The sequence below is a fragment of the Taudactylus pleione genome, unplaced genomic scaffold (assembly GCF_031769625.1).
Source record: "Taudactylus pleione unplaced genomic scaffold, aTauple2 ptg000080l, whole genome shotgun sequence".
NCBI classification, from domain to species: domain Eukaryota; kingdom Metazoa; phylum Chordata; class Amphibia; order Anura; family Myobatrachidae; genus Taudactylus; species Taudactylus pleione.
The window spans coordinates 5,099,138-5,243,316 of NW_028284482.1; positions in this window are offsets into that span (position 1 = coordinate 5,099,138).

Genomic DNA, 144,179 nt, shown 5'->3' on the forward strand with positions numbered 1-144,179 from the left:
CATTTCGGCAGGGGAATCCGGGAGGGGGCTGGCAGGTCCGTCCAGCAGGGAGGATGGAGGCGGGTCAAATAGACGGAGCGGGGGCGTGCCGACGCGATCGCGTCATAGTGGCCCTGCCCCGCCTTATAATGCCAATATTACTGGCATTATAAGGCAGGGGGCGGGGCTACAATGACGCGATTCAGCGCGAATCGCGTCATCACACCCCCGCATCGCCCAATTTTGCAGCTGGCGCGGGGGTTAGCGGGGCTTTCCGGGGGACTTGCCTAGTCTTGTGGGGTGTCGGGAGCGGCACCAGATTTTCGGGAGGCTCCCGACAGTCCCGGGAGAGTAGGCAGGTATGATGTAGTGACAGAAGTCGGCTGTGCCAACCGCAGGCACGCCTTACATAATCCATCAGAGTTACCATCACTCTCTGCCAATGGTACCTTGCATACAGTACACTTAGGCGGAATGGGGAAATCGTGCTCACTGTCAGACATACTGAGTGTGTGACCCGGAGCTGTATGTGACCACCGAACTTCACAACAAGTTGTATAGTGAGGTATAAATCCCCCTTGTAACACCGCACTGCAAGGGCTTGAGCAGAGAAGAAGAAAGGGATAGGGAAAATAGCTGACAGTATGTGAAAGTGAAAGTAACAGACAGCAGCGCTAGCCCAAAGTCACATACAATGCAGAATATTGAAAACCCTGAGGTTTCTGCGCTTCATCAACTAACCAGACCTCAGCTTGGTAGGAAAGAGCACTGCATACACTGACCTTGCACCGGAGGAGAGGTATGCAGGGGGACCCAGACCACGATGCCCGCGTTAACAGCTTCCAGCAGCGTTTGCCACATGTATTAAATTGGCCACCGAGGAGCAGAGGGAGGGCTGGCCCGGGGGCGGAGCGCATGCAGATGCCTAACCACCTTGTGGAGAGGCCGTGTGCAGCGGGGGAGGTGCCGGCTGCTTAGCAGGGAAAGCGCACTCCCCTGGCATGCATTTAACCCCTGGGACGCTGGACATTTACTGTTTCTGTCCAGTCCTCAGTCCCAGGGGGTAGTGGGAAGCGCAGGGATCAGTAGCCTGGTTCCACACTGCAGCCAGTCCCCAGGGAGTCCCTGCCTGGGGGCTAAGGACTGTGCTATTCGGCTGGGACCCACCGCGGGACCTTGCTGCTTACCTGAACCCCCATAAATCCGGCCACAGTCCGGGCAACCGGGGCCACCGCTAGCTGTGACCCCAGTCACCCACCAGCATCCCCGGATCAGTACCGGCGTTCTGGTACCAGCGGGGTGAGGAGCGACGAGATGGACGTCAGTACAGACTGTCCATGTTGTCTGCTCGTTAGATGAACTTCAGGGGCCGTGCAGACCCCCACTCTGTACGGTGCATCCGATTTCGGCAAGGCACCAATGAAGACGGAGTGCCTGAGGCTCGGTGGCGGGGTATAGGAGAGGGACCCCAGTGCATCCTGGGAAGATGGAGAAGTTTTTAACTCTGTGGTGACTGGATGTCTGCCGCCATCACCTATACCCCAAGGTATCCTGTGGATACCCTATGGACCCTGAAGTAGAAAACAGTCTTTTCATTTGCCGTGTGTGTGCAGTGTGAAATCCCCCATTGGAATTATGTATTGATAGTAGAAAGAACCTTCCCATTAGACGAGCCATATCTTTCCTGATATATCTAAATCTGTGTTAGCTAGGCGTACTCATGCCTGTCATTGATGGTTAACACTGGTTTAGAAGGATTTTCTCCTACATTTTTTTTTGTTTTAAATCTATAAAGGAGGGATTTAATTTTAATACTGGAGTTGAATTGAGTGTACTTAGGCATGGTGTGTCTGATGCAAATCATCTGTAATACTGACCCATGATGACACTACTCAGTGCCCCATTCACAATCTGTTTTACTGGTAACCTCACATTCCCACTATATTAAGGTATGTACTCAGGATTGACAACAGGATGGCAAGGCACATATGATGGGGCCCCCACACATTGCTACATTACCAATGTAGGGGGCACTATGGCATAATTGAACTGGTGTTTCTGTGCGGCATGGAAGGATATGTATAAAGATAATTTTAAAAAAATGTGTTAAAAAGGAATTTTGTTAAATTTTCTCTATAAATAAGTATCGTCAGAATGTAAAATGTTTTCACTAATAAGTTGCTATCGGGTTTTTCCCCACAATATTTTAGTTTGTATTGGAAGAGATGTGAATCGTATGTATCATTCTCATATCATGAAATTGTCAAGAATTTTTCTTTTCTTTTATTAATGGCAAATTTGCAGGCATTAACGGTACTAGAGCATCTGAGATCTATTTACAGACTGATGGTAATGTTTTGTTTATTGGATAATAAAGTAATTATTCATAATTAAATGACCATTGGCTATTAATATTGGATAATAGAGTTCACAAATATGGTTCTTCTGCATGGATTGTGTATGGGATACCGGCAGTCGGGATGCCGGCTGTCAAAAGACCGACAGCGGCATCCCGATACACGTTATCCCGACAGGGCTTAGGTAAATATCCTAACCCTCTCCACTTAACCCTCTAACTCTAACCCTCCTTTTCTGCATTCTAACCCTCCCTACCCTGCTCCCTAACCCTCCCGGGTTAGTGCCTAAACCTAACCCCCCCCCCCTTAGAGCTTTACCCTAACCCTCCTCTGGTGGTGCCTAAACTTAACTCTCCCTGTCCACAGCCTAACCCTAACCTCCCCCCTCCCGCAGTCTAAACCCAATCCCCCCCTGGGGTGCCTAAACCTAAACCCCCACCCCCACCTCTATGGCTAACAGCTAATGACGCCTGCTATACTTATGACATACATGCCTATTCTCCCGGGAATCGCTGGAGACTCTCAATTTTTCGGGTAACCCCCCCGCGATCCCGGAAGAGTAGGCATATCTCCCGCATCGTGCCCACTTCCTATTGAGGTGGGCAGGATGCGGAGATTTTACCTGAAATTATCGGGTCCGTAGGGAAGGGGTGGGGCTAAATGGGGCAAATTGTGACATTTAGTCCTGCCCCCTCATGAACTCACGAATCGCGGGGTTTCTGTAAAAGGAGCGGGGCCTAATGTTGTCTATCATCTGGCCCCGCCCCTCGAAGAGGAGAGCAGCAGGTCCCCTCCTGTAGCTCCCGGAAAACTGCCCAGGAATGTAGGTAAGTATGACTTATGATCAGGATTCCAGTGTCGGCATCTCCACTGATGTCGGGATTCCGGCGTCGGTTTTCTGTCCATGGTTCGGGATTCCGTCGCCGGGATTTCGGCAGCCGGAATCCCGATAGTAGGTATAATAACTGCATCCCCTTCTGCACATACCTTGATTACCAGTAAGAAATGGGGTATTGCATTGAAAATCAGGATGAAGACACTGAAAGGGGAGGGAACCTATTCCCCATTTCTGGAATAGTCATGGGGTATCAGAGGGATGGCGCTACTCAGTGTAAACCAGACAGCACAAATGACATGTAAGAATACATATTTTTTAAAAACACAATATTCCAGATAGCATGTGCATGAAGGTATTGAACAGGCACCATTTCACATAGGAGAGTGTATGTAGATAGTATGGGCTAGAGTTGCTTCAAAAGATGCCATTAGATTAGAGAGAGTGGTAGTAGGTATATGGAGTAGGTATATGGAGTATGTGGGAAGGGTGACTGCAGGCATCTTTGTCACTGTTAGCCAGTTCACGGCTTGTTTCAGACATACATTAGTAGCATCTGCAATACAGTGATGCAAACAGGCTGTTGTATATGAGTGAAATGCACCCCAAAGAAGACCTCTTTTTGTGTTCTAAAAAAAATATTAGCAAAAATCGAGTTTGTGCCCCTATTAGCTGCCCCCAAAATAATTACATTTATATACTATTTCAAGTGTGTTTGTCTTGGAGAGGCAACATATATTACTGTACTTATTGGGTGTTGTCATGACCCCATTAGCTGCACCCCAATATAATTAAGTGGAAAAAATACTTTTTTCTGATTTAAAAAAATATCTGCAGTCTTTTATAATCCAATTTAACTAGCTTTTTGAAAGTGTATGTCCTCGAAAGGCAGCATATACTACTATACCTACTGGGTGTTGTTGTGCCCCTATTAGCTGCACCCTAAAATAATTAAAGTGGAATAAAGATTTTATTTTTCTGGTGGCAAATAAAAATCTCCAGTGTTTTAATAAAATTGCACGGTAAAGGTAACAATGCCTCATTTTCCTATCTCACTGAGAGTTCACTTGGTGTGGTGGCATTTAAGTCTACCTACAGTAGCTAGCTTTACTCCTGTCCTGGTAAAAAAATTAAATCAACCATGGATCATTTGACAGAAGTAGATCAACCCAGTACTAGTGCTGGCAGGTATAGTACTTCAAATCTACTTTTAAAACAGGTTAAGGGTAAAGAAGGTATAAGAAAGGGCATCTCAAATCTAAAAAGTATTTCCCAATTTTTTAGACAACATCACCTCTAACGATGAAAGGAAAAGTTACTGCAGAAAAACTTAAAATTGCCAACATGCCATTCACCACACGCAGTTGCAAGGAAAGGCTCAGCCTCAGACCATGGCCTTTCTTTGCGTATGGTGATCCTGCTACTACTGTTTCATACACTAGAATTAGAGATGTGCATGTGCGGATGCCTGGAATACGAAAACACCCGAACTTAGAGGTTACGAGTAGGGATGTGTGCCGACCCCCATGTTTTGGTTTTGGATCTGTATCTCTTTCAAGGTTTTGGATTTGGATTTGACAGCGGCACAAACACATGGCAGGTATTTCTGTTTACAAATGTTTTCCAAATTAGTAATGTATTAGCAATAACCAGGGCCGGCTCCAGGGCTAGTCGCGCCCTGTGCCGGCGGGTGTCCCGCGCTACCTATCAAAAAATGGGGCATGACCTAATTAACATAGGCCACGCCCCTCAAGTGACCTTATTTGGGGCGTGCGCGCATGGCATGCCTCCCGTGTAACGTCAGGCTGGGGGAAGCCCAACACTCATCACTAGCTGTGCTTCGCCAAGCCCTCTCCCAGCACTGAATGGATGCAATGCACAGGCGCGCAGCATCCATTCAGCCTCCAGGGTCTGGCTGTGGGGGTATGGCGGTGGAGGTACCCAACCTCCTGACCAGACCATCCACAGGCCACTTCGGCCCATGGGTGGAACAGCAGGACCGTGCTGAAATCGGGATGTTGGGGAGGGTTGCGCCCTCTATGGGGTGGCACCCCTGTTCAACTGCACTGGTCGAACACTCCAAGAGCCGGCCCTGGCAATAACCAATCAAACTAACTCACAAGTACGTTCAATAGAAAATAATACAACACAGAATTTACTAAAAATCATGCGTGGAATATCCTTGCTCAAAACAATTAGGGCTAAATTTACTAAGATTCGATTTGGTCCCAATTTTTCCCGTTTTTCAACTCGGATAGGATCGATCAAAAATGGCCGTTTTTTTCACTTAAATATCGTGAATTTACCAAGCTCCCGATTTGACAGGATCGTTTTGATTGATGGTGTATTTGGTCAATCCTGTCCGTTTTGAAGTCCCGATTTAAACGGCAAATTTGTCTCCCAAACAAGCAGGCTGCACATATCAGTGAAATATGTGCAGACTGTTTGTTGTCATTTTTTTATTTTTGGGTTAATTTTTTATTAAAAAATTGACATGAGGTCCCCCCCTCCCCAAAAGGCTAACCAGCCCCGGACTTGCCAGCCTGTCCTGATACCTAAAATTATGGGGAACAAAACGTGTAGGGTTCCACCGTAAATTAGGTACCAGCTATAATTAAAACCATCACCTGACCCTTTCTAGTGGGGGGCTGACCCCCAACAAATGGGTCCCCCTCTCCAGGGCACACCTGGCCTAAGCTGATAGTTCGGGGCTATCCCCGCCACCGTGTCATCTTCCCGGATCTCGTATGTTTTGGATTGCATCATCTTCCTGGTGTAGGATCTCGCGTTTTTTTGTTTGCGTATAAAAGACCCTCCCTTGTGAACGGGACTTTGTAAAATAGCTGCTCGAGGCAAAACCTCGAGATCTGACAGCAGTATCTCGAGGTTTTGCCTTGAATAGGGATCCGAGGCAGACAGGGTGATCCCCGAAATTTGGTTGGGCTCGGTTCTCTGAGAACCGGGCCCGCTCATCTCTAGTTACGAGTCAAACCTAGCCCTGACTCAGGTCTTCCAGCCACATTATGATCCCAAAATGAGGCAAAATGTAATCTTCCCAGAACTCATATGTTTTGAATTGCATCATCTTCCTGGTGTCGGATCTCGCTTTTTTTGTTTGCATATAAAAGTCCCTCCCTTGAGATCGGGTACTATTTCACACAGATTATAAGGGAGAGAGGGTGTGGACTGTGGGCTGCAGCACTGTGAGTCACTTTCAGGAAGTAAAAAATGCCATTAGGAGCACTGTGTTAAAGGGGCACTGTGTCATTAAAAAAAACACCATTAGGAGCACTGTATTAAAGGGACACTGTGTTATTAAAAAAAATACAAAGGAGCACTGAGAGGCACTGTGTTGTGTGTCTAAGGCTTCAGGTTGGTACTGTGTTAAAAAAAACAATAGGAGCACTGTGTTAAAGGGACACTGTGTTAATACAAAAAACTCCATTAGGGTGCCATTGCCATAGGATCATTGTGAGGCACTGTGTTAAAAAAAAGCCATCAGGACCACCGTGTTAAAGGGGGATGTAGTCAGCATTCCGACGGTCTGGATGCCGGTGCACAGAATCCCGACACCATAATCCTGACAGCAGATGGAATCCCGGCTCCAGAATTGTGACCGCCGGCATCCTGACAGTATTAGGGTTAGGTTTAGGGTTAGGCAGTAGGGGAGGTTTAGGGTTAGGCTGCGGGGAGAAGGGTTAGGCTGCAGAAGGGCAGGGTTAGGGTCACGAGGAGGGTTAGATTACTTATCGATATTCTGACTGTCGGGATGCCACTATCGGTATTCTGACCACCAGCAACATGACCGCCGGGATACCGTTCCCAACTCGTTAAAGGTTGTTATTAAAAGAAAACTCCATTAAGGTGCCACTGCCATAGGAGCACTGTGAGGCACTGTGGATAATTTTGTATTAAATAAAACACTGTTGTTTGCACTGAAAAAAAAAAAAGCCATTAGGGTGCCATTACTAGGAGCACTGGGTCTCCATCAGACCCGCTCGTGAGCGCTGTACGCTCGCAAGCGGGTCGATGTTACCAAAATGCGCATGCGCACGACGGAGGCTGCTCCATAGGGGTACCATGTGGGACCCCTATGTTGCTTGGCCTTATAATAGTCACATAGGGGAGGTATTCAATTAGGTGTGAGAATAGCGAAAATCCTGCACCTGTGGAGTTTTTCCTGCAGGTGCGGGATTTTTTGCTATGCCGGAGGTTTTTATTTTTTAGCACCTCCAGAGCACGACCGATTTTTCCTAAAAACAATATTTTTAGGAAAAATGGTCGGGAAATGCTCTGGGACCCCAGCGGCACACCTCCTAATGACAAATTAAGCAATTGGAATTTTGCAATTAACCTAATTAACTTAATTAGTCCTTTATGAAGCAGTGCGTTCTTCCTCCAGTGTCGGGAGCCAAGTCTTCTGGAGCAGGGAGTGAGTATGTGTGAGTGTTTGTAAGTGTGTAAGTGTTTGTAAGTGTGTATGAGTGAGTGTGTGCTACCGGTAGCTGTGGAGACCCCGGACAGGTGAGTATATATTTCTATTTAATTTTTTTACGTGCTCTGAAAACCTTGTTACCAATTTTTTTTTTTATTGGATACCGCAGGTATCAGGAGCGTGCATACCTGCAGTAACCCAAAATTGAGCGCGCGGGGCGCAAGGTTTTTTTTACCTCACTAGACCTTGCCGCCAATTGAATATGCCCCATAGACTACTGTGATTATAGGTTTTGCCCATGACTAAGGGCCTGATTCAGAGATGGATGTTATTTTGATGTTTTCACAAAAGGCCAATGTTTCTTTGTACTGCACATGCATCAGTCACACAGCACCTGCATCCCAATTGTCTTGTGACAAAGGACGCAGAGATAGCAAATAAACCTGGAGTCAAAACCAAAGTAGCAAAGCATCTCCCACAAAAAGCTCCATTCCACTGAGTAAAAGCCTTGGTGGGACCATTACAGATCTAATTAACTGAGCTAATCATAAATTATATTGGAGTCAGCTGCACCCACAAACTACAGGGGAATGTAAATAACATTTTATTATCACTATTTGTAATGCATTAAATAGGTTGATTCAACTTTCAGATACCACAGCACAATGATGTCACTCACCTTTGTGACACCCGGTGTGGAGTCCAGCTAATAGTGATAATAGTGCGCAGGGCGATGTCGTGTGCTGGCAAAAAAGGGGGCATGACCTCGCAGGTAAAGGCGTGACCTTGCGGTAGGGGCATGACCGCATGGGTAGGGAGCGTGGCCTCTGGAGGTCCAGGAGATGAGGACTACCCCCAGGGAGTACTCTATGTGCAGTCCTGGCTCCCTCACTGTTTCAGGAGCCGAATGCTGCATGTAACGCTACACTGCAGCACCTGGCTCCTGTCACTGAGGAGTCGGCACTTTGCTGTCACCACTTGGTGGATGACACCTGGGTGTGGCTCGCACCCCCCTTGTGACGCCACTGCCACAGCAACATTCTCCACATCTCTCCATGCAAATCTCTAATGTGTCTATCTATCTATCTATCTATCTATCTATCTATCTATCTATCTGTTCATCTATCTATCTGTTCATCTATCTACTGTATCAATCATTAGGACATATTTTGCTGTCCTTTTAGAAGTGCAGACAAACAGCAAATGTTTCCATGTGATTACAGTATTAAGGAGCCTGCAGCCTGCATCTATTATAAACAAGCTCTTTCAGGAATACACAGTTATGTTTTGCTTTTGTTCTTTACACAGAATACATGAAAGAAAATAAATAATGATCTGATCAACTGAGTCTCTAGCTAAACTGCACTTTACTGGCCTGACTACAGCTTGTTCCCTTAATGGGAGGACAAGCAACACACAATTATGTAATACAGCAGTAGGCTTTCAGAAATACATTGGATAGGTAAAATGATAGATCTAATTAAATGTTATTTTAAATTGTCTAAAAATGAGAAGATCAGTAGTCAATTTTTTATTTGACGAAGACATAAAATTATTGTAAGTTTGTTTCATTGGTTATAAATTGCTTTGATGACTTGAAAAACCAGCCTCCTAGGCAAGCACACATTTTACACCTTCACAATTATACCCCTTTTACACCAGAGCTAAAACCCGGGTTATTGCAGGGTTAACCCGGGCAGCTCCTTGGTGTAAAAGGGGTGAGGGTTGGATCGCCGGGTCGAGTGACCCGGTTATCCAACCTTGGTAAATAGCAGAGTTTAACACAGGCTTAGCCCGTGAAACCCTGCTGTGTGTACGGAGCACTCCGGGTCTTGATGACCTGCAGTGCGCCGCAAGCCGACCGATTGGTCCGGCTTCAGTGGCGCTTGGAGATGACGTCCACTTTCACGCCGGAAAAGCTGGATTTATGCAGACCCGACTGCGGTGTGAGCGGCGCCGGACAAATTCCGGCTCTGATCCGAATAGGAACCCTGTTCCAACTCAGGGTCAGGCCTGGAATTTTGGTGGAAAACGGGTATTAATGTTACTAAATATCTGAATTTAACTATAATTGTACTATAGTTTTTTGTTATATTTAGAAAGGTCTTGCCACATAAAACTGTGACCACAGCCTCTCAACATCAATGTTTATTGGCTCCATTCATAGATGTAAGACCCATCACAGTATGTCTGTTTTAAAGCGTTAATGCTGCTGTTACAGAGAGAGTCAAGTAGAAATCCCAGCTATGGCCCATATTCAATTTGAGGCGAAAAGTCCAGACTTTTCGCCTGCTGGACTTTTTGCCTCCTTCGCCTGTTTTCCAGGCAGAAAAGTATCGCGCGCGTGCCCGATTATCCCTGTATTCAATGCCTATGGACGCGAAAACGGGACCCGGCGAAACTTGAAGTGGCAAAAAAACCTGTAAATTTTCGGGAAATCATCCTTAGCACCCCCTAAAGATGTCCAGACATGAGGGATTACTATGGGTACCCCTGTTTTTACCTGCTGAAGGGAAATCGGGTTTTTAAATATGATTTCATTAATCACCACAACCCCTCAGCAAAATCACAGCAGTAGGGATGACAATTGACAGGTTAACTATTCATGGACAATGGTTTTTAACCATCAATTGCCCCCGATCATGCATCTGCTATTCAACATCAGCCAATGTTAACCATTGGTAGACATCCATCAATGTTAAAACTATTAACCATCAATATCAGACCATTAGTATTTGCTAACCATCAATCATTGATGGTCACCCCTACACTGCAGGCATATGTAACATGCCAAGGAATGGGGTGAGTGCACTAATAGCACTCTATCTACACAATCCTGGTACCTACAGACTCAACAGTATCTTTGTTTGAAAGAGGAGAGTGCCCTCTTTAAAATTATGTACTGTAGGTTCTGATAAGTTATTCTCATGTATGATCACCAAGAAAGAGTCCTACAGAAAATAAAAAAAATAAGAATCCAAGTTTTGGGGAAACAATCTCCCATAATGGTTAAGTGCTAAATTGGGGTCAGTCATGCCCTTTTTCGAAAATGTGTCATCACTTTATTAAAATGTTCATGCCCACACCTGTATGCAGTCGGGAAGCCGATGGACCTATTCCCGACCGCCGGCTTCCCGACTGTCTAATCACGGCACGGGTCTAAAGACAGGCGTTGAAATGCCGATGCCTGTCATTAGACCTACGCTGGGAGCCCGACCAGGCATCCCGATCGAAGGTACGCCGGGCGCAGATAGCCGTGCGGGGGGGGAGGGTTAGGTTTAGGGCTCCAGGGGGGACTTAGGGTTAGGCACCCCCCCGAGAGGTTAGGTGTAGGCTAGGGGAAGGTGGTGTTAGGGTTAGGCACCCCCAGGGGGAGGTTAGGGTTAGGCACTCCCTTGGGGGACTTAGGTTTAGGCAGCGGGGAAGGGAGGGTTAGGTTCAGGCACTTAGAGGGGGGATTAGGGTTAGGCACCCCTAAGGGAAGGTTAGGGGGGAATTAGGTTAGTGAATACTTACCTTAGACGATCGGGAGTTTCATTGCTGTCGGCCTCCCGCTGTGGGTGTTTGAACCGCCGGACTTGCGGCCGGTGGTAAATCATACCGATTCCCCCACACCACAGAGGTCCTATCTACCACCTAATACTTTCCCCCACAAACATCCTTAAGTTAAAGCATAGGCTCCTAACTCTGTTAAACATGGAACATATCTCACAACTTCCATCACTTCAGGTAAAATTGACCAACCACAGGACAGAAGGACTGTTCGATCCAATCCGGATGTCCTGACAAAATAGGGACAGTTAGGAGGTATGCAGTGCTACAACCATTTGTTCTGGCCTTGATGAAGGATTCCAGGCACCTGTAATTTTCTTCCTCTTGTCTTTGCTTCCTGTCAGCATAAGAGGTGTACACCTGGGATTGGATAATAATGGGGTTTCCTACCGGAACTGACATTGAAGAGGGGCATGGGGAGTGGTCTCTAAAGGACATGGGTTATCCCCAAGTGTGGAACCCATTTAATAACACAGTGCAAACCAGCTAACAAGCCCAGGTCAGAGTAGGCAAAGACATTCTTTTTTCGTCACACCTCTATGGGTGCAAGAAAATATTAGCGAACACACTGGTTGTGAATTGCTTCCACCCAATCATTCTGGAAGCACTTCACAGCCATCGCACTAAATTGAATTTCCTCAATTACACAAATCAGAATTTTTCAGAAAGCTGTAAAGCCATGTGAAGTTATAAAAGGCATTGTGCATGTGAGGAATACATGTTCTATTATATATTATATAGGGTATTTTATATATTATATAGGGTATAGACTATCCATGTTAGTAAAAGGAGATTTACTCATTAAAACATTAAGGCCCTGATTCAGACCCACTCGCGAGCGGCTGTCCGCTCGCAAGTGGGTCGATGTTCTGCACTGAGCAGGCGCACGACGGAGGGAGCTCCGTCGTGCGCATGCGCCAGACGCGACGAGCAAAGGAAAGTCCTTCGCTCGTTGTGTCTGATCAAAGGGGGCGTGCTGTCGATGTTGATTGACAGCACGCCCCCTTTGGTGGGCGTGCCGGGGGCGTGCCTCCCTGACGGGGGCGTTCCCACGGGAACGCCTCCCGTCAGAAGCCGGCCCACTGACATCACTAGTGATGTCAGTGGGAGTGATTTTGGCTCTGATAGAGCCAAAATCACTCCGGAGCTTGCGGTTGAAAACCTCAACCGCAGGCTCCGGCTCGCAGTTTCGATGGTCGCGATGGTCACGACCATCGCGGCCATCAAAATGCACGCTCGTATAGGCTGTAGGTGGTGACCCACAGCTATACGAGCGTCCAGGAGGACGCTCCATTTTTATGGAGGGCGGCCCTCATTCAGAGCGTGCGCTCTGCTCAGAGCGTACGGCTCTGAATGAGGGCCTAAATGTCTACAGTATTTTCTGTTTTACTTTGTGTTTTCAAAAATCTGCTTAATTCTTCTCCTCCTGCTTCTCAGACACACAAATTAGTTAAGTGAGTAGCAAAGATTGAAACTTAATTCTTTATTTTTAACTAGTTCTAGCAGAACAATGGAGATACGAGTGCTCCCTCCCATATTCTGCCCCCACAAGAACCTCACTCCCCATCCTTCCATTAGTCACCACACTACTGAATCATTCATTACATCTTATATATGGCTTGTTTTCCCGGTATGATCTTCTCCTATAACAGACTAGGGCTTGGTATCATCATCCTCTACACTTATTGTAAATTAAATATTGCCTTTTTACATACACTAAGTAATATGTGTATTAGAGCAGTTACTACTATAAAAGATAACTATTGTCATTATTATTTGATTTAGGCAGAAATAACTAATTTACAGTAGAACAGCAATTTAATTTCTTTTTTAAATGAAATGCCTACATTTTGCTGACTGAGCCAGCTGTGCACGTTGCTTAGTACAGGCACACCCGAGGTGTTTAAAATGCACTGTATTATCTGTATCCATGGTATCATTTTCATGAGATCATTGATATATAATTACATTTACATCATATCTGGTATAACTGAAGATTTACACCCAATTTACATTGTGAATCATGTAATGTATGGTTTAGGAATATGTTTAGTATTTAAAATATTTTTGTTTTCCTTCATCTAGTTCTAGAAAAAGACGTAGAGAAACCAGATGTTAAATTAACATTAACCAAAATCACTTTAAAAATGTTATTTTAAGAAATGTGTTTCTATGGCATGTCAATGTCAGTGATTGCAATTAAATGCAAATAGTAATGTGCGCAATAAATAATAATGAACATGTGAATCAAATTATGAGGATCCTGATGGACTTGACATTTTAAAAACAGAAATATTAATTTCTTGTATATATATATATATATATATATATACAGTATATACCACAGTGTTAACATTGTTGACATGTCGACATGGAGCATGTCTACATGTGTAGAATGTCAAAATATTCTGACGACATGAAATGTCAACATTCTGCAGAATGCCAACATTTGGCTTAGGCTGCAGGAGCATAGGGTTGGGCTGTGGGAGGAGAAAAATATACCTGCTATGGTGCATCAGACCAGAATAGCACCATTTAGATAATACTGCTGCTAGAACACAGTCCTTCTTATATGAACAGTGATGTCCAAAAGTCCTCTAGGACGTCATTAAGTATCAATATAAATGTCTATGAACACTGGTCAATTTTATATAATGATATTATTTCTAGGTAATGTTAAGAATAGGCTGTCAGCTCACCGCAAAAATGAATCTGCTTGTGTCCGGGGTACCACATTACCAAGATGTAACAAACTGGCAAGTTGGCTGCCACTCAGGGGCAGAGCTGGATTAAGGCTTTGGGGGGCCCGGGGCACTTAAGCCAGGGGGGCCCTAAAGTCTAAAATTAAATTCCTAAGGGATGGAAAATGGCACTCGGTGTTTATTTACAGAATTTGAAATATACAGCGAGCCGGGGTCGTATAGCAAGTTGTATATTTCAAATTCTGTAAATAAACACTTCGGAGTGCCATTTTCCATCACTTACGCTGCATCTACTGTACCTGGCACCCTTGACAAAACTTTGGACACTGAAGTGCCCATTACCTCTATACGTATGTATATATATATATATATATATATATATATATATATATATATACACTGTATATTGATTATATATATATATATATATATATATATATATTACATATATATATATAATACCCCAGGTTCCGTCCATAGTATTAAGCAATACACAGCAGGGAATGGTTGGTGGCACTTACAACATATTTAAAAATAAGGTCCAACCGACCTATATAGTTAAACATTTCAGTCTTTATAGACTTTTTTTCTGGAACTGAAATGTTAAACTAAATAGGTTGTTTTTTTTATATATGCCGTGAGTACCGCCAAACATTCCTTGCTGTGTGTGTGTGTATATATATATATATATATATATATATATATACACATATATATACACACACACACACAGTGTGTGTATGTATATATATATATATATATATATATATACATACATATATACATATACATACTATACATATGTGTATATACAGTATATATATATATATATATATATATATATGTATATATATATATATATATATATATATACACACACACAACCACACATTCAAAGTAATGCTACCTGGAGCCTTAATTTATTCAATTTTAATTGATAACTAAAAAAAGTCACTACTCTCTGTCTTACTGTATCTGCTCTCTTGAGATGATGATCCCTTTTGCTGGCAGAGAGTGACACAGAAGAACTGCACAGCGCGTTCTTCTTTCTCCTCCTCGGGTGATCCTCCATGTGCAGCTGTGCCCGTGATGCCCCCTCCTTCCCTGCAGCCTGCACGCCGGCCGGCCAGTCCCTGAAAGCCTGCTGCCTGCACAGCCCTTTTCATTGAACGCGGCTACCGGCATCCCAGCAGCAGTGCTCTGCGTCGCCGCGCCGTCTGTATGACGGCTATCAGTACAGCTGCCGCTACTGGTGTACACTCTGCTACAGGCAGCGCTTCAGATGGGATCGGTAAAAAAGATCCGATCTGTGGCAGGGGGCCCTCTCAGAGAGGGGGGCCCGGGGGTACTTGCCCCCAGAGCCCCCCCCTTAATCCGGCCCTGCTCAGGGGCAGAACTATGGGAGACAATGGAGGAGCCTGCCGCCGGGCGCCAGCACTGAAGGGGCACCTCCTTCATTGCTGACAATTTATTTACCCCACTTAGGGCTGTAAATATGCACCCGGAGTGTACCGTCATGAACGCCCGATAAATGGCACCTCTTCCCAGCACCTGAGAAGCTATCATAACCATATACTAGTGGAGGGCTCTGTGTCAGACCATCAGATGCTGCTTCCCTCTAGCTATAGCCTGTCCCCGCTCATTGATGTCGTGGCGTAGTACTATAAATCTCAGCAAGATAGCACCCCTCATTACAAGCAGTTAGGGTGTGCAGTCTAGAGCCACTTCCCTTGTAATATGACCATGTTGTAAAGACTCATTAAACCATCTGAGATAAATAATAATAGCACATTAAACTTTACCCACTTGCTGAATATAAAGAGAATTTGGCATAATGCTAATATCTTAGTACTCTGGTGGGGTTTTATCACTAGGGAAAACATAAAAGAGATTGCAGCTATATTGCATTGCTTTAATGAAGGCTCCTAAAACTATTCTAAAGAAGAGATGAGCGGGTTCGGATCTCTTACATCCGAACCCACCCGAATTTTGTAGATCCGAGTTTCCCGCCTGACTCGGATCTCTCAAATCGAGGCAAAACCATAGAGACAAAATCTTGCGACTCACAAGCTTTTGTCTCTATATATAAGGGACGTGGCGGGCGCCATTTCACTCCGGCTGTGGAGACTGAACAGGGAGGGTGGGTAGTGGAGGGCTGGGGAGAGGTGCTGTGTTGTCTGCTGTGTCCTGGGCTGTTGCTGATCCATCTGGGCTTGTGCTGTGCTGTCTGTTGCGTCCATCTGGGCTGGTGCTGATCCATCTGGGCTGGTGCTGTGCTGTCTGCTGTGTCCTGGGCTGGTGCTGTAATGTCTGCTGTGTCCATGTGGGCTGTTGCTGAGCTGTCTGCTGCGTCCATCTGGGCTGATGCTGTGCTGTCTGCTGTGTCCTGGGCTGGTGCTGTAATGTCTGCTGTGTCCATGTGGGCTGTTGCTGAGCTGTCTGCTGCATCCATCTGGGCTGGTGCTGTGCTGTCTGGTCCTGGGCTTTCTGCTGTGTCCTGGGCTGGTGCTGTAATGTCTGCTGTGTCCATCTGGGCTGTTGTTGGTCCATCTGGGCTGGTGCTGTGCTGTCTGCTGCATCCATCTGGGCTGGTGCTGATTCATCTGGGCTGGTGCTGTGCTGTCTGCTGCGTCCATGTGGACCCAAGTTATGGACCCCCCCCAAAAAAAATATATATTGTCAATTTATTTTCTGTGTGTGTGTGTGCGTGTTAGGCTTAGCCGCACAATATACAGTAAGTTGCAACCAAGTGCTGCCCGACTCCAGTAGTCATCAATCGGCGCTCCGGGCCCAAGTTCTGGCCCTCAAAGAAATAAATAAAAATAAAGTGTCTTTTTTTGTCTAATATATATTTGTCTGTGTGCGTGTGCGTGTTAGGCTTAACCGCACAAGATACAGCAAGTCAGCAACGCAACCTAGTGCTGCCTGACTAAAGTCGTCATCAATCTGTGCTCTGGGCCCAAGTTCTGTGGCTGAAAAAAAAAATTGTCTTTTTTTTGTCTAATAATTCTCTGTGAGTGTTATGCTTAGCCGCACAAGATCTAGCAAGTCTGCGATGCAACCTAGTGTTTGCCAACTCCAGTTGTCATCAATCTGTGCTCTGGGCCCAAGTCCTGTACCTCAAATTTTTTTTTTTTAAATTGTCTTTTTTTTGTCTAATTGTCTGTGCGTGTTAGGCTTAGCTGCACAAGATCTAGCAAGCTGGCAACGAAACCTAGTGCTGCCCAACTCCAGTCGTCATCAATCTGTGCTCTGGGCCCAAGTTCTGTGGCTGAAAAAAAAATTGTCTTTTTTTGTCTAATAATTGTCTGTGCGTGTTAGGCTTAGCTGCACAAGATCTAGCAAATCGGCAAAGCAACCTAGTGCTGCCCGACTCCAGTAATCATCAATCTGTGCTCTGGGCCCAAGTTCTGGAGCTAAAAAAAAAAAATTGTCTTTTTTTGTCTAATAATTGTCTGTGCGTGTTAGGCTTAGCTGCACAAGATATAGCAAGTTGGCAATGCAACCTAGTGCTAGCCCGACTCCAGTTGTCATCAATCTGTGCTCTGGGCCCAAGTTCTGGAGCTAAAAAAAAAAATTGTCTTTTTTTCTCTAATAATTGTCTGTGCTTGTTAGGCTTAGCTGCGCAAGATCTAGCAAGTTGGCAATGCAACCTAGTGCTAGCCCAACTCCAGTCGTCATCAATCTGTGCTCTGGGCCCAAGTTCTGGAGCTAAAAAAAAAATTTCTTTTTTTGTCTAATAATTGTCTGTGCGTGTTAGGCTTAGCTGCGCAAGATCTAGCAAGTTGGTAACGCAACCTAGTGCTAGCCCAACTAAAGTCGCCATCAATCTGTGCTCTGGGGCCCAAGTTCTGTGGCTGAAAAAAAAATTGTCTATTTTTGTCTAATAATTGTCTGTGCGTGTTAGGCTTAGCCGCACAAGATCTAGCAAATCGGAAAAGCAACCTAGTGCTGCCCGACTCCAGTCGTCATCAATCTGTGCTGGAGCTAAAAAAAAATTTTTTTCTGTTTTTGTCTAATAATTGTCTGTGCGTGTTAGGCTTAGCCGCACAAGATCTAGCAAGTCGGCAAAGCAACCTAGTGCTGCCCGACTCCAGTCGTCATCAATCTGTGCTCTGGGCCCAAGTTCTGGAGCTAAAAAAAAAAATGTATTTTTTTCTCTAATAATTGTCTGTGCGTGTTAGGCTTAGCTGCGCAAGATCTAGCAAGTTGGCAACGCAACTTAGTGCTAACCTGACTAAAGTCGCCATCAATCTGTGCTCTGGGGCCCAAGTTCTGTGGCTGAAAAAGAAATTGTCTTTTTTTCTCTAATAATTCTCTGTGCGTGTTAGGCTTAGCCGCACAAGATCTAGCAAATCGGCAACGCAGCCAATTGCTGCCCAACTAAAGTCGTCATCAATCTGTGCTCTGGGCCCAAGTTCTGTGGCTGAAAAAAAAATTGTCTTGTTTTGTCTAATAATTGTCTGTGCGTGTTAGGCTTAGCCGCACAAGATCTAGCAAATCGGCAAAGCAACCTAGTGCTGCCCGACTCCAGTCGTCATCAATCTGTGCTCTGGGCCCAAGTTCTGGAGCTAAAAAAAAAAATTGTCTTTTTTTGTCTAATAATTGTCTGTGCATGTTAGGCTTAGCTGCGCAAGATCTAGCAAGTTGGCAACGCAACTTAGTGCTAAGCCGACTAAAGTCGTCATCAATCTGTGCTCTGGGGCCCAAGTTCTGTGGCTGAAAAATAAATTGTCTTTTTTTGTCTAATAATTGTCTGTGCTTGTTAGGCTTAGCTGCACAAGATCTATCAAGTCGGGAATGCAACCTAGTGCTTGCTGACTCCAGTTGTCATCAATCTGTGCTCTGGGCCCAAGTCCTGGACCTCAAAAAAAAAATTGTCTCTTTTTGTCTAATTGTGTGTGCATGTTAGGCTTAGCTGCACAAGATCTAGCAAGTCGTCAATGCAACCTAGTGCTTGCCAACTCCAGTTGTCATCAATCTGTGCTCTGGGCCCAAGTCTTGGACCTCAAAAAAAATATTTAAAAAATTGTCTTTTTTTGTCTAATAATTGTCTGCGCGTGTTAGGCTTAGCTGCACAAGATCTAGCAAGTTGGCAACGCAACTTAGTGCTAAGCCGACTAAAGTCGTCATCAATCTGTGCTCTGGGGCCCAAGTTCTGTGGCTGAAAAATAAATTGTCTTTTTTTGTCTAATAATTGTCTGTGCTTGTTAGGCTTAGCTGCACAAGATCTATCAAGTCGGGAATGCAACCTAGTGCTTGCTGACTCCAGTTGTCATCAATCTGTGCTCTGGGCCCAAGTCCTGGACCTCAAAAAAAAAATTGTCTCTTTTTGTCTAATTGTGTGTGCATGTTAGGCTTAGCTGCACAAGATCTAGCAAGTCGTCAATGCAACCTAGTGCTTGCCAACTCCAGTTGTCATCAATCTGTGCTCTGGGCCCAAGTCTTGGACCTCAAAAAAAATATTTAAAAAATTGTCTTTTTTTGTCTAATAATTGTCTGCGCGTGTTAGGCTTAGCTGCACAAGATCTAGCAAGTTGGCAATGCAACCTAGTGCTAGCCCGACTAAAGTCGCCATCAATCTGTGCTCTGGGCCCAAGTTCTGTGGCTGAAAATTTTATTTATTTTTTTGTATAATAATTGTCTGTGCATGTTAGGCTTAGCTGCACAAGATCTAGCAAGTCGGCAATGCAACCTAGTGCTGCCAAACTCCAGTCATCATCAATCTGTGCTCTGGGCCCAAGTTCTGGACCTGAATTTTTTTATTTTTTTTAAATTGTCTTTTTGTCTAATAATTGTCTGTGCGTGTTAGGCTTACCCGCACAAGATCTAGCAAGTCATCAATGCCACCTAGTGCTTGCCAACTCCAGTTGTCATCTATCTGTGCTCTGGGCCCAAGTCCTGGACCTGAAATTTTTTTTTTTTAAAAATTCTTTTTCTGTCTAAATATCTGTGCATGTTAGGCTTAGCCGCACAAGATCTAGCAAGTCGGCAATGCAACCTAGTGCTGCACGACTCCAGTCGTCATCAATCTGTGCTCGGGGCCCAAGTTCTGGAGCTGAAGAAAAAATTTTCTTTTTTTGTCTAATAATTGTCTGTGTGTCTGTGCGTGTTAGCCTTAGCCACACAAGATCTAGCAAGTCAGCAATGCAACCTAGTGCTGCCCGACTCCAGTCGTCATCAATCTGTGCTCTGAGCCCAAGTTCTGGAGCTAAAAAAAATTGTCTTTTTTTGTCTAATAGTTGTCTGTGCGTGTTAGGCTTAGCTGCACAAGATCTAGCAAGTTGGCAACGCAACCTAGTGGTGCCCGACTCCAGTCGTCATCAATCTGTGCTCTGAGCCCAAGTTCTTTAGCTAAAAAAAAAAATTGTCTTTTTTTGTCTAATAATTGTCTGTGCATGTTAGGCTTAGCTGCGCAAGATCTAGCAAGTCGGGAATGTAACCTAGTGCTGCCAAACTCCAGTCATCATCAATCTGTGCTCTGGGCCCTAGCCCTGGAGCTGGAATTTTTTTTTTTAAATTGTCTTTTTGTCGTCTAATTGTCTATGTGTGTTAGGCTTAGCCGCACAAGATCTAGCAAGTTGGCAACGCAACCTAGTGCTGCCCGACTCCAGTCATCATCAATCTGTGCTCTAGGCCCAAGTCATGGACCTGAAAATTTTTTTTATTTTTTTTGTCTTGTCTGTGCGTGTTAGGCTTAGCCGCACAAGATCTAGCAAGTCGGCAACGCAACCTAGTGCTGCGCGACTAAAGCGTCATCAATCTGTGCTCTGGGCCCAAGTTCTGTGGCTGAAAAAAAAATTGTCTATTTTTGTGTAATAATTGTCTATGCGTGTTAGGCTTAGCCACACAAGATCTAGCAAGTCGGGAATGCAACCTATTGCTTGCCGACTCAAGTCGTCTTCAATCTGTGCTCTAGGCCCAAGTTCTGGAGCTGTAAAAAAATTAAAAAATTATTTTTTGTCTAATAATTGACTTTGTGTCTAGGTGTGTTAGGCTTAGCTGCACAATATCTAGCAAGTCACAATGCAACCTAGTGCTGCCCGACTCCAGTCATCATCAATCTGTGCTCTGGGCCCAAGTGCTAGATCTCAAATTTTTTTAAAAAAATTGTCTTTTTTTGTCTAATTGTCTATGCTTGTTAGGCTTAGCCGCACAAGATCTAGCAAGTTGGCAATGCAACCTAGTGCTGCCCGACTCCAGTTGTCATCAATCTTTGCTCTGGGCCCAAGTCCTGGACCTGAAAATTGTTTTAAAAAATGGTCTTTTTTGTCTAATAATTGTCTGTGCGTGTTAGGTTTAGCCGCACAAGATCTATCAAGTCGGCAATGTAACCTAGTGCTGCCCGACTAAAGTAGTCATCAATCTTTGCTCTGGGTCCAAGTCCTGGACCTGAAAAAATATTTTTAAAAAATAGTCTTTTTTTTGTCTAATAATTGTCTGTGTGCGCACGACTGCACGTGTGTGAATTTTGTAACCGCACCTTGGCTAATTGTCTGTGCGTGTTAGGCTTAGCCGCACAAGATCTAGCAAGTTGGCAATGCAACCTAGTGCTGCCCAACTCCAGTCATCGTTAAACTGTGCTCTGGATCCAAGTTCTGGAGCTGAAAAAATATTTTTTAAAAATTGTCTTTTTTGTCTAATAATTGTCTGTGTGCGCACGACTGCACGTGTGTGAATTTTGTAACCGCACCTTGGTGCTTGTGACACTGCTTTAAGACTGCAGAAATGTGGAAGGCTGTCACATGACAGGTTAGCAAGGCCATCAACTAACTTGTCCTCTATGAAGGCCCATGCCCCAGGGCTTAAGTCACACCATCGATACAGTAAAGCTACTTTTACTTAAGTTAAGAAAAAAAAATGTTAAGGAAATTTGCCTATATATAAACAAAAAATTGTTAATATGCCATTTACTACACAAAGTGGCAAGGAAAGGATAAGGCCTTGGCCTTTCTTTAGGAAGACTTCTGGTTCTGATTCTGATAGCCCTTTGGAAAAAACAACTATGTGCCCCGAGTAATCAAAATCACAAATCCCTGAGGAGAGTGCAAGTGTGTCTACGGTTGCCATGTGTGAGCCAGACCTAAATACTAGTGTACTGGAGGATCCTGAAAGTTCCAACATTTGTGTGCTCTCTGTAAATGTGGGGAAGAGCAGTCAACATCTTGCAGATGTAGTCATCGAGGATGCTTCTGTGGAATTGCAGATGGAGGAGGAGGATATATTGGTAGTTGAAGGTGCTAAGGATGATGAGGATGTTGATGATGAAGATGTTGGTGATGAGGATGTTGATGCCGAGGATGTCCTTTGTGTAAGTAAGGCAACAGCTGTTGCCCATGAATTGAAAAAGCCAAAGCCCATTGTTGTCATGCCGGGACAAAAGACAAAAAAATCGATTTCTCACGTGTGGAATTATTTCCACCCTGATCCGAACAACAGTTGTCAAGCCATATGTGACCATTGCCAAGCAAGAGTGAGTAGAGGCAGGGACCTAAACCACCTAGGAACCTTCTCCTTGTTATGTCACTTGGAGTGCATTCATCAAATATCAAAGTGCATGTTGCCAAGTTCCAAAACTCAAAATGTAACAAGTCCAGTGTCACCTACCTGCTCCCTCTCTGTGAGATCCAAGCGCCTTCGATCTCCAACACCTACACCTGCATCATCAACATCCTCATTCATCATCGGATGTAGTCCTGCTGCATCCAATGTTGGTATTCCAAGCATGATTGACTCCTCTCCTATCCGTGATTGCTCAGATGGATCCTTGATGACTATGCCTGTTGCTACTGCTGTTGCTGTGAGTGGTTCTTCATCCCAGAAGGGGACCAGGAGAAAGACTACTTGTAGCGTATCCTCATAAAAACAATTAACTGTTAAACAATCGTTTGTAGGGCAAATAAGTATGACAAAAATCACCCATTTGCACAGCAGATTACTGACGCCATAACAGCTATGCTGGTATTAGATGTGCGTCCAGTATCCGCCATTACTGCATTGGGTTTTCAACAGTTAATTAAGGTCCTGTGTCCTCGCTACCAGATCCCTTCTAGATTCCACTTAGCTAGAACAGCAATTCCAAGTCTGTTCTAATGTCCTCAGAAATGCCGTTGTACCCACTGTCCACTTGACCACTGATATGTGGACAAGTGGGACAGGGCAAACTAAAGATTACATGACTGTGACAGCCCACTGGGTAGGTGTATTGCCTACAACAGCAGCAGCAACATCTACCAAAAGACAGCTGATACAGAGGCAGGCTACTCTTTGTATAACTGGTTTCACTAAGAGGCATACCGCTGAGAACATCTTAGAAAAACTCAGGGAAATCATTACTAAATGGGTTACCCCACTTGGACTCTCCTGGGGATTTGTGATTGCGGACAATGCCACCAATATTGTGAGAGCATTACATGTGGGTGAATTCCAACATGTCCCATGTTTTGGTCACACAATTAATTTGGTGGTGCAACATTTTTTAAAAACTGACACGGTCGTGCAGGAGATGCTCTCGGTGGCCCACAAAATATCTGGACATTTTAGACATTGGGCGACCGCTTGTCGAAGATTGCATGACCAGCAGGTATTGTTAAATTTGCGCTGCCATCAGATGAAGCAAGAGGTATTAACTCGGTGGAATTCTACCCTCTATATGTTTCAGCAGATGGAGGAACAGCAAAAGGCCATCCAGGGCTATACAACAGCCTATGACATAGGCCATGGAGGGGGAATGCACCTTACTCAAGCGCATTGGAGAATAATTTCCGTGTTGTGCAAGGTTCTCAAATGCTTTGAACTTGCCACACGTGAAGTTAGTTCAGACACTGCCAGCTTAAGTCAGGTCATTCCCCTCATCAGACTTTTGCAAAAACAGCTGGAGAAACTGAAGGAGGAGGTGAAACTGAGCAATTGGGCAAAGTATGTCGGACTGGTGGATCAAGTCCTTGATTCACTTCACCAGGATCCAAGAGTCATCAATCTATTGAAATCTGAAAAATATATTTTGGCCACCATTCTGGATCCTAGGTTTAAGTCCTACCTTGTGAGTTTTTTCCAACAGACCGAAATCTAAAACTATGCAAAGAGCTGTTGGTATAAAAAATTGTGAGCTGCAGCTGCATGTGAAAAGCAATCATCTCCTCCTTCTGTGGCTGCCAGGAAGAAACTCAATTTTCCTTACAGAATGGTTAAAATATATATAACAAGCGCTAAATAAATAAAAGTAAGAGAAACAAATGCAAAAATAAAATAAAAATAAAATAATATTTACAGCCCCTTTGAGGTAGTGTGTTTGGAGCAGGTAGAAAGGAATGGGAACGCTATTTCCATGTCCACACAAAAAGTTCCAGATCTTGGCTTGGTGAGTAATGATCTAACGCTTTCCCTACCTCTAAGTCTGCTGTCCTCGCAGACCGGGGATCTCTGCCAGCCAGATAGTGTGTTGCCGTGGCGCCGCTTGATGACGTCAGATGCCCGGACCTCGTGCGGGAAACGGATGGTTCTCCCAGAAGACTTTCTTTTGCTTTGCTCCTCACTGTTTCAACGCGTTTCACGCCACTGTCAGCGCTTTGTCAAGGATGGTTGGGGCATTCCCCAGAGTGCTCCTTAAATAGGGTAACTTTATTAGTCAATTAAGGTAAAACCCGGATATTCAAAACCGGAAGTGCCGTCCAAAAGAGCGGCAACCACATGTTAGTGGGAATAATGCATTTTTTCTCTAACTATTGTCAAAAAATAATAATAATAAAGGAAGAAGGGAAACAAGTAAAAGTTATGTGCCTGGAGGGAAAATATTTATAGGAAAGCTTTCAGTTCTATATCAATATTAAGGCCATAAGGCTCCAAAGTTTCAAGATTATATATCCATTTTGTTTCGTTTTGTAGAAGTTTTTTCACAAGGTCTTCACCTCTCCAATGTGTAGTGATTTTTTGTATACCCATAAATTTTAAGCCTTGTGGGTTGCAATTATGGTAACTGAAATTATGGGAACTGAAAGCTTTCCTATAAATATTTTCCCTCCAGGCACATAACTTTTACTTGTTTCCCTTCTTCCTTTATTATTATTATTTTTTCACAATAGTAAGAGAAAAAATGCATTATTCCCACTAACATGTGGTTGCCGGTCTTTTGGATGGCACTTCCGGTTTTGAATATCTGGGTTTTACCTTAATTGACTAATAAAGTTACCCTATTTAAGGAGCACTCTGGGGAATGCCCCAACCATCCTTGACAAAGCGCTGACAGTGGCGTGAAACGCGTTGGAACAGTGAGGAGCAAAGCAAAAGAAAGTCTTCTGGGAGAACCATTCGTTTACCGCACGAGGTCCGGGCGTCTGACGTCATCAAGTGGCGCCACGGCAACACACTATCTGGCTGGCAGAGATCCCCGGTCTGCGAGGACAGCAGACTTAGAGGTAGGGAAAGCGTTAGATCATTACTCACCAAGCCAAGATTTGGAACTTTTTGTGTGGACATGGAAATAGCGTCCCCATTCCTTTCAACCTGCTCCAAACACACTACCCCAAAGGGGCTGTAAACATTATTTTATTTTTATTTTATTTTTGCATTTGTTTCTCTTACTTTTATTTATTTAGCACTTGTTATATATATTTTAACCATTTACCAATTTTTATCAAGCTGCTCACATTACCCCCCTTCCCCCCCCCCCTTTTCTTACATAGCGCAGATTATTGTTTTTTATCGTATTTCCTTACAGAATGCCTGCTGGTCATGCAGATTGTTCACCAAAAAATTATATCTGGTCAGGCCTAAGAGAACTGCCTACTAGTGACATGTCTTCTACCATGACTAAGTGTGATACGGTCTCCATTTACAGAATGGTGGAGGACTATTTCAGAGATAACATCCTAATAGGCATGTCAGACAGTCCCTTTCAGTACTGGCAGGAAAAAGAGGCAATTTGGAGTGCCATACACAAACTGGCTTTGCATTACTTAAGTTGCCCACCCTCCAGTGTGTACTCCGAAAGAGTTTTCAGTGCAGCTGGCAACCTTGTCAGTGATCAGCATAGGAGGTTACTTCCTCAAAATGTGGAAAAGATGATGGTTATTAAAATTAATTACAAATTCCACAATCAAGACCTCTACCAACAATTACATAAAAAAAATTACAGAGGCGCCTATGGTAGATTCCAGCGGAGATGAATTAATATTGTTTGAAGGAGAGGATGTACACACTGTTGGGGATGACGAGGACGACGACAACTTGTAATGTAAAGCCAGTTTGTGTATGGGATCATTTTCATTTCCATGTCCAATGCACATTGGCAGCTTGTTTTATGGGGGTCCAAACAAACCAATCATTTCGGCCACAATTGGCAGTCCTTGTCGCTAAAATGATTGGCTTGTTAAACGGTCCTGTTTTGTATACAACATAAGGGTGGGTGGGAGGGCCCAAGGACTATTCCATCTTGCACCTTATTCCTTTCCATTATGTGCTGGTTGGGGCATTGCTACCTGTCATTTGAAATTAATGTTATGGTTGGTTTAGGAACCAATGATTTATTTTTAAATTAATTTATCAATTTTACAGCCAGGGGCTGTACCAATGAATTTCTTTTTATTAATTATTCAGCCAGGGGCTGCACCCAATAAATTGTTTAATTAATTTATTATCAATTTTACAGCTAGAGGCTGCACCAATGAATTGTTTTTTAATTAATTTATTATCAATTTTACAGCCAGGGGCTGCACTAACTATCAACTATCAATTTTTCAATCCTCAAGGATTGCAACCATTATCTTTGCACAGTCCTCAACTCTAGTAATAATTCAACTCTACTCTAGTAATAATTATATCAATCAGTTTTGAGCCAGCAAGCTGGATGCAACCTTTTGACCCTATAACTAGATGAAAAAATTCAATATTGTGAGCTGTGAGGTGGTCAGAATTGACTGGAAACGAGTGGAAATAAATGTTATTGAGGTTATTAATACCGTAGGGACAAAAAAAGGCAAATTTTGTATTTTTTTGGTTTTCTTTTTTTTTTTTTAAGAAAAAATCCAGATCCAAAATCAAAACATGAAAACAAAACACGGAGGTGAGGTTTTGGCAAAACCAATCCAGATCCAAAACCAGGGGAGATCCAGATCCAAAACACGGGGGTCGGCGCACATCTCTATTCTAAAGAGGTATAGATATACTGTATGACTGCCTGGGGTGTATTAAGACAGGGTGGTCCGTATATCTAAAATTTCCATGTGCAACCTATTGTCTCAAAAATATGGCACTGACGTATGTACAATAACAAAGACTCTTACACTGCCAGGGTCTTCTTCCCATGCGTCATATTTCCTGCAATATTACTGGAATAGTGGTGCAGGTGACATCCGGGCAAGTACATTTCTGTGGTCTACATCCTTTAAAAGTGGAAACAATTTTATATTTGCTTCTCAACACTGTTTTCTACAAATACTAAAGAAATTAATGGCGCACAGCAGTTTAAAACAATGTATTGACTGCGTTTCCAATGAACTTGTAGATGTTAAATGAAGTGTTACTGTTACAGTGTGTATATTTAAATATCACCATAATGTAGAATATATTAAGAATCAATAATATATAAATGAAATGTAATCAGTCATCCCAGAGCCAAGAGAACTGGTTATACCAGGGCCCACATTAGCACATGAATAGACATAGCCAGCTCACACATAGTCTAAGGTTTGGGATGCCCTTGTATGGGCACGACACCTTGCAGGTGAGGGGGGGGGACAGACACTCTACAGAGACACAGGTGGGGACTCTACAGATTCACACTGAGGACAGAGGCAGAGAAAGACACTGCTGGCAGATACATTGAAGAGACCGGTCATACTCTCTCACAAGACAACCAAAATTGGCCTAATATTTATATTTGGCATTGTTTATCCTCTTTTCAGGAGTATTTAAAATATGTCAAATTACAAAAACAAGTCACTGTAACTTATTGCAATGATAGGCACAATATCGAACAAGTTTCATATTTGTTTACTTCTTGTAAAACAAGTGAAAAATTAGTGCATCATATACTCTTGTTTCTTCTACATCTCATATTATTTGATGTTACTATAGCACTAATTAGCTATGCCATCAAAAACTGAACATAGAGAAGCCATAAGGGTTATTTTTCCTGTCACATTGCTTCTAATGAAGCCAGAAAGATATTTTGGCATTGCTTCCTGATGCACATGCCCAACTCAATTTGTCAGCTGTAACTGATTACTTTCATTCAATTTACCACTGGAAGATTGGTGGGCCAAAACAGAAATAAGCTAGGAACGGATGAAATGCTCCAGATGATTTGTTATACTGCCACATGTATGCACTTCAATGCCTAGTGAAATAATTGATAAAGATATTGTTGTCATTTTGGAAAAAATGTGATAAAGATATGTAGGCTCCCAGTTATCTTCCCTCTTGCACCTTTACATTCTTGTGAAATCTATTCTAGTTTACTACAAATATTAAGTAAAAAAACTAATGTTCAGAGTATGATTATTATGGGACTAGGCATAACAATTGATCTCTTAGCAACACCATATGTACGCCATATTATTTCTCTTACTAAGGTCCTACTGAAATCATAGGCACTGATATCATTCAAACACATTCACTAAATCACATTACATATTTTCTAGAATTTTGATTTAAATCTGAATCTTGCTATTTCTTTTTGTTGAAAGACGAGTGCGCTACTGCGCAGACCCCAACTTCCTCTAGCTATAGGGAGGCTTCATGCTCCATACCAAGTAGACTACTACTAAGCATGTGCAGGGGCCATCTTGTCTATTACTGTGTAGAGTGACATGGTGGGAGACAGAAATCTCCTGCTTAGCTCTTATAGAGACCTAGTTAATACTTGCATTTCATGCCTTCACCGCTACTCACAAGCACCATACATTCGTCGACTGGAGAGCTGTATGGAACCCTGCTCTGCTCAAGCTACACTCCATCACCAGTGTGCATGTAACAGTGAGTACAGCTGTACCTGTTATCTATCAATACACCAACACCACTAGTTAAGTAACTGGGCTGTTCATAGTCATCCGCTATTGTGTGTCTATATATCTGCAATATCAAGCACTGTACACACATCTTTTCCAACAGGTTATGGCCTTATGCACACAGGTGTCAACTGCCCAGACACCCATATAAACAGACATACAAGCTATTATAGACACCCAGAGCAGCACAAATATACCATCTTAAACACATGTGTAGTGCATACTGCATAATAACACAGAGTGAAGACAGCTCATAGTGTTTCCAGTGCAGTATAGCAGCAGTCAAGCTGATTAGAGTACAGACACTGCACAATTATCTCTGTAAGAAGCATAAATACAGGCGCTACACTCATAAATGGGTTCATCAAGCTAAAAGGTGCAGAGAATTATACAACCTGGAAGTTTGCTATGGAAATTAAATTAAGGCATGAAATTTTGTAGAAGGTCACTGTTGAACCAGATGCACACTGATAATATAGAGAAAGCCATGGGAATCAAAAACTTAAATGTAGAGCAAAACAAGTACCCTATAGGGCATGAGACAGTCAGCAAAAGAAATTTGCACAGCACTGCAAGCAGCATATCAAGATGAAGGTCTCCTGAGGAAGATACATTTAAGCCATGTACTGTACAACACCAAGTTGAATGAATGCAACAGGATGAGTGATTACATAGACAAAATGATGTCTGTCTCTCAGCAACTAAACAGTGTTGTAGTACAAGTGGATGATGAAATGATTGTTACAGAAATGCTGTAGAACTTGACACCTGAGTTTGACTTCCTGGTTGTGACATTAGAGGCAAATAGAGTAAAGTTAACAACAGCCACATTCAGAGCAATGTTATTACAGTTTCAAGAATGTGTGCCCTGTGATTCAAGTGCTGAGACAACTGCATTACATACATAAAGTGAAAAATTCAGAAAATGTTATGGTAAGTGCTATAAATGTCACATGATAGATCACAAAGCAATTGAGGGCAGACAAAAGAATGTGAATCCTATGCAAAGCAATACATTCAATGGCAGAGATGAGTCAGCCCTGAGTGTTACAGATAGCTGCAGAAAAGATTGTTGGTACATTGATTCAGTTGGAACAAGGCATTTCAGCTGCAATGAGAATTGTTTCACCATTTCAGCTGCAATGAGAATTGTTTCACCAAGTTTACCAAATGAGACCCTACCACTATTAAAGAAAATTGAGATTAACTCCCTACATCTACTAAAGTTTGGTCTAAAATTGAAAGATGAACAAAAGTTACAGAGATTCAAGATGTGCTTTTTTGTACCAGAAATGGAAACAAATCTTATCACCATCAGTGTCCTAGATCAGAGAGCCCACAGAGTTCACTTCTCTAAAGGAAACTTCATTGTGAGATACAGAAGAGGGACCATCATAGCTACAGGCACAGTTGTATGTCCTTGATACACAGCACTGTTACGCAATGATGACAACACAGTCACTGGAACTTTGGCATAGAAGATTAGGTCACCTTGGATATGACAGTTTTGAGAAGCTACAGAATGGGATGGTCACAGGAATGTCGTGATTAAGAAACACATATGTGAGAGCTCTATTGTGGGGAAATAAAACCATCAACCAATTCCAAAATCAACAAACAAAGTTACAATACCACTTAAAATAGTACTCTTCAGATGTGTGGTCCAATGTAAGTAGTGGCTACAGTTATTTTGTGAAGTTTATAGAGGACTTCACACAGATGACACATTTGTACATCATCAGAGAAAAAACTGTAGTGAGAAAGATTGCATGCTACAGTTTTTAAAGTGATATTTTGTCCCATGAGGCAAAGGTAGAAGACTACAAAACTATGGAATTGATAGTGATCTTTTTCCCATGAGGCAAAGGTACAAGTAATACAGAAGACTACAAAACTATATATGACTTCCCAGGATAAGACTCTAATTTTGCCATGTGATCAGAATGGTATGGATATGACCAGGTCACACACTTTTGCAGTTGAAGCAAAAACTTGCAGGAGGTTATTATTAAGTGTGACGATTTGGGGAGAGTTGTGTGCCAGTACATGAAACAGTGACTTTATGCAACCAAGTCAAAACTTGAACTACAGCTAAATATGTTTGGGGAAAGTGGATTAAAGTGGGTCTCACACTATAATTAGTGAAAACTCCCAATCTAAAAAAGTGCTTTTTCCATTTAGGAATAAAGCCAGCAGTAATAAGACGGAAAGTGATAAATAAGTGTTTGTTATCCCATGAAAGGAAAAGTCATGGTATAGATACTTAGTATCGTGTAGGAACCCCTCTAACCACAAAGTGCAGCAACTCAACGTGACATTGATAGCACAAGTAAACGGAAGACCTCTGGAGAGATGTTGATCTATGCTATCTGGATAGCTTCCCACAGCTCCCTGATATTTGTAGGTGCAGGATCCTGGGTGCGAATAGATCTCTACACCACATCTCATAAATGCTCCATTAGGTTCATGTTGGGTGAACGTGGTGGCCACATAATTTTTTGGATCTCTCCAGAATGATCCTCCTGCCAATCCTGAGCAACTTGGGACCGATGACACGGTGCATTATCCTGCTGGAATATTCCATCATTGTGGGGTACATGAAGCCCATGAAGGGCTGCAAATGGTCATCAAGCAAAGCAACATAGTGGTTACTGGTCAATGATGTGTTCTGGCAGGCCAGCGTACCTAGCCCATGCCATGTGAACATACCCCACACCATTTTGGAATCACTACCAGCCTGCAAGGTGTCTTGTTGACAACTGGGATTTATGGCCGGCGTCTGGTACCTCCTGCATTGAATATGGATGTGATTTGAGACAGTGTCACTTGTCTGTTAACATGGACAATTTTGTTCAGATGCCGCTGGTCATGATCATTAAGCACCCATGGTCAGCCACTGCGCTGTCCACGGTGGGTGGTAATGCCCTCCATGAGCAGCCTGACCAGTGTTCAAACTGATGCATGAGATGTCAGATTAAAACTGATGGGCTTTTCCAAGATGTCACAGTACGGTGATGCCACCTACCATACCTTTACATACTGCTGTCCCAAGGTCAGGAAAAAAACACAGGCACTTGGAGGATAAGTCCACCAGATAACAGACTGGATGATGTTCTTGAATTTGGTGCTAGGCCCTGATGAAGAAAGTGAAAAGGATTTTGCCATGAAAATGCCTTGTCCAAAGTCTATCATCCCAGCAATTGTGAGCTGGGGGGGGGATATGTGGTAGAATGAAGCTAGGTGGTGGCAAGCCACTGAATCTGCCTGGGATATTGGAATCTGCCCAAAAAAGTTTAAAAAGGGGTGTGAGCACACCTATAAGCTGCCTTATAGCTGCCTTACAATACAGCATAAGTGTGGCTGTGGTGGCCAGGCCAGGAGACCAATGAGCCAGGAGTCTAGTGAACTGGGGGCCAGAAGGCCATGGGCCATGCCTGCAAGAAGCGCAAAGTTACAGCAATGTATAATACTGTATGTATCATAGCGGTGATAGTAGGGTATGTGTTCAGCATCCCGGCGGTCAGGATGCCGATGCTTACATTACCAGCTCCAGAATACCAGGTCAGAATCCTGGTGCCGGCATCCTGACCACCTGAATGCCGAAGGTACGTAACAGGGTTTGATGGGAGGGTTGGAGTTAGGTTTAGGGGTTAGGGTTATGCACTAGGGGGAGGGTTATGGTTAGGCATTAAGGGGGGAGAGTTAGGTTTAGGGTGCGGAGAGGGGGGATTAGGTTCAGGCACTAGGTGGGGAGGTTATGGATAGGCACCAAAGAGTGAGGGTTAGGGTAGGGAGAGGGGGAGGGTTGGCATGCGGACCAATAAGTGTTGGTATGTTAACCCTGTCAGAATCCTGGCTTCGGGATTCTGACTGCCAGGATCCTGTCTCTCGGTATTTCATACCAATTCCAATAGTAATATATATGTGCCAAAGACTGGATGAATAAAAAAATAAGTGTAATAAAAATCATCCGTAGGCCATAAACCCCAAATGCAGCAGTGAATACAGACTTTTTTTCATATTGTCACAAGATCAGGTTAAGGGGTATTGTCTCCTGGGGTAAATTTTGTGTGCAACAGCCAATTATTTGCACCCCAGTCTAAGGCTTGGTATTAGTATCCACAGCTAGTTTTACAGCTAGTTTTATTTGATAGCACAAAATATACACAAAATATAAACATAAATCCTAGCCTGCCGAGCTTTAACCAACAGTGTCCAACTCACAAAATGGCAAGTTAGCACAGCACTTACATCAAGCAGAAAGAGGATCTCTCTTCAGGCCTTCAGACAGCTTCCCCCAGGTAGTGAGAGACTGACCTGAGAAACTAACACACCTTTGATCAGCCTCTCACAGGTGGTTGGGCAATAAAGACTGCTCATTACCTGGATAATTACCTCCCAGAAGTTAAGAACACAGTATTGAAGCATTCATACTGTACTCTGGAAAGTCTCATATGATTTCCAACCACAACGCATGTTGAACAACAGAACCCTGTTGTTACCCCACGATCACTGTATAGGCTATACATATATGCATAAAGACTTATATAGACTGAATAGTCAAGGTGTTCTCAAATGGAGTCTTCAAGTACAACCAACAGGTAATGTTTTGTTGATTTATTTAATTTTGCTAGGTTAGTAATTATCCCACCTGTTTCCACAGACAGAAATCCTCAAAACATGACCTTTGGGAAAACTTGAGGGTTGAGGTTGAGAACCACTGGAATAGTCAATATATGAGGGTGGTTCAATAAAAAGGAAAATAGACCTCTCATTGCATAAATGTATTCAACTCGTACATATATTTATATGGTACAGATTGATACACATTATTTTTCCACATAGTCCCCATACTTGTTTAAGCATTTGTTCCAATCTTACACCAAGGCATCTATCCCGGCATAGAAGAAATCCGTGGCAAGCACCTGAAGCCAGGACATGACGGCTTACTGAACTTCACCATTTGTTGTGAAATGCCTTCCACCCAGGTGCTTCTTCAATAGTCTAAAGAGATGGAAATCACTCAGGGCCAGGTCAAGGCTGTAGGGAGGATTATCCACTACCTCCCAATGGTAGGACCATAACAACTCATGTGTGTGGTTGGCTGGGTGTGGCCTGAAGTTATCATGCAGCAATACAATGCCTGTTCACTGCAACCAAGGTTGTTTTTGACTAATTGCCCTCCGCAATTAGCTCAATGTGTCACAATAGCGGACAGCATTCACAGTATCTCACTTAGTAAGGAAACTAATAAGAAGCACACCCTTGTGGTCTCGAAACATGATCACCATGACATTCTTTGCTGTTGGAGTTGGTTGAATTTCTTTGAAGGTGGGGATGATGCGTGTTTCCATGATGCACCCAAGTTTCATTGCATGTAACATTACACTGCAGGAACTGCACTCCCTCTTCATGGTACCTCGTCAAGTGCACAAGAAACAATCCCATCCTATTGGTTTTGTGAAATTCTGTGAGTTGCTTCGGTACCCAGCATGAACACTTTTTCCTGTACTCCAGTTGTTCATGCCCGATGTTGTGCACAGTACCCAATGAGATGTTCATTTTGTCAGCAAAAATATTAACTCAAATGCATCTGTCCTCCTGAATCAGAATTTCAGCTGCTGATGTGCCCTTTAGATGCAGAAATCTGATCACACTACGTACCTCAATGTTTGACCATGCTTCTGCCAACCCTGCCATCTTGCAATTGATGTTGGGACAGTATGATTGATATGAGGTGCAGTCTAATAGCTGTAAGCTGAAGTAGAGGTCTACATGCTCTGGGCTGGCAGGGAATTAGAATGAATTAGAGAACATTACACATGTGAGAGGTCTTGTTAACTTACTTATTGAACCACCCTTGTATTATTGTAAACGTTACATAAATTATACTATACATTCAAATTATTTACATTTTATAATGGCTCTCAGGAATAATACAAAATTTACAAAAAATAAATAACTCATACAAAATAAAATTGAGACTTCATAAAGTCCCAAAAAAAGGAATAAAAAATGAAAATAAAATCTTAAATACCACTCATAGGAAACATTGGACGTTATTATCATTGCTGAGGCCATTAGACGCAGCAGGTTAAATGGAAATCCATCTAGATTTTCTTTGCAAGAGTAAACAAGCTTGATCAATACCAATCATCAGTAATGATGACAATTGGTGTACATAGTCCAGGAAATATTGGATAACAGGTTTGTCTGATCGTCCACTGCTGAGTGCCAACTGATTGGCTGTCCACACCCTGAAATCGCTTACAGACTTATCAATATATGAAACAACAAGGACAGGTCTAATAATATAACCCCTGAGGAAGGCCAGTGATTGGTATGTTTTGGAATTTAGCACACGTCAGTACATGCTTACTCCCCTTCATGAGCAGCTCATCTCCCGGACAATTGAACTTGCAGCTTACAGCTACACTGCATCGGCTAACCCACCTGTCACCACAGAAGAAGGACGGCAGAATCGCTAGAAAACATTATCTACACAACAGGCAGAGAGATTTCAAAGTGGTAGAACAAATGTACTGGGTCTCCCTTTTAATACCTGCAGACAATGGGCCTGATTCAGACCCGCTCGCAAGCGCTTGAGCGCTAGCAAGCGGGCCGATGGTGGGCTCTGCGCATGCGCAGTGGCCGCACTGTGCCTGCACAAGCCCCGGAGCGAGAGAGAAATTCTCTCGCTCCATGGCTCACTACAAAAGCGGCAGCTGTCAATGTTGCTTGACAGCTCGTCCGTTTTGTAGGCATGGCGGGGGGTGGTTTTACAAATGGAGGTGTTACCAAGCGAACGCCTATTAGAGCCGAAAGCTCTCTGGGGCTTGCGGCCACGAGACCCTACCACAAGGGTCTCGTCGCAAGCCCCAATGGTCGTGATGGTCTTGACCATCGCGACCATCATCCTGGCCGCTCGCAATAGCTGTGGGTTGTCACCCACAGCTAAGCGATCGGACAGGAGGCTCTTTCAGAGCGTCCGTCTCTGAATCAGGCCCGTTGTACCCTTGGACCTCCACATCAGATACTCCTGCACTGCAGTACCCTGGACATCTGTGGATCATCCACATGCACATAACGCAAGAACAGTGTTAGACATGTGAGACTTATAACTCCATATCACTGGGTATATCATCCATGCAGGACACTGCAATTCACTTTACCCCCCCTCCCAATCCTTTAACCCAGTGCTCGAAGTGGGAATTTAGAGGTGGGGGTATGGAGATTGAATTCTCCCCCCCCTTTGAGCCCCTGCTTCCATTATACCCCATTGTACGTCTCACCCCCCCCCTTCCACACACACTTCTCCCTGCCTGCTCCCCTCTCTCACACCCTGTCCTTCTCACTTACTGATTCCCTCTCTTTCACTCCCAACAATACTAACTGCCTGCCTCCCTCTGTCTGCCCCTCTCTCACACCCTCCCCTCTCTCTAATTCCCTCTGACCTGCACTGCTGGAATGGAGCCACCGGGAGCCTCTGTTCCTCATTAGTTATCTGGCGCCGATGCGTGCCAATGAGAAGCTGCCATTTGGCAGCTTTTCATTGGCTGGCGGCCGCGAGCCTCCTGATTGGCTGGGGGCCGCGAGCTTCCTCATTGGCTGGCAGCCGCGAGCCTCCTCATTGGCTGGTGGCCGCGAGCCTCCTCATTGGCTGGCGGCTGCGAGCCTTCTCATTGGCTGGCGGCCGCCCAGTGCGTGGTGGTGGTGATTCTAGTGCAGCTGGGACCCGGTAATTTGTCCCGGCTACATGCCAGCGCCTCCGCTACCCCGATCGAGATGTGTCCCCTGCGGGACACATCTCTACACATAGCCGCCGCTGTTCCAGCGCTGGGATCCCATACTGGATCCCAGCGCTGGTACATTCTCATCTGCATTTAAAATGAAGTGGGGCCGGGAAGGGGCGGTATGTCATACCGCCGTATACCGCCCCACTTCGACCACTGCTTTAACCCTCACTATAAGTTGCATAGCGACTACATTAACTAGTGGAAGGCATGGCTTGACTAGAACCAACTGCAGAGTTCAAAGATAGTTCCTACAAGATTGTCTAATTCCCCGACTGTGAGAAGGTTATTGGGGACACAAGGCACTATGTGATGTAAGAATATAAGGTAATTACCTACAAGTTGATCCAGTATACTTCTCTTATTATTACCTTGATTTTATGTCCAATAAATTACATTGCGTTTTACACACCAGATACTACATCTCTTTTTGTGATTGCCACATTAATTTTAACCCATTGCATTCATTTACACACATACAATGAGGAATACATGAGTGGACACTACCCTTCCTCCCCATACTGTAAGTTTACTTTTATAAGAAAGACAGACCTTTCTTATTGGACCCTACTCCTACATATTCCACCACCTCTCACAGACAGTGCTTTCAAATAATGTATAATAACTCTTTCAAATAATATATAGAACATGGTCCATGGTGCAGGGATTTAAGTTCATGCTGGGCACCTGGAGGTGAAATAGATGGTTGTGCCCCCCCCCAGCAGCACAGTAGCACAGCTGAGGGGGCCAAGGAGGAAAAAATTATGACAGTAATCCTGCCATTTGTGGATAATCTGCCACCCATTTCCCCCCAAGTTCTCTTCAGCCTCATCTTCCCCTTGTGTCTCTCCAACCTCACTCCCCATGTTCCTGTAGCTCCAGCTTTCCCAGTGTCTCTCCAGCTAGCCTCCTTCTGTCTCCAGCCCAGTATTGCCTCTCCAAACCTGCCAGCCCCCTTATGTCTCTCCTGTCATCCCCCTTCTGTCTCAAAAGCCCCCAGTGTCTCTCCATCTCCAGCCAGCCCCCTTATGTCTCCAGCCCTGCAGAGTTTCTCCAGATCCAGCCATCTCCTTTCTGTCTCAACAGCACCCAATGTTTCTATCTCCTTCCAGTCCCCTTCTGTCTCCAGCCCTGCAGTTTCTCTCCAAATCCAACCAGCCCCCTTCTGTCTCAAAAGCTCTCAATGTCTCTCCAGCTCCCGCCAGCCCCCTATGGTCTCTCCAGTCCCACAGTGTCTTTCCAGATCCAACCACACCCTTCTATCTCAACAGGCCCCCAATGTTTCTCCAGCTCAACCCAGCCCCCTTCTGTCTCACCAACCCCACAGTGTATCTCCAGATCCAGCCAGCCCTGCTATGTCTCTCCAGATCCAGCCAGCCTCTTCTGTCTCAACAGCCCCAATGTTTCTCCAGCTCCAGTCAGCCCCCTTCTGTCTTTCCAACCCCACAGTATCTCTCCAGATCCAGCCAGCCCACATCTGTCTAAACAGCCCCCAATGTCTCTTTTTCAGTGCATGTGCAGCCCATGTGACACATTCTAAATAATAAACCTGTATGCCGAGCATGTAATTAAACAATATGCAAAAGGAGGGGGGCTAGACAACAAGTGTATGTATGCACACTCCATGGGGTAAATGTAATAGAGTGCGAGTTTGACAGATATGTAAGATCATCGAGACTGGATTCACCAAATGAAAGAATCTCACATGAACCATAATAGGCTGTGATTAAGAAGCTAACAATGTTAACCTGTCACGACTTCCAGCGTGTTTGTGCAAGCTAAACACAGGGGTGATTTCTGACAGGAGCCATTATAAGCATTGGGACAGAGCCACAGTAGATGTATCAAGCTTTGGAGAGAGATACAGAGCTACAGTAGATGTATCAACCTTTGGAGAGAGATAAGGTACCAACCAATCAGCTCCTGTCATTTTACAGGCTGCATTTGAAAAATGATAGGAGCTTAGGCCCTGATTCAGAGCCGGACGCTCTGACAGAGCGCTCGCTCTGAATCAGGGTGTCTTTTTTTTTTTATGGAGCGGCCTCCTGGCCGCTCGCATTGCTGTGGGTCAAGACCATCACGACCATCGGGCTTGCGATGAGACCCTTGTGGTAGGGTCTCGTGGCCGCAAGCCCCAGAGAGATTTCAGCTCAAACAGAGCTGAAAGCTCTCCCACTGACATCACTTGTGATGTCAGTGGGGCCGCCCCCAGATGGTAGGCGTTCTCATGGGAACGCCTCCGTCTGGGCAGCCACACCCCCGGACCGCCCACCAAAGGGGGCATGCTGTCACTCAACATCGACAGCACGCCCCTTTTGGTGCGAGACCCGGAGCAACGGAGTGCCCATCGCTATCCGGGTCTCGCGCATGTGCACGACGGAGCCGGCTCCGTCGTGCGCATGCGCTCTGGGCCACCATCGACTCGGTTGCGAGCACTCAGCGCTTGCGACCGGGTCTGAATCAGGCCATCAGTGGTTGGTACTTTATCTCTCTCCACTTTATATCTCTCCGATGTTTGATACATAACCCAGGAGTTTCCCAAGCTCCACCACTACAGTCCAGGTTTTAAGGATATCCATGTTTGAGTCCAGATGGTTAAATCAAATTGACTGATGTACTAATTAAGTCACTTGTCAGGCCTGCATGCAGGGGGGTTTCTGAGTACCTGGAACACCCCCCCTTGCCCAGACAATGAGCATGAGACCCCTGACAACGAGCATGAAACCCATAGAACAATACCCCTGACAGTGAGCATGAAACGCCTGGCAACGAGCATGAGACCCTTGGCAGTGAGCATGAAACCCTTGCCAATGACCATGAGACCCTTGGCAACGAGCATGAAACCCCTGGCAACGAGCATGAAACCCCTGGCAATGAGCATGAGACCCTTGGCAATGAGCATGAAACCCCTGGCAACGAGCATGAAACCCCTGGCAATGAGCAGGAAACCCCTGGCAACGAGCATGAGACACCTGGCAACGAGCAGGTACTTGAAAAGTAATTTGAAGCCTTACTATGGAGCATAAAATGGTGTTAGGGCATAACTGTATGTGGCATAATGTGTAATGGGCATTACAGTGTGAAGCATAATGTGTAATGGGCATTACTATATGGAGGAAAAATTATAATGTAAACTGTCTATGGGGGGTGGAGGCACATTTGTAACTGTTCGCACTGGGAACCTAATTGACTAGAAACGGCCCTGCATTAGTATTAGCAAAATGCCATGGGGGAGGGGGCGCCAAAAACTTTTTTTGGCAGGTGGCGAGCAAAATGTATAGTCACGCCACTGTGCAGCTGCGTTCTGACTTTGACTAGTTAGGCACAATTTCTCCTTCTAAACATGACCTCTGTAGCTGTGGCTCTGAATCGGAGAACACAGCTGCTTTCACTGTTGACCCCACAACACTCCCATAACATGCCCATGAGACACTCTTTTTGCATTCACTTCGGGTCATCGCCCAGGATAGCCCATCACTTTGTCACTTCATTTTCAATACCATCTGATCCGATCGCAACAGCATCATTGTGTGTACACTAGGGGTGTGCACCGGCCACTTTTCGTGTTTTGTGTTTTGGTTTTGGATCTGGATATTTCTTCGTGTTTTGGATCTGGATTGGTTTTGCCAAAACCACCCTTCCGTGTTTTGGGTTCTGGGTTTTGTGTTTTGGATCTGTAGTTTTTTTTTAAATTAGCATAAAAACAGCTAAAATCACAGAATTTGTGGGTTTTTCTGCTCCTATGCTATTATTAACCTCAATAACCTTAATTTCCACTCATTTCCAGTCTATTCTGAACACCTCACAATAGTGTTTTTATGTCCAAAAGGTTGCACCGAGGTAGCTGGATGACTATGCTAAGCGATACGAGTGGGCGGCACAAACACGTGGCCCATCTAGGAGTGGCACTGCAGTGGCAGACAGGATGGCAGTTTGAAAAACTAGGCCCCAAACTGTACATAATGCAAATGCAAAGAAAAAAAAGAGGTGCAAGATGGAATTGTCCTTGGGCCCTCCCACCCACCCTTATGTTGTATAAACAGGACATGCACACAACAAACCAATCATTTCAGCGCCAGGGTCTGCCACACGACTGTGGCTGAAATGATTGGTTCGTTTGGGCCCTCACAAAACAAGCTGGCAATTAATCTGTCCCTGCACAAACTGGCTCTACGGAGGCAAGATGTCGTCCTCATCCTCCTCATCCACCGATTCCTCTCTCTCTTCAGTGTTGTGTACATCCTCATCCTCACAGAGTATTAACTCGTCCCCGCTGGAATCCACCACCACAGGTCTCTCTGTACGTTCTGGAGGCTGGTCTCCCTGGAAGAGTTGATAATTAATTTTTATGAACATCATCTTCTCCACATGTTGTGGAAGCAACCTCCTACGCCTTTCGCTGACAAGGTTCCCGGCTGCACTAAACACTCTTTCGGAGTACACACTGGAGGGGGGGCAACTCAGGTAAAATAGAGCCAGTTTGTACAGGGGCCTTCAAATTGCCTCTTTTTCCTGCCAGTACAGGTACGGACTGTCTGACATGCCTACTTGGATGCTGTCACCGATGTAATCCTCCACCATTCTGTCAAAGGTGACAGTATCATATGCAGTGACAGTAGACATGTCAGAAATTGTTGCCAGGTCCTTCAGTCCGGGCCAGATGTCCAAACTTGGTCCTGCCTGCCCTGCATCACCGCCAGTGGGTTGCTTAGGATACCTAAGTTTTTTCCTGGAAGCCCCAGTTGCGGGAGAAAATGAAGAAGGAGCTGTTGAAGTGTCATGTTCCGCTTCAGCTGACAGTGTTTTCACCAGCAGGTCTTTGCACCTCTGCAGGCTTGTGTCGGCCAGAAAGAGAGACACCACATAGGCTTTAAACCTAGGATCGAGCACGGTGGCCAAAATGTAGTGGTCTGATTTCAACAGATTGACCACCCTGGAATCCTGGCAAAGCGAATGAAGGGCTTCATCCACAAGTCCCACATGCCGAGCGGAATCGCTCCATCTTAGCTCCTCCTTCACATTCTCCAGCTGCTTCTGCAAAAGTCTGATGAGGGGAATGACCTGACTCAAGCTGGCAGTGTCTGAACTGACTTCACGTGTGGCAAGTTCGAAGGGCTGGAGAACCTTGCGCAACATGGAAATCATTCTCCACTGCGCTTGAGTCAGGTGCATACCCCCTCCTTTGCCTATGTCATAGGTGGATGTATAGGCTTGAATGGCCTTTTGCTGCTCCTCCATCCTCTGAAGCATATAGAGGGTTGAGTTCCACCGCGTCACAACCTCTTGCTTCAGGTGATGGCAGGGCAGGTTCAAGAGTGTTTGCTGGCGCTCCAGTCTTCGGCACGCAGTCGCTGAATGGCGAAAGTGGCCTGAAATTTTTCAGGCCACCCAAAGCGTCTCCTGCACGCCCCTGTCGCTTTTCAGAAAATTCTGCACCACCAAGTTTATTGTGTGAGCAAAACATGGGACGTGCTGGAATTTGCCCAGATGTAATGCCCACACAATATTGGTGGCGTTGTCAGATATCACAAATCCCCAGGAGAGTCTAAGTGGGGTAAGCCACTGGGCGATGATTTCCCTCAGTTTCTCTAAGAGGTTGTCGGCGGTGTGCCTCTTACTGAAACTGGTGATACACAGTGCAGCCTGCCTTGGAATGAGCTGGCGTTTCTGAGATGCTGCTACTGGTGACGCTGCTGCTGTTGCTGCGTAAGGTGATACATCTACCCAGTGGGCTGTCACAGTCATATAGTCCTTAGTCTGCCCTGTTCCACTTGTCCACATGTCCGTGGTTAAGTGGACATTGGGTACAATGGCATTTTTCAAGACACTGAGGACACTTTTTCTGACGTTTCTGTACAGTCTCGACTTCGCCTGCCTAGTGAAGTGGAATCTAGATGGGATTTGGAACCTCCATCAATTGTCTAAATCCCACTGCACTAATGGCGGATACCAGACGCACGTCTAACACCAACATAGCAGTCAAGGCCTCAGTTATACGTTTTGCTTCAGGATGACTGCTGTCGTACTTCATCCTCCTCGCTAAGGACTGTTGGAGGGTCAATTGTTTAGTAAAAGTAGTGGTGTTCCTACTTCCTCTCTGGGATTATGAACGACTCCCAGCAGCAGCAACAGCAGCAGCGGCAGCAGGAGGCGTAGCAATGCAGGATCCTCCGGAGGAATCCCGGATAGGAGAGTCAGTCATGCCAGTGACATGGCCTGCAGGACTACTTCCGATCCTGACTAAGGAGGAAATTGACGAGGAGGGAGTTGACGGTGTGGTTTGCAGGCGCTTGGATACAACAGGACAACGGGATTTAGGTGTCCCCGGACTGCTTAGGGTCTTAGCCAAAGTTTCTGAACTTGACTGTAACTTTTTATGAACGCGCTGCAGGTGCCGTATAAGGGAGGATGTTCCTAGGTGGTTAACATCCCTACGCCTACTTATTTCACCTTTACATATGGTACATATGGCAAGACAGTTGTTGTCCGGATTTGGATAGAAATATTGCCAGACCAAAGAGGTGGAATGTTTGGTCTTCTGCCCAGGCATGACCGTGATGGGCTTTTTCATCCCACGGACAACAACTGTCTCCCCCGAAGCCTGATTTAAACAAACCACATCACCATCAGAATCCTCCTCGCCAACTTCCTCCTCAGCGCCAGCTACACCAGTATCCTCATCCTGTTGTACTTCAACAGTGACATCTTCAATTTGCATATCAGCAAGTGGACTGTGGGTGCTCCTTTCAGCACTTGCAGGGGGCGTGCAAATGGTGGAAAGAGCCACCTCTTCCCGTCCAGTGCTGGGAAGGTCAGGCATCGCAACCACCACCACACTTGGACTCTCCTTGGGGATTTGTGATATCTTCTTAGAACGCACAGTTCTTCGCTGTGCTTTTGCCAGCTTAAATTGTTTGATTTTTTTAGTGGGAGGAGGGCTTCCATCGTCATGTGAAGCTGAACCACTAGTCATGAACATAGGGAAAGACCTTAGCCATTCCTTGCCACTCCGTGTCGTAAATGGCATATTGGCAAGTTTACGTTTCTCTTCAGATGATTTAAATGTTTTTTTCAAGGTAATTTTCCTGAACTTTGTCATTTGGGATTGTATGTGCCCTCTACTATGACATTGGGCATCGGCCTTGGCAGCGACGTTGATGGCATGTTATCATCTATGTCATGACTAGTGGAAGCAGCTTCAGCACTAGGAGGAAGTGGTTCTTGATCTTTCCCTATTTTATTTTTATCGGAGAAAGTTTGCTCCTCCATTTATGTTATATTGATATATACGTGCGGCTAAGGCGCACACAAACACAGAAAATAATTTTTTATTTTTGTTGGAGACTAGTGCACTTTGTGGGTTACACCACCCTTTAAGAAATGAGCCAGCCGGCCCTTTACTTATGGGACACAGGCGCACGCTTGGCGCTGCTCCTCTGTTGATGCACGTGCAGCTACAGCCCACACAATTCAAAAACACAGAAAAAAATGTTTTATTTTGTTTGGAGTGCCCTTTGGGGGTTACAGCACCACCCTTTAGCAGTCAATCCAGCCGGCCCTTTATTTATGGGACACAGGCGCACGCTTGGCACTACTTTGTTGATGCACGTGCAGCTACTGCGCACACAATTCACAAACACAAAAAATATATATTTTTATTTTGCTTGGAGTGCCCTTTGGGGGTTACAGCACCCTTTAATGGACAAGCCAGCTGGCCTTTTACTTATGGGACACAGGTGCACGCTTGGCGCTGCTCCTTTGTTGATGCACGTGCAGCCACAGTGCACACAATTCACAAACACAGAAAAAATTTTTTTAGTTTGTTTGGAGTGCCCTCTGGGGGTTACAGCACTCTTTAGCAGTCAATCCAGCCGGCCCTTTATTTATGGGACACAGGCGCATGCTTGGCACTACTTTGTTGATGCACTGCGGCTACTGCGCACACAATTCACAAACACAAAAAAATATTTTTTTTTATTTTGATTGGAGTGCCCTTTAGGGGTTACAGCACCCTTTAGCAGTCAATCCACCCGGCCCTTTATTTATGGGACACAGGCACACGCTTGGCACTACTTTGTTGATGCACGTGCGGCTACTGCGCACACAATTCACAAACACAAAAAAAAATACTTTTTTATTTTGTTTGGAGTGCCCTTTGGGGATTACAGCACCCTTTAACGGACAAGCCAGCCAGCCTTTTACTTATGGGACACAGGCGCATGCTTGGCGCTGCTCCTTTGTTGATGCACGTGCAGCCACAGTGCACACAATTCACAAACACAGAAAAAAAAATTTTATTTTGTTTGGAGTGCCCTTTGGGGGTTACAGCACCCTTTAGCAGTCAATCCAGCTGGCCCTTTGTTTATGGGACACAGGCGCACACTTGGCACTACTTTGTTGATGCACGTGCGGCTACTGCGCACACAATTCACAAACACAAAAAAATATATTTTTTTATTTTGTTTGGAGTGCCCTTTGGGGGTTACAGCACCCTTTAACGGACAAGCCAGCCGGCCTTTTACTTATGGGACACAGGCGCACGCTTGGCGCTGCTCCTTTGTTGATGCACGTGCAGCCACAGTGCACACAATTCACAAACACAGAAAAAAATTTTTTATTTTGTTTGGAGTGCCCTTTGGGGGTTACAGCACCCTTTAGCGGTCAATCCAGCCGGCCTTTTATTTATGGGATACAGGCGCACGCTTGGCACTACTTTGTTGATGCACGTGCGGCTACTGTGCACACAATTCACAAACACAAAAAAAAATATTTTTTTATTTTGTTTGGAGTGCCCTTTAGGGGTTACAGCACCCTTTAATGGACAAGCCGGCCGGCCTTTTACTTATGGGACACAGGCGCACGCTTGGCGCTGCTCCTTTGTTGATGCACGTGCAGCCACAGTGCACACAATTCACAAACACAGAAAAAATATTATTTTTTTTTGCACTTGGGGGGAGCACCCCTGATGGACAGAGCACCCCCTGGACAACATTACAGCACCCCTTTAGGATTGGGACACTGCACAGGACTTTGGAGTGCACACAGCCCCTACGGACAACTGACTGCACAACACAGTCCAGCCAGCCCCTATGGACTTTGAAGGAGTGGACACAGCCCCTATGGACAACAGCAGCACAGCACAGCACAACACTACACTGCACTACACTACACTACACAGCCCAGCCAGCCCTAACTCCCACCCTCCCTCTTCACTGTCCACAACCGAGTGAGAAAATGGCGCCGACGCGGGTACCTTATATAGGATCCAAAACCCGCGAGACCTGGAAGGCGGGATGATGACGTTTTGCCTCGATTTCAGATCCGAGTCAGGCGGGAAAAGTCGAGCCTGACTCGGATCGGCCTCGGATCGGGGGGGCTCGGGGGGGTTCGGATTTCAGAAATCCGAACCCGCTCACCACTAGTGTACACTCAGGGTAACTCATTTGCCGTACTGGCTTTCTGAAATTCTCGCACATGCGCAGTTGCTAAAAATCACATTGTGCAAGTTTAAGCCCAGATGCCTTGTTATTTATATTATTTATTGTTAATTATAATAAAACTAGAGTAGTGCGATTCGGTTCACCAGAAATCCAAAGCCACCCGAAATTTGTGAATCCGGGTAAATCCGAGTCATGTTTTTGATCTCCTGTGGAGATCCGGGTAAATCCAGGACGCGGTTCTTATCGTTTTGCGGTTCGGAATTCGGATCTTAAATCCAAATTTTGGGTTTTGGATTGCATAAATTACATGATTTTAGCTGATTTTAAAACTTATCTATTTTTTTTTTTAATTCGGATCCAAAACCAAAATCAAAACCAAACACTTGAGAGTGGTTTTGCAAAACCAAATCCAGATCCAAAACCTGAAAGGAAACACAGATCCAAAACCAAAACACGGGGGTCAGCGCACATCCCTAATTAAAACACTTGAAGTACACAATAAAGTGTATGTTGCAGGCTTATTCTGATTAGACTTTTTTGTCATTGGCTCGGTAACTAATTATTTGGAAACCCCCCCTTTCAAAATCCTGCATTTGCCACTGCCTGTGCTCAAGCATGGATATCTCTAATCCCAGACTGTAATGGTGGAGTTTGGGAATCTCTGCCCCAATGCATACAATGGTTCTGTCAGAAAAAGCCCCTGTGTTTAGCTTGTGCAAACACACTCAAATTCATGGGAGATTAACATTGTTAGCTTCTTAATCACAGCCTATTACATCCGAAATGTTACTATGCAAATTCGCCAAAACCTCATGGTGAGCCTAGGCAAGTACAAACCTCGCATCCTATTACATTTACCCCAATACCGTTTGTGTTAAGCTTTCATTCTCCTTCAGATTGTAAAATGATATGAGCAGACACCTCTATGCTTCTTGTTTCACTGTCTGTGCTGCAATTTTCTCTTTCTGTAAAGCGCATTGTATTATGTTTGTACTACATAAATAATGGATATTACGTATAATGGATAATAATGATAAAAGCTGTGTATGTCACATTGCTGACACCAGTGCCCAGCATGACTATAGGCAGGTTGCTCTGCTGGGCTTCATCACTACAAGGCTGGATTAACATTTACAGGTATCTATACTACAAAGGGGCATTTTCTATGCCCATTGCCATGACAAGTCTGCAAGCTGGGTGCAATTGGCTCTTCATTCTGCTGTTTCCATAGTGACTACCTGCCTTCAAAATATAATGGATTTTTTTTGTCAGACAAAAAAACCCATTTATTGCATTGAGACGATCCATAATGCTTCTGTCTCCATGGGAATACATTTGCACAATAGGAAGCTCCACTAGTCACCGAAGCAATATTATCCAAGAACAGAGATTTGATCTGAATGATTGATTAGTGTTTATAAAGACAGCCACTGACAGTCCCCCTTAGCAATGCTGTTTGAACTAACACTATACAAGAAATAAAAAAATAAAAAGTCATCCGAGCACAATAGTCTGCCTGTATAAAACTTTGGTGACGTCTTTTATTGTATGAGAACTTGAAATAAGTTTAGAAACAAAATACACAGACACAGAGCCTGATTCTGAGTCGGACGCAGGAGAACACGCAACAGCGTCTATAGGCAGTCACCCACCTGTGACTTTATGTAAATACCACTCCAAAACCCTATGTACATCCATATGGTCTAATGTGTAGAGACTCACAGCAATACTGTTGTGTCGTCCTTAGACACCACCATCAGTCGCACCATGGAAACTTGCAGTTTCTCTGTCTGACCATGGCCTCTTATGCAGAGCCTTAACTAGGTGGTATGGCCTGTGCCATCGAACACAATGCAGGATGCCCTGGGGGCGGAACCAGCTGCCTTAACCTCTATTTGCTGTGCACCCTCTGCGATGTTGTTACTAGCGGTAATTTCCCCCTGCCCTCTCCCCCTGGACTGTCAGGGCATGCTTGGACTTCTAGTCCTCCCACACTATGTGGAGGATAATTTAAGATCAGATGGGTATCCAGGACATGAAACAACTAACAACACATCCCTCATAATAACATGGAGTTTGTCATTCCATCAAACTGTTGCCTGCCTAAGATGTGAGGAAGTGGAAGGCATATATATATATTAGGGGTGAGCGGGTTCGGATTTCTGAAATCCGAACCCCCCCGAGCCCCCCCGATCCGAGGCAGATCCGAGTCAGGCTCGACTTTTCCCGCCTGACTCGGATCTGAAATCGAGGCAAAACGTCATCATCCCGCCTTCCGAGTCTCGCGGGTTTTGGATCTTATATAAGGTACCCGCGTCGGCGCCATTTTCTCACTCGGCTGTGGACAGTGAAGAGGGAGGGTGGGAGTTAGGGCTGGCTGGGCTGTGTAGTGTAGTGTAGTGTAGTGCTGCTGTTGTCCACTACTTCAAAGTCCATAGGGGCTGGCTGTGTTGTGCTGTGCTGCTGTTGTTAATAGGGGCTGTGTCCACTACTTCAAAGTCCATAGGGGCTGGCTGGACTGTGTTGTGCAGTCAGTTCTCCATAGGGGCTGTGTCCACTCCAAAGTCCTGTGCAGTGTCCCAGTCTTAAAGGGGTGCTGTAGTGTTGTCCAGGGGGTGCTCTGTCCATCAGGGGTGCTCCCCCCAAGTGCTAAAAAAATAATATATTTTCTGTGTTTGTGAATTGTGTGCGCAGTAGCCACACGTGCATCAACAAAGTAGTGCCAAGCGTGCGCCTGTGTCATAAGTAAAGGGCCGGCTGGCTTGACCGTTAAAGGGTGCTGTAACCCCCAAAGTACACTCCAGTCCAAACCAAAAAAAAAATTATTTTCTGTGTTTGTGAATTGTGTGCGCAGTGGCCGCACGTGCATCAACAAAGTAGTGCCAAGCGTGCGCCTGTGTCATAAGTAAAGGGCCGGCTGGCTTGACCGTTAAGGGTGCTGTAACCCCCAAAAGTACACTCCAGTCCAAACCAAAAAAAAAATTATTTTCTGTGTTTGTGAATTGTGTGCGCAGTAGCCGCACGTGCATCAACAAAGTAGTGCCAAGCGTGCGCCTGTGTCATAAGTAAAGGGCCGGCTGGCTTGACCGTTAAAGGGTGCTGTAACCCCCAAAGTACACTCCAGTCCAAACCAAAAAAAAAATTATTTTCTGTGTTTGTGAATTGTGTGCGCAGTAGCAGCACGTGCATCAACAAAGTAGTGCCAAGCGTGCGCCTGTGTCATAAGTAAAGGGCCGGCTGGCTTGACCGTTAAAGGGTGCTGTAACCCCCAAAGTACACTCCAAACCAAATAACAAAATATTTTCTGTGTTTGTGAATTGTGTGCGCAGTAGCCACACGTGCATCAACAAAGTAGTGCCAAGCGTGCGCCTGTGTCATAAGTAAAGGGCCGGCTGGCTTGACCGTTAAAGGGTGCTGTAACCCCCAAAGTACACTCCAAACCAAAAAAAAAATATTTTCTGTGTTTGTGAATTGTGTGCGCAGTAGCCGCACGTGCATCAACAAAGTAGTGCCAAGCGTGCGCCTGTGTCATAAGTAAAGGGCCGGCTGGCTTGACCGTTAAATTGTGCTGTAACCCCCAAAGTACACTCCAGTCCAAACCAAAAAAAAAATTATTTTCTGTGTTTGTGAATTGTGTGCGCAGTGGCCGCACGTGCATCAACAAAGTAGTGCCAAGCGTGCGCCTGTGTCATAAGTAAAGGGCCGGCTGGCTTGAACGTTAAGGGTGCTGTAACCCCCAAAAGTATACTCCAGTCCAAACCAAAAAAAATATTATTTTCTGTGTTTGTGAATTGTGTGCGCAGTAGCCGCACGTGCATCAACAAAGTAGTGCCAAGCGTGCACCTGTGTCATAAGTAAAGGGCCGGCTGGCTTGACCATTAAAAAGTGCTGTACCCCCAAAGTACACTCCAGTCCAAACCAAAAAAAATATATATTTTCTGTGTTTGTGAATTGTGTGCGCAGTAGCCGCACGTGCATCAACAAAGTAGTGCCAAGCGTGCGCCTGTGTCATAAGTAAAGGGCCAGCTGGCTTGACCATTAAAGGGTGCTGTAACCCCCAAAGTACACTCCAGTCCAAACCAAAAAAAAAATAATTTTCTGTGTTTGTGAATTGTGTGCGCAGCAGCCGCACCTGCATCAACAAAGTAGTGCCAAGCGTGCGCCTGTGTCATAAGTAAAGGGCCGGCTGGCTTGACCGTTAAAGGGTGCTGTAACCCCCAAAGTACACTCCAGTCCAAACCAAAAAAAAAATTATTTTCTGTGTTTGTGAATTGTGTGCGCAGTAGCCGCACGAGCATCAACAAAGTAGTGCCAAGCGTGCGCCTGTGTCATAAGTAAAGGGCCGGCTGGCTTGACCGTTAAAGGGTGCTGTAACCCCCAAAGTACACTCCAAACCAAATAACAAAATATTTTCTGTGTTTGTGAATTGTGTGCGCAGTAGCCACACGTGCATCAACAAAGTAGTGCCAAGCGTGCGCCTGTGTCATAAGTAAAGGGCCGGCTGGCTTGACCGTTAAAGGGTGCTGTAACCCCCAAAGTACACTCCAAACCAAAAAAAAATTATTTTCTGTGTTTGTGAATTGTGTGCGCAGTAGCCGCACGTGCGTCAACAAAGTAGTGCCAAGCGTGCGCCTGTGTCATAAGTAAAGGGCCGGCTGGCTTGACCGTTAAAGGGTGCTGTAACCCCCAAAGTACACTCCAAACCAAAAAAAAAATATTTTCTGTGTTTGTGAATTGTGTGCACTGTGGCTGCACGTGCATCAACAAAGGAGCAGCGCCAAGCGTGCGCCTGTGTCCCATAAGTAAAGAGCCGGCTGCCTCATTTCTTAAAGGGTGGTGTAACCCACAAAGTGCACTACTCTCAAGCAAAAATAAAAAAATATTTTCTGTGTTTGTGTGCGCTTTAGCCGAACGTATATATCAATATAACATAAATGGAGGACCAAACTTTCTCCGATAAAAATAAAATAGGGAAAGATCAAGAACCACTTCCTCCTAGTGCTGTTGCTGCTGCTGGGAGTTGTTCATCATCCCAGAGAGGAAGTAGGAACAACATTACTTTTACTAAACAATTGACCCTCCAACAGTCCCTAGCGATGAGGATGAAGTACGACAGCAGTCATCCTGAAGCAAAACTTATAACTGAGGCCTTGACTGCTATGTTGGTGTTAGACGTGCGTCCGGTATCCGCCATTAGTGCAGTGGGATTTAGACAATTGATGGAGGTAGTGTGTCCCCAGTTCCAAATCCTGTCTAGATTCCACCTGCATCCTCAAAGCAGCAGCGACAAGCGTGCGTCTGTCTATTAAAGGGTGGTGACACCCTCAAAGTGTGCTACACAAACAATAAAAATATTGTTCTTTTTTTTTCTGTCTTTGTGAAATGTGTGGGCTGTAGCCGCACATGCATCCTTAAAGCAGCAGCGACAAGCGTGCGTCTGTCTGTTAAAGGGTGGTGACACCCTCAAAGTGTGCTACACAAACAATAAAAATATTGTTCTTTTTTTTTCTGTCTTTGTGAAATGTGTGGGCTGTAGCCGCACCTGCATCCTTAAAGCAGCAGCGACAAGCGTGCGTCTGTCTGTTAAAGGGTGGTGACACCCTCAAAGTGTGCTACACAAACAATAAAAATATTGTTCTTTTTTTTTCTGTCTTTGTGAATTGTGTGGGCTGTAGCCGCACTTGCATCCTCAAAGCAGCAGCGACAAGCGTGCGTCTGTCTGTTAAAGGGTGGTGTACCTCTCAAAGTGCTCCAAAAATTAAAAAACTATTTTTTTTATGTGTTTGTGACTTGTGTGCGATGTAGCCGCACTTGCATCCTCAAAGCAGCAGCGACAAGCGTGCGTCTGTCTGTTAAAGGGTGGTGACACTCTCAAAGTGTGCTACACAAACAATAAAAATATTCTTCTTTTTTTTCTGTCTTTGTGAATTGTGTGGGCTGCAGCTGCACTTGCATCCTCAAAGCAGCAGTGACAAGCGTGCGTCTGTCTGTTAAAGGATTACATCGGTGACAGCATCCAAGTATGCATGTCAGACAGTCCGTACCTGTACTGGCAGGAAAAAGAAGCAATTTGGAGGTCCCTGTACAAACTGGCTCTATTTTACCTGAGTTGCCCCCCCTCCAGTGTGTACTCCGAAAGAGTGTTTAGTGCAGCCGGGAACCTTGTCAGCGAAAGGCGTAGGAGGTTGCTTCTACAAAATGTGGAGAAGATGATGTTCATAAAATGAATTATCAACTCTTCCAGGGAGACCAGCCTCCAGAACGTACAGAGGGACCTGTGGTTGTGGATTCCAGCGGGGACGAATTAATACTCTGTGAGGATGAGGATGTACACACTGAAGAGGGTGAGGAATCGGTGGATGAGGAGGATGAGGATAACATCTTGCCTCTGTAGAGCCAGTTTGTGCAGGGACAGATTAATTGCCAGCTTGTTTTGTGGGGGCCCAAACGAACCAATCATTTCAGCCACAGTTGTGTGGCAGACCCTGGCGCTGAAATGATTGGTTTGTTAAAGTGTGCATGTCCTGTTTATACAACATAAGGGTGGGTGGGAGGGCCCAAGGACAATTCCATCTTGCACCTCTTTTTTTGCTTTGCATTATGTACAGTTTGGGGCCTAGTTTTTCAAACTGCCATCCTGTCTGCCACTGCAGTTTCACGCCTAGATGGGTCACGTGTTTGTGCCGCCCACTCATGTCGCTTAGCATAGTCATCCAGCTACCTCGGTGCAACCTTTTGGACATAAAAACACTATTGTGAGGTGTGAGGTGTTCAGAATAGACTGGAAATGAGTGGAAATTAAGGTTATTGAGGTTAATAATAGCATAGGAGCAGAAAAACCTACAAATTCTGTGATTTTAGCTGTTTTTATGCTTTTTTTAAAAAAAATACAGATCCAAAACACAAAACCCAGAACCCAAAACACGGAAGGGTGGTTTTGGCAAAACCAATCCAGATCCAAAACACGAAGAAAGATCCAGATCCAAAACCAAAACACGAAAAGTGGCCGGTGCACACCCCTAATATATATATATAGGAACAAAGGTGCGGCAGGACTCTGGGCTATAAATGAAGACAACTAGTCATCGGTGGTGCAATGTTTCAATGCTTTTATGCCTTTTTGTCAAACATATATAAAAAATGGATTATACTTATGCTTTACAAAAATGCATTAAAACGTTAAAACGTTGCACAACAAACTAGTTGTCTTCATTCATAAAGGAAGAGTTCAGGCTGTATATGGGGTACAGGAGAGATGCAGGCTGTATATGGGGTACAAGAGAGATGCAGGGTGTATATGGGGAACAGGAAGGGCGCAGGCTGTATATGGGGTACAAGAGAGATGCAGGGAATATATGGGGAACAGGAAGGGATGCAGGCTGTATACAGGGCCAGCCCTAGCCCAAATTTTTTGGTAAGCGAGTATATTTTTTGGCGCCCCCCTATGCAGTGCCCCCAGTAGTGGTCCCCCTGTGCAGTGCCCCTTGTGCCCCCACTAGTAAGCCCCTTATATAGTGCCCCCATTAGTAGTCCCCCCATGCAGTGCCCCCAATAGTGGTACCCCTTATGCAGTGCCCTTTAAAAACAGTGGCCCTAGTTGTAGTTCCCCCTATGCAGTACCCCCAGTATTGCCCTTTATATAGTGCCCCCAGTAGTGGTCCACCCCGTTGTAGTGTCCCTAGTAGTCCCCTTTCTTGTAGTACCTCTAGTAGTAGTCCCCCCATTGTTGTGCCCTCAGTGGAGGTTTTCCCCCCCTATGTGCAGTGCCCCCAGTAGTAGTCCCCCCATTGTTGTGCCCCCAGTGGAGGTTCCCCCCTATGTGCAATGCCCCCAGTAGTAGCTCCCCTTGTAGTGCCCCTAGTAGTAATCCCCCCTTGTAGTTCCCCCAGTAGTAGTCCCCCCTTGTAGTGCCCCCAGTAGTAATCCCCCCTTGTAGTGCCCCCAGTAGTAATCCCCCTTGTAGTGCCCCCAGTAGTAGTCCCCCCCTTGTAGTGCCCCCAGTAGTAGTCCCCCCCTTGTAGTGCCCCCAGTAGTAGCCCCCCCTTGTGCCCCCAGTAGTAATCCCCCCTTGTAGTGCCCCCAGTAGTAGTCCCCCCCTTGTAGTGCCCTCAGTAGTAATCCCCCCTTGTAGTGCCCCCAGTAGTAGTCCCCCCTTGTAGTGCCCCCAGCAGTAGTCCCCCCCTTGTAGTGCCCTCAGTAGTAATCCCCCCTTGTAGTGCCCCCAGTAGTAGTCCCCCTTGTAGTGCCCTCAGTAGTAGTCCCCCCAGTAGTAGTCCCCCCCTTGTAGTGCCCCCAGTAGTATTCCCCCCTTGTAGTGCCCTTAGTAGTAATCCCCCTTTGTAGTGCCCCCAGTAGTAGTCCCCCCTTGTAGTGCCCCCAGCAGTAGTCCCCACTTGTAGTGCCCCCAGTAGTAATCCCCCCTTGTAGTGCCCCCAGTAGTAGTCCCCCCCAGTAGAGACACACATAATAAAAATAATAAAACCCCACCTACCTGAAACTCCGCTCCTGCTCCCGCAGCCGCTATCTACTCCTCCTTCCGTCCTCCCAGGCCGCTTTGCATTATGGGAGAGACGTCATGACGTCTCTCCCATTACCCATTGCGGGAGCCGGAAGATGGCTCCGGCAGTGGGCGCACAAGCCGATGAGAATCTGACAGACTCTCATTGGCTGGTAATCAAAACAAACACACAGCTGCCGGCGGCTGTGTGTTTGGCACTGTGTAGTGCTGACCGAACTCCGTCCGGTCAGCGCTACACACGCGGTGCAGCTGTCTCACAGAGACACAGTCTGCCCGCGGCCCGCATGGTACGCAGCTGAGGCTTCCTGCACTATGTGGCGCCCTACTCAGATGCGTACCATGCGTAATGGTAGAACCGGCCCTGGCTGTATATGGGGTACAAGAGAGATGCAAGGTATATATGGGACACAGGAAGGGATGCAGGCTGTATATGGGGTACAACAGAGATGCAGGGTGTATATGGGACACAGGAAGGGATGCAGGCTGTATATGGCGTACAAGAGAGATGCAGGGTGTATATGGGGAACAGGAAGGGATGCAGGCTGTATATGGGGTACAAGAGAGATGGGGAACAGGAAGGGATGCAGGCTGTATATGGGGTACAAGAGAGATGCAGGGTGTATATGGGGAACAGGAAGGGATGCAGGCTGTATATGGGGTACAAGAGAGATGCAGGGTGTATATGGGGAACAGGAAGGGATGCAGGCTGTATATGGGGTACAAGAGAGATGCAGGGTGTATATGGGGAACAAGAAGGGATGCAGGCTGTATATGGGGTACGAGAGAGATGCAGGGTGTATATGGGGAACAGGAAGGGATGCAGGCTGTAGAGGGTAGTACAGAGGAAAGCCTGGGGCAGCCCAGCATCTTTGGGAGTGCTGAGCAAACCCACTACAGTGATATAAATGGGAGTGTGTCCTGAGGCCTCTATCTTCCCCACTAAGCCACACCCCTTTTTTCTGGTATGCGCCTTTGGGGTGTGCCTAATGTCACTATTTAAAAAAATGGGGGGCACCGATGCTCTTTCTAACCAAGAGCACCAAAATGGCTAGTTGCCGTTTCCGCCCTATACCTGCGGTTGTGCATCTGTGTACACAGCCGGGGTTTAAATGTGTAATGAAATATATGAACAATCATTATGTCTAAGAACTATAATTAATTATATACAGTATATCATCTACCAGCCCTGTCTGACAAACATTGACTATTCTAGTGACTGATATAAAATTAAAATATAGGAAGCGATATATAAAAAACACCTAACAGCACCTCCCCCAGCCCCTTCAATGTGCACCTCTCACAGCACTTCCTCCTTTAATGTCCACCTCTCACAACATCCACCCCCCCTTCAATGTCCACCTCACAGCACCTCCCAGGGCCGGTTCTATAATTACGCATGGTACGCAGCCGAGTAGGGAGCCACATAGTGGAGGGCGCCCTGGCTGCGACCACGGTAATTTATCATTTACTACAGCAGGATATCCAGCAGCTGAGGGGGACCACGGGCAGACTGTGTCACTGTGACACAGCTGCACCGTGCTTGTAATGGGCGGCACCTGGCTTGTAAGGAGCGATGTCACGTAACGTCGCAGTGCGCAAACAGGGCTTGAGCTGGACACCGCAGTGGGGGAGAGTGGAGCCGCGGTCAGCTTTTGTGTATGAATCAACAACAGCAGCCATCTAACTAAAGTCAGTGTTGCGGGCTGGGGCAACAGAACTGCCTGCCCTGGCCACCCGTCGCCGTCATCGGTAAGGCGGGCAGCCGGTAATATTCAAGTCCCTCCTCCTGGCTCTGCGCTGCTTCCCTGGCCTGCTGTGTAACTGGAAAGGTCAAGCAAAGTATGACAGACTACACACAAGCAGTGTCAGTGGCTGACAGGCTGACTGTGAGTGTGACAGTGCCACCAGTAAGCAAGGAGTACAGCCATTGGGTGATATACAGTAGAGGGGTTATTTAATGTAAAGTATAAATGTGAACCTGCATTTCTAAAGGTTAGGGGGTAGTTTGGCTGCTTTATATACTGCAACTGATTCAATGACATAACAGCTGACATGACTACATTCTCCCATTTTTGGTGTATAACAGGTGCGGTAAAGCTGTGTGTTATGTAATAGGAAAGTAAAAATGCCTGGGACTGTCATGGCTGAGGCTTGCAGTAAAAGACAGTGGGGTCTATTCATGTAGATCTGCAATATTGAAGTGTTACTTATCACTATATAGCGCATCATTTTGATGCGATATATAGCTTTTCTAAGTAGCAGTTCATGTATACTTACCTGTCCTGCGATGCGATCCAGTATCTAGGACTCCAGCGATGCCGTCTTTTCCTGCGGTTGTCTTTATATGGAAAGGCACTCCTCCTGCGCATTCGCCAGCCGCTGTCTTCTATCTACAGTGTTGTTTGTGGGGCTGTGCGAGGGAGGAGGGGGGCTCAGGACAGAGGAGATCGGAGACAGGGGATAGGAGCGGGCAGGACAGAGAAGATCCGGCATATGCTGGGTCACTTTGCAGCGGAAAGGGGGGGCATGCAGGCAGCAGGGGTAGTTCAGGGCGGGGGGACTGGGGCAGCAGCAGGCAGTCACGAGGAGGTGCCAATTTCTCAAGATTTCTCCACGGTGACCCCTTCCATGAATGAGGAGAAGCAGTGAAAACCCTTTTATCACTGCCACAGTACATGAATAGACCCCAGTGTCTGTGTCTGTCTAACTTAAGTTGTGCTGTAGTAGAGATGCTGGCATGGACCAGGGTTTATAATGCTAATGGTGTGTGTTCATATTAATATGCTTTGCTAAAAGAAAATCTAAAAAATTATATTTTGGGTACAAGAACAATCAGTACAATATGCAATTCAAATAAGAATGTATAATTTAAATAAAATAAATATGAATCCTAGTATATATCGCATCTATTTTACACCTGTATATGCTTGTGTGGTAACCTTGCCTTGAAATGGTAAGTAAAGAGTTTACCTTGCGTGTTGTGGTTCAATGTTCAATCGACTTACGGAGAGGTGAGAGTAATGGAAGCACACAAAGAGGTGACGAGGCAGCTTGTGTTTTTTTTTGTGAACACAGGTTTATTAGAGAGTCAGCAGGGCACTTGCATAAATAACACACCTCACTCAAGGAGGCAGCCTTCGTATTGCATTATCAGTGGGAAAAACATCAATAATGAGATTACACATAAAAAACAATGGTATTTGCAAGGCACCATATGAATTGGTGTAATAATACTTCTGCAGTATGACCGTACAATGTAAGGCAACTTTTACATTACTATTCACAGTTAAATTCAGTACATAGGGGCCTATTCATCAACACTAAAATAACGTTTTTAAGGACATTTTCCTTAAATAACGTTATTTTGGTATTCATGTAGCCACTTAGCACAGGAGATATCACAGATATCTCCTTGCTAAGTTCCCCTGCGTTAATTTCCACACTCCCCATACATTAGTATGGGGATGTGGAAATTGTGGTATTCATCAAATACCGAAAATTATCAATTTTCGGAATTTGATGCAGTTACTATTCGCCACTGTGAGGTGGCGAATAGCAGGTGAAACTTACCTGTATCCGCGTGTGCAGGTACCCCGACGAGTCCCTCCGGCGCTCTGCTCCGTCCTCAGGCTCCGGAGGCTGGTTGGACATGTGTGCTCCTCAGCAGAGCACAAGAAAGTTTAGACAAAAAAAAAAAGTTTTTTTTTCTTTCTAATCTGTCATGTGGTCTGCTGGGAAACCACATGACAGACCAGCAGGACGGAGCCGGAGGCTGCTGCGCGGACAGGTAAGTCGGGGGGGGAGGTGAGCGGAGGGGGGACGGGGGGTACACAAACTTAACGCATCTGTAGGCAGTGCTGCGCATGCGCTGGTTTTACAGATGTAACAGCGCATGCGCAGCACTGTTTCCAGATGCGATAAGGTAGTGTAGGCAGGGAAAAGTATCTATTTCCCGAAAAGCTGTCATCGCAAAAATGACAGCTTTTCGGAATAGATACTTATGGAGAGGTGGAATGATGAATTCCACCTATAATTAGCTAGAACTCCATGAGAGTTCTAAAGCTAATTATCTCCAGAGAATTTTTAGGTTTAATGAATAGGCCCCTCAGTATACATTCTTATCTCAAACGGTTGCACACTACAAGAAAACAATTCAGCTAGGATGACAGTACTAAACTAACAATTTCAATGTCCACATGACCTTAAACTCAAAACACTGTGGGCCTGATTCAGAGCCGCTCGTAAGTGGCCGCTCGTTCATTCCGAGCAATGTTTGTCCAACTGCGCATGCGTACGGATTTTAATACGCATGCGCGAACCAGTCAGTGCAGCCGAAAATCATTTGTTCGCTAAAGAGCAAATGCCTGCTATTTTGAGTGACAGGAGGAGGCGTATGTGGGTGGTAACAGGGGAAGGTGCTTGAAAACGGGGAGTGGAGATCAGAACGCAGGCGTGCTTAAAGGTCAAAACGGGCGTTTTATGGGCGTGCATAATTAATACAGCAGCGTTATTGACCACGTCACTGGGTTATTTTATAGTCAGAACTGCTCGCAAGATTGTTGTAGGAAAAACCAACCACAAGAATAGCGAGCAGTTCATAAGCTGGTCGATGAACTCGATTAATCTAATAAATAGCGGATATGACGTAGGATGCGAGCGGCCAGGGGGCGTAGCTATCCAAAAAACGACCGCAAGTTTTGTTCGCTCGTTCAGACATGGAGGCGTCAACAGACCGCAAAGAGCGAACGGTTCATTTCAATAGCCACCCCCTTTTCCTGAACGACCGTCCGCAAATAGCGTCCGGCTCTGAATCAGGCCCTGTATTTCTACCTGTCTTCGCTGCTGCAGCTGGTGGAGCTCTTTTAGATCAGTTTAAGTTGACCATGGTACTAGTCCCACTTAAGGAGCATAAACACTAGATGATATGCTCCCTGAGCGATATCATCTAGTGTGTCCCCGGCAGGGTGTGCTCAATGTCGTTCATGATATTGAGCACACCCGCTGAACGATATCATTAACGATATCATTCAGCGCCGGGCTGTCTCCCCCATTCCCCAACATGCAGCAACCTGATATTGTCAGGTTATGGTGGGTACACACTACACGATATGCTCCCTGAGCGATATCGTGTAGTGTTGTCCCCGGCAGGCTGTGCTCAATGTCGTTCATGAAATTGAGCACAGCCGCTGATCGATATCATTAACGATATCGTTCAGCGCCGGGCTCTCTCCCCCATTCCCTGACATGCAGCAACCTGATGAGATCGTCAGGTTGGCCTGCATGTCAGCCCGATGAACGATAATGACGAACGACCCGCGGGAACGCACGTCGTCGTTATCGTTCATCTTTTTGGGGTTAAAAATGGACGATAAAGTGGACGACTGAACGATAACGATATCGTTCAGTCGTCCACTTTATCGCCCAGTGTGTATGCACCTTTATCCTGCATGTTTACCCGATGAACGACAATGACGAACGACCCGCGGGAATGCGTTATCATTCATAGTTTTGGTGTAAAAAATGGATAAAGAATAACGTTATCGTTCAGTTGTCCACTTTAATCGCCCCGTGTATATAGGCACCTTTAGTGTAACATTTGTTAGTATTAAATCTGGGAGGGAAGAATCACCAATGTGTATATGGAAGTCCTGTACGCAGTACAGCAATTCAGCCACTGAATGTTAATTCCACTTTTCTCTCTATAGGCACATTCAATTCACAGGCAATCAGAAGGTTATTCAATATTTCTAGACAACTGTTACTGTAAAGTGTCCCGCAGTTCTATCCCTGGTTGGTGGGCTATATTGTCTCCTTTAAGTAGTGTATTCCAACTTTCAAGTATCAAAGAATCACTGTGCTGTGAATAAGACAGTCTTGGTATGATCCGGAAAACATGCAAAGTGAGTAGTAGTAAACTTGGTCAGTGAAGCAAATAACTCGTATATAATGAAAGTGAAAGTAACACTGAGGTTCTGCTATTTACAACAAGGTATGAGAAAGTCCACTAATACTGAGTGTCAGTGCAGCTCTGACTGTGGTGCAATCATTCCTCCACTCACTCCTGTAGTTACCTCTGGTGCAAGGCTATGTAACTTTTCCACTGCTGGAGCTGTATGTCTATACGGTTGCTGCTATTTCCTATGTGGCTGATGGACCTCTATGACGTATCCACCACGTGACCGCTGCAGGAGGCTGGACCGCTCCTGCGTTGCCATCCACTAGGGCATAAATATCTGTGGCGAGCGCAGAGAGCCACCGTTCCCGAAGCGAGGAAAGCGTAGCGAGCCAGCGAGGGGACACTTTTGGTCCCCCGTTAGCATCCCCGCCCCTCCACCTTTTAGGCCGGGACACGTGGGTGTGACGTCACAGGTCCATCAGCCCTCTATAGTATAGACCTAACCATGTCTATACTGCAATTAATCGGTGGCCATCTTGTGGTTGGCAGCATGGCACCGCAAAGCAAGTGTTGTTGTTGGCCTGCGGCCATCTTGAGGTTGGTAGAATAAGTTATAAATTACAATAGGACAGTGCCTTCTCTTACAAGTAGTATAACTGAAATGAGGGTGCTTTGGGGTTACCCTATGATGGCTGCTGCTGTGGTATGGGGCAGGGAGGATGATTACCCTGTACCATACTTACCGACATTCAGCTCCATCCATCCGGGAGGGAGCTGAATCATACTTGCCAACTCTCCCTGATTGTCAGGGAGACTCCCTGAAATAGTAGCAAAATCCCTGACTCCCTGAAGAGTCCAGCAATCTCCCTGATTGCATCCTACCCCCATTATGAAGCTGTTATATTCTTGGAAAAAAAAGAAATCAGAGATATTTACATTCAAATAGTATAATCAGTGCTATTTCCCTGCATTGGTTATAAGGCACAATGAACCCTATGGCTACATGCATTTTCATATAAGGTTTCTCTCGGACACTAATATGGAATCCCTTATAAAATACAAAACATGAGCAAGCCCTGTAATTAATCAGTGTGTTTTCATCAACAAGTAGATCTTACTAACTGCTTTGGGGCTCGCTTACATTTGGATGTCAATGTTATGACACGCCTCTCAGATGTAGCAGTACACGCCCACTTTAGCGCTGTGCTCATAGGTGTTGCTTTAACAATCTCCCTGAAATGCTTTTTCAAAAGTAAGTAAGTATGAGCTGAATGCCTGCATTCTGCAGGGGGGGGGGGGGGGCGTGGCCGGGCTATGATGCCGTTTTGGGGGTGGGGCCAGTGGCATGACCACATGATCGCATCATAGTGGCCCCGCCTCCTCTTCACATTGCCGGAAAAACAGGGGGCGGAGCCATGATGATGCGATTCAGCGCGAATCGAGTCATCGGGCCCCCCCGCAGCAGGGTTTTTTACTAGTAGTCGGGGGGGGGGTAGGCGGCACCTGGGAGCCTTGCCTGCCTTTCCGGGGGGTCGGGAGTGGCACCCGATATTCTGGAGGCTCCCGACCAAATCGGGAGGGTAGGCAAGCCTGCCCTGTACTGCGTGTTGCCACTGTGGCCGCGTACCTCCACGAGCGGCTCTTGCTGCTGCGGTGGGCGCCTTAATGGTGTGCTGCTCAGTGCTGCCCTTGGTCCCAACTTCCCACTGACGTGGCTCACCTGACCCAGTCTACCTTCCGCGGGTCCCCGGGTTTCGCTCTCCCGGCTTGGCTGCTCCACACTACACTGGAGCTTCGCAGCTTGGCAGTCTCTACCCGCTCTCCTCGCGGTGCACGCCACACTTCACCTCAGCTCCTGGCACACACTATATAACTCCCTCTCTTCTTCGCGGGCACCTGGCCACACCCACCGCTTGAGAGACAGGATAGACTCATCCAATCAGCGCCCGCTGTCCCCTTGCTTCACATGTGCTGTGGAAATATGTGTTAACTCATTCCTGGCCCAAGGCAGTATTAACCCCTCACGGTCGTAGGGCTGTCCGTTTCACGGGAGTCACATCTACTTTAGTAATTAGTAGGGATAAGCGGGTTCAGATTTATGAAATCCGAACCCCCCCGAGCCGAGCACACAGAGTCCGGCATGGGTTTTCCCGCCTGACTCGGATTTGAAATCGAGGCAAAATGTCATCATCCCGCTGTCTGATCTCGTGGGTTTTGGATTCTATTAAAGGTCCCCGCCTCGGTGCCATTTTTCACTCTGTCTGTGGACAGTGAAGAGGGAGGGTGGGAGTTAGGGCTGGCTGGGCTGTGTTGTGCTACTGTTGTCTATAGGGGCTGGCTGGGCTGTGTTGTGCTGCTGTTGTCCATAGGGGCTGGCTGGGCTGTGTTGTGCTGCTGTTGTCCATAGGGGCTGGCTGGGCCAGTGGCGGATCTAGACATTACTTTTAGGGGGGGGCGGTTTAAGAATTAATACTGACCCCTCCCCTTTCTAATGATTGCTCCACCCACTTACAGTCCTGCCCCCAAAGTGAGTTTCTGGGGTGCCTGAACTATCCCCTTTGTGTATTATAATTTCAAATGTTTTTTTGGCGCCAATATTTTCATATCACCCCAACACTTTAGCCAGGGAAATATGCAAATGTTTGTTCTGGCGCCAGCTCTCATTTTTTTTTTTGTGCTAATCAGTAAGGGGTGAGCAGAAATAATAGGCGTCCATGGCATTGCGTCCGTGGCATTGCGTACAATTCTGCAAATACCACACTAAAGGATCCCCCCTTCCCCACATGCACATATATACATAACACACACACATATATTCATAACACACATATATAGCACACACACATATATATATAAAACACACATATATACATAACACACACATTTATATATATATATATATATATATATATATATTAGGGGTGTGCACCGGCCACTTTTCGTGTTTTGTGTTTTGGTTTTGGATCTGGATCTTTCTTCGTGTTTTGGATCTGGATTGGTTTTGCCAAAACCACCCTTCCGTGTTTTGGGTTCTGGGTTTTGTGTTTTATATCTGTATATTTTTGAAAAAAAGCATAAAAACAGCTAAAATCACAGAATTTGTAGGTTTTTCTGCTCCTATGCTATTATTAACCTCAATAACCTTAATTTCCACTCATTTCCAGTCTATTCTGAACACCTCACACCTCACAATAGTGTTTTTATGTCCAAAAGGTTGCACCGAGGTAGCTGGATGACTATGCTAAGCGACACGAGTGGGCGGCACAAACACGTGACCCATCTAGGCGTGATACTGCAGTGGCAGACAGGATGGCAGTTTGAAAAACTAGGCCCCAAACTGTACATAATGCAAAGAAATTAAAGAGGTGCAAGATGGAATTGTCCTTGGGCCCTCCCACCCACCCTTATGTTGTATAAACAGGACATGCACACTTTAACAAACCAATCATTTCAGCGCCAGGGTCTGCCACACAACTGTGGCTGAAATGATTGGTTCGTTTGGGCCCCCACAAAACAAGCTGGCAATTAATCTGTCCCTGCACAAACTGGCTCTACGGAGGCAAGATGTCATCCTCATCCTCCTCATCCACCGATTCCTCACCCTCTTCAGTGTGTACATCCTCATCCTCACAGAGTATTAATTCGTCCCTGCTGGAACCACAGGTCCCTCTGTACGTTCTGGAGGCTGGTCTCCCTGGAAGAGTTGATAATTCATTTTATGAACATCATCTTCTCCACATTTTGAGGAAGCAACCTCCTACGCCTTTCGCTGACAAGGTTCCCGGCTGCACTAAACACTCTTTCGGAGTACACACTGGAGGGGGGGCAACTCAGGTAAAATAGAGCCAGTTTGTACAGGGACCTCCAAATTGCTTCTTTTTCCTGCCAGTACAGGTACGGACTGTCTGACATGCCTACTTGGATGTTGTCACCGATGTAATCCTTTAACAGACAGACGCACGCTTGTCGCTGCTGCTTTAAGGATGCAGGTGTGGCTACAGCCCACACATTTCACAAAGACGGAAAAAAAAGAAGAATATTTTTATTGTTTGTGGAGCGCACTTTGAGGGTTACACCACCCTTTAACAGACAGACACACGCTTGTCGCTGCTGCTTTAAGGATGCAGGTGCTGCTACAGCCCACACATTTCACAAAGACAGAAAAAAAAAGAATATTTTTATTGTTTGTGGAGCGCACTTTGAGGGTTACACCACCCTTTAACAGACAGACACACGCTTGTCGCTGCTGCTTTAAGGATGCAGGTGCGGCTACAGCCCACACATTTCACAAAGACAGAAAAAAAAGAAGAATATTTTTATTGTTTGTGGAGCGCACTTTGAGGGTTACACCACCCTTTAACAGACAGACGCATGCTTGTCGCTGCTGCTTTGAGGACAGTATCATATGCAGTGACAGTAGACTTGTCAGAAATTGTTGGAACGTCCTTCAGTCCGGACCAGATGTCCAAACCGGCCCTTTACTTATGACACAGGCGCACGCTTGACGCTGCTACTGTGTTGATGCACGTGCGGCTACATCGCACACAAGTCACAAACACATAAAAAAAATAGTTTTTTATTTTTTGGAGCACTTTGAGTGTTACACCACCCTTTAACAGACAGACGCACGCTTGTCGCTGCTGCTTTGAGGATGCAAGTGCGGATACAGCCCACACAATTCACAAAGACAGAAAAAAAAAGAAGAATATTTTTATTGTTTGTGGAGCGCACTTTGAGGGTTACACCACCCTTTAACAGACAGACGCACGCTTGTCGCTGCTGCTTTAAGGATGCAGGTGCGGCTACAGCCCACACATTTCACAAAGACAGAAAAAAAAAGAACAATATTTTTATTGTTTGTGGAGCGCACTTTGAGGGTTACACCACCCTTTAACAGACAGATGCACGCTTGTCACTGCTGCTTTGAGGATGCAGGTGGAATCTAGATGGGATTTGGAACCGGGGACACACTACCTCCATCAATTGTCTAAATCCCACTGCACTAATGGCGGATACCGGACGCACGTCTAACACCAACATAGCAGTCAAGGCCTCAGTTATATGTTTTGCTTCAGGATGACTGCTGTCGTACTTCATCCTCATCGCTAGGGACTGTTGGAGGGTCAATTGTTTAGTAAAAGTAGTGGTGTTCCTACTTCCTCTCTGGGATGATGAACAACTCCCAGCAGCAGCAACAGCACTAGGAGGAAGTGGTTCTTGATCTTTCCCTATTTTATTTTTATCGGAGAAAGTTTGGTCCTCCATTTATGTTATATTGATATATACGTTCGGCTAAGGCGCACACAAACACAGAAAATATTTTTTTATTTTTGCTGGAAAGTAGTGCACTTTGTGGGTTACACCACCCTTTAAGAAATGAGCCAGCCGGCTCTTTACTTATGGGACACAGGCGCACGCTTGGCGCTGCTCCTTTGTTGATGCACGTGCAGCCACAGTGCACACAAGTCACAAACACAGAAAATATATATTTTTTTGTTTTGGAGTGTACTTTGGGGGTTACAGAACCCTTTAACGGTCAAGCCAGCTGGCCCTTTACTTATGACACAGGCGCACGCTTGGCACTACTTTGTTGATGCACGTGCGGCTACTGCGCACACAATTCACAACACAATTCACAAACACAGAAAATAATTTTTTTTTTGGTTTGGACTGGAGTGTACTTTGGGGGTTACAGCACCCTTTAACGGTCAAGCCAGCCGGCCCTTTACTTATGACACAGGCGCACGCTTGGCACTACTTTGTTGATGCACGTGCGGCTACTGCGCACACAATTCACAAACACAGAAAATATATTATTTTTTTAGCACTTGGGGGGAGCACCCCTGATGGACAGAGCACCCCCTGGACAACACTACAGCACCCCTTTAGGACTGGGACACTGCACAGGACTTTGGAGTGGACACAGCCCCTATGGAGAACTGACTGCACAACACAGTCCAGCCAGCCCCTATGGACTTTGAAGTAGTGGACACAGCCCCTATTAACAACAGCAGCACAGCACAACACAGCCAGCCCCTATGGACTTTGAAGTAGTGGACAACAACAGCACTACACTACACTACACTACACAGCCCTAACTCCCACCCTCCCTCTTCACTGTACACAGCCGAGTGAGAAAATGGCGCCGACACGGGTACCTTATATAGGATCCAAAACCCGCGAGACTCGGAAGGCGGGATGATGACGTTTTGCCTCGATTTCAGATCCGAGTCAGGCGGGAAAAGTCGAGCCTGACTCGGATCGGACTCGGATCGGGGGGGGTTCGGATTTCAGAAATCCGAACCCGCTCACCCCTAATATATATATATATATATATATATATATATATATTAGGGGTGTGCACCGGCCACTTTTCGTGCTTTGTGTTTTGGTTTTGGATCTGGATCTTTCTTCGTGTTTTGGATCTGGATTGGTTTTGCCAAAACCACCCTTCCGTGTTTTGGGTTCTGGGTTTTGTGTTTTGGATCTGTATTTTTTTTTTAAAAAAGCATAAAAACAGCTAAAATCACAGAATTTGTGTGTTTTTCTGCTCCTATGCTATTATTAACCTCAATAACCTTAATTTCCACTCATTTCCAGTCTATTCTGAACACCTCACACCTCACAATAGTGTTTTTATATCCAAAAGGTTGCACCGAGGTAGCTGGATGACTATGCTAAGAGATACGAGTGGGCGGCACAAACACGTGGTCCATCTAGGAGTGACACTGCAGTGGCAGACAGGATGGCAGTTTGAAAAACTAGGCCCCAAACAGTACATAATTCAAAGAAAAAAAAGAGGTGCAAGATGGAATTGTCCTTGGGCCCTCCCACCCACCTTTATGTTGTATAAACAGGACATGCACACTTTAACAAACCAAACATTTCAGCGCCAGGGTCTGCCACACGACAGTGGCTGAAATGATTGGATCGTTTGGGCCCCCACAAAACAAGCTGGCAATTAATCTGTCCCTGCACAAACTGGCTCTACGGAAGCAAGATGTCGTCCTCATCCTCCTCATCCACCGATTCCTCACCCTCTTCAGTGTTGTGTACATCCTCATCCTCACAGAGTATTCATTCGTCCCCGCTGGAATCCACAACCACAGGTCCCTCTGTACGTTCAGGAGGCTGGTCTCCCTGGAAGAGTTGATAATTCATTTTATGAACATCATCTTCTCCACATTTTGTGGAAGCAACCTCCTACGCCTTTCGCTGACAAGGTTCCGGCTGCACTAAACACTCTTTTGGAGTACACACTGGAGGGGGGCAACTCAGGTAAAATAGAGCCAGTTTGTACAGGGACCTCCAAATTGCTTCTTTTTCCTGCCAGTACAGGTACGGACTGTCTGACATGCCTACTTGGATGTTGTCACCGATGTAATCCTTTAACAGACAGACGCACGCTTGTCGCTGCTGCTTTAAGGATGCAGGTGTGGCTACAGCCCACACATTTCACAAAGACGGAAAAAAAAGAAGAATATTTTTATTGTTTGTGGAGCGCACTTTGAGGGTTACACCACCCTTTAACAGACAGACACACGCTTGTCGCTGCTGCTTTAAGGATGCAGGTGCGGCTACAGCCCACACATTTCACAAAGACAGAAAAAAAAGAAGAATATTTTTATTGTTTGTGGAGCGCACTTTGAGGGTTACACCACCCTTTAACAGACAGACGCATGCTTGTCGCTGCTGCTTTGAGGACAGTATCATATGCAGTGACAGTAGACTTGTCAGAAATTGTTGGAACGTCCTTCAGTCCGGACCAGATGTCCAAACCGGCCCTTTACTTATGACACAGGCGCACGCTTGACGCTGCTACTGTGTTGATGCACGTGCGGCTACATCGCACACAAGTCACAAACACATAAAAAAAATAGTTTTTTATTTTTTGGAGCACTTTGAGTGTTACACCACCCTTTAACAGACAGACGCACGCTTGTCGCTGCTGCTTTGAGGATGCAAGTGCGGATACAGCCCACACAATTCACAAAGACAGAAAAAAAAAGAAGAATATTTTTATTGTTTGTGGAGCGCACTTTGAGGGTTACACCACCCTTTAACAGACAGACGCACGCTTGTCGCTGCTGCTTTAAGGATGCAGGTGTGGCTACAGCCCACACATTTCACAAAGACAGAAAAAAAAAGAACAATATTTTTATTGTTTGTGGAGCGCACTTTGAGGGTTACACCACCCTTTAACAGACAGACGCACGCTTGTCACTGCTGCTTTGAGGATGCAGGTGGAATCTAGATGGGATTTGGAACCGGGGACACACTACCTCCATCAATTGTCTAAATCCCACTGCACCAATGGCGGATACCGGACGCACGTCTAACACCAACATAGCAGTCAAGGCCTCAGTTATACGTTTTGCTTCAGGATGACTGCTGTCGTACTTCATCCTCATCGCTAGGGACTGTTGGAGGGTCAATTGTTTAGTAAAAGTAGTGGTGTTCCTACTTCCTCTCTGGGATGATGAACAACTCCCAGCAGCAGCAACAGCACTAGGAGGAAGTGGTTCTTGATCTTTCCCTATTTTATTTTTATCGGAGAAAGTTTGGTCCTCCATTTATGTTATATTGATATATACGTTCGGCTAAGGCGCACACAAACACAGAAAATATTTTTTTATTTTTGCTGGAGAGTAGTGCACTTTGTGGGTTACACCACCCTTTAAGAAATGAGCCTGCCGGCTCTTTACTTATGGGACACAGGCGCACGCTTGGCGCTGCTCCTTTGTTGATGCACGTGTGGCTACTGCGCACACAAATCACAAACACAGAAAAAATATTTTGTTATTTGGTTTGGAGTGTACTTTGGGGGATACAGCACCCTTTAACGGTCAAGCCAGCCGGCCCATTACTTATGACACAGGCGCACGCTTGGCACTACTTTGTTGATGCACGTGCGGCTACTGCGCACACAATTCACAAACACAGAAAATATTTTTTTTTTTGGTTTGGACTGGAGTGTACTTTGGGGGTTACAGCACCCTTTAACGGTCAAGCCAGCTGGCCCTTTACTTATGACACAGGCGCACGCTTGGCACTACTTTGTTGATGCACGTGCGGCTACTGCGCACACAATTCACAAACACAGAAAAAATATTTTGTTATTTGGTTTGGAGTGTACTTTGGGGGTTACAGCACCCTTTAACGGTCAAGCCAGCCGGCCCTTTACTTATGACACAGGCGCACGCTTGGCACTACTTTGTTGATGCACATGCGGCTACTGCGCACACAATTCACAAACACAGAAAATAATTTTTTTTTTGGTTTGGACTGGAGTGTACTTTGGGGGTTACAGCACCCTTTAACGGTCAAGCCAGCTGGCCCTTTACTTATGACACTGGCGCACGCTTGGCACTACTTTGTTGATGCACGTGCGGCTACTGCGCACACAATTCACAAACACAGAAAAAATATTTTGTTATTTGGTTTGGAGTGTACTTTGGGGGTTACAGCACCCTTTAACGGTCAAGCCAGCCGGCCCTTTACTTATGACACAGGCGCACGCTTGGCACTACTTTGTTGATGCACGTGCGGCTACTGCGCACACAATTCACAAACACAGAAAATATTTTTGTTTTTGGTTTGGACTGGAGTGTACTTTGAGGGTTACCGCACCCTTTAACGGTCAAGCCAGCCGGCCCTTTACTTATGACACAGGCGCACACTTGGCACTACTTTGTTGATGCACGTGCGGCTACTGCGCACACAATTCACAAACACAGAAAATATTTTTTTTTTGGTTTGGACTGGAGTGTACTTTGGGGGTTACAGCACCCATTAACGGTCAAGCCAGCTGGCCCTTTACTTATGACACAGGCGCACGCTTGGCACTACTTTGTTGATGCACGTGTGGCTACTGCGCACACAATTCACAAACACAGAAAATATATTATTTTTTTTAGCACTTGGGGGGAGCACCCTTAATGGACAGAGCACCCCCTGGACAACACTACAGCACCCCTTTACGACTGGGACACTGCACAGGACTTTGGAGTGGACACAGCCCCTATGGAGAACTGACTGCACAACACAGTCCAGCCAGCCCCTATGGACTTTGAAGTAGTGGACACAGCCCCTATTAACAACAGCAGCACAGCACAACACAGCCAGCCCCTATGGACTTTGAAGTAGTGGACACAGCCCCTATGGACAACAGCAGCACAGCGCAGCACAGCACAGCACAACACTACTCTGCACTACACTACACTACACAGCCCAGCCAGCCCTAACTCCCACCCTCCCTCTTCACTGTCCACAGCCGAGTGAGAAAATGGCGCCGACGCGGGTACCTTATATAGGATCCAAAACCCGCGAGACCCGGAAGGCGGGATGATGACGTTTTGCCTCGATTTCAGATCCGAGTCAGGCGGGAAAAGTCGAGCCTGACTCGGATCTGCCTCGGATCGGGGGGGCTCGGGGGGGTTCGGATTTCAGAAATCCGAACCCGCTCACCCCTAATATATATATATAAAACACACGTATATACATAACACACACACACATATATATATATATATATATATATATATACACATACATAACACACATACACATATATACATAACGCACACATATACATAACACACACTCGCATATATACATAACACACACATTATATATATACATACATCATACATGCCTACCCTCCCGGTTTTCGCGGGAGGCTCCCGATTTTTGGGGTAACCCCCCGCACCCCCGGAAGGGTAGGCATTTCTCCCGCATTCTGCCCACTTCCTAGTGAAGTAGGCAGAATTAGGAGAATACCCGCGGCAATCGCGGGTCTCCATGAAGGGGGAGGGGCTTAAGCTGTGATTCTGCATGAATCACAGCATTTGGCCCCGCCCCCTATGTAAATTGTGCCCAATCGCGGCAATTTTACCGTGAGGGGGCGGGGCTTAATGACACAAATCATCAAGCCCCGCCCCCATCGGCCCCCTGCTGCTTCTCTTACCCGGGCTTCTCCCGGGAAGAGAATGTTACAGGTAGGCAACCCTGACATACATATATATATATATATACACATGCACATAACAGACATACATATATATTCATAAGTCACTATATATATATAATTGGCTCCCAACACAAATTAATCCTAGTGTGTATGTGTGTGTGCATGTGATAGGGAATATAGGCCCTCATTCAGAGCCGCTCGTTAGCGGCAGTACGCTCGTTCCGAGCGATGTTTGCACATCTGCGCATGCGTACGGTTTTTAGTACGCATGCGCGAACCAGTCAGTGCGGCCGAAAATCGTTGGTACGCAATATAGCGAGGGCCTGCTATTTTGAGTGACATAATGAGGCGTATGTGGGTGGTAACAGGAGAAGGTGTTTGAAAATGGGGAGTGGAGATCCGAACGCAGGCGTGCTTAAAGGTCAAAACGGGCGTTTTATGGGTGTGCATATTTAAAACAGCAGCGTCATTGACCACGTCACTGGGTTATTTTATAGCCAGAACTGCTCGCAAATTTGTGGTAGCAAACACCAACCACAAGAATAGCGAGCAGTTCATACGCTGGTCGATGTACTCGATTAATCTAATAAATAGCGGACATGACGTAGGATGCGAGCGGCCAGGGGGCGTTTTTAACAAATAAACGAGCGTATGTTTTGCTCGCTCGTTCAGACTTAGAGGTGTGAACAGACTGCAATGTGCGTACGGATCATTTGAATAGCCACCCCTTGTTTTTAAACGAGCGACCACAAATAGCGAACGGCTCTGAATCAGGCCCATAGATTGTAAGCTCCACTGGGGCAGGGACTGATGTGAATGGCCAAATATTCTCTGTAAAGCGCTGCGGAATATGTGTGGGCTATATAAATAACTGGTAACAATAAATTATATATATATATATATATATATATATATATATATACATACACACACACGTACATAGATATATATAAATATATATATATATATATATATATATATATACACACACACATAACATAACACACACACACACACACACACACACACACACACATATGTATATATATATATATATATATACATACATACAGTCAGGTGCATAAATATTGGGACATTGACAGAATTTTCATATTTTGGCCTCTATTCACCACCACAATGGCTTTGAAATTAAACAAACAAGATGTTCTTTAACTGCAGACTTTCAGATATAATTTGAGGGTAATTACCACCAAATCAGGTGAACGGTATAGGAATTACAACGGTTTCTATATGTGAATGAATTCTGCAGTGTTTTGGGCAATATTATATGCTCATATTCAGTCAAATGCTTCAGAACTCATTGGACCACACTTCATAGTGCAGATGGACAATGACCCAAAGCATACTGCAAAAGCAACCAAAGAGTTTTTTAAGGCTAAAAAGTGGAATGTTATGAAATGGCCAAGTCAATCCCCTGACCTGAATGCGATTGAGCATGCATTTCACTTGATGAAGACAAAACTGAAGGGAAAATGCCCCAAGAACAAGCAGGAACTGAAGACATTTGCAGTAGAGGCCTGGCAGAGCATAACCAGGGATGAAACACAGCATCTGGTGATGTCTATGCGTTCCAGACCTCAGGCGTATTAAAAAGTGAAAGTTAGATTTAGGATTGTTTAGTTTGTCCCATTACTTTTGGCCCCTTAAAAAGTGGGAGGCACATATAGAAACCGTAATTCCTACACCGTTCACCTGATTTGGATGTAATTACCCTCAAATTAAATCTGAAAGTCTGCAGTTAAAGCACATCTTGTTTGTTTCATTTCAAAGCCATTGTGGTGGTGAATAGAGGCCAAAATATGAAAATTCTGTCAATGTCCCAATATTTATGCACCTGACTGTATATAGTATATATACACATGACACACACATATATACATACATAACACACACATATATATATATATATATATATATATATACGCGACACAAACATATATACATACATAACACACACAAATACATACATAAACATAAACATAACACACACACACATACATGCAAAAAAAAAACCTAAACTCTATAGCATATTTTAAAACAGGAGCCTTTTATTTATTTTACCATCACCATGGTATCTGAAACACACATATGAATCAGCCACTGGATGGTCCTACCTGATGGCGGAGGGTCCCTCCCTCTTCAAGTTCTGACTAAGTGGTCTGTAATGTGTACCACCAGTCCTGTCAGCATGTCAGTCTTACTTTATTCTTCCTATCCACATGCTGGGTTGCTCCAGCGGCGGCCATCTTTGAAAAAGACGCTGTGACTCATCGGATTTGTAGTTTATCTTTACTGCTCAGAGTCTGAGCAGTACACAAAAAAACTACAAATCCCATGTCACTCCACTTCTCTGGCTGACTGTGTGCTGTCTCTCCACCCCTAATTGTATGTGCCCGGCGCGTCCAGGTCCCGGCTGATGCTGGCAACTGACCCCAGCCTCTGCTGCCTGCAGGATCAGTAGGTGGACTGTGACAGGGCTAGAGCTGTGTGTGGTATGGGGGGCGATCGCCCTGATCCCCCCCCTGGATCCGCCACCGGGCTGGACTGTGTTGTGCAGTCAGTTGTCCATAGGAGCTGTGGGCCTGATTCAGACCTGCTCGCAAGCGGGTTGATGGACGAGCGTTACTCGTTCCGGAGCTCGCATCCAAAAGGGGCGGCTGTCGATGTTGATCGACAGCTTGCCCTGTTTGGTAGGCGTGTCCCGAAGGAACGCCTGACATTTAGGGGCGGCCCCACTGACATCACGAGTGATGTCAGTGGTGAGCTTCTGGCTCTATTAGAGCCAGAAGCTCACTGGGGCTTGCAAGAATGAGACCCTACCACAAGGGTCTCGTCGCAAGCCCGATAGTCGTGACCATCACGACCATCACCTGGCCACTCGCAAAAGCTGTGGATGGTCAACCACAGCTATGCGAGCGGCCAGGAGGCCAGTTTTAGAAATAAAAGCGGCCGCCCTGATTCAGAGCGAGTGCTCGCTTTTTGCGAGCGGCTCTGAATCAGGCCCAGTGTATACTCCAATGTCCATAGGGGCTGGCTGGGCTGTGTTATGCAGTGTCCAATAAAGGCTGTAGTCCTAAAGGGGTGCTGTAGTGTTGTCCAGGGGGTGATCTGTCCATCAGGGGTGCTCCCCCCAAGTGCAAAAAAACAATTCTTTTATGAATTGTGTGCGTAGTAGCCGCACGTGCATTAACAAAGTAGCAGCGCCAAGCATGCCCCTGTGTCATAAATCAAGGTCCGGCTGGCTCGTCTGTTGAAGGGTGGTGTAACCCCCAAAGTGCGCTCCAAAAAAAATAAAAAATACATTTTTTCTGTGTTTGTGAATTGTGCGTGCAGTAGGCACACATGTATCAACAAAATAGCAGAGCCAAGCGTTTGCCTGTGTCATAAATCAAGGGCCGGCTGGCTCGTCTGTTGAAGGGTAACCCCCAAAGTGCTCTCCATCCCCAAAAAAATAAAAAAATATTTTTCTGTGTATGTGTGCGCCTTAGCCGCACGCAAATATCAATATCACATAAATGGAGGACAAAAATTTGTCAGATAAAAATAAAATAGGGAAAGATCAAGAACCACTTCCTCCTAGTGCTGCTGCCACTAGTCATGACATAGACGATAAAATGCCATCAACGTCGTCTGCCAAGGCCGATGCCCAATGTCGTATAAAATCCCAAATGACAAAGTTCAGGAAAATGACCTAAAATACTTTTAAATCATCTGTGGAGAAACGTAAACTTGCCAGTATACCATTTACGACATGGAGTGACAAGGAACGGCTAAGGTCTTTCCCTATGTTCATGACTAGTGGTTCAGCTTCACATGACGATGGAAGCTCTGCTCCTGCTACAAAAATCAAATGAGTTAAGCTGGCAAAAGCATAGCAAATAACTGTGTGTTCTAAGAAGATATCACAAATCCCCAAGGAGAGTCCGAGTGTGGCGGCGGTTGCGATGCCTGACCTTCCCAACACTGGATGGAAAGAGGTGGCTCTTTCCACCATTTGCACGCCCTCTGCAAGTGCTGGAAGGAGCACCCACAGTCCAGTTGCTGATATTCAAATTGAAGATTTCACTGTTGAAGTACAACAGGATGAGGATATTGGTGTAGCTGGCGCTGAGGAGGAAGTTGATGAGGAAGATTCTGATGGTGATGTGGTTTGTTTAAATCAGGCACCAGGGGAGACAGTTGTTGTCCGTGGGATGAAAAAGCCCATCACGGTCATGCCTGGGCATCAGACCAAACATTCCACCTCTTTGGTCTGGAAATATTTCTATAGAAATCTGGACAACTGTCTTGCCATATGTAAAGGTAGAATAAGTAGGGGTAGGAATGTTAACCACCTAGGAACATCCTCCCTTATACGTCACCTGCAGCGCATTCATAAGTTACTGTCAAGTTCAGAAACTTTGGCTAAGACCGTAAGCAGTCCAGGGACACCTAAATCCCTTTGTCCTGTTGTATCCAAACACCTGCAAACCACACAGTCAACTCCCTCCTCGTCAATTTCCTCCTCAGTCAGGATCGGAAGTAGTCCTGCAGGCCATGTCACTGGCATGACCTCTCCTATCTGGGATTCCTCCGGAGGATCCTGCATTGCTACGCCTACTGCTGCTGCTGCTGCTGGGAGTCGTCCATCATCCCAGAGAGGAAGTAGGAACACCACTACTTCTTTTACTAAGCAATTGACCCTCCAACAGTCCTTAGGGAGGAGGATGAAGTACGACAGCAGTCATCCTGAAGCAAAGCGTATAACTGAGGCCTTGACTGCTATGTTGGTGTTAGACGTGCATCCGGTATCCGCCATTAGTGCAATGTGATTTAGACAATTGATGGAGGTAGCGTGTCCCCGGTACCAAATCCCGTCTAGATTCTACTTCACTAGGCAGGCGATACCGAGAATGTACAGAGACGTCAGAAAAAGTGTCCTCAAAAATGCGGTTGTACCCAATGTCCACTTAACCACAGACATGAGGACAAGTGGAACAGGGCAGACTAAGGACTATATGACTGTGACAGCCCACTGGGTAGATGTATCACCTTATGCAGCAACAGCATCACCAGTAGCAGCAGCTCAGAAACGCCAGCTCATTCCAAGGTAGGCTATGCTGTGCATTACCTGTTTCAGTAAGAGGCACACCGCCAACAACCTCTTAGAGAAACTGAGGGAAATCATCGCCCAATGGCTTATCCCACTTAGTCTCTCCTGGGGATTTGTGATATCTGACAATGCCACCAGTATTGTGCGGGTATTACATCTGGGCAAATTCCAGCATGTCCCATGTTTTGCTCACACAATAAATTTGGTGGTGCAGAATTTTCTGAAAATCAACAAGGACATGCAGGAGATGCTTTGGGTGGCCCGAAAAATTTCTGGCCACTTTCGCCATTCAGCGACTGCGTGCCGAAGACTGGAGCGTGAGCAAACAGTCTTGAACCTGCCCTGCCATCACCTGAAGCAAGAGATTGTGATGCGGTGGAACTCAACCCTCTATATGCTTCAGAGGATGGAGGAGCAGCAAAAGGCCAATCAAGCCTATACATCCGGTAATACTGGGTTTGGGATGAGCTTCGGGGTGGTGGTGGTGTTGTGGGATATAGGGGGTTGGATGATGGAGGGTAGGGAAGGTGTGAGGAAAGAAAAAGGAGGGAGGGGGGAGAGAGAGAGAGAGGGGGGGTCCAGGTGTGTATGGTGCTGCACCGTACAGTAGGGGTACCTGATCCTACTATTGGATAGATATGGTAAGATTGGAAGGTACGTGCGCTCCTTGGTTGTGTGTATTGGTGGGGAGAGGGAGGAGGGAAAAAAATGGGGCGAGGTTGGGGGGAGCAGATGGCTGTGTGTTGTGGTGGATGTGTTTTGGTAGAACAGAAATACTGGAGGCTGGATGGATGGTGGAAGAAGCAAACACGTTTATTTGTATCTGTGTGTGCACATAGAGGGTGGTAGTTACTCAGTAGGAGGCACAGTGCTCCTGGAAGATAAATGTCTCTTAGATGGTTCGTGGCAGCACACACTGCCCAGTTGTTGGTAATTTGGGGTGACAGGGCGTATCCACAGTGGGGTCAACCCTTTCAGGGGGCTCCTTGACATGCGGTCCTGACTACTGCATGCTTCCCTGTTGGACCTATGGTCGACAGACTTCTGAACTGGGATGCCCTGTTGGAGGTGATCATGGGTGCTCCCACTTTGCGGTGTCCAGCACTGGTGAGGAGAATGGGTGCTGACCTACCGGTAGGTGCCCAGGTCCGTTGGTGTGGGATCAGTTCTTCTCAAAGTCCAGTATGATGCCGCGGTGGGGGACGTGCACTGTTTCAGTGGCTCATGTCCGTGGATGCAGTGCAGGTGAAACCTGTGCTGCATGCGGTGGTGTGATGAGCACGTGCAGCGCTGTCGTTTTACATATATGGTAAGGTATGCGATTCCAATGTTTAAACAGAGCTATAGTCTCACTGCAGATAATGAATACCATGTGTTAGATGGAATCTATAAAGGAGACTGTCTGTTGAATAAAGCAGAGCAGAGAGATGGAGATGCTTGTGGTACATGAAGTTGTGTCCCATGTCTCATTCTTTCACATGAACATATGTAGCCTTTAGCAAACAAGACTCTGAGGGTGACCAATAAAGAACTAATTCGCTGGCCATAGCTAGTGAGGAGAACTGACAACATGGAGATTCCCACTGAGATGCCCAGCAGTGTTGACCACAGGACAGATGTGAGATCGTGCTCTGGGGACAGAGTTGCCAGGACAATTTCACGGGTGAGTAAACAGAAAAGTTGTGCCCTCCTGGTATCTGTCCCCATTGCAGTTGATGGTCTGTCCTGCTGGAATCAATCCTTGGGTAATTATTGGTCACCCTAAAGGTGTTGTTATTTAAACATGTTATAATCTGTTATATGTTCAGTGAATGATAGGTAAATGTTTAAAGTCTTGTTTGTCTGTTTGTTATGTACCAAACCTGTCCTAATTGTGTTGTTAGAGTAACTTTGATAATAGTCACTGATTTAACTTTAGAAAAGAGCAACACAGTGATTTGTTTATGAAATAGAAGAATGCCATGAAATTCCATTAGATTTAGAAAGGTACATCAGAGAAGGATTGGATACATTTACAGAAATGTGTTTTCATGTATTAGTGTCTGAAGGAACAGAAAGGGAGGGAGACCTTGTCAGGCAGTGTGTTCAGAAATAGGAGGAACGTTACATCCAGTCAATAGTGTTAATAACTGAAGCAGGAAAAGTCAGTGCGTGGATGTGCCTATAGATAAACATTTGATGATATTATTCTTGTGCACGAGAATAGTAACATCTAATAAGAGGGGGGACCATTAGGTCTGATTTTAGTCATAAGGGACTTTGACTAAGCTAGACAAGGGAATGTTCTAGCAAAGCTTTATGGGAATCATAAAGCAGGATATTTGATGAATGTTTAAAAAGGCTGACACCCCAGATACTGACTGGTTTAAACCTCATAAAATGAGATGTGAGAAGCAGAAGTAGAGGTTAATAAATATAACCTAGATGACTGAAAGGTCTGATTGAGAAATGTAATAAATGTGAATAAGAATATAGAAATGACCCCCAGATGCCCACTTACTTAATTATCACTGAAGAGGAATGTTGCGTTTTATATAACTAGTGTTTTGTTTGTTTTGTTTTTCTTTTCTTCTTAAAATGTATATTTCATTTGTATTGTGAAGGCATGCTGTGATAGAGGTGCTTTGCTGATGACAATGGAATCCAGGACGTCACAGAAAATGGCTGCCGTGCTGTAACTGAATGTTTGCTTGTGAATGAGATGGGCCCATATGCATGTGTATGTGATGAAAGAGAGTCGAGTGAACTTGAGAAAGTAGAGTTGGTTGGAACAATTGTGTTGATCAGATGTGACGTGTGTGAATGATTGTGCGTAGTGAAGGTGTACTGGGAATTGTGTAGAAGTTGTGCAGGAATTGAAAGGGTTAATGTGAGTGAGTTGCCATTTTTTCATGGGGACGCCCTTAAATAAAAAAATGTGCATTGCAAGATTGGAAAAAGGATTGATGTTGAATGCATTAGTAACAAAATGCTTTATTTGTTATTTTCTAGGAAAATGGATATTGTTTCTGTAACTTGTGAGATCAAGAGCCATATTGTAATTCTAAAAGAATCAGTAATTATTTTTGATTGCTGCAGAAGGGATTAATAATAGTAAAAGTGATGTAAAATTTCCCTAACAAAATGTTTTATCAGTTCATGATTTCTTTAAACTGTTGAATGATGCATGTTTACAAATTAAAATGTTAATGGTTTTAGACAACCAACAAGAACATAATTTTACAAATCTAAGAATATAGGTAGAATAGGGGCTGTTGTTTAGATATGACTGGACTTAATTAATCAGAAGCAGCCATAGGAATGCATATTGCCAATACAGTTGCGCAGGTCAAGTAAGCTTTAAATGAAAAGAAAAAAATCCAATAATCCACTCCAGATGTTCCAAGTTCTGGAGTGTAAGGGAATGTGATAATATACCCATTATAGAAGAGAAATTATCCTCAGTTGTATAATATCATGAGAAACTGTTAAAATAGACACAGATCAAGGGATTGATGGATTGATAAGTACTATCACCCTTGGAAAAGTCAGGATGTTGAAACTAATTTTGTTTACAGGCATGCAACTAGAATTACACTGACACTACTTAAAACATGCCAGGATATTTATTTGTATGCTTCTAACTGATTTGATTAAGATACTCAAATCAATATTAAAGTTTAGGATTAAGTAAAATAAACAGAAACAATTTTTTTGGTTCAAAGCTCCAACCCAACCTAACCAAAAGGGTATGTCTGGACCCCAAGGTCGGGGAAGGGAAAAAGTCGTACAAAAAGTGCCTGTACTAAAGATATTTAAACAATTGAGAGGATTTTTAGGTGTTATTGTATTATACTTAAAAGGTGATAGACAGCAGGAATTTAAAAGTACCGTAACTTAGTTCTTGTGTTAACTCTGCTACATTACAGCAGTTAGTTAAGATTGAATCCAGATGTCACTTTGTTTCTCATGTATTCAAGAGGAGGGAGAAGTACTGTGGGGGATGATGCTGGCATATGAGAGAAGCTCCAGCAGCACAGCATATGCAAATTGGAAGGGTCTGAGCCTGCACATCCCTAATGCAAATACTATATGTAGTTCAGCTAGCAACCACAGGGGACTAGTGAGACACAGGAAGATGACAATTATGATTACTTTTTTTTATTTTTCATCTTTCTTTAATGATAATAATTGTTTTGAATTAATGAAATCTTTTTCGATAAGTTATGTTATTGTAAATTATAGATAGATTATACATAGTTTGTATTAGATTTTTTGTTTGCTGCTTTTCAAATGCTGACAAATTTAGTTTTAAGTAAGGTCAAAAGCACATATCAGAGAACATACCCCAGAAGAGGAACTGCTCCAGCAAACTAAGTTGGCCAAACAGGCTACAGTAATATACCTACCTGATATTTTGATATTGGCGACCAGAAACAGCAGAAACATTGAACCTGATTTTGTTAAAAGTTGCAGTTACAGGTTCCTCAGAAGTATGACTTGGAAAGACTTGCACGACTTCGGGTGATGGATGGATGGTTGAGCACCACCTCTGTCTGCACTATTCTCAGTCTGAGCCCAAATACTTCATGGAAGCACTCATAAGAGATGCTATGGTAAAAATAGCCAAGAAGCACTGGATAGCCCCAGACTTCAGTTAGGCTGCATAAGCCTATCCCTAATCGTTGCACAGCCCAGGAAAAGTGATCACGGTACTAGAAGAAGAATTAAAGGAGTACCTCACAGATGTTATTCCTTCCAGAGACTAAAGATTGATCTTATATAGTTGGTTAAGTGTTGGGTATGTTCTGTGCTCAGACCTGTTGTCAAATTGACTATGGTTTTGAATGGTAGCAAATACAATAGAAACACAATAGAAACAATATGAACAATAGGAACAATAGGAAAAAGGAAAATAAATGACAGAAGTAATTCGTACATGTGAGGTAATAGAGTGTGACAAAGGTACACATTTTATTAAAGACATTTTTAGAATGTATCTTGGAGAATCTGAGAATAAATAGGACCCAAAGCAATGAGAATGTAAAAGACTAAATTATACAGTAAAATTGAACTATGATAAGTTTGTTAGAATGTTTATTTTTAATATGATTGTTAGTCAAGAACTTTCCCAGTGTGAAACGTAGGATGATAGCTTATGGAATACTATTTGGTAAAACTGCTAGAACAAGATGTGATTTCCTACAAGTGTTACAATATGAGCATAGTAACTTGATTCAATATGTGATGCATATATAATAGAAACTAACCAAAGTCCACCACCAGGTGTTCTCTTATTTTCTAGATCCCAATTCAATTGCAGCACCTATAAACTGCAACCAGGTAATTGGGTCATGATAAAGAAGCATCTAAGGAGAAGTCCTAGGACCCAGTTACAAGGTCCTTATCAAGTTCTCCTAACTACTCCAATGGCAGTAAAGGCGGCAGAAAAGAAAATTTGGATTCGCCTCACACTGCAAGATCATTACATAAGGGGAGTTGGAGTAATTTGAAGTTATGAATTGATATATATGTTGCTAGGCCTTAAGCCAGACAAAGGCTTGTGAGGATGTACTGTATACTATGATTTGTTCTTGTTATAGTTTTGTTTCTAGTTTTATCAATATCCAGACCTAGTGTCAAGAATGGTCACTATATAGAAGCTTTAGCCAGACTATTTAATACTGTTATAGATGAAATATTTGATGTGTTTGAAATAATTACGAATTAATTGAAATTCCAGGTGAAGGTTTTGGGACAGTTTAGGCTGATCCTTGAGTATCTCACAGCTACACAGGGAAGTATGTGTAAAATAGTGAGACCTGTTTGCTGTAATTATATAGCTGATAATTTATCTGACCCAATATATGTACACTTAGAGAAAGTTAAGAAATTCAATGACCAGTTTAGGAAGATACATAATGATCCAGAGTATGGTATTGATAGTAATGGATAGTTTACACGGTTGAATATGTTAAGTTGGTTCAAGGGAACAGAAGAATATTTTTCAAGTATTTTCATGTTAATAGCTAAAGGATTGAAATTAATAGTCATTTACCTGATTGTCAGGATAGATATATGACTAATAAGGAAAATACTTACACTTGATTACTGTTCTAGGTTTAAAGCGTCTAAAGAAATGTCAAAGACAACTATGATCCTGCTACATGGACATACCCAGAACTTTTGTGCAATTTGAAAGACAAGAGAACCATTGCTTTGCAGAGACTTATGTGAACAATGTATGGAAATAATTGAAGGCTTTTACAAGAATATGGATGAAAAGAAGATACAGGACTATAGGAACTGAGGGACTCATCACCTATGTGGTCTTGAATGGGCTCTGCCCCATGCAGCTACCTCGTTAGGAGGGATAACTTGTTGTGTGAAGTAGGGACCAGATACATAGGGGGTGGGCCATGGCTAGGTAAGCTAGAAAGATAATAGTATGTAAAATTTGAATCGAAAGGAGGGAATATGTAGAAGCCATTTTGGAATAAGAATCCATTTTGTATGCCATGTATGCATGAAGGGTGGGTGCACAGGACAGGATGGAGTTAATTCATTGTACAGACCCTGTTATAAGTGCACAGAAAAGCATATGTACATATATGGTAAGGTATGCGATTCCAATGTTTAAACAGAGCTATAGTCTCACTGCAGATAATGAATACCATGTGTTAGACGGAATCTATAAAGGAGACTGTCTGTTGAATAAAGCAGACCAGAGAGATGGAGATGCTTGTGGTACATGAAGTTGTGTCCCGTGTCTCATACTTTCACATGAACATATGTAGCCTTTAGCAAACAAGACTCTGAGGGTGACCAATAAAGAACTAATTCGCTGGCCATAGCTAGTGAGGAGAACTGACAAGGGATAATACGATAAAGTAATGCCAATCAAAATACAAAGTGCTTTATAAAAATATCTATGAAACTAAGGAAAATGCCACGAAAATAATATGCAGTTTTTAAAGTGGTGTATTTCCATTGGGTCCCGACACTGGTCTCAGCAAAAACATAACATATTGGCCCCTGAAAGGAAATAAAAAACACATTGGCTCCCGACAAGAAAAATATGAACACATTGTTCCTGGGGCCAGGAGGGTGGTGGGGCGGGTGGTGTATGTACCTAGGGCTGGGTACAATTTTTGCACATGCACATCTCAAATTTGCAGATAGACCCACATGTTCTCACAGCAATATCAGTCCAACATTTACAACATGCTGCATAGTTTTGATGGGGCTGTAAGATGTGATCCATTTGGCTTGAAGGGCAGCTATGAGGGTCCATAGCATAGTTTTAAATTGTAAAAAGTGCAAAGAATGTGGAAAGGGTCTCCAGTTTTGTGGTTTCCTCTAGCTGTGTTGCCGGCCCTTTGTCAGTTCAAGAGCAGTGATAAAGTTGCTGAGCAGTCACACGGAGATCTTGCCTGCCGCTGCTCCTGGCTAACGACACCCAGAAGTGCCTGCTAGCCGGAGCAAATGATAGCTTCTGGTTTGCATTCCACAGCAGAACGCAAATCTTGGAAGCATGGCTTCCAGCGCATAGATGCTTGAACAGGGGCTGGCTGGCAACTTTTAGCCTGGGGGGCAACTACAAGACAGTGCCCTGGTTTACCGATAATCAGGCCCAGCGACAGGGGGGGGACTATGGGTACACCCTTACCGGGGCCCCAAGGTCCAGAGGGGCCCCGAGGACCGGACGGGCACAGCACAAGGCCGCCTTGTTCCTGCTGGGGTGCTGCTGATGGGACCCACAGTCACCGCCCAACCGCGGCCCCGTTTCCCTTGTAGCCCGGCCCAGGTCGCAACTGAGCCACCTGGAAGAGCCCAGTGCTGCCCGGGCCGGGCCTGACCTTTAAGTGCGCAGCACGGTGGCGTGACATCATAGGTCACATCGCCACACATCTTCAATGCTGGGCCATCAGGTAAGGTAAGCTGCACGGTGCGCATTTTATACTCTTCCTAAGCTGCGCTGTAGAGGGGATGGTTGCTAGTACTACTGGGGATAGGTGATTATAGAGGAATAGGGGCTGTGTGCTGAGGACGGAAGAACCCGATAGGGGCTGGGGCAGAGGAAGGTGATGGGGGCTGGGGCAGAGGAAGCTGATGGGGCTGGGGCAGAGGAGGCTGATGGGGGCTGGGGCAGAGGAAGCTGATGGGGGCTGGGGCAGAGAAAGCTGATGGGGGCTGGGGAAAGAAGAAGATGATAGGGGCTGGGTACAGAAGAAGGTGATAATGGCTGGAGACACAGGAAGGTAACGGTGGCTGGGGTTGAAGGTGACACTGGCTGTGGGCAGAAGAAGGTGATGTGGGCTGAGGATGGAGGAAGATGAAGGGGCAGAGGAAGGTAATGGGGCTGTGGGAGTTAACAATATTGTGCTTCACATATCACACATGCATCTGTGCAAAGTGCGGGATCGGGAGGGGTGGTGAGATGGTGGGGCCCCCAGAGATATAAACATTGGTATTGCGCATAACTCTGAATAATCTCTGCTAATATGCCAAACCAAGTGTATAGGAATACAAATGATGCAGAGCCTTGTGTGTTTCAAGTGAATCTTTACTTCTGGCTGAAGAGGTGTAACAGGGCGCTCCCATATAGGCCCGTATTTAATTTGATGCAAAAAATCCAGACTTTTCGCCTGCTGGACTTTTCCCCTCCTTCGCCTGTTTTCCAGGCGGAAAAGTATCATGCGCATTCCCGCTATTTCCCGTATTCAATTCCAAAGTAGACAAAATCCTAGGACCCCCCTAAAAATGTCCAGACATGGGGGATCACTATGGGTACCCCCATTTTTGCCTGCAGAAGAAAGTCTGGTTTTTAAATAGCCGCGGCAGGTGCATAAATGCGGCTTTGAAGAAGGTGATGCAGAAGAGCATTTAGAAGTTTGTTTGGGGAAAAATAACTATGGCCATCAAATTTGGGGTACATGAAAATGGGTACAAACATATTTTTAAGTCCCTTAAATGATTTTAAAAAATTCTTAACAAATGCACCTGCGGCTACTCCCTGCGATGAAGAAAACACCTGCCGCATACTTCCGAACCCCTGTGGAATCTCTTTGGGTACTTTAGGATGTGTTATTTTTTTTTTTAACCCCAAAATGTAAAAAAAAAATGTTTTTAAACAGATCATTTTTAGGGATAATTCCCAGGGCTGCAGGCTATTTTTTTAAAGCCTGCACCCCTAAACCCCAATTCTGCACTTTTTTTCGCCTGCTAAAGGCAAAAGAAAAAATATCCCCGTTTTTTACATTGACTTTTCGCATCGGCGAAAAGTCAATGAAATTGAGTATGGTGATATTGGAAATAAGCGACAATGACGTCATCGGCGAAAAATTATCGCCGATAACAGACTTTTCAACTAATATTGAATATGGCCCATAGTCACAGGTCAGTGAGGATGGGTTAACGAGACTGAGGGCCACAGAGTTGTTCTCAAGTGTAAATATATGCATCTTTTGTAACAAGTGTAGGATGATGCACACTGAAGATTAGTAGCAAACTAATCATACAGATAGGGAGCAGGCATGCCACATTGGCACATGCAAAGCAAGAGTACAAGCTCCTGAATGCTGTCCAACTCAGCATCACATGGAGGGAGGAACTGTCCTCTCACAAACATACAAAGGTGAGCTCTGGCACCGGTCGAAAACTAAGACAAATCTTAAAAATGATGATCAAAACATGCAGCTAGTAAAGTCACTCTCCATGTCTAAAAACAAATAAGAATATTATGGACTAAAAACATACATTTATGTAAACTGTAAACCGCTCATACTTTGCGCTGTTACTAGTGTCTGACACGTCCGGTGTCACTCAGTGCTGCTCTGTGAGTATGGGAAAGGCCTACAATGCTCAGCGCCGCTGTCACAGACTCATGTAGGGCTGAATAACACCCAAACGCTATTACCTGGTGCGTAATGTTATTTGTGCTGCTGCTGTTCTGTTGTTTCCTAGTGATTGAGTTAAAATTTGGAATACTCTGGCCCTGCAGCCACGTGCTGATTCCTAAATTACGGGTGAACCCTATTCATTTTTTTCCCCGGAATTTTTGGAACCTGGACTGGCTGATCAGCCCGGGGCTGGTTATGCTTTTGGGGGGGCCCTACGTCATTTTTTTAAAAGATTTATCCCTTGTTTAAGAGGTAGACAACACAAGCAGCCTTCACATAGCTCACTGATATGTGCAGGCTGCTTGCTCGGGAGAGTTTTGCAGAGAGAAAACACTGCAATCTCGGGTGAGTAATCTCATCTAAACTTGCTACTCGGGGGAGAAATCTCGATTTGCTTCACCATCGGCCATCTCACTTTCAGCTAAACTCACTTCTTAGTAAATTTGCGAGTTTAAAAACAGGAAAATCACCCAAGTTTCAGTGATGCAAATCAGGTTTATAAAAAAAAAAAACTTGATCAGACTCGATTCTTAATAAATTTACCCCTTAGTGTGTACGGTGCAATACCGCTTGGTGACTCTTTAGATGCTGTCATCATCTGCTAGGTGTAGATCATCCAAGTGTGGCTTCCAATGTGAGCGATTCAGCATCTCTGCATGCAACAACTTTCAGCAACACTCCTGTGTCCCTCCGATGATAGCCCCATACTATGCTACATCCGTGTCTGATTAGCCAATCCCCTGTAACCACACAGGAACGCCCAACGCATTTCTGCTGCACTTCGTGCGTGTCTGATTCTCTACTGCACATACACCATTGTGATGAATGCGTGGTGCAACTCAGACAAAAACAGGTCCAACATCACCCCTGCGTCTGACTCACAATCAGGCACTTAATGCTGTATACTATGCCAGTGAAGTCAAATGAGTGACATTTCTGTGGATCTGTTCATTAATTGCTACATATATACACACACACAGAATACGCTAGTCCAGTAACCCAAATGATTAACAGCAGATGTGTCCATTGCCGCCACGAAAGACCAATACAGATGCAGTTAGGGGCGCCACACCATTTTTAGGTTCAATGGGCCAAGACATAATTTCATTTTGGCATCCTAAATTGCAGAATGTTGCCCCTTCAGGCGCAGCTGGAGTAACCTGCAGACGTAACATTACGGTGCAGCTGCAGAAGTCAGAACTCACTCTACATAAACCATACAGACAGCGGCATGGCGGAGCATCACAGCAACCACCAGATAATGCAGAGAGCATCGCAGTGGCTACCACATAATACAGAGGACATCGCAGCGACCAGCATAAACTGCAAAGAGCATTGCAGTGACATGTATATATATATATAAACACACACACACACATTGCAGCATGGATGGCACGACTACTGTGCCCACATCACTCCATAGACTTCAATGGGGTGAACGCCAACTGTGAGTACTTGCTGCCTGGCGTATGCTGCGCCATGCAGCGATGCATGCGCACTTGCGGACACATCGCGGCAACGATGAACGTGGTTACATCTGTATATAGTTCCACTTGAAATCAGCAGCACACACTTCAAATATACAGTGTAGGAGTGCAAGGCACATAAAATGTTACCAATATTCAAAAAAGAGCCGGCGCATCCTTTTACAAAAAATCTGATATTTTATCCAGCATTAGTGCAATAGTGCAGCATTTATCCAGCATTAGTGCAATAGTGCAGCATTTATCCAGCATTAGTGCAGCATTTATACAGCATTAGTGCAATAGTGCAGCATTTATCCAGCATTAGTGCAATAGTGCAGCATTTATCCAGCATTAGTGCAATAGTGCAGCATTTATCCAGCATTAGTGCAATAGTGCTGCATTTATCCAGCATTAGTGCAATAGTGCAGCATTTATCCAGCATTAGTGCAAATTAGCATCCGTGCATCCATAAAGTGCATATCCATATGTCAAGGTATGAGGGGACTCAGTGATTATTGTGACAATACATTTCAGCAATATAGCCATGCAGTGTACTCATCCAGAGCAGCAAAGTCACAAATCCCCATCAAAAGCAGAGCGCTCTGCCTCGACATATGGATATGCACTTTAGTATGGATGCACTGATGCTAATTTGCACTAATGCTGGATAAAATATGTGATTCTTTGTAAAAGGATGGGCTGGCTCATTTTATATTATATATATAATACATATAAAAAGGTGTAGGATAGATAAGAGCAGCTGCTGCTGCATGTAGGGTGGTGAAAAATAAAGATGTGAAAATAACACATATATATTAAACAAACAATGGAAGTGCTGAAAGTGCAAAAAAGGAAAAATGTGTATATAATGAGATGCCCTGAAGCAGCCCAACCAAAGCAATCCAGGGGACCCATGCCCCAAAAATCAACCCTTAGCTGCACTACAGTATAAACATTTTTAGGACTTACCTAGATTGTGCCTCTTGTTAAAGTGCAGTCAAAATGCCAGATCCCTGCTTAAAACCAGTACGGGACAGGTGGGAAGGGGTGCTAGCCTAGATTGAAGGCGTCTCATACCTTCAGGTGTTCATAAGAGCACACTAAATAGAATATGTGGAAAGGGGGCCCTAGACTGCACACTATGAAAATATATATATAATGGAAGGTGCTACCTGTGGAGACTATTGCAAACATACAAAAAAGAATTACAGATGCACAACTCCAACATTACTCATTATATATAATAATACATTTTGCAATAGAATTTTGCAAATAATAAAAGAGGTTTTGGCATAATCATGGCCATGGTTATGGGCCTAAGCACTGCACCAATGTAACCTCTGAGGGTAGGTCCCTAACATACTGGGGTTGAAATCCAGAGTGCAGGACACCCCCAAACCAGCCCAGCTGAGCCACCCCAGGGCATCACTCCAATAAGAAAAGGTGAAGTGTAAAAAGGTGTAGGATAGATAAGAGCAGTTGCTGCTGCATGTAGGAAGGTGAAAATTATGAAATGATGTACACTTATAAGTATGCACATATACACATTTATATACACGTAGGTGTGGATTTACACTCTATATGCCAGATAGAATGATATATGACTTTATAATGAGAGATATTATTGGATCTGAATTATCATATACAGTATCTTTTTCAGACTTAGATTTTTGAGAGAAAGAATATATTAATGACAATATTTAGGATCCCTGTAATATTATACTTTTTAGAATGATTGATTACCTTATTATTAGATATTTTTTCACAATATATTATGTAACATAAGATAGTTTTATGTTGTTATATATTCAATATATATTTTTTACCTACTTATATTATATTTTCTCCATTATCAGCCTGTTTTAATGTTAAATAGGTATTTGATTATTATTAGCTTACCTGGAAAGAACTCCCTGATCTATTTTCGATTAGGTAAACCTGGATAGGCTCTATCATTGGACTAGTGGTCATGTGACCTATAGAGCTGTAACTGATTTCTTATTTTACATTCATTACTGATATGGGAGAAGTCCCCTACCTAATTTTTTATGTTAGAAACACATATTTAACATATAGATACTACCATTTTTATCTCCAAATGGAGTTATATTAGAAAGGCAGAGCACGGATCGGTGATCGATTGCTCTGGACTTAAAAAGTATCCATATATTGGAGATCATCTAGTACAGCCTCTGGGAATGTGATTAGTCACAACATGTCAATCTAGACAAGGAGGGCGGATTCAGAAGGACGTGGCATGAATCGATTGGTGCCCATAGATCCATCAACGATGTGTTAGGAGATGTGACACATCAAGGGGTATTTAAGGGAGGTCTGGAGAACAGCTCTGCTTGACCTTGAAAAAGCTCTATAGCGAAACGCTGTGTCGGTTTCACGGCGTCTCTACTACTCATTTACATGTTGTTATAATCATTTTCTGAGCAAATCCATGATAATCTATGTACATACCAGTGTGAATTAGAGTGCTGAACTACACAGTAGTTAGAGACTATATTGCTTGAACAGCATAAGTCTGCTGACTTTCATTACTATAGATGAATCATTTAATTTGCATATTTCCCAAGAAGCACTTTCATGAATGAATGAGGATTATGTGATTAAATACATCTGAAATAAAGATTTAATATAATTTCACTACCTGAATCACACTTACCAATGTATGGGGATATCTCAAGGAGGAACTAAATGTCATATGAAGTGAATTATATTAGTGACCTTAATTATAATAGCGTTCTCTGACAGTCACCCCCTCATGGTTAACAACTGGTTGTACATAAAATCAAAAACTTATGGTTTTATTTGTATTAGAAAAAACACTGTCAGCCAATCTTAGGATGATGTTGATCATGCATTAGATGAATGTGCTGATGAGGATATTTATATTGCTTGTTGGTGTGCAACACACTGAATGATATTAGAGCTCAGTGGTGATCTAACTGTAGTCAATATTGCTCAGCTGTAACCAGGATTTTTGACTGAAGTGATACTATATAGAAATGTGGGGACACTATATATGCATATAGATTAATCACTATCAATGTATACACGGAATTATATGACAGTGTAGAGGCGCCGTTATTTATGTTCCTATTGGAACAATTTATTAATCACTTATTTCTTATCTTTTGACACTACTTACTTGTATTTTAAATAATTTTCGCTGCTTTTCCTGTTGTAATTCAGGTATATATTTTATTTGATATATAACAATAAAAGTTATGTTTTAATAATAATATTTTTGAGTTAGTGCACCAATTTTGGACATTTCATTCCCTCTCTCTCTCTTTTCCTTTGTGGCTATTGAATCTGTATGTCCATGGTAGCACCCCCTTGATCGTACGATTATTTAAAGGGGTTATTATTGTCTTAGAACTGAGAAGGCATATCTTGTGCGACTGACAAACCATAATTTCTATGCTTGCAACAATAGTCTCAACAGGTAGCACCTCCTATTAAATATATTTTCAGGGTGTGCAATCTAGGGCCCCCTTTCCACATATATATATGTGTATATATATGTATATATATATATATATATGTATATATATATATATATATATATAGCAAGTGGATGGGTAGCACTCTAGACGTGTGTGTATATATATATATATATATATATACACACATAGAATACCTATAGTATATATATATAACAATAAAAGTTATGTTTTAATAATAATATTTTTGAGTTAGTGCACCAATTTTGGACATTTCATTCCCTCTCTCTCTCTTTTCCTTTGTGGCTATTGAATCTGTATGTCCATGGTAGCACCCCCTTGATCGTACGATTATTTAAAGGGGTTATTATTGTCTTAGAATTGAGAAGGCATATCTTGTGCGACTGACAAACCATAATTTCTATGCTTGCAACAATAGTCTCAACAGGTAGCACCTCCTATTAAATATATTTTCAGGGTGTGCAATCTAGGGCCCCCTTTCCACATATATATATATATATATATATGTGTATATATATGTATATATATATATATATGTATATATATATATATATATATATAGCAAGTGGATGGGTAGCACTCTAGACGTGTGTGTATATATATATATATATATATATACACACATAGAATACCTATAGTATATATATATATATATATATGTTAAGGATACTGGATTTCAACCTCTATACGCACCTACCTATACCTTCTAAACCCTGCCTATAAACCTCTAAAATTGACGCTATTTGCATACCCGGTCATACAGTAAAATAAAGACTTTAGACCTTGAACATGTGTTTCCAAAGCACAAAGTATTATTCAAGTAAAGTACAGTCAGTTACACGCTGTGATCTAAGTACAATTTAGCGCAAAGAATTATACAGACCCAAGATACAGTCATACATACGCACGCGCTCTGGACCAGATACCGGCATCAGCAAGAAACCTCCGTCAATCAGCAATCAGCAAGAAGACTCCAGACTGGGGTCACAACACACACATTTATACCCTTTCAGAAACAGACAACACAATAGAGAGGTTTGTTGCTGATCCCATTGGTTCCCAGTGCGGGTGCATCTGTTACAGGATATTTAACAGGCTGATTCAAATGGACACAGAACAGCCTCTAACAGCTTGTTGCCTCCTCTATTCCCCCTGCATGCAAATCTAGGCTGTTGGTTTCACAAAATACATTTTGGTTCTTTATATCTCTACGGTCCATAAGTTGAGAATGCATGTTGCGATCTTCACACCGATGATACCAGGAAGCTGTTGAGAAAGTGCAGATCAGTATAATACCAAACACATCTTACTTATCACGTATTAAACCTTAGATACCAAAATAGTCTTTATTTCACAGCATTTGTAATAAATGAATAAAACTTGGATCTTATACTTTAAAGCTATGGAACCTTTTATGTGAGTGTGCACTATGTAAGTATTAGGGGTTTGGGAAAAGATGCTAGTTAGGTTTATCTGATTTGGGGCAGATCTACACGCATGCAGCTAATAAACAGCGTTCACATGCAGGATATTGTGCATTCGCTAATGTGCGTCATGTTAGCAGCGCAACTGTGCGTAATGTGCGGTGTTTATGCATGAGATTCTATTTATGATGGATTTAATATATATATATATATATATATATATATATAATTTCTTACTAACATTTTCAAACTGCAATGCAAATGTGTTATGGGCAGTAAGCTTCACTCTCAAACAGGGTGGAGACCCCCAGCTGTGAAGCTGGGGCCATTCTGTCTGATATTGAGACTAAAACCTGTTTAGGATTCAGACAAATTCAATTGTGTAGATCAATGTCTGGGTTATATTACAATTGCCACAGCTCATACACTCTATATGTAAAATGCTCACAGTATTCTGGTGTATTGTTAGTTGTTTTCCTAGTATACTGCGTTTGTTATGGTATCAGGGTTGCCCCCAGAGTGGGCTTTGTGTACATCAGGACATGATTTCTGAAAGGATTACTAAAAAGTGTTCTAATGCTAATAAGTAATTTTTTATGTATGTTAAACACTGTCGGTATGTGTTTGGGGAAGATTGTTACTCTGTGGTTTTGACAAAATGGCGTTGTGTGATCTATTTCTAAGATGGAGTCTTGTCACCATTCGTGAGATGGTGTCACGCAGATTCCGATTGTAAACAGATTCTGTCTCAGCTGATTATCCGGCTTTGACAGTTCCACCCTTTGATAGCCAATCAGACGCTATCACAAACTATTTTGAATCTGTTTAGCAATGCATGAGAATATACTGTTTAATGTTACTATGGTATGACACAGTTTGGTCTTTTGAACCATTTAGATAATGCATCTCCAAGAAGGGTAAAACAACCCTTATACGCCATCTGCGGATCCTCAAGGGATCATTGGCAGGATGTGGGAACTCATCTAGCCTATAAAGGAAGTTTGGAAAGGAGATTGGGACTGCGTTACCTAAGATGACTTAAAATAACCTAAACGATATATTTATGCACAACTATTCAAATTCAGATTACATTGTCATACATTACATTATAACTCAGGATTGTAATACAGTTCTTCCTTATTATTGATATCCATATCTCACAACAATTTACTGTACTAAAATTGGTCAGACACTCCCCTGATTTGGTATAACACCCCTCCTCTCGGTTCCACTCCATTAACAGCAGCATCAGCTCCCTCTATCTATCCTCCGTCACAGGAACCGGAAATCCCCAGACAAACCAAGATGACAGAAACTCTGGAAGTAGAATACAAAACTTAACACAGCAGAACCATCCCTTGCTGCGACACTGATTTACAGTTTTCTTTTAGCTCAGGTTTCTCACTGTCACCTTTTTAATCCTCCCAGCACAAGCTCGCAATCGACAGGTCCACATTATCGGCCTCGTCTCCGCCTTGTATCTCCACCGGTTGGTTAACCTCCCTATAGTGAGTGAAATGGACCCACGTATCTTCCCTGGCCACCTTTTGAGGATGTGGTACTTTCTCAACAACGTCAGATACGGACCTTTCCACCTATCAGTCAGGCAACCTGAACATAAGAAATTATTGGATCATAACGGATTCTCCAGGTTTAACATCATGAGAGTTTGCTTCAGTCATGTTAGTTAATAACACTTTCAATTCCTGTTGTTCTTACTCATCTTCGTGAGACACTGCACAGTAACCTCATTATCATATTTTCACATGAGGCTGCCTGTTTAACAGTATCTCAAAGGGGGACATTTAGACAGATGGTCTGGGATGATCTTGATATTAATACCCATCACCTTACACAGGTTCTAAAAGACATTACTTGTGAAATGAGTATGCCTCCTATATTCAATTATTCTAGGGATACTGTATTTGTACACAAATTCCTGCAATTTAAATTCTGTTATCAATATCTACCGCTCTAAATATTGCCTGGGCCCCTGGGTTGGACAGTATTCTGTATATTTGACCTTAGCCTGGCATGGCTGCCATTTGTCCTTAGCGACCTTGTGTCCTGTGTGTGAGAGATAAAGCACAACAGTTTAATATCATTTAAACATGACCAAAATACAACAATAAATTGCCACATTTTACATTAGAACAGATCCATTGGCATGTTGAAAAGATTGTAAACAGTCATATAAGGCCTGGGAGAATATACTGGGGTTGTCTATGAACCCATAGGACACTCATGTCCATGTGTAGTGTACACCTCCCCCTAGGTGGGAAAAGAAAAATACTGACAGTCAGGGTGTTAGGGCACAGAAAGCAGAACAGAGATTGGGTATCAGTTACATCAATTACCATTACCAGTTTTTGCCTAGTACTTCCCGTCAACCTGTCTATCTGCAGACCACAAGTATGACCCGACTACTAGCGTTGGCTCCCACTCTCCAATAAAGCATTAACGGCCACAATTGGAACTGGTGCCTGTTGGAGGTTTCCTGTTACTATATGGTTTGGGAGTCCTACATTCTTCACTTTGCAGTACTTACTTAGGTGTCCCACTTGGTTGCAGTTAAAACATTTTTTGTGAGCTGGGTGGATGAAAGGATTGTTGTGGGAGTTGAGCAAGAGGGAAAGGTGGTGGGTATAGGTAAGGATATTGAGGGAAAGGATATTGTGGGGGGTATGGAGTTTGTGGGTAGTATGGGACTTGTGGCTGTGTGTGATAAGTGGGGTAGGGCTGTGTGTGCAGTGGTGTGGGATTGGTGAGGACGTGTAACTATTCAGGTGCCGGTGTGGGTGCAGGTGTGTCTGCTGGCTGTGATGTTACCGTCATTCTTTCTAGAGCTTGAATACTGACAGCCATTAGTTTCTCGCTCTGGATCTCTCTCTTCTTTGAGATGTTTTTGTCATGTTCTATGGCGGATTCTATGAGGGTATCTATTGTGACTCCCCTCCAGCCAGGCTGTGAGGTCTGAACCCGGGTCTTTAGGTCTTCTTTAAGGCCATCCATGAGTATAGTGACAATCATTCCCCTGTGGTGAGTGCTATCTTTAATATCTTCTAACCCAGTGTACTGGGTGATAGCCTGCAGAGCCTGGTCGCAATAGTCTTCTGCAGATTCACTCTCTTTTTGTTTTATAGTGAAAATTTTGTTTCAGTTAACTACTACTGGAAAATATACACCCAATTGAGTTATAATACGGGTAATGTTACCTTGGTTCACTTGGTCTGTTAAGGGAACGTCACCATCCAATACACAATCCGTGATAAATTTTGTCACATCGATATTGCGTGGAAGACAAGCCCTTAACACCACACTCCAATCTTTGTTAGTTGGCTCGTGAGAACTATCCAAATTTCTCAAAAATCTTTGACATTTGGCTAATTCCTTTTTTTGGATCGGGAAAATCATTCATGATGGAATTTAGTTCTGCTCTTGTCCAAGGACAATGCATTACCACTTCCCTCGTGGGCACTACTCCATTCGCATCCGCATATCCATTCGGAACAGTTATTGTCCGAATGGGCCTAACACTCTTCCTCGTCATATTAAACCATAAATCACAATACCTGGTTGCATTGGCACCGTACTTAATATGCATAATATGTCACACCGACCCAAGTGGCGCTTCCAACAGCAGCAAATCATTTACCATCTCTACCGTTTGCTTGGCCCCCATCCTGGGAGAACCCTAAGTTTTTCAATAAAGATTTAAATTGGTGAAAGACAGTCTAGATACTCTCACTTACCTATGGAAGTTATTTCTAGATGCTCCCGCTCACCTATGGAAGTTATTTCTAGATGCTCTCGCTCACCTATCAAAATTATTTCTAGATGCTTCCACTCACCTATGGAAGTTATTTCTAGATGCTCCCGCTCACCTATGGAAGTTATTTCTAGATGCTCCCGCTCACCTATTATCTCAGTTTACAATCACAAGTTTCCAGTGTGGCTCAATTACAATGCTCCAGTAACCCAACCTAATTACTAAACACTGCAATCACACTGAGAGACGGTCCCTATAACAAAGACAACATGTACACCTGTTGATGTGTATAGAACAGTAGCTACTACCGAGCAGCTAGGCTAACTCCTGCACCTAGCCCTAAAGGATCATACAATACCCTTAACATTTAGGGCCCGTGTTACACCCTAAACAAATACTCACAATCACGCACTCTTTTCCTGTGCAGAAAAATACACATTAACCCAGTTATTGGCAACAATTGAAAAATGTAAACTCAACGGCTTTGTTTAAACCTCGTGGCAGCACTACCGGAAGTACGCATACGCTATTGTGCGACTAGTCGCATACACAATAATGCGACTACCATACAACCGTATGACTCTTACCCTTAGCTGTTCACGCAAAAGTGCATCTCTATAATGCGCGCAAAAATGCGACTCAGCCGTGTGCACAATACTACGGTACCCTTTTTAGCGTAAAATACTATCAACAAAGGAAAACAAACTTTTTCCTTTCTTGTCCCTGGATTCTAGTCAGCATACCTTGAATCACACGATAACGGATAGTGATCTCTCAGCATAGAGTGGTTGCAGGGAAAACTGCGTGTGGCCACTATCCACCCTTTGGTGAGATATTGATAATCGGTATTTTATCGTGTGAACAGGTAAATGACCTCACACTATGAGCCCCCATCTAAGGATACTGGATTTCAACCTCTATACGCACCTACCTATACCTTCTAAACCCTGCCTATAAACCTATAAAATTTACGCTATTTGCGTACACAGTCATACAGTAAAATAAAGACTTTAGACCTTGAACATGTGTTTCCAAAGCACAAAGTATTATTCAAGTAAAGTACAGTCAGTTACACGCTGTGATCTAAGTACAATTTAGCGCAAAGAATTATACAGACCAAAGATACAGTCATACATACGCACGCGCTCTGGACCAGATACCGGCATCAGCAAGAAACCTCTGTCAATCAGCAATCAGCAAGAAGACTCCAGACTGGGGTCACAACACACACATTTATACCCTTACAGAAACAGACAACACAATAGAGAGGTTGTTGCTGATCCCATTGGTTCCCAGTGCGGGTGCATCTGTTACAGGATATTTAACAGGTTGATTCAAACGGACACAGAACAGCCTCTAACAGCTTGTAGCCTCCTCTATTCCCCCTGCATGCAAATCTAGGCTGTTGGTTTCACAAAATAAATGTTGGTGCTTTCTATCTCTACGGTCCATAAGTTGAGAATGCATGTTGCGATCTTCACACCGATGATACCGGGAAGCTGTTGAGAAAGTGCAGATCAGTATAATACCAAACATGGCTTACTTATCATGTATTAACCCTTAGATACCAAATTTCACAGCATTTGTAATAAATGGATAAAACTTGAATCTTATACTTTAAAGCTATGGAACCTTTTATGTGAGTGTGCATTATGTAAGTATTAGGGGTTTGAGAAAAGATGCTAGTTAGGTTTATCTGATTTGGGACACCTCCCTCCCAAATCTAAATCTCTCTGCACATTTTAAATCTACCCCACCCTGCAGTGCAGCATGGTTTCACCAAGATGATTAGTTAAGTGCTAAATCTCATTCTATTTCCAAAGCTGAATCAGGCCCTAAGACCGGAGGGCTAAGGGCAGTGGGTGACAAGAAACGGGAGGGAAATATATACATCCTCTTCATACGTCTCTCCCAGGTATTGCTGAGACCTACCCCAAGGCGTGGAGTCTAATCCACCTGATGGTATTCACCAGTGACCCCTCCAAGCGGGATATGTGTGTTGCTGAACCAAGTGAACAGGTCGCAGCTCCTGGGGCAGGTACCTGGAGAAAGCAGAGATAAATATGGGAGGACAATATAAGCACTTGATATGAGATGCTGAATAGCGATGGTAATCAGCGTGTAAGAAACGGCTCCAGTGAACCAGTCGCTGAACAGTGGAGTAACTAGGAATCCAAACGCTGAGCAGAGAAAGAACACAGGGGTTAGCAACTTGATGGAGAACACTGGAGGATAGTGTTGAGCCTAGGATGCCGTCTCAGTAATTGATCACTGGAGAAGCAGTAACTTCCTGTTCCAAGACTAAGCTTAAATACCCTCCCATCATGCAGCCTTCTCATTCCCATCACACAGCCTCATAGTGCTGACTGTAGCCTCTCAAATACCCATCATACAGACCGATAATGCTTTATAATCCCTACTTCCCACCCTCACAGCAGGAAAGCACCTACCTTACAGCTTCATGGGACTGTGAGAGGATGCTGGATGACACTGAACTACGTAGTCTGCTATGTACATCTTATGGGATGACTGTGCCAGCCTATAGGAACATTCAATGCCATATCTCTTAGCTCAAATATACATAGCACTACAAATACCATCATTTCCCACTACTCACTGGCAGGAAATAATTTACAGAAAACCGTGATGGTTTAAAACCATCGGATGACAGCACAAGTGCGGACATATGGCCATGGCAGGCCAGTCAGAGAAGGAGGGTGGGGCTAAGGGACAAAGGATATGAGGATGGGGCTAAGCGACGTGCGAGGCGGGAAAAAAAACATTGCCGCATCATCATAGGAACTCACCCATAGATTGCAAAGAAACATTGGAACTCCACTATCAATGGGAAAGCATCAACCATCAGTAGCAAACCAATGAGTTTCGATAAACATTGATGGTCAATGTCCAACCTGAACAAGGAGCACGGATACATTAGGGGAAATGTAATAGACTGCACGAAACTGGCAACGGCAAGATTCCAGCGAGTCTACCCAATTTTTTTAAAGTGGCAGTAATTTAAAAATAAAACCTGGTTGGTTTTACCATTTAAATGATTGCCATGTAAAACATTAATTTGTCCATGTGTATTACTATTATCCTTTATTTATATGGTGCCACAAAGGGTCCACAGTGAGTTACACAGTACATAAACATAAACAGTAAGAATAAAATAAGAAAAAAAATACTTACAGTATAAAATATTGCAGAACATGACAAGGTTTATAAACATTGCTGCATCAGCAGTCATAATACCCAAATAAGCAATGGGGCATCTGACTCTGAACCAATGGTATAAGTAAGGGAAGGAGAAAGCACATGAGGGAAGAGGGCCTGCTCATAAGAGCTTACAATCTAGGGAAGAGGGCCTGCTCATAAGAGCTTACAATCTAAACCTACAGTATGTAAAAAAGGGTGTTATTTCTCACCATGTCAGAATAATAAAAACAGACTCAGCATTCCTCAAGTATAGATCCTTGTTTCTTACATGATAAATATAGTTCACAGTGTTCTTCCCAGAAATTTTTGCCAGCCGGGTGGCATCAAGAAGTAGCCGGGTGGGGCCTTCGCAATAATAAAATGTTTTAAACCCTGACCTTATAATGATTTAAACTTGAAATAATATTATATATATTAATTATCCTCCTCTTATTAGAGGCCCAGTCGTCTGATTATGAAAAAGCCGCAAAGTCTGTAGGATCTGGTCCTTTTTAGACAGCTCCCAGATACTGTCGCCACTTGCGGACTCCCAAAGTGCCGGGTGGTAGGCTGTTTTTTGCTGGGTGGTGCACCCGCAAAAAACAGCCTGGGGAGAACATTGGTCCAGTATATAACAACAAATAGTCTCAAATAGAGATGAGCGGGTCCGGTTCTCCGAGAACTGGACCCACCCGAACTTTGTGATACGAAGCGAGATCCGAGTCCGGCTCGTGGCTTTCCCGCATGACGCAAAACGTCATCCTCCTGCTGCTGGATTCTCACAGGTTTTGGATTCTACAAAGGTCCCAGTGATTGGTGCCATTTTCACTCCGGCTCTGGAGAGTGTACTGAGCAGACGTGCTCTGTTCTTCTTGGGTGCAGTTAGTGTTGTTTGTTGTTGTCAGCGACTTGTCACTATTTGTTCAAGGGTGCAGTGTTGTCAGGCTGGGACTGCAGTACATAAAGTAGGGGGTGCTGCTGTGTCACTCACTGTTGTCCTGTCAATCAAGGGGCAGGGGCTGCAGTACATAAAGGGCTGCTGTTGTGTTGTCCATAAAGGGGCTGGGGCTGCAGTACAAAAAGGAGTGCTGCTGTATTGTTCTGTCCATCAAGGGGCTAGGGCTGCAGTTCATAAAGGGGTGCTGTGTCATCCAGGGGTGCTCTGTCAATACAGGGGTGCTCTTCCCCAGTGTATAAAAAATAAAAGTTAGAATTCAAATATTATTTATTTTTAATTTTTGTTTGTGTGTGTGCTAGGTAGTTTCTAGCTAGTAACTAGTTACGCTATTATTGTTTGGTGACACTGCTAGCCAGACCGCAGTTTATCCTAGGCTTTTCTTATTCATAAAAAAATCTAGTGACACTGTAAGTGGTAGCGCAGTGTGTTATTCTTTTCTTATTCATAAAAAATCCTGTGACACTGTAAGTGGTAGCGCAGTGTGTTATTCTTTTCTTATTCATAAAAAATCTTGTGACACTGTAAGTGGTTGCGCAGTGTGTTATTCTTTTCTTATTCATAAAAAATCTTGTGACACTGTAAGTGGTCGCGCAGTGTGTTATTCTTTTCTTATTCATAAAAAATCTTGTGACAATGTAAGTGGTAGCACGGTGTGTTATTCTTTTCTTATTCATAAAAAATCTTGTGACACTGTAAGTGGTAGTGCGGTGTGTTATTCTTTTCTTATTCATAAAAAATCTTGTGACACTGTAAGTGGTAGCGCAGTGTGTTATTCTTTTCTTATTCATAAAAAATCTTGTGACACTGTAAGTGGTAGTGCGGTGTGTTATTCTTTTCTTATTCATAAAAAATCTTGTGACACTGTAAGTGGTCGCGCAGTGTGTTATTCTTTTCTTTTTCATAAAAAATCTTGTGACAATGTAAGTGGTAGCACAGTGTGTTATTCTTTTCTTATTCATAAAAAATCTTGTGACACAGTAGGGCATTGATACCACAGTGTAATATTTAAAATTGGTACAAATTGACAAGTGTGCTGTACCCCACTTCATTTAGTTTGTTGATATGGAGAACGATCAGTTGAGAGGAGAGCAGGAACCACATACTAGTGCTTTAGCTGCTGCCAGTGCCACCAGTCATGATGATACTAGTCCGTCTACATCATTTACTAAAGCAGATGCCCAAGGGCATACAGGGCTTAAGTCAGGGCAGCTAAAATCAACAACCAATATTTTACAGTGGTAAAGAAAAAAAACATCAAAGGGAAAGTTAGCTGCAGAAAGACATAAAATTGGCAATATGCCATTCACCACACAAAGTGGCAAGGAAAGGCTTTTTTATGACTGGTGGTTTTGCCTCTTATAATTATGTAAGCACAAGTGAACATGCTGACATAGAAATTGAGGATGCTTCTGTGGAAGTGCACCAGGAGGAACAGGATATTTGTGTAGCTGATGCATATAAGGATGTTGATGAGAATGTTGTTTGTGTAAATCAGGCACCAGTGGAAGGAACAGTTGTTGCCCATGATAAGGAAAAGTCCATTGTCATGCCTTGTCACAAGACAAAAAAATCAACTTTTTATGTGTGGAATTATTTCTACCCAAATCCAGACAACAATTGTCAAGCCATCTGTACCTTTTGTAAAGCCAGAGTAAGTAGAGGTAGGAACCTTAACCATCTAGGAACCTCCTTCCTGTTACAACATCTGCAGCGCATCCATCCAAAAAGTTTTTTCAAAATTCAGAAACTTTGGCTAAAAAAGTGCCAACAAGCAGTCCAGTGTCAGCTAGCTCCCTTCTCTCTGCTAGATCCAAGCACCTGCCATCTTCACCACCAACACCTTCATCAACAATATCAATCACAATTGGTTTGTTTGGGCCCCCACAAAACAAGCTACCAATTAGCAGCTGACAATGCTTGCATTGATCTCTACATGCACAAACTGGCTTTACAGAGGAAAGATGTTGTCGCCATCATTATCCTATTCCTCACCATCATCAGTGTGTACATCAACTTCACACAATATTAATTCAGCCAGCTAGCTTGGTGCAAATTTTGGGCCTAAACCAGATGAACCACCAAATGACAGCCTGGCGCTAATAAACTACAATTAAAGAATAGACCACAGCTGCAAACTCCTATGGGTCTGTGTAAACTCAATAAAAGATCACCTACTGATGATCCCAAACATAATTATTACACTGGTGGAGTTGCTCTAATTGGATTTGTAATTACAAATAAATACTTAACGTGGCAGAAATTAATTCAAGACACCAAATAAATCTAACATATATTTAATAAACACACAATAAGAAAGTCAATAGTGGTATACAAATTACATATAACAATCACCTTAATATTGTAAAAGTCTATACAGACTATCATGCATTACCATGGAACTTCTTAGTTCCTAATAAAAACCTGCATAACTGGCAAGTTTACTAAAGGAAGCAAAAAACATAAAAAATATATATATAAAAATTGTATATTTCATATATAATGTGACCAATCTTGATCTGACAGTTCTCACCCGATCAAAGTCCACATGTGAGAGTCCTAATTTCCCCTTGATTCTACCTCCGGGTTTTAAACAAGGGGTAACGCTGAAATGATTTTCAAAGATGTAAACAGTATAATGTTATTTAGGAAACATGGACTTCACGCTAATTTGAAGCGTACGTACAATCCTCCTGTATATCCTGAAGAGGTGTAGCGGTTATTGGTATCTCCTACCGCCTGGCCAATGGACAAGGTTATCCTCTGACGGGGAAATCCTGAGGCTGTAATATGGTTAACACATGACCGCCTGATTTTCTCTCACCGTCCTGAATCCAGCCAGCGGGCACCGTCACCGCAATATATATTGCGCTTATGGCTCTCTGTGGAAATAAGCGGGTGTCCAGGGTCAGCAAAACGACTGCGTCACTTGATGAAAATCCTCTAACAAGTTTCGCTTCCACTACATGAAGCTTTATCAAAGAGCATGAATCATGAATCATGCTCTTTGATAAAGCTTCATGTAGTAGAAGCGAAACTAGTTAGAGGATTTTCATCAAGTGACACAGTCGTTTTGCTGACCCTGGACACCCGCTTATTTCCACGGAGAGCCATAAGGGCTATATATATTGCGGTGACGGTGCCCGCTGGCTGGATTCAGGACGGTGAGAGAAAATCAGGCGGTCATGTGTTAACCATATTACAGCCTCAGGATTTCCCCATCAGAGGATAACCTTGTCCATTGGCCAGGCGGTAGGAGATACCAATAACCGCTACACCTCTTCATGATATACAGGTGGATTATACGTCCGCTTCAAATTAGCGTGAAGTCCATGTTTCCTAAATAACATTATACTATTTACATCTTTGGAAATCATTTCAGCGTTACCCCTTGTTTAAAACCCGGAGGTAGAGTCAAGGGGATATTAGGACTCTCACATGTGGACTTTGATCGGTTGAGAACTGTCAGATCAAGATTGGTCACATTATATATCAAATATACAATTTTTATATATATATTTTTTATGTTTTTTGCTTCCTTTAGTAAACTTGCCAGTTATGCAGGTTTTTATTAGGAACTAAGAAGTTCCATGGTAATGCATGATAGTTTGTATAGACTTTTACAATATTACGGTGATTGTTATATGTCATTTGTATACCACTATTGAAATGCTTATTGTGTGTTTATTAAATATATGTTAGATTTATTTGGTGTCTTGAATTAATTTCTGCCACGTTAAGTATTTATTTGTTATTACAAGTCCAATTAGCGCAACTCCACCAGTGTAATATTTACTAAACCAGATGAAAACAATATTGTGAGCTGTGAGGTGGTCAAAATTGACTGAAATGAGTGGAAATTAATGTTATTGAGGTTAATAATACAATAACAACAAAAAACAGCCCAAATTATGTGATTTTAGCAGTTTTTATAAATTTTTTAAAAAAATACAGATCCAAAAACAAAAACAAAACACGCAAGGGTGGTTTTGGCAAAACCAATCCAGATCCAAAATACGAAGGAGATACAGATCCAAATACTAAACACAGGGATCGGCGCACATCCCTAGTACCAAATAGATTGGAACAGAGGGCACTCTGCTCTCTAGTCAACGTTTCGGTTTAAACATAAAACCTGATTCAGAGCTGGACGCAATGGCGATTATGGATGCAGATCGAGCGATTGTTTGCCATCACGCATGCATATAAGCTGCTATTGCATTGCGACTACATATGCACAGAGAAATCTATCACAAAGTTAGTGACAGGCTGTCAGCTTTTTAGGGTGGTGATTCTATTTGTTTGAACAACATTTCATGGGCGTGCATAAATTAGCCCTGCAATCTCCTACGCACCTCTGCATGTTAGGAGAGCTCCTAAGGCTGCCGCAGATCAAACCTGCCACAAGGGTAAGATGGCTGCTCAATGTGTGTCAATGTTACCGATATTTATGTACGTAAGCAAGATCATACGCATATGAGAAGGCAGCAGTGGGTGTCTTTATGGTTAAGTTTTGCAACCATTAGCATATTTTCACAGCTGCAATGTATACGAAATCACAGCTGCAATCACATTAGCATGCATCTCTGAATCAGGCCCATGGACCTTTATTAAGACATTTTGTAAAATACAGTACTTCCAATAGTAATATGGCGCATCATTCCAGCTTGAACCTGGTAAGAACCCTCGACTACCTGTTGTTATATACTGGACTATACAAGGGGAGTGGCTCTAGACTGCACACACTAATGCAGTGGTTCTCAAACTCCGTCCTCTGGACCCCACACAGGTCACGTTTTCCAGGTCACCAAGCAGGTTACTCACTAATGCTGGGCATACACAGCCAGATAAAATGTCTGTCAGACCGACAGACATTTTATCTGGCCGGCTGCCAGCCGCAGATGTCGCCGGCATACACTGTGAGACAAATCTCACAGTGTATAGCCCGACATCTGCGCTCCGCCCCCGGGGGAGGAGACATTTCCCTGTTCCTTCCGTAGGAAGGAACACAGGAAATGTCTGTCTGTCGGCCGCGCTGGGCATACACTGCCCGATGCGGCTGACAGTTACCAGGTAAATATTGCATCAGACGGGCATGCTGGACAATCCTGCATGCCCGGCCAAGCAATATTTAACCCTCGGTCGCCCCCCCACATGCTACAATTATCGGGGCGATCCGCCGATATCAGGCGGATTGCCCCGATAATTGTAGCTTGTATGGCCAGCTTTACACATTTTAAAAGATCCACAGGTGGAGCTAATTGTTTCACTTGTGATTCTGTGAGGAGAAGTGGAAACCATGAACCGTTTGGGGTCCTGAGGACCAAGTTTGAGAACCTGTGCCCTAATGCACAGGTTCTTAAACTCAGTCCTCAGGATCCCAAACGGTGCATGGTTTCCACTTCTCCTCACAGAATCACAACTAAAATAATTAGCTCCACCTGTGGATTATTCTAAAATGTGTCAGTGAGTAATGACTACAATTGTGCACCTGCTTGGTGACCTGGAAAATGTGACCTGTGTGGGAGTCCTGAGGACCGAGTTTGAGAACCACTGCCCTAATGTAATGAGAGGTGCTACCTTGCTGAGATTTATAGTATTTTGCATAGAAAGAATGCACTATCCAATCATTACTGCTCCAAATTGAAATATATATTACAATTGAATATCATATAAGAGGTTGTTGGCATATATTTGGCCAAAAATATGGGCCTGTCCACCAATATCCAGGTCACTTCTTGTCAGGCAAGTCCTTAACACTTTGGGGTTTCCATGTGCAGCACAGGGCACCCCATACCAGCCCATACAAAAACGACCCCAAGTCATCACACTAGTGAAAAATAGCAGTGAAGTGTTACAGATTATCAGGTGTGTGACGGCAACTGCTCAGTGTTGTATTACAAAAATGTGTGAAAAAATACATAGATGAAAAACAAACAAAGAAAGTAATATAAAATGTGAATAATATACCCCTTTTACACCAGAGCAAAAACCTGGGTTGCAGCTCAGTGTAAAAGGGTCCCTGAAAAAAACCTGGGTCAATTGACCCAGTAATCCAATCCAAGTTGCTACCAGGGTCAGACCCAGGTAATGGTGCAGTGTAAACGGCGCAACCCGGGTTATCCGACCTGGGTCATGAAATGAGCTGATTAGTGGCTGTGGTGTAGTCACCTGCCACTTTGTATGACCTCACAGGTTTAGCAGGGCAGACCTGGGTTCTGTCTTCGGGTCGTCTGTGTGTTTTATTTTTTATAGAAGGGGCAATGAATGTGTGTTTTTTTTTCCTGTAGGGGCCAATGTGTGTGCGCTTTATATTTTCCTGTTGGGGGCAATTTGTCTGGGTGTTATTTTTGCCCTGTGGGAGCCAATCTGTGTTTTTCTTGGGTTGGGTATGATATCCCAGCTGTCGGGATCCGCTAGTCAGAATACCGACAGCGGCATCCTGACAGCCAAAATCCTGACACTCAGAGGACTCAATGGTGAGTAGTTTTCTAACCCCTACTTTAACCCCTATCCAAACCCACCCTTCCCGGTGCCTAATCCTCCCCCCCTAGTGCCTAAACCTAAACTCCCCCTTCCAGCACCCTAAACCTAACACCCCCTCCCTGGTGCCTAAACCTAACCTCCCCCTAGTGCCTAAACCTAACCCCGCTAGCTAACGCTACCATCCCCCTGTACTCTGATACTTACCTTCGGGATGCTGATGGTCGGGATACTGGTGCCGGGATCCAGACCTGTCGGGATTTCAGCGCTTGTATTAAGACTGCCCGCATCCCGCATGCCGGGATGTTGACTACATCCCCTTTTTTTCCTGAGTGTGAGTGCTCCAAAATTTCACACATGGCGATACTAAATCTGGGGCCGACCCTGCAGTGTGTAACCCTATGACTGTCTTACAATATTTTACTGTACAGTATCATGTCATATTATTTCTGTTATTGATATTGATGATTACCATTAAAATGTAAATTAATTCTTGTGGTTATCATGTACGGTATTTTGGATGGCAAAAAAAATATCAGCATACAGTACATTATGGGCCTGTTTCTGATTCGGACGCTGCAGCGTCCATGTGTGCATCATTTGCCAATATTGCTTCTGCGGCTTTATGCAAATACCTCTAAAAGTCCTTCCCTGGTGTACATCCATGCGTTTGCTTGTTCAAGGACTGAGACACCCACTTTGAGCATCTTTAGATGCAATAATACGTTGAAATAAAATATACTCCGCACTAATTAAGACCAATTAGCCAATCATGGTACAAGAAATTCTATCAGCTGCTGCAGTTCTCATGACAGGGAAAAATTTACAATCCCCACACAATGAACTAAGGGCCTGATTCAGAGCCGGACGCTATTTGCGCTCGCTCGTTTAGAAAAAGGGGCCGGCTATTTAAATTGAGCGCTCGCTCTTTGCGGTCTGTTGACGCCTCTATGTCTGAGCGAGCGAACGAAATATGCGCTCGCTATTTTGTAAAGACGCCCCCTGGCCAGGGCCGGATTAAGGGGGGGCTCTGGGGGCAAGTACCCCTGGGCCCCCCTCTCTGAGAGGGCCCCCTGCCACAGATCGGATCTTTTTTACCGATCCCATCTGAAGCGCTGCCTGTAGCAGAGTGTACACCAGTAGCGGCAGCTGTACTGATAGCCGTCATACAGACGGCGCGGCGACGCAGAGCACTGCTGCTGGGATGCCGGTACAGTAAGACAGAGAGTAGTGACTTTTTTTAGTTATCAATTAAAATTGAATAAATTAAGGCTCCAGGTAGCATTACTTTGAATGTGTGGTTGTGTGTGTATATATATATATATATATATATATATATATATACACATATATATATATATATATATATATACTGTATATACACATATGTATAGTATGTATATGTATATATGCATGTATATATATATATATACATACACACACACTGTGTGTGTGTGTGTGTGTGTGTATATATATGTGTATATATATATATACACACACACACAGCAAGGAATGTTTGGCGGTACTCACGGCATATATAAAAAAAACAACCTATTTAGTTTAACATTTCAGTTCCAGAAAAAAAGTCTATAAAGACTGAAATGTTTAACTATATAGGTCGGTTGGACCTTATTTTTATATATGTTGTAAGTGCCACCAACCATTCCCTGCTGTGTATTGCTTAATACTATGGACGGAACCAGGGGTATTATATATATATATATATATATATATATATGTAATATATATATATATAATCAATATACAGTGTATATATATATATATATATATATATATATATACATACGTATAGAGGTAATGGGCACTTCAGTGTCCAAAGTTTTGTCAAGGGTGCCAGGTACAGTAGATGCAGCGTAAGTGATGGAAAACGGCACTCCGAAGTGTTTATTTACAGAATTTGAAATATACAACTTGCTATACGACCCCGGCTCGCTGTATATTTCAAATTCTGTAAATAAACACCGAGTGCCGTTTTCCATCCCTTAGGAATTTAATTTTAGACTTTAGGGCCCCCCTGGCTTAAGTGCCCCGGGCCCCCCAAAGCCTTAATCCAGCTCTGCCCATGGCCGCTCGCATCCTACGTCATCTCCGCTATTTATTTGATTAATCAAGTACATCAAAAGGCATCTGAACTGCTCGCAGTGCTTGTGGTTGGATTTTCCTACCGCAATCATGCGACCAGTTCAGGCTAAGAAACAACCAAGTGACGTGGTCGATGACGCTGCTTTGTTAATTATGCACACCCTTAAAATGCCCGTTTTGACCTTTTGGCACGCCTGCGTTCGGATCTCCACTCCCCGTTTTCAAGCACCTTCCCCTGTTACCACCCACAAACGCCTCATTCTGTCACTCAAATTAGCAGGCATTCGCTCTTTTGCGAGCACACAATTTCCGACCGCAATGATTGGTTCGCGCATGCGTATTACAACCCATATGCATGCGCAGTTGTGCAAACATCGCTCGGAGCGAACGAGCGGCCGCTTACGAGTGGCTCTGAATCAGGCCCTAAATTACTATATATAAGAATGCGTGAATAAATGTAACTGGAAGGCAAAAATTCTATATTATTTATCTTTTTAATAAATAAGCAACATCACATAAAAAATTCCTTACAAAAATTAAATAAAACAAATCATACATAAAACAATCATACATAAAATATAGCACATATAATATAGCAATGACATATACTGTATGTCGTGTTATAAAAAGTCTTTAAAATATTTTTAAAGAGTCTCTTATGTGGACTGCAATAACTGTATGGAAACATTGTAGAACTTAATTGTAGCAGTTTGTATCTGTTAAAGGAATACAATTTCCAAGTTCAAACAGCAATGTACCTTTTAATACTCTTAACGTCTCAAATAATCTCAGTGCTGCTGCAAATAATGAAAGCACTTCCCAAATATGATCTATGATTAGTGAATGAAATGAGCACGCTTGATATACCAGCACATGCAGTTTCCTATCAGTACGTAAACCGATACTATAACCGGCTTTGATTGTAAAAGTGGCAAAGCATTCCAGAGACTGGCCCCCAACAGCTACTGCCATCTGAAGATGGCGGTAACCCATTGTAGCCTATGAGCTATACATTGCAAATACAACCAGCAGTGCGTTCCCCGAAAATGGGTACTCTGTATGTGTGGTCAGCAGGAACGTACATGCGCAGTAGCCCTGGCAGCACTTGGAGCAAATCGCAGAGACTAGCTCTTTTCGGAGCACCTGTCCCTGCGAATACATTCCGACAATGTAATCGCATTCTGCAATGCGATCAGGGGCGCTACTACCACGCCTAGATCGCATTTTAAATGTGATTAATGATAAATGGGACCCTTAGTGACAAGGGTATTAGGAATTTGCTGCATTATAGATTGTCAAATCAATTAACTAAACACTCTACCGGCCGTGGTGCATCAGACAGGGAAATCCAGATAGACTTTATAGTGATACAATATGTATTCTGCAATTTCACTCCATAGTGTTACACATTGCAGACTTGCTCATGACATAGAGACTGCTACACATTGTTTAGTAACAGAGATATTAGGATCTAGCAGAATGATTGATAGACGCACATCAAGGCTGACGGCCTTGAATGAATCAGATGCAACAAGATAGGGAGATTCCAGTGGCATGCTTCCATTCCTTTGTTTATGTGACAAATGTTGCAGAGGCTTACAAAGCAGCCCACATTACATACAGTACTACCCCAGGGCCAGATGTGCCAAACTATACAGCATGTGTGACAATATTTTAAATATGGCTCAACTTTGCGCATACTTTATGTGATTAACATGGCAGCCAAAGCCACTCATGTCTAAAGGGCTGAGTTTAAGGGGTTTAGTTACTAAGGGGAGAAAAGGGGAAAAAACGCTAAAGACAGAGAAAATCCCTGTACATACCACTTCTTAGTATGTACTAAAGGGATTTTCTGCGCCTGCAGCCTGCCAGCGCTAAGTGCAGGCTACAATATCACACTGCACCTGGGGCACTTAGCACTGCCATAAACAACTATGGCAGCGCTAAGTGTCCCAGGCATGTCACTTACCATCTGCTGACCTCTCCAGCGCTGATATCGTCTCCTGTAGCTGACGGTATCTGCTTCTCCTCACTGGAGAAGCAGGACTTGAGCTGTGTCAGGTTGGCCGTTTATAAATAAAGTTTGTTGAAAAAAAAAGTCACTGCTGCTGCCGAAGGCCGGAGATGGTGAGTAGCACAGGGCTGTAGTGGAAGGGAGTCTCAGCTGTTACCGCTGAGGGGGTGACTTAACATTCACCCTCCTCGGCTGGTCTATTTTTAGTAACTGCTGCGTTAGCCAGCTCCTGCATCGCAGCGGTAGCAGGCGAAGCAGGAGTAGCATTAATGCAGAGTCTTAGTAAATAGACCCCTAAGGGCCTGATTCAGACCCACTCGCGAGCGGCTGTCCGCTCGCAAGTGGGTCGATGTTATGGACTGAGCATGCGCACGATGGAGGGAGCTCCGTCGTGCGCATGCGCCAGACGCGACGAGCGAAGGAAAGTCCTTCGCTCGTTGTGTCTGATCAAAGGGGGTGTGCTGTCGATGTTGATTGACAGCACGCCCCCTTTGGTAGGCGTGCCGGGGGCATGCCTCCCTGATGGGGGCGTTCCCACGGGAACGCCTCCCGTCAGAAGCCGGCCCACTGACATCACTAGTGATGTCAGTGGGAGTGATTTTGGCTCTGATAGAGCCAAAATCACTCCGGAGCTTGCGGTTGAAAACCTCAACCGCAGGCTCCGGCTCGCAATTTCGATGGTCGCGATGGTCACGACCATCGCGGCCATCAAAATGCACGCTCGTATAGCATGTGGGTGGTGACCCACAGCTATACGAGCGTCCAGGAGGATGCTCCATTTTCATGGAGGCCGGCCCTCATTCAGAGCGTGCGCTCTGCTCAGAGCGTACGGCTCTGAATGAGGGCCTAAGTTCCTAATAAAATGGACACAGGGCCCTGGAGGACAATGCCCAAAAGAGGAGGACTTATGAACATGCTCAACAGGAGATTCTACATAGGTTTGTCCATGAGAGCATGGTCAGGTTGCTCCGGCGACATTGGAGCGACCTTGTGCACAGGCAGTCTGCAGGGGCTTCCAGAGAGGGCAGCGGGTACTAATTACCCGGGCTTGTTAAAGGGGCCTGACGGGATCCCGAGTCCAATGCCACCCCCTCCTCTTACCTGTCAGCAGCCCAGCACACACTGCTGTATGCTGGGCTGCAGTAGGAGACTGCTCGCAGCAGCAGTCTCTCCTTCTCTGTCTGTGTGTGTGTGTGTGTGGGGGGGGGGCGGGGGGATGATCACACTGATTGCGCCCCCTTGATCTGTGCTGGGCTGAACGAGGCCGAAGTTGGCTTCTTATTCATTTCTTATTCAATTCTTATTCAAGCTCCAGCTTCTTAATCACTTCTTATTCATTTTCCAGCTTCTTATTCAGAAAAAGTTACATTAAAACATTTAAATAAAGTTAAATCAATAAACTAACACTATGTAAACAAAGAATTGTGTCCCTTACACGGTTTTCAATTGTTATTTAACTGGCACAAAAAGGATTTGGGCATAAATAGGGCAGTAAAGCGGGCACAGGCACCACATTTTGTCATTTTGAATAAGAAGCTGTAGTTGTGTAGGGGTTAACTAGCCTCCGTCATCAAATGTTACACTTGAAACCCACAGAGGGTGGTCTGGTACATATGACTCACTTGTCATTTGCCTTGACCAACAATGATTTGGGCATGAATAGGGCAGTAAAGAGGGCACAGGCACCAGATTATATAATTTTGAATAAGAAGCTGTAGTTGTGCAGGGGTTAAGTAGCTTCGGTCATCAAATGTTACACTTGAAACCCACAGAGGGTGGTCTAGTACATGTGACCCACTTGCCATTTCCCTTGAACAACAAGGATTTTGGCATGAATAGGGCAGTAAAACGTGCACAGGCACCACATTTTGTCATTTTGAATACGAAGCTGTAGTTGTGCAGGGGTTAACTAGCTTCGGTCATCAAATGTTACACTTGAAACCCACAGAGGGTGTTCACATACATATGACTCCCTTGCCATTTGCCTTGACCAACAAGGATTTTTCATGAATAGGGCAGTAAAGCGGGCACAGGCACCACATTTTGTAATTTTGAAAAAGAAGCTGTAGTTGTGCAGGGGTTAATTAGCCTCCGTCATCAAATGTTACACTTGAAACCCACAGAGGGTGGTCAGGTACATATGACCCACTTGTCATTTGCCTTTACCAACAAGGATTTTGGCATGAATAGGGCAGTAAAGCGGGTATAGGCACCACATTTTGTCATTTTGAATAAGAAGCTGTAATTGTGCAGGGGTTTACTAGCTTCTCTCATCAAATGTTACACTTGAAACCCACAGAGGGTGGTCTGGTACATATGACCCACTTGTCATTTGCCTTGACCAACAAAGATTTGGGCATGAATAGGGCAGTAAAGCGGGCACAGGCACCACATTTTATCATTTTGAATAAGAAGCTGTAGTTGTGCAGGGGTTAACTAGCTTCGGTCATCAAATGTTACACTTGAAACCAACAGAGGGTGGTCTGGTACATGTGACCCACTTGCCATTAACCTTGACCAACAAGGAATTTGGCATGAATAGGGCAGTAAAGAGGGCACAGGCACCACATTTTGTCATTTTGAATAAGAAGCTGTAGTAGTGCAGGGGTTAACTAGCTTCGGTCATCAAATGTTACACTTGAAACCCACAGAGGGTGGTCTGGTACATATGACCCACTTGTCATTTGCCTTGACCAACAATGATTTGGGCATGAATAAGGCAGTAAAGCGGGCACAGGCACCACATTTTGTCATTTTGAATAAGAAGCTGTAGTTGTGCAGGGGTTAACTGGTTTCGGTCATCAAATGTTACACTTGAAACCCACAGAGGGTGGTCTGGTACATATGACCAACTTGTCATTTGCCTTGACCAACAATGATTTGGGAATGAATAGGGCAGTAAAGCGGGCACAGGCACCATATTTTATAATTTTTTTGAATAAGAAGCTGTAGTTGTGCAGGGGTTAACTATCCTCCGTCATCAAATGTTACACTTGAAACCCACAGAGGGCGTTCACATACATATGACTCCCTTGCCATTTGCCTTGACCAACAAGGATTTTTCATGAATAGGGCAGTAAAGCGGGCACAGGCACCACATTTTGTCATTTTGAAAAAGAAGCTGTAGTTGTGCAGGGGTTAACAAGCTTCGGTCATCAAATGTTACACTTGAAACCCACAGAGGGTGGTCTGGTACATGTGACCCACTTGCCATTTCCCTTGACCAACAAGGATTTTGGCATGAATAGGGCAGTAATGTAGGCACGGGCACCAGATTTCTTAATTTTGAATAATTACCTGTAGTTTTACAAGGGTTAAATAGCCTTGGTCAACAAATTTGACAATTGGGGTCTTTCCCTAAATTAGTAAAAGCCCCAAACCTCTGGGCATGGTCTGGTATTGGAATACTGGAAACAAAATCTGTGTGGGGTTTACCTTTTATTCCGATAACCAGCCCTAGGCTGGTTATAGGGAGAAAGGGGGTAACACTATAGCAGGGAGACACACTTAGGACCTCATTCAAAGGCAATCGCTCTGAATCAGGGCGGACGCTTTTTTTTTTAACCTGGCCTCCTGGCCGGGCGCTAAGCTATGGGTGACCACCTACAGCTTTTGCGAGCGGCCAGGTGATGGTCGCGATGAAATCCTTGTGATAGGGTCTCGTCTGCCGTAAGCCCCAGTGAGATTTCTGCTCAGATAGAGCAGGAAGCTCACTACTGACCCCTGCACAACTACTGCTTCTTATTCAAAATGACAAAATGTGGTGCCTGTGCCCGCTTTACAGGCCTATTCGTGCCAAAATCCTTGTTGGTCAAGGGAAATGGCAAGTGGGTCATATGTACCAGACCACCGTCTGTGGGTTTCACTTTCAAGTGTAACATTTGATGACCGAAGCTAGTTAACCCCTGCACAACTACAGCTTCTTGTTCAAAATTACAAAATGGGGTGCCTGTGCCCGCTTTGCTGCCCTATTCATAACAAAATCCTTGTTGGTCAAGGCAAATGACAAGTGGGTCATATGTACCAGACCACCCTCTGTGGGTTTCAAGTGTAACATTTGATGACCGAAGCTAGTTAACCCCTGCACATCTACAGCTTCTTATTCAAAATGAAAAAATGTGGTGCCTATGCCCACTTTACTGCCCTATTCATGCCCAAATCATTGTTGGTCAAGGCAAATGACAAGTGGGTCATATGTACCAGACCACCCTCTGTGGGTTTCAAGTGTAACATTTGATGAGCGAAGCTAGTTAACCCCTGCACAACTACAGCTGCTTATTCAAAATGACAAAATTTGGTGGCTGTGCCCGGTTTACTGCCCTATTCATGCCCAAATCCTGGTTGGTAAAGGCAAATGATAAATTGGTCATATGTACCTGACCACCCTCTGTGGGTTTCAAGTGTAACATTTGATGACCGAAGCTAGTTAACCCCTGCACAACTACAGCTTCTTATTCAAAATGAGAAAATGTGGTGTCTGTGCCCGCTTTACTGTCCTATTCATTCCCAAATCATTGTTGGTCAAGGCAAATGACAAGTGGGTCATATGTACCAGACCACCCTCTGTGGGTTTCAAGTGTAACATTTGATGACCGAAGCTAGTTAACCCCTGCACAACTACAGCTTCTTATTCAAAATTATATAATCTGGTGCCTGTGCCCTCTTTACTGCACTATTCATGCCCAAATCATTGTTGGTCAAGGCAAATGACAAGTGGGACATATGTACCAGACCACCCTCTGTGGGTTTCAAGTGTAACATTTGATGACCGAAGCTAGTTAACCCCTGCACAATTACAGCTTCTTATTCAAAATGACAAAATGTGGTGCCTGTGCCCGCTTTACTACCCTATTCATGCCAAAATCCTTGTTGGTCAAGGCAAATGACAAGTGGGTCATATGTACCAGACTACCCTCTGTGGGTTTCAAGTGTAACATTTGATGAGCGAAGCTAGTTAACCCCTGCACAACTACAGCTTCTTATTCAAAATTACAAAATATGGTGCCTATGCCTGCTTTACTGCCCTATTCATTCCCAAATCCTGGTTTGTCAAGGCAAATGACAAGAGAGGTCATATGTATGTAAAGTGTATGTGGAGGCTTTGCGGCATGAAGCCTGTGGTATTGAGGCAGATCCTTCCTTGGTGGCTGCTGGATGCTCAGCCGGTCACATGAGGGCTGTGAAGGTTTGTGATGGCTTATCTTCTGTAGGGTGTGTTCTTAAATCTGGAGGACTATGTGCTTTGGAGGGCTGTATGCTGCCCTCAGGCTCGCCACTCTGGCATTTAATAGTGGTATTTAACAGCTGGGAGACGACAGATTCCTCTGATCTGTGCAGTAGACCTGACTTCTCCCCTGTTTGGCATCTCAGCACCTCCCCAAAGTGTCTTCACTGGCTTTCTTGACTCTCCTTAACTCCAGCTGATCTTCTCAACATCTCTTGTCCACCCCAGAGTGCCACTCCTAAAGTGTGCCAACAACTCAAAGTCCTCCTCTTAATTTTCCTTGGTAGGCAGCTTTCCCTTCAGCTTATTTTGGTGAGGTTTTCACTGTGTATGTAAAGTCTTTTGTCTTAATAAAAACATAGGATGCAACACAAACTCTGCCAACTCTGATCTGGTGCAGAATTTCAAGTTCTCTTCCATTGGGGTAAGGAATGCAAGGAATGCACCTGAAAATACGGCCTCCCAACCATTTATATTATTACAATAATCTTGCTCTATAAATTATGTACACTGTGTCACAAAATGAAATATACAAGTGCTCCTCTGCCTTTCCTGTACTTGGTCCAACTCCCCTCCTTTGAATAATATGCAGGTCGTAAGCTGTATTTGCACTGTATGTTTTACCCTTCCTGTGTTCAGGACTATGGGTCTGATTCAGAGCCGCTCGTAAGCGGCCGCTCGTTCGCTATGAGCGATGTTCGCACAACTGCGCATGCGTATGGGTCGTAATGCGCATGCGCGAACCAGTCATTGCGGTCGGAAATCGAGCGCTCGCAAAACAGCAAGGGGCTGCTAATTTGATTGACAGAATGTACCGTTTGTGGGTGGTAACAGGGGAAGGTGCTTGAAACGGGGGAGTGGAGATCCGAACGCAAGCGTGCCTAATGGTAAAAAGGGCGTTTAATGGGAGTGCATAATTAGTAAAGGAGCATCATAGACCACGTCACTTGGTTGTCTTTTAGCCTGAACTGCTCGCAGTGATTGCGGTAGGATAAACCTACCACAAGCACTGCGAGCAGTTCAGATGCCTATCGATGTACCCGATTAATCAAATAAATACCGGAGATGACGTGTGATGCGAACGGCAAAGGGGCGTCTTTACGGAATAGCGAGCGCATTTTTCGTTCGCTCGCTCAGACATAGAGGCGTCAACAAACCGCAATGAGCGAGCGCTCAATTTAAATAGCCGGTCCCTTTTTAGGAACGACCGTCCGCAAATAGCGTCCAGCTCTGAATCAGGCCCTATATTGTGTAGGTACAGGTACTGCATTACATCTAGCAAGATCCACTGTTCTACAGACATAAAAGTGGTTAAAGAATAGCAGGGAATTCTGCAAGAGCACAGTGCATACTCACTGTCAGCCTCAGTACCTGCTCTCTGTGACTGACAGGTACGTGGGAGAAATACAGAAAGGGGTAGTCAGGAAGACATGAAGAAAAGAACATTACATTCCTCTCTTGAAAGACATATTTCAATTATTTTGCTATTGATGGATTTCATGGAATTAATGACTACATTTCTCTAAATGGAAATTATGAACAGAGAAGCTTTTACATTTATGTTGCCATAGATTATCAATGTACAGTGGATGAGTGTGATAACAAACAGAATCTATGATAAAAGTATATAAAGCAATAATAATATGCAAAATAAATTAACATCAAAATACCATTATGGAATATTATGTAACAAGGTGAAAAATAGCATGAAAATACATATAGGGGATTTATTAAAATTAATCAGCATGTTTCAGTTTACAGGTACGAATAAATATGTAAGAAGAAAAGGAAAAAAGAGTGACCCTGATACAGCTACTTAATTACAAATGGATACAGTTAAGATCCCGGCAGTTGGGATGTTGGCGTTCAGAATGCTGGCACCGGAATCCTGACACCAGTCAGAATCCCGGCACCAGCATCCCGACTGCCGGCATCCAGACAGTAAGTATTTGGGTTAGGGGGAGGGTTAGGATTAGGGTTAGGCACTAGAGGGAGGGATAGGGTTAGGCACTAGGGGGAGGGTTAGGGTTAGGCTGCAGGGGGGAAGGGTTAGGGATGGACTGCGGGGGTTAAAGGTTAGGTTTAGGCTGTGGGGATGGAGGGTTATGGATAGGGGTAGGGTTGGATACTTACCAACAGGTGTCAGTATAACATACCTCCCAACATTTGTTGGGAGGGAGTCGGGACTTGCGCGCACCCGAAAAGTGAGCGTGGCCTAACCATAAAGGGGGTGTGGTCTGATGAACCCCCCCCGTTTACATCTCTAATGGGGCTTCCCCCCGTGCTCTGAATAGCGTCTTTTCTAGCTCTGCATACATGCTGCTCTGCATAGCAGAGCAGCGTGTATGCTTCCCCCCAACTTCCCCCCCAACGCGGGACACTGCGGCCCGCGGGCGGGACAGTCCCAGAATAACGGGACTGTCCCGCTAAATGCGGGACAGTTGGGAGGTATGATATAATAACCCTGTTGGGATGCTAGTGTCGGGATCCTGAGCACTGGCATCCCGTACCCAACCTATTACAGCATCACGATATATGTAAAAATGATTGTATCATAATAAAAACAATGCCATCATGTAAAGAATAATAATATAAACGACTTTAGGTCACTGTTACGAACCACTAACTTGGTCATAGGTTCTCTAGTCTTGACAGCCAGGTTTGGCACAACTTATCCAGAATAACGTAACACAGAAATCCATTAGTGACCCCCCCCCCAGGTAGATTTGCACTTCGCTGCTGTGCTATGCAGGTCGTGCCCCCCCTCTCCTCCCTCTCCCCCTGGGTAAGCCACGACCATGATTGGAAGAGAGGTTAGATACTTACTGCAGTATACTATGGAAGCAGCTGAGAAGTCAGGATATACAAATTAGTATTGCCAAGTTCGGTATGAGGTCTAGGATTGGAGAAGACAGTGTAAACAAAAAGGCAGTCCAAGTTCAGAGCAGGCAGCACGTTAGAGAACTGTGTGCTCTGACCGTCTCTCCACTATACATGCTGGGTACTAGGACCCTGAGTCAGATGGAGGTGTGTCCTCCAACTTGATGACATCACTGCTGGGCTATTGCTCATGTGCAGCTGGTGTCATATTTACTGTGTAGAGTGTCACAGTACTGTACGGATGCATAGTACTTAGCTACGGAAGTGAGACACCTAAATGACACTGTTAACCTTTGCAATACCAATATTCTGCTTACTACTGATATTGCTGTGTTACCGCTGTTACCTGTTACACTATTGCTATCAATAAAGCCTGTTAAGGACTCTCTGGGTGGCCTAAGGGCTATTTCACACACAATGGATTTGTCCGTCCGGCACAAAACCGGACATGAGTTTTCCATTGTTTAATTTCAGTGGAAGTTAAAAATAAATTAGGGCTTTCACACTGCACAAACATGGCACAAACACGGCATGGTTGCCATGTTACAGCTGTGATAACCACTGACTAGGACAACTGTCGTCCATGGTTTGCAGTTTGACATATTGGAAAGAGATTCAAACTAGGTATGTGCGCTGACCCCTGCGTTTTGGGTTTGGATCTGGATCTCCCCTGGTTTTGGATCTGGATTGGTTTTGCCAAAACCTCACCTCCGCATTTTGTTTTCAGGTTTTGATTTTGGATCTGGATATTTTCTTACAAAAATAAAAAAAACAGCTAAAATCACATAAAATGGGCTTTTTTTGTTCCTACATTATTAATAGCCTCAATAACATTTATTTCCACTCGTTTCCAGTCAGTTTTGACCACCTCACAATATTATGTTTTCTTCTTCTAGTTAAGGCCAAAAGGTTGCATCCAGCTAGCTGGCTGACTAAGCTAAGTGACTCAGTGGGCGGCATTAACATGTGGCAGTTCAGCTTCCAATTTCCAACACAGATACAGGACCTCATTCAGAGTCGGTCGAAGCGGCCGCACGGTCGTACGGAAAAAGGGGCCGGATATGCAAATGATGCACTCGCATGTTGCGTCCCTAAGTTCGGATCGGTAGTTGGCCGACCAAGGGGAGGAAGCGGTCGAAAGACAAAAAAATACGCCCCCTTCTCGTACGCATTGCACGTCATCCCCGGGCATATAAGGATTAATCGAGACCATCGGGAACCATCGGAACTGGTCATAGAGCTTAAGGTTGACCATACCCTCTCTTAAGCTCTACGATCATGTCAGTGTAAAAACCTCCCATGTCACATGTGCCATGACGCTACTTTGTTAATTAAGCACTCCCATAATCCGTATGCACTCCCATAAAACGCTGTTCGCATAATGAGGCACGCCTGCGTTCGGATCTCCACTCCCCCGTTTTCAAGCACCTTCCCCTGTTACCACCCACAAACGCCCCCATCTGTCACTCAAACTACCGACCTGGCTGTGTTCAAGGAGAGAGAAATTTCTGATCGTAGCGGCTAGTTTGCGCACGCGCACTGCGAACATTACGCATGCGCAGTATAGCGAACGTACGACCGTGCGGCCGCAAACGACCGACTCTGAATGAGGTCCACAGTGTGTTATACAGTGTGGGTTGGTTACACAAATAGTGCACTTACTGTGACAGCAGTGTCGGCAGAGCAGGATTGCTGATGGTGTCCTCAGTACATGGAATGGCAGTGCTGTGGTGCTGGCAGTGTCCTCAGTGAAGGGTACCAGCGATGTTGGCAGTGCCAGTGGTGTCTTTAGTGCAAGTTTGCTGGCTGTGTTGGCAGTGCAGGGGTTGCTGACGGTGTCCTCAATGCATGGAATTGCAGTGCTGCGGTGCTGGCAGTGTCCTCAGTGAAGGGTACCGGCGATGTTGGCAGTGTCAGTGGTGTCTCTAGTGCAGGTTTGCTGAATGTGTCGACAGTGCAGGGGTGTTCTCAAGGCAGGGTGCCGGCAGAGCGTGGGTGCCAACGGTGTCCTCAGTGCATGTGTGCTGAAAGTGTCGGCAGTGCAGGGGTGCTGGTGGGTGTCCTCAGTGTGGGAGTGCCAGCTGTGTGGGGGTCGCTGATGGTGTCCTCAGCACGTGGGGCAGCAGTGAAGGGGTGCTGGCAGTGTCGGCAGCGGTGGTGTCGGCAGCTGGGGTGCCGGCGGTGCCAGCAGCGGGGGGTTCCGACGGTGTCAGGCAGCGGAGGATGGCGGGCGCCATCTTCTTTTGCTTCCTGACTGTGTGCAACTGTGCATATTAAATGGACTTAATGCTGATTGGCTGAGAGCCGTGATAGACGGCTCTCTCAGCCAATCAGTGTTAAGCCCGCTCAATACAAAACCTTGCGACCCGACAGCGGGATCACAAGGTTTTGCCTCAGGTGAGGGTTCCGGGGCAAGCAGGGAGATTGGCTCGGATCGTCCCGGATCCCCGAAATTTTGGTAGGTTCGGATCTCTGAAATCCAAACCCGCTCATCTCTAATTCAAACACACGGCAATAACATTATATACAGAACAAAACCATTGCTTGTGAAAGGGACTGATCCACAGGAGAAAAACCTGACATTTTTTTCTATCTGGACAAAACAGCCACTGTCACTTCATACTTGCCGTTTTTTATTTTTTCCACCCGGGGAGGAGAAGCAGGTGGGTGGCAAAAGGGGCGGGTCCTGATGGTCCGCGTCATTAAGCCCCGCCCCATCACGGTAAATTGCCACGATTGGTGCAAATTGAAATAGAGGCAGGGCCAAATGACGCGATTCTTGCAGAATCGCATCATTAAGTCCCGCCCCTACATGGGAATCCGCGGCAGCCATTTTCCCTGTACTGCGCATGCGCAAACAACGGGAAAATGGCCGCCGCAGACTTTTTCCAGTCATTTTTAACAGCGCCAGACGCCCGCACCGATGTGGGACTCCGGAGAGGTAAGTAATATTATGGGTGCAGGGTGTGCGGTGCAGGGCCCCCCTGGACCCAAGGGCCTGTGTTCCCTGCACACCCTGCACCCATTATAGATACGCCCCTTTCCTGCACACCACCCACGTTGGGACCCATATATATCGGATCCGAGTGTGGCTGTATTGGAGACTTGAATACAGTGTCCGCCGCTTATTGTCTGCTGCAGGTGAGTCCTGAGCCTAGCGCTGCTAGTGCCCAAGTAACACTACCTCCTGCACACCACCCATATACATCGAGTGAGTGGTACAACATCGCCGTATCTGAGTGCAGTGATACGGTCAGCTTTTTGCACATGCAGACATGGTGATATCTATACAGTAACACCTGTTGGAATATTTATTTTTGCTCTCTTCATTCACCTAATGATTGATTATATATGAGCAGTGTGAATATTGTGGTATGGAAAAGGATCCTGATTATTAACAGCTTTACCTCGGTGATGGCCACATCACTGTTGGGCAGGAGCTGGCTGGCAACTTTTAGCCTGGGGGGCAAATGCATGCAGGCGGCCCTGGCAGAGGAGTAGCGTGTAGCCAGGGTGCCCGAAGAACGTGCGTGCTACGGCGCCGCCCCCGCTCAAGTGTTTCAGGGAGGAGGCGGGTCCATATGGGATTAATGTAAGGTAAAAATAAAGATATGGGGCAGCCCCCTGTCGTAGTGCCCATATGCAGTGCCCCGTGTGCCACAGGGGAGAACACCCTTATGCAGGCCTCCAGTAGTGCCCCCAGTAGTGATCCCCTCCTATGCAGTGCTCCTTGTGCCCCCAGTAGTGGTCCCCCCTGTTCAGTGCCCCTTGTGCCCCCAGTAGTAAGCCCCTTATATAGTGCCCCCAATAGTGGTACCCCCTATGCAGTGCCCCCAGTAGCAGTCCACCCCCCCATGCAGTGCCCCCAATAGTGGTAACCCTTATGCAATGTCCCTTAAATAGTGGCCCCAGTTGTAGTCTCCCCCCTATGCAGTACCCCCAGTATTGCCCTTTATATAGAGCCCCCAGCAGTGGTCCCTCGCAGTGCCCCCAGTGGTAGTCCCCTCCCCCTATGTAGTGCCCCTAGTAGTAGTCCCCTCCCCACTATGCAGTGCCCCTAGTAGTAGTCCCCAGTAGTAATCCACCCCCCTGGTAGTGTCCCCAGTAGTAATCCCCCCCTGGTAGTGCCACCATAGAAATCCCCCCCTGGTAGTGCACCCATAGTAATCCCCCCCATGGTAGTGCCCCCAGTAGTAGTAGTCCCCCCTTGTAGTGCCCCCAGTAGTAGTAGTCCCCCCCCTTGTAGTGCCCCCAGTAGTAGTAGTCCCCCCCCTTGTAGTGCCCCCAGTAGTAATCCACCCCCCTGGTAGTGCCCCCAGTAGTAATCCCCCCCTGGTAGTGCCACCATAGAAATCCCCCCCTGGTAGTGCCACCATAGAAATCCCCCCCCTGGTAGTGCCCCCATAGTAATCTCCCCCCCCCCCCCCAGTAGAGAGAGAGACTTTATAAAAAAAAAAAAAAAAAAACACTTACCTGAAACTCCCGCTCCTGGTCCCGACGCTTCCACCGGCTCCTCTGGCCTGGCCGCTTTGTATTATGGGAGAGACGTCGTCATGACGACATCTCTCCCGTTACCCACTGCGGGAGCCGAAGATGGCTCCCGCAGTGGGAGCAGCAGCAGCCGATGAGAGTCTGAGAGACTCTCAGCGGCTGCTGATTACAGCAAACACACAGCTGCCGGCTCCGGCGGCTGTGTGTTTGTGCTGTGTAGCGCTGACCGGACTCCGTCTGGTCAGCGCTACACACGCGGCGCAGTCTGTGTCACAGTGACACAGACTGCACTGGCCCGCGGCCCGCATGACGCTGCGGCCCGGGGGGCACATGGCAGCCTGCCCCCCGGCCCAGCCCGCCACTGCTGTTGGGGGACCCATTCATTTACAATAAAATTCACTAAGAATAACAAGTGATAAAATAATCAAATTAGCCGGACGCGGCTATCTGGTTAAAAGACCTCAAGGATTAGTGGATTGTATTGCACTGTTTTTCTTAGTCACAATATAAGGACTAATGCCTAGACACATGGTGCTGTCTTTTAATAATTTGGAGCGCGGTTATTGTTTCTATTTTTCCTCAATTACAAAAAGCGCTGTTTAGATTTCGGGTAGATTGCGTTTGCCGTGTGAGGAGAAATAAGAAAACTACAATAATGTTATTTTCTGGAAATTCAAAGTCTTCTAAAAAGAAAAAAATAACAAAAAACAAGGCACAGTTGTGTGTGTACTGCATAGGTCATTACTGATGTTGGAATGTAACCATCCTCTAAAGTGTCAAACTAGACAACGAGAAATGACTTAAATGAGTTGTTGTTTTCCCCTTTAAAAATCCAATAGAGATTTTCTTTTTCTGCAGTACGCCATATAGAAATGTTAGTTAAGTAATGTGAAAAGAAGACCATACCATCACATAGGGAATGGGTATGTAATGCCAGCTGTTGGGATGTCTCATGTCACATTACCGATAGCGGCATCCAGATGGTTGGTATCCCGACGGGTTGGGTAAGTATACTTACCCTTCCCCCTTCTCCCCCTAACCCTCCCTTCTTGTAGCCTAATTCTAACCCTCCCCACCCCGCACACTAACCCTCCCCGATAGTTCCTAAACCTAAGTCTCTCCCCTTCGTCCATAACCCCCCCCAGTGGTGGCCAATGCACACCATCCGGCAATGCAATGTGCATGACCTATGAAAAAACACACTACATTGGCCCCCGCAGGAAAAAAACATACTACTTTGGCCCCCTCAGGAACAAAACACACTACATTGGCTCTCACAGGAATAAAACAATCACATTTGCTGGCCCCCACAAATAAAACAAACAATCACATTCACTGGCCCCCACAGAAAAAACCCCACATTGCTACCCACAAAGAAAAATCGCAATGGCCACCCCAAAGATTAAAAAAAACACATTGCCCACCAACTGAAAAAAAAACCCAGATTGGCTGGCCACGGGCGGAAAGGGCTGGCTAGGTCACTGGCGCAGGGCAGGCGGGAAGGGCTGGCTCGGTCCAGAGGTGTAGCATGTGGCCAGGGTGCCGGAGCACATGTGTGATACTGCACTGCCCCCCCGCCCAGTGTGCCAGGGAGGAGGCATGTCCAGCATGTGGGGTTACATTAAAGGGAAATAAAAATATACATTAGGGGCAGTATCGAATTGGGGCATGCAGGGCTGGATAGGTTGGATATGAAATCCCGGCTGTCGGAATGCCGCTGGTCAGAATACCGACAGCGACATCCCAACTCATAGGAAACACAGGTAAATGTTTTCCTAACCCCTACCCTAACCCTCCCTCCCCGGTGCTTAAACATAACCTCCCCCCTAGAGCCTAAAGCTGGCCACACACTAGACCAGTGTTGGCTAACCTTGACACTCCAGCTGTTATGGAACTACATAACCCAGCATGCACTGCTACAGTTTTGCTATTAGGGCATGCTAAAACTGTGGCAGGGCATGCTGGCATATATATATTTCCAAAACAGCTGGAGTGTCAAGGTTAGCCAACACTGCACTAGACCAACTTACATCCAACCAGCCAACTAGATGATTGGTTGGAATGAAAATCTGGTAAAGTATGAAAGCAAATGACAATCAGCAATTTGCTCCCAAACGCCAGAAAATGGACAAAAACTGTTGTTTGAACAAATTGTTTAGATCAAACATTTAACAAACTTGTCTGACGACCATTTTCATCTATTTTCTGGCATTTAGGAGCAAATTGCTGATCATCATTTACTCCCATTCCTTACCAGATTTTCATTCCAACCAATCAACTAGTTGGATGGTTGGATGAAAGTTGGTCTAGTGTGTGGCCAGCATAAACCTAACCTCACCCCCCCTTGTACCCTAAACCTGACACCCCCTCCCTGCTGCTTTCTCCACTGGGGATCCGTTTGATCAGGTACCTGCTATGAATTATATGTGGTGACCTGTACTGCACCGCTACAGGTCCCCTACTGTTAACAGCCGCAGAGACCGGAGCCGGCGTTTGCCACGTCACTACACCACACTAAGCTGTACCTGGACTGCCCAGCTCATTACCCGGGGCTATGGACGGCGGATGCTGCCAGGAATTGAATGTATCGTGTGCACACTGGACTTCTACAGTGAGAAAGACCAAGGTGTTCACTCATTAAGCCACTCTACTGATAAGCTATTATAAGCTACATGATGGGCTCTATGTGCTCAACTTTCCCTCTTTCTTAACATAGCCACTATAATTAACAGCTGGTCCAATCAAATATATTATATGATGTGGTTAGTTTAAAAGGAATCCCCAAGTGAACTTTTTTGTTGGAAAACCTGCAACAAGCTATTAGTATCTGGTGTACTGGAGATTTGCCAATTAGGACAATTGACAACAACTGCTGTGTCATCTTGGCTCTCCTAAGGAAACGTTTTGTTATACAAATTGTAACAAACATAAGTTAGTGTTATCTAAATTCCAGCTTGCCAATTAGGACAACTAATTAGGGGGGTATCCACTACACGATTTTAGCAGGCGATTGAACGATAATGACGTAGTTATCGTTCAATTGTTCATAAATCGTGCACTGTTTGGTCGTTCAATGATGAACGATCAAACGATCAGCCACTCCACTGACACTCCCAAACCTCCATTTTGTTGTTTATCTGTGGACAGAGCTGAAGCAAGCAGGACACAGAGGATCATCATTCGGCAATAAGGTAAGTATAAACCGTGCCAAACCACTGACCACCAATGTTGCACTCCCAGGGAACTGGCACTGGGAAGGGGGACAAGACGCAATAAAGGGCACTTGCATAAGGGACACAGACACTGCATAAAGGGGACTACTGGGGGTGCTGCATAAGGGGCACTTGCACTGCTTAAGTGGGAGCATGGGGGCACGCATAAAGGCGACTACAGGGGGCATGCATAAGGGGCATAGGCACTGCATAAATGGGACTACTGGGGGCATGCATAAGGGCACTAGCACTGCATAAAGGGGACTACTGGGGGCATGCATAATGGCACTGGCACTGCATAGAGGGGACTACTGGGGACAGGCATAAGGGCACTAGCACTGCATAAAGGGGACTACTGGGGGCACGCATAAGGGGCATAGGCACTGCGTAAATGGGACTACTGGGGGCATGCATAAGGGCACTAGCACTGCATAAAGGGGACTATTGGGGGCACGCATAAGGGGCACAGGCACTGCATAAAGGGGACTACTGGGGGCACGCATAAGGGGCATAGACACTGCATAAATGGGACTATTGGGGCACACATAAGGGCACTAGCACTGCATAAAGGGGACTATCGGTGGCACGCATAAGGGGCATAGGCACTGCATAAAGGGGACTACTGGGGGCACACGTAAGGGCACTAGCACTGCATAAAGGGGACTACTGGGGGCATGCATAAGGGGCATAGGCACTGCATAAAGAGGACTACAGGGGACATGAATAAGGGCACAGGCACTACATAAATGGGACTATTGGGGGCATGCATAAGGGCACTGGCACTGCATAAAGGGGACTACTGGAGACATGCATAAGGGCACTGGTACTGCATAAATGGGACTACTGGGGGCACGCATAAGGGCACTGGCACTGCATAAAGGGGACTACTGGGGGGCATGCATAAGGGCACTAGCACTGCATAAATGGGACTACTGGGGGGCATGCATAAGGGCACAGGCACTGCATAAATGGGACTATTGGGAGCACGCATAAGGGACACAGGCACTGCATATGGGGGCTACTGGGAGCATGCATAAGGGGCACAGGCACTGTATAGGGGGGACATACTGGGAGCATGCATAAGGGGCACAGGCACTGCATAAGGGGGACTACTGGGGTTATTGTATAAGGGATACTCAGGGGCATTGCATATGTTTTTTGCTTTGTTTGTTTATAATTTATTTTTGTTTTTTCACTTGCAGACATGACTGGTACACAGGGTCTCATTCAGACCCGCTCGCGAGCGCAGGACGCTTGCAAGTGGGTCGATGTTACCCCAATGCGCATGAAGGAGCTCCGTCGTGCGCATGCGCGAGACCCGAACAGCGACAGCCAAGCTGTCGCTCTGGGTCTCGCACCAAAGGGGGCGTGCTGTCGATGGTGACTGACAGCACGCCCCCTTTGGTGGGCGTGCCGGGGGCGTGACTGCCAGACGGAGGCGTTCCCATGGGAACGCCTACTGTCTGGGTCCGGCCCCACTGACATCACTAGTGATGTCAGTGGGAGTGATTTTGGCTCTGATAGAGCCAAAATCACTCCAGGGCTTGCTGCCATGAGACCCTACCGCAGGGTCTCGTCGCAAGCCCGATGGTCGTGATGGTCTTGACCATCGCGACCATCATCATGGACGCTCGCATAAGCTGTGGGTGGTAACCCACAGCTATGCGAGTGCCCAAAAGGCCGCTCCACATTTAAATAGGACGGCCCTGATTCAGAGCGAGCGCTCTGGTCAAAGCGTCCGGCTCTGAATCAGGGCAACAGTCCAGAGCATTCTTTACCGGAATCATTGAGATGTACCAGGCCAATGAGTGCCTCTGGAAGCTCTCCAGTAGGGACTACACCAACATAGATCTCAAGAATCAGGAACTGAAAAAATTGGTGATATACAGTTGGGAGCAAGACAGTAATGTTGACATGGACTGGGTAAAGTAAAAAATCCAGGGTTTGAGAACAGTGTACCTGAAGGAACACAAGAAGTGTGAGAATTCCAAGCGTTTTTGGAGCAGGTGTGGATGAAGTCAGAAAGCCAAGGTTATGGTACTATGGGCCTAATTCAGACCCGCTTGCGAGCGTAGGACTCTCGCAAGCAGGTCGATGGTGCCCTAATGCGCATGCGCGCAATGGAGGGAGCTCCGTTGTGCGCATGTGCGAGACCCGCATAGCGACAGCCAAGCTGTCGCTCCAGGTCTCGCACCAAAGAGGACGTGCTGTCGATGGTGACTGACAGCATGCCCCCTTTGGTGGGCGTGTCGGGTGTGTGGCTGCCAGATGGAAGCGTTCCCATGGGAACGCCTAACGTCTGGGTCCGGCCCCACTGACATCACTAGTGATGTCAGTGGGAGTGATTTTGGCTCTGATAGAGCCAAAATCACTCCAGGGCTTGCGGCCACGAGACCCTACCGCAGGGTCTCGTCGCAAGCCCGATGGTCGCGATGGTCTAGACCATCGCGACCGTGATCATGGGCGCTCGCATAAGCTGTGGGTGGTAACATACAGCTATGCGAGTATCCAAGAGGCCGCTCCATTTTTAGGTAGGAAGGCCCTGATTCAGAGCGAGCGTTCTGGTCAGAGCGTCCGGCTCTGAATCAGGCCCTATGACTTGCTCACATTCATTCTTGAGCAAGAACCAAAGAGACGGTCGTTGTGCTCGCTAGAGGTGGGAGAGGACCTCTTGGAGGATTTGGAGGGTCAGGAATTAAATTAAACAATTAAACAATTGTCCTTTTTTATTTTTTCATAGTTGATTATTTGACTCTTGAATGGAGGGGATGCAGTCGGGATGCCAACGATCTAAATGCCGACCGTCGGCATCCCGACAGTCTAATCCCGGCAAGGGTCTAATGACAGGCGTCGAAATTCTGACACCTGTCATTACACCTATGCCGGGAGCCCGACACCCGACTTAACGATCAAAGGATAAGCTGGGCGCTGACAGCTGCGCAGGGGGGGGTTTGGGGGGTTTATGGTCAGTTTAGGGGCTCCCTGTGTCGGGCTGCCGTTGCCGGGATTTGAACCGGCGGTAACTCATACTGAATCCGTTAATGGTAGTGCTTTCAAGTCGAATAAGGGTGGGTGTGGGATTGTTTTACATGATCGAAGGTATGTGTCAGCAGCGCCTCCTGCCCTCACTTTACCTTGAGGGGGTGGATGACACTGGTGGTGGGCGAGCTGGTGCCGCGGCGCCTGCTCACTGAATGTGTCAGGCGTTGGGACCAGCACATGAGCTTTGGTGGTGTTGCCCATGCATAATACAAGCTTCTCAGGGCTGCATTGGTTCCAACCCCAAAACAGCCCTGTAAGGCTGCCCGAAAGGCAGAGTAACATAAGCCGCTCTCTGCTGATCTCTTCCCAGACTGGCAGTCCCAGGGTGAGGAAACAACTCCCCCTGGGGCTGGCTGTCTTCAGCCTGAGTGGCCAGGGCCGTAGCTAGGGTAGTGTGGCCGGTGCCATCGCACAGGGCACCACAGGTCAGGGGGCGCTGTTTGGGTCTGTCAAATTTCTGTTTATTATCATTCTTGCTTGTAGCTTCCTCTTATTCATCCCTAGCATCTCCTGGCCTTTCCTATCTCTTCCCTGGCCCTTCCCCATTAAGCCATGGCCCTTTTTTGGGTGCATTATGTCCCTTTGAAAAAATGAGGGGGGCGCCAATGCTCTTTCTGGCACAGGGCACCAAAAAGTCTAGTTACGGCTCTGAGTGGCATATATATACAGTACACATACACAAACATTGGTAATTTGGGAGGGTACAGGAGTTTGAGGTGAACGTAAGGAGTCCGCGGGGACCCGAGCTAGGACTGCATGGGGTGTGAAGTGATATGGAAGAATTCATGAGCCCTCCATGCATCCTATACAGGGCCTGATTCAGCTTAGATAACAAGTTTGTAGACGCATGCACCTGGTCAATGTTTGCATCTTGCGCATTCACCGCATTTCGCACGCGCAAACCGGCTACTGCAAGTGCAAAATCAAATGCAGCGGATATGCATAGCCATTGAGAAATGATTGACAAGAAATGCCATTTGGGGGTAAAGAGAGGGGGGAGACAAAGGAACACAGGCGTGCCTGTGCGTTGCATAATTAAGCCCCTGCTACGGCATACGCTGGCAGAGGTTTGAAATGGTGACACGGTTCCAATGTTAATTGATGTTGCCACCGTTTTTGGTAACTAGCGGATGTATGAAATGGGAAGTGGGCAGTTTTACAAGATGGTGGGCATCTTGCTTTAGTGGCGCAATGGCATACATTTCCATAATATCACAGCGGCCAGGTGCGTGCGTCAACAGACTTGCAATCCAAGCTGAATCATGTACAGTGTACCACGGTAAAGTCCACTGTGCTGTCACACCTTACCACAAAGGTACAGTGCTAGCACACACAGGCAGAGCCTGGATTAGGGTTCATCAGGGCATCAGTCCATTGGCTTTTAGGGGCCCAATAAGATTACATGGTCCCTTCCTATATATAAAACAAATAGTACTAATCCCCGCCACTCACTTCCATATATTTGTTCAGTGCGCTGGTGCCCTCTTAGGAGCATATAGCTCTAACGTCAAGCTACAGTAAATGACGGCACTCAGCGCCTTCGGAAAGTAATTTGTTACATTTATTAAATTGATCCCTGGAAACACTTTTCAATTAGGCTGCGACATCATTTTTGCCTATTTCAATTATCCCCGGATTCAAATTCAAAGACTTTTTGCAGGTTTGAAAAGTCTTTGAAAAAAAACGGGGATAAGTTTTCACCATGTTTTACATGGCGAAAAAGAGTGCAGAGTTGAGGTTTAGGGGTGCAGGCTTAAAAAAAATAGCCTGCACCCCTGGGAATAGCCCCTAAAAACGAAATGTGTCAAAAAAACGTTTTTTGAAAAAAAATAGGGACACCCCAAAAAAAATCTTTTAATTTTGGGGTAAAAAAAAATGGGGAACACTGGGCCTGATTCAGACCCGGTCGTGAGCGCTGAGCGCTCGCAACCAGGTCGATGGTGGCCCACAGCGCATGCGCACGATGGAGCCGGCTCCGTTGTGCACTTGCGCGAGACCCGGCTAGCGACGAGCAATCCGTCGCTCCGGGTCTCGCACCAAAGGGGGCGAGCTGTCAATGTTGAGTGACAGCTCGCCCCCTTTGGTGGGACGGGCCGGGGGGGGGGTGGCTGCCCAAACGGAGGCGTTCCCGAGGGACCGCTTGCCGTTTGGGGGCAGCCCCACTGACATCACGAGTGCCGAAAGCTCTCTGGGGCTTGCTATGAACAAGACCGTACCACAAGGGTCTCTTCGCAAGCCCGATGGTCTTGACCATCGTGACCATCATCATGGCCGCTCGCTATAGCTGTGGGTGGTCACCCACAGCTATGCGAGCAGCCAAGAGACCGCTCCAAAAAAAAAAAAAAAGGCCGGCCCTGATTCAGAGCAAGCACTCTGTCAGAGCGAGCGGCTCTGAATCAGGCCCACTGTTTAAAAATAGCACAATAGGTTCAGGGGTGTTCTGCAAGTATGCGGCAGGTGTTTTCTAGAATAGGCTATTAGCGGCAGGTGCATTTTTGCAGAATTTAAAAAAAATAAGTTTAGGGACTTAAAAATATGCTAGTACCCATTTTCATGTACCCCAAATTTGATGGAACCACTTTTTAAAATGAAAAAAAAAACCCTAAGTGTTCTTCTGCATCACTTCTTTAATGTCGAGAAAAAAACACCTGCCACTGCTATTTAAAAATGCAGAACACATTCTGCAGGGCTAAACAGGGGTAACTAAAGTGATCCCCCATGTCTGGACATCATTAGGGGGGGTCCCAAGAGGAATTCCCGAAAATTCCGCTATTTTTCCCGATACCTTTCCGCAAGCTCCTGTTTTCGCCGGCTCCAAATTGAATACGGGGATAAAGCGGGCAAAGCTTTGATGTGGAGCGAGAAAAGTCGCTCCCCAATTGAATACTGGCCTGAGTGAGTGCTGCCATTTACTGCCCCCTCAGCCCTGCTCAAAGCCAGGGGGCACGATCAGCGTGATCGCCCCCCCCCCCCCCCCCACAGGCATAGGAGACTGCTGTGGCTGCTGTGAGGGAGGGGGGGGCGCAGGAACCCAGGGCCCCACAGGAAGCCCATGCCCAGGTAATCTGTACCCACCCCCCCTCTCGGAGCCCCTGGTCACACCACCCCTCTGTCACATCAGCCTTCTGTCACACCACCCCTCTGTCACACCAGTCCCTTGTCACACCACCCCTGTGCCACACCAGCCACCTGTCACACCAGTCTCCTGCCACATAACCCCTGTGCCACACCAGCCCATCACACCATCCCTCTGCCACATCAGCCCCATGACACACCACCCCTCTGCCACACCAGCCCCCTGTCACACCACCCCTCTGCCACACCAACCCCCTGTCACACCACCCTGCTGCCACACCAGCCCCCTTCTCTAGCCCTCTCCGATTTACCTTCTCTTCATGCTCCTCATCCTGCTCCTTGGTGTGGCGTGGAGAGAGATGCGGTGGGTGAGCCGATCATGCGCAGAAGACGCATGTTGGTGGTCATGCCGGGACCTAGTGCCCGGCGGCTGCTGGATGACTGCAGCTATGGTGCCCTGGCTGGAGCAGGCGTCTGGAGCACAAGTTCCACCAGCGATGCCCTCGCTACGACCCTGGCTTGGTTACCGATAGGTCGGGCGTGCTGGCAGGCAGGTAACGCGACATGTGTGACCTGTGATGCCACGCTGCCGCGTCTAGGCAGGTGACGGCCCAGGTGCACCTCAACCTCCCAGAGGAGCTCAGCGGCAGCCCGGGCGCAGTAATGTATAATGTGCCTGGCGGCTCTGACCGCTGCGGCACACTTCACAACCAGCCGTAGCACACTAGAGTTGAAAACCGCTGTACTAGATTGTATAGGGGAGTGCAGGTGGTGTGTGGACACTTGTGTTTGTACATACAGTGCAGTATGCACACTGGCTCATATACATATAGTAGTATAGCGGTGGTGGTGCAGTGGAACAGGGTCACCAACCTCTGTGACGCCGACTCTCATGGGCACATCCTTTCAGTATGAAAAATGGTTCTGAAGACGCATGGTATTGGCACTAATGCACAAGGTTGCAGGTTTCGCCTCTGGCGGTCTGGGGACCTAGCCCTGGACTGAAATGGTGTAGGCTTTCTACTAACACTACCTCCCACACCCCCCGGCCGCCTTGCTCAAGCATGTCTATTGTTACATTAACAATATAAGACATACCACAATTTTAGATACTTCATCTGTAACGAAAAAACCATGAGATGGTATAAATACGTTTAACACCTCAACATTTTATGTGCATTCTAACTAGAGATATGAGGTTCGGTTCCCCAGCAATCCGAATCCACCCGAATTTTGTGAATCCGGGTAAATCCAAGTCGCGGTTCTAATCTCCTGAGGAGATCCGGGTAAATCCTGGTCGCGGTTCTGATCTTTTTGCAGTTCAGAATTCGGATTTTGGATTGCATAAATTACATGAATTCAGCTGGTTTTAAAACTTTTTATCTATTTTTTATTTAAAAAAACCAGATCCAAAATCAAAACCAAAACACTTGAGGGTGGTTTGCAAAACCAAATCCAGATCCAAAACCTTGCAGGAGATACAGATCCAAAACCAGAACAAGGGGGTCGGCGCACATCCCTAATTCTAACCCTCATTTATATAGAACGGTATTTAGTATATGTGCTGTCAAACCGTTGGTTAGCATATCAGCAAGATTCTCGTCACTAAAATGTAATTTTAAAATAAGACTTGATTAAATTGAGCTAATGAACTTCATTTCTGGTTAGGCATTCGCACTTAGGTACTAATGGACATGGAAATTATAAATGATGCTGTAAGATTATGATGATGCTGTAGATAGATAATTGCTCAGCAAAAACTGATTCCGAACAAATGTGGTCATTTAATTTGTGTTATTTATAATTGTGAATCACATTTTCGAAGTCATAAGGCAACTCTGGATCGCAGATATTGACCTTTTATGTGACTGTAAATATGCATGTGAAGTAGAAACCGAAAGACCTTCTAATGAAGGTCACTGTTTCTCATGTAAGCCTGATATCTTATATTTGAGGAAAAATAATCAGCATAGTGCAAGTTACAGGACATCCTGGTCTATTCTGCATACTTAGAGAGCCCCAAGGGATGTGCAATATTCTGGTAAGACTTTCATCAACATCTGTCCCTAGGAGTCACACCCCTATGTCACTAGAAAGGTTAGATCTGTGCTGCCAAACTTTCTTGTTCCTTCCTTTGCAATAACAGAAAATCTTAATGATTTTTCCATTGACATTTCCTAAGTCAATTGTACTGTAATGTATACAGTAGCTGTCCATGTGTGCATTAATCTGATGCTAAACAAACTGACATCAATATAACTTATGAATCAACTGTTTTAATCAATGTTTTGCTTATTGCTGCTTTTAGAGCTATGTAGCTCCCAGTTTTAGATGTAATAAACACATAACAGTCATACTTTGATCCATACATCCAAAACAGTTATATTTATTTCATTGAGGGGAAGTTGTACTAAACCTTGGAAAGAGATAAAGTACCAATCTATTAGCTCCTAACTGTCCCTTTACAGGCTGTCGGCCTCATTGATCAACTAGTTTTATCATTCACAATGGGATAAAACTCATTGCGAATGATAAATGGTGCTCAAACCAATCAGCTACCAACTGTCATTTTTCAAACAGGTGACAGCAGGGGCGTTTCTAGAGAGGAGGGGGCCCGTGTGTAGTCTATGTCCGGGCCCCCTCCTCTCTCTGCACCTGTATACTCTGGGCATTAGAGTGTGCGCAGGTCACCGGGAAAATGTCGCGGCCGCCATTTTCCTGGTGATTCCCCTAGTGCGCATGTGCAAAAAGCCAGAAAAATGGCCGTGGCTGTCATTTTTCAGGTGTTTTGTCCAGCGCTACAGCCCGACATGGGACTTCAGGGGGTGTAAGAAGTAAAACATATAGGTGCAGGGTGTGTGGTGTTGGCCCCAGCCCCCCCAGAACCCGGGGCCCGTGTGCACCGCACACCTTGCACCCATTATACATACGTCCCTGGATGACTGTTAGAAGCTGATTAGCTGGAGCACCATTATCATACGCAACAAGTTTTATTACTCATTGTGAATGATAATACTCATTGATAAATGAGGCCCTGGGCAGTATGTAATAACCTTGCGGAGTACATCCCGCCATCGCATCCCTACTGATCGCATATGTACTAACATATTCCATCAGTAGCACAAAGGACAGCTCTTCTGATAAGAGCTGTCCTTTGCGATCCGCTCTGCGCCATGGACTTCCGCGTGTATGACCCGGGAGTCCATCTGCGCATGCACAGAGTGACGCAGCGGCCGCGGGGCATGCTGGGTCAGATCTCTCATACCAGCATGATGTGGTAGAAGCCCATAGGCTACTATATGGTAACACCAGCAAAAGCTGGCATTACCCTCCGCATCGGAGCCATGGCGGGCAGCCTTTGATACATACGGAAATTGTTGTATACCATACTTGCCTACTTTAATAAATGACTTTGAGGAAGATTGCAGATGACCCGTAATGCCCCGCATTCTGCTATTTGTGGTTCTCCAAATACCAGCATGCGGGGGAGGCTTGCTGGCATGTGTAGTACCACAACTAAAGACAATATTTAACCCACTATTTAGCACTACACTAAAACACTATGAACCCGCCACCCACCTCCCAGGTGTGTCAGGGATAGCCCCGGGCTTTCAGCCCAGGCCAGGGGTGCCCTGGAGAGGGGGACCCCTTTATTGGAGGGGTCCCCAACTCCCCAGGGATCCCTGGCCTGGGCTGACTAGTGGTCATGGCTGATGCTGCACCTGGGGGGCCCGATGAAAGGGCACAGCTGGCTGTGGCATCAGTCCCCCGCTACAAAAGGTCCAGAGCTGGTTTTAAATATACGGGGAACCTCACGCCATTTTTTTCTCCATATATTTAAAACCAGCTCTGTCCCTGCTGCCTGGTGCTAGTTCTTAAATTACAGTGGAACCTACACATTTTTTCCCTGTAATTTTAAGAACCAGGACTGGCTGGCAAGTCTGGGGCTGGTTAGTCTTTTGCGGATGGGGGGACCTCACATCATTTTTTTTTAACAATTTAAGGCGAAAAGTCTGAGGCTGGACTCTTCGCCATCATCGCTGGTTTTTCCTGGGTTAAAGTATCGGGCGCGTGCCCGCTTATCCCCGTATTCAATTTGGATACGGCGAAAACGGGTAAGTATCGGAAAAGTCCTGTAAATTTTTGGGAAATCATCCTAGCACCCCCCCTAAAGATGTCCTGACATGGTGGATCACTATGGGTACCCCCGAATAGCCCTGCTAAAGGTATTTGGGGGTTTTCAATGGTCTCAAAAGGAGCTATTTTGCGTAATTGAGCAAGTGATGAAGAATAAATTTTTGCAATTTTTTTGGGGGGAAAATAAGTATTCCCATCAAATTTGGGGTACATGAAAACGGGTGCAAGCATAGTTCAAAGTCACTAAAATAAAGCTTTAAAGTGCACCTTCAGCAAGCACCTGCAATAAAAAAAAAACATCCCCTATACTTCCAGACCCCCCCAGAGGCTATTTCGCTAGTTTTTGAATTTGTACCCCAACTTTTTTTTTCCGCCCATTTTTTAAAAGTCAGTTTTTGGGGTGTCTGTGTAATTTTTGGCATTTTTTGATGCAGTTAGAATCAAGGGGGGTGTAAACAGGGTTTAGGGTTGTCCCCCAAGTTTGCACCCCAAACCCCAATTCTGCACTTTTTTCCGCTGGGCGTCCATTGCCGATATTTTTCCGCTGGTTACAATGCGCAAACTTTTGGCACCGGCGAAAAGTCGGGGAAATTGAATGCGGGGATAAATAAAATCGGCGAAAATGACATCATTGGCAAAAAAGTTTCGCCGAAAATGGCTTTTTGCTCCAAATTGAATACAAGCAGCTTACAATAATCTCACTGATATGTGCAGGCTGCTTGCTAGGGAGAGTTGTGCAGAGAGAAATTACTGCAATTTCGGGCGAGATAACTCACTCGAGCTTGCTTACAAATCACTCGAGAATCTTGACCTACATCACCATCGGCAAACTCGTTTAGCCTCAAATCGCCTGTTGGTAAATTTTGAAAAAAAAAAAGGGAAAAAAAATCACCCGAGTTCCGGCGATTTGTACCGAGATGAATCACTTTGCAAATCGGGGCAATCCCGATTCTTAGTAAATTTACCCCTCATTGTCAGCGCTAGCTCTAGTTAAATACTAATGTTGTCTGAGGGTTGGGGAGACCTGGGCCCCTTAGTAGATGCTGTAATAATGTTGCCATACTACTGTATGTCACATAAATGGTCTGTTTGGATTCTCAACCCATAAGTTGGTACAAGTGCACTGGATAATTATCCCTCACAATGGATTCATGCTGCTGCTCCTGATAAAGGCTTATAATAGTACCCTCACTATCTGAAGCAGAGCTCAGAATATAATGTAATTAGATTTTTAGTTATGCATTTTGCTTTGTTTACTAGTGGAAGAAAGCAGGTTCTGCAATACCTGTTCCGCTGCACAAAGCAAACCACTTGAAACTCTTTTAAAAAATGTCAATAATAATATTTTTATTTCCACTTCAGCTCAACAATAGCTGGTCAGATCAGGATTTGCTTGCTTAGATAGTAAAAAGTAGAAGATATAGAACAAGTCAGAATAGCCTATGGTCAGTACATTTTCTTACTGTCAGAGAAAAAATACAATCAAACTTTACCCAGTGGCCCAAAAATACAGACATTGCTGTATTAAACTAATCAAACTAATAATATTGACACTGTACAGAGTCCTAACCTACAGCAGTCACTCATGCCTCATATAATCACGTTAAAAAAAATATATATATTTTACATAAGTTTTTTAAAAATAATTGTACGTACTGTAAAATAACTATAATGGATGGTACCCAGGCCTAGTGACTGTGGACCTGAGTCACTACTGATCGCAACTGCGATTACTCACGCAGATGGCTGATTGCTGTGTACTGCGCATGCCTATGCATCTCAGTGCACGTGAGCGAAGGCTCCACTGCGATCGGACTGCGATGGGACTATGCAGACCCATCGCAGAGTGACTGACAGGAAGAGACCATTTAAGGGTGTTAACGGGGGGGGTGGCCAGCGAAACGCAGGCGTGCCAGTGCGTTTGCACGCCATAACAGGGGTGTGCATAAATTAGCCACTGCGATACCATACACAGCTTGGGCTTTCACTGATGAGGTTAGCAATTTCTGAGTAAGGCCAGACCTTTGCAACTGTGCGTGAGGCTGCAATGGTACTCCATGTTACCAGGGACTGGCTGGCAACTTTTACCATGGGGGCAGACGCTAGCAAGTGGCCCTGCTGTAGGCGACATTTGAAATAAACACACAGGAAAACATATGCACCTTGACAAGTGTTTCAATACACTATAATGTTGCTCTTCTTGTTATGTTTTCTTTATTATGGGCCTGTTTCTGAGTCAGTCGCAGCCATCCTTCCGTCTTTTGCAGCAGTCGCGTCTGCGACTTTCTACTAAGGGTGCTACAAAGCCCATCCCTGGTATACATCCATGCGTTTACATGTGCAAGGACTGAGACACCCACTGTCAGTGTCTTTAGATGCTCAAATACTGCTTGGCAAGTCTTCAGACGCCACCATTAGTCGCGCATTGAAGCTTGCACCAGTCCTATGGCAGGTGCAGTATCTCCATCTACATATGGCCTCCTATGTGAATGAATGTGCATAAATCTTTGTAGGCAACCACTATCAGCCACACATGCCTGCAACTCCCATAGGATGCAACATCACCGTGCGTGTGATTAGCCACTTCCACCATCACCACCCAGGAATGCCCCTTACTTTTCCAACACAATTCTGCTACCATACATCTACACCTGTACTGCGACTCTGTACAATAAAACTGGGATGCATGCACAGACATCTCCACTGCATCCGGCATCACGTCTATGTCTGACCCACAATCGGGCCCTATGTGTCCCTACTCTGAATACCGCCTAATGTGGAAATTGATGTCAATATACAGTATATACACACTCACGTATTATAAACAACACCGTGCACACATCATTTATGGCAGACTGACATACTGTATAATTTGACTCAAACAATATAAACAAAAACAATATAGTCCGGCACTCACAGTACCAGCAGCAAATATCGAGGTGCCTGCACAGATAAAATCTACTAGCAGTACTGCTTATGACAGTGTGAAGTATACAGACACTAAGGCCCGTATTCAATTTGAAGCGTTAAGTCCGGATCCGCGTTGTTACCACCGATGACATCATTATCACCTGTTTTGGTTTTCCTCCGTATTCAATGTGAAAGGCTATCCGCCTAGGCGGAAAGTCAATGCAATGTAATAGGCGGTAAAGTATCGCCTATGAATGGCAGGCGGAAAAAAGTGCAGAATTGGGGTTTTGGGGTGCAACGTTTCGGGAACCCCCCTGCAGCCTTCAGACAGCCCCCCAAAGGTAATCTGTGTCAAAAAAAAACTTAAGGACACCCCAAAAAGTGACTTTGAAAAAGGGGGCAAAAAAAAATGTTGGGGTACAAAGTTAAAAATTAGCGAACTTGACTCTGGGGGGTCCCCAAATATGCCTCAAGTATTTTTTGATTGCAAGTGTTTGCGGCAGATGGATTTTTCAACTTCACTTTAGCAACTTTTAAATATGCTGACCCCCATTTTCAAGTACCCCAAATTTTCTGGAAAAAATACTCTTCTGCATCAGGTATAGAAAAACGCTATTTAGCAGCTATTAAGCCCGTTTAAAAACACCAAATACCTTCAGCAAGCTAAATCGGGGTGTACCATAGTGAACCCCCATGTCAGAGCGTAATTTGGGGGGTGACAGACTGATTTCCCCAAAGATGACAGTACTTTCCGCTTGTTACAGTATCGCCATGTGCCGTTTACGCGTACTTTTGAATACGGGGTAAAGCGTGCACGCGTGCGATACTTTAACGCCTACAAAACAGGCGAAGTCGGCGTTAAGTCCAGGCCGCGTTAAGTTAACGCGGCTCGGCTCAAATTGAATACGGGCCTAAAACGTTGAAGCAAACTATGTCACTGTGAATGCTAATTATTAAGAGATCCATGAGTGTAGCACATCCATAATATATATATAGATAGATAGATAGATAGATAGATAGATAGATAGATAGATAGATAGATAGATAGATAGATAGACGACAAAAAAAGTGGCACTCAAAACGGATAACCAGGCCGACCTTGATAAAAGGGCGTTGAGGCCCCGAAACGTCGGCCTGGTTATCCTGCTTATGGATTACAGGATTTGTATATTTGCCGTTTTGAGACCCGGAGTGCCACTTTTTTTGTCGTCTATCTCTGCATTTTTTTAAAGAGGCACACGGGCACAACATTTTCCAGGTTATGAGAGTGCCGGACTGATACTATATATGTATATATATATATATATATATATTAGGGGTGTGCACCGGCCACTTTTCGTGTTTTGTGTTTTGGTTTTGGATCTGGATCTTTCTTCGTGTTTTGGATCTGGATTGGTTTTCCCGATGATGTAAGTGTGCGCATGTCTCTGAGTTGCACATCACATGTGTCCCATTATTACTGATCAGAGGCGCAGTACAGAGCTGCACAGTGTTGATCCCACATGCAGTTGGCCGATGATGTAAGTGTGCGCATGTCTCTGAGTCGCACATCACATGTGTCCCATTGTTACTGATCAGAGACGCAGTACAGAGCTGCACACATTGTTGATCCCACACGCAGGTGGCCGATGATGTAAGTCTGCGCATGCCTCTGAGTCGCACATCACGTGTCCCATTGTTACTGATCAGAGACGCAGTACACAGCTGCACACATTGTTGATCCCACACGCAGGTGGCCGATGATGTAAGTCTGCGATGTCTCTGAGTCGCACATCACATGTGTCCCATTGTTACTGATCAGAGACGCAGTACAGAGCTGCACACAGTGTTGATCCCACACGCAGTTGGCCGATGATGTAGGTCTGCGCATGTCTCTGAGTCGCACATCACATGTGTCCCATTGTTACTGATCAGAGACGCAGTACAGAGCTGCACACAGTGTTGATCCCACATGCAGTTGGCCGATGATGTAAGTCTGCGCATGTCTCCGAGTCGCACATCACATGTATCCCATTGTTACTGATCAGAGACGTAATACAGAGGTGCACGCAGTGTTGATCCCACATGCAGTTGGCCGATGATGTAAGTCTGCGCATGTCTCCGAGTCGCACATCACATGTATCCCATTGTTACTGATCAGAGACGTAATACAGAGCTGCACACAGTGTTGATCCCACATGCAGTTGGCCAATGATGTAAGTGTGCGCATGTCTCCGAGTCGCACATCACATGTGTCCCATTGTTACTGATCAGAGACGCAATACTGAGCTGCACAGTGTTGATCCCACATGCAGTTGGCCGATGATGTAGGTCTGCGCATGCCTCTGAGTCGCACATCACATGTGTCCCATTGTTACTGATCAGAGACGCAGTACAGAGCTGCACACAGTGTTGATCCCACATGCAGTTGGCCGATGATGTAAGTCTGCGCATGTCTCCGAGTCGCACATCACATGTATCCCATTGTTACTGATCAGAGACGTAATACAGAGGTGCACACAGTGTTGATCCCACATGCAGTTGGCCGATGATGTAAGTGTGCGCATGTCTCTGAGTCGCACATCATATGTATCCCATTGTTACTGATCAGAGACGTAATACAGAGCTGCACACAGTGTTGATCCCACATGCAGTTGGCCAATGATGTAAGTGTGCGCATGTCTCTGAGTCGCACATCACATGTATCCCATTATTACTGATCAGAGACGCAGTACAGAGCTGCACACAGTGTTGATCCCACATGCAGTTGGCCGATGCTGTAAGTGTGCGCATGTCTCTGAGTCGCACATCATATGTATCCCATTGTTACTGATCAGAGACGTAATACAGAGCTGCACACAGTGTTGATCCCACATGCAGTTGGCCAATGATGTAAGTGTGCGCATGTCTCTGAGTCGCACATCATATGTATCCCATTGTTACTGATCAGAGACGTAATACAGAGCTGCACACAGTGTTGATCCCACATGCAGTTGGCCAATGATGTAAGTGTGCGCATGTCTCCGAGTCGCACATCACATGTGTCCCATTGTTACTGATCAGAGACGCAATACAGAGCTGCACACAGTGTTGATCCCACATGCAGTTGGCCGATGATGTAAGTCTGCGCATGTCTCTGAGTCACACATCCCATGTGTCCCACAGTTACTGATCAGAGACACACTACATAAATGGATGCAGGGTCTGTGGATTTTAGTGGGTGCTTCTGGGAGGTAGCAAGGGGGTGGCTAAATAGATGTGGGTGTGTCGCTGAAAGCAGATTCTTCCAAGGCCGCACAGCCGATCACACAGGATGCCGTAGTCAGATGGAGAAATTGCACCTTCCATAGGACTGGTGCAAGTTTTGATGGTGCGACAGATGGTGGGTCTAGAGACGCTGCAAGTGGAAGTCTCAGTTCAGATTAAATCGTCCTCGGCATTAGCATAAGGCGCGGCTGTGGCAAAGTCACTTCTGTATACGACTCAGAATCAGGTCCTGTGTGTGAATATGTTCAAAAAAAATTCCAGATTTGTGAAATATTTGCCACGTTGATCAGTAGAGTCAGGCTAATCACAGTGCACCTGACAAGAGCCATAGGGCCTGATTCAGAGATGGACGCTGCTGCAATAACATGCAAATGCTGGTATCAGCCCTGGTGTAGCTGCCTGTGTATGAATGTGCTAAGACTGAGACAGCTACCAGTGATTCTTTAAATGCCACGATCAGCGCATCATCAACACTTGCATCATCCCTATGGCAGGTGCGGTCTCACCTTCTGACCGTGGCTGTGCATCTGGGTACCAATCCGCTGACACTGACAAACCCGTGACACGCTCATAACACACCCATGAGACATTTTATG